Genomic DNA, 144,179 nt, shown 5'->3' with positions numbered 1-144,179 from the left:
GAGGAGGAGATCAGGAGGGAGAACCAATGGGCTTTCGAGTGAAGTCCAGGCATGACTAATGAACAAGGCACTCCTTATTCACAAATAAATGTTGGTTAGTTGCTGGTAAAAAGACATTGTTGTACTCATTTTCTCATTCTATCAACCTGTCCTCATTTTGCTACTGCATGTGCTGTGTTTTACCCTGCTAGTGTTAGTGTGTCTTCGTTGTTAGGTGAGGTGTTAGCATCATCAGTTGCTGTTATCATCAATGAAAATCTGTTTAGACCATGACAGTGTTGATGAACATCCCTTCTTCACATGGCAATTCGCTAAATTCATTGCTTTTTATTATGAAATTGTTACGTTATGTTGAATGATCACACAAAGCATTTTGATCTGAGTCGTACTATTGGCTCCCACCATATGCGCTTTCGGTGCCCATTTAAGTAAGTATTTAAGGGAAATTACACTTATACCCTTATCGTATTACTCTATACACCCACCATCTTCTCCATCTATTCTACCGAATGAAATCTTGACCATCTCACCATCATCTCAATCTATTTTCTCTTTCTTTTTCTTATTTGCATCTAGAAAAGTTGAAAATGTAGTTATCATGAATAATGATCAACTATCCCTATCAGCGAGACGTTGTGAACGATGTCTGCGTGTCTTAGTGGCTCCCATTGAGCGAGCCACATCCCCATCCCTGGTTGTGACAATGAAACAACTATTGCTCTAAACCAAAACTGCCTTCAAACTCTCCCACCATGAGCCTTGATCTAGTCTGCATACGTCAACCAAGATAACCAAGCATTTCTTCCTCTCCAACATGTCCTGTAGTTCTTTTAATTAATCATATAAATTGATGTTTGAGAAGTCTCTGGGCCCACCAATTTTTTTCAACGTAGTCTTGATTGACTCTTCAAATTTGAAAGTTTGTGAAACAGTCACCATCAAGATATGATCAAAGTAATGCTTCACATTATCATCATTATGCATCTTTTGAGCAAGGGTAGTTTTTCCAATCCCCCACCCATACCGACTATTCCAATGATGTTCAAGGGCTCTTGTGGTGGATTTAAGATCCATTGCTTAATTTTCTCCACATATTCTCCATGCCTACTATTTCAGTATCTTTCATTAGAATTGGGTAACTCGTTGGTTGATTACTCCCTAACAGCTCTTGGTTCGGAGGGACAAGAGTTGTAGGAATGTGAGGACCCATCATCTGCATATGATTTCTTATTTCTTGATTTTTCTCACCAAGCTTATTTCCCACTCTGTAAGAGAATTTCCAGAATGAAGGAAAGCAATAACACTTGAACTTCGATGTCCTTTTTTTTCTTTCTAGAAACAACTTGCAATCTAATATGATATCCTGTACATCATACAATAACTCTCTCGATTGTCCCACAACAGTCTTAAGAACTTCACTTTGAGCCTTCCATCTCACTTTCTATGTTTGTTGATGTAGCTTTGGATTATCTGGAGCTCTTCGTTCAGTCTTAAATTGCTTGTGAAATTTAGGCAAGTGAAAACCTTCATTTAAGAGACTTTCAACCAATTTTTATTTGAGAACATTTATTAAGGCATCCAACATTTTCCTACACATTATTTTTCTTCATCGAGATCCAATATGTTATGGTCTTGCTTATAGAATTATCCCAATAATAGAGAAGAAGCTAAACTATTAATAGTGCAGGCATCTAGATCAGTATATTAATATGAATTATTAAATTGAATTTCAAAATCGACCACCCAAAAAAAGAATATTAATGGTATTTTTTTTTTACTAGTAACATACATTGGGAAAACCAATTCTTGAGAAAAAGTGAATTTCCCTGTCTTTATTTTAGCATTTGGTCGAGAAATTGATTTTGCTTGAACTTCCCATGAGTAAAGAAATTTTCCACAGGTAGGAGAATTCAAGATGAATTCTTTTACGTTAAACCGCTCCTTCAATCAGAAAATTTATTGGGCTCACTTGCGTCTTAAATTTATGTTCATGTCGTGGACATAATTATAATGAGAGCTTCTATTGCGATATCAATGTTTTACCATGCCACCCCAAGAAGTGTGTTAATTCTTAGGGCCTGTGTGGATTGATTTTTCTAAGTACTTCTGACTTTTGCGGGGAGTCAGAAGCACTTTAAAAGTGTTTGGATAAATTACTCTTGGAAAGAACTATTTTACTGTGGAGTGATTTTAGTGTTTTTTCACAGAACACTGATGGTGCTACTTCTCTAAACTACTCTTGTTCGAAGCCACAAAACATTGTCAAAATGAGAGATTATGACAAATATGCCCCTCATAAATTTTGAAAATTACAAATCTACCCTCAAAAAGGCAATTGAAATAATATTATATTACTATCTATTGATGTGGTGGTAGTCTTTTGGTGTAATATTTGGGACAAGTATACCCCTCATAAATTCTGAAAATTACAAGCATACCCTCAAAAATGCAATTAAATAATATTTTATTATTATCCATTGATGTGGCAGTAGTTTTTTAGTTTAGCATTTGAATTTGGATTTCTAACTCCCCCAATTGCTCACTCAATGATTTATCCATGAGCATTCCAACCATAGTTGAAATTTTCTTATTGGAAGATTGATGTGAATTACACATAAATTTACTATCTATTGATGTGGTGAAAGCTTTTTCATATTTTTAGTGGTTGTATATATTTGCTCACAATATTTTTTATTTATTTATAATTGTTGGGTGTTTATATTAGTTTTTATGGATAAAAACAATAACTTTCATTTCTTTTGAAGAATAATTTGTTGAGTTATAATGTTAAAAATAGTAACTGATACTTATTAGGGCATTTTGATCATTTAAACAGAATTCAAAATAGTTTCCAAACACAAAACTCTATCAAAAGTACTTCTAACAGTACTTTTCAGAACCTGCATCCAAACACACAACAGTTATCCACCTACTCCAAACAGTACTTAAAAAAGTACTTATGAAAGTACTTATGTTCTAAGTACTTCTAGCTCCTGTATCCACACGGGCCCTTAGTGATTTACATATGAATTGGTGTGGCGTTTGTAAAAGTTGGTGAGGTAGTATAATTTCTCATTATAATACTACCATGAAAAATCTAGTTTTTCCTATACATTCTAGATTGAGATAAGTATCAAAATGGCACACTAAAATTGAAAAATTAACAACAAAAAAAAAGAGGTTTTTTTCAAGATCTCATGTGGACGTTAGTATTCTTCAACACTTTTTTTTCAATAATATGTCATCATTTTGATTTTTTTGTAAAAAAGATGAAGGTATCTTATTCTTTTACATGATAATACATTTTTACGATCTTAATAAATGCATTTATTATGTTGGCATTGATTGCCAATGCATTATTATAAAAAATAAAAATAAAAAGGAAAATGCTGAAATGGCAAAAAGTATTTACTACGATTCTCACAAGTCTGACGTGGGATGTGAACATAATTATATATGTGTAGATGTGTTTCCTCGTGATACAAGTAAAAAACATCTATAGTTATATATGCATGTCCACATCAGAATTGTGAGAATTATAGTAAATACTGTGTCACCCCAGCACAACTTAAAAAAAAAAATTATATTTAAATCAAAAGATTAAAATGTCCTTAGTATTTATTATATAAAAGATCAATATATATTTATCTTTTCACTAAAATACAAAGTAAGGAGTATTATTGAAAATTAAATGTGGTGGACATTATTTGAATGTCATATTAATAAAATGAACGATCGGGATTTGTAAAGAAGTCGAATTTTTGTAGTATCATATATTTGAGGCAACTTTCTACTGTTATTATCTTGAATGTTATATCAAAGTGATGGGTCCTGTAATTTCCATTGAAACATTTGCTGTAGTATTATTTGCAATAAAAAAAATGATTCAAATAGGCCATGCACATCTCATGTTAAAATGTTAAGGATTTCAAAGAAAGATCTATCCCTAAACAAATGTATACTGATATCTATGAAATCTGCTTTTTTCCTCTTATCTCAACCATCAATTTGATGGAGTCTCAGCTGTGGGTTGAGATTAGAAAATTCCATTTAATTTCTGTGGAATCAGATTTACAGAATTTCAAGGATATAAGATTTGATGGGAATAAACAAAATGAAATAAATATATAAAAGCTTCAAAAAATAAAAAATAAAGAGAAAAAAAAAGGACTTACAAAGACTTATTCTTTTTTTTTTATCCATCAAGACTTATTTTCAACCATTGACTTATTTGTTTATATTTTAATTGGGGTGTAATAAGTAAAAGTTAGAGCATTTCATTTAAGGTGCTTCTTTCATTTCATCTCCTTCGTTGGTAGTAATGTTGGTGTGTATCATTAGAGGTTGCCCCTGATTCTTTGTTCCTTAGGGCCCCAATTAGTTTCATGGCAATTATTTGCACCAACGACTGTTTAGAACTGTAAGAACGATTAAAATTGAGTTTATATTACGAAAAATTCTAGCTTGGTTTGAAAATTTTATTACTTGGAATCGAAAAAAATATTGCAAAAATAGTCTCAAGTCGACTAGCTTTCCTTTGAAAGATATAATATAATAAAGTCGCACAAAAATAGTATTTGAAACATACCTTGAAGCGTAAAATGTGCGAGACCAGTGATTTCAGCGATGATATGGATTCTGTAAAAAATTAATTATGATTAACATAAATGCCACGAACAATGATCATAAATAAAGAAATATGGGATGGAGAGAGAAGTGTTCATCCAGAAAGGAATAGAAATCCTAACAATACACTAATTTTCTTGTTAGAGTGATGAGGTTTATATAGGAAAGCTCGTCATTAAATTTATTTATAGTATGAGGGCACATGTCTAATACATAATGGCAAAAGATTTTAGTAAGATTTTATAACTTATCAAATCTTTTTTTATTGACAACTTTCTTATTTTGTTCATAACGTACGTTGAACCAAACATATTTTTTTAATAAGTTACCTTTTTTTAGCTCATTTCTACACATAACCTTCAAAGATTTTAGGTAAGATAAATGTAGCATTAATGCTATAAGGTTTAGGTAAGATTTTATTTTTCAAAACCTCTTTATTAATAACTTTTTGTTTTGTTTGTATTTTGAAAGATACATTGAACCAAACTCACATTTCCTTGGAAGATTGTACAAAAGTAGTAGGTGGCATATACGAAGACACATTCTCACAAAAGTCAGGATTTATGCATGATTAAATCTTTTGTGAATTATTTTTAAAAGAAAAAACTTTTACAAAAAAAATCATTTACAGTTTAATATATTGTAAGGGATTTTTTATTTTTTTTACAATATTAATTAAGGTCATTTTAAATATAATGTAATAAAAATATGTTTTTGTTATGTTAGTGAATTAACTAACTTATTTATATTTTATAAGGATGATGGGATTGTTGAATCTCTTTTCTTTGTATTTTCTCATTATATAATAACATAAATTTTTTAATTCTTTGTCATAAAAATGTGTTTCAAAGTTTAAATACAAGAAATTATAAGTAAATTAAATGATGATTATTAACAAAAGTAATTATCTATATTTATAATTAATCGTAATTTCTAACATAACAAACATTTAAAATTGCAATATAATCATTGTTTGACAATATAGAATTACATAAACAAAATAGTAAAAACAAAATAATTGATTATATAATTAAAATAAGAACACATTAATTTTAAATATTTACCATATTATATTCTGATTATGACAAATTAGACAACCTGATGCCTAAACCAGAATCCTTTGATTTTTATTTGGACATTTTTGTTTTGACCTTGGTCTTTATTAATAATCTGATGAAAAATTACTAAATACCTTTATCTTTTTTACTCCGTTCATCATTTCAACCTGCAAATGCCCTCATCTCTGTCTACCCCTACGAATCAGGTTCGTTTTTCAATTGACAAACCACGAACCATTAACTCAAATTCGAATTGAGTGAACCCACGAATTTGATAACACATACCAAATTTGACCTTGGTTGCTATGGTGAACAATGTTTTAAAACCCTAGACCAATCAATGACTCATTTGATTGGTTAGGTTGGTTTGAATCGGTCTGACCCAAAAATGAAACATTGAGAATGATTATAAGGTTAGTTCCCAAAACCAAACATCTTCAACCACTTGAGTAAAATTTTTTATACCACTCATCAACAATAAGATATTATCTACTTTAAGCTTTGAAAGGATTTTTATTATTCTCTTCAACCTTAAGATTCTATTTACTTCTTCAACCTCCAAACCTAACAAACAAAATAAGATTTTCACATGTAAGAAGATAGAATTTTGGATGGAAAAGAGGATAATTTGGGTATTTCAAAAATAGTATAAGTAGAGAAGAGGTTAAGGGATCATTAAGAAATAAAAAGTTTATTAAATGAACTACCAAGCTACTGTCCAAAATTCAGGGATTAATTAGAATAAAATCCCTCCGCCAGGGTCTTTAAGTAATTTTATTTTTTTAAATTTATTAACGTAAAATATACTTTGCTATTGTCATTAGTATAACAAGTTTGATACAACTCCTCTAAAAATGTATCATGGGGACCTAATATTCATTATAAATAATCTGATTAATTCTAACATTAACTTAACATTCATTTGAATAGGATTAGTGGGTCCATTGAATGTCCCACAAAGCATTTCGTATCAAAAACAAAATTTAAATGAAAACAGCAAATTCAAGCTACTTCTTGGTTTCATCGAAACTCGCATCAAATTCGCTGGCTTGTAATGAGATTTTACAGGGAGAAGTTTGGGTTAAGGTTAGGATTCAATCTATTCTTGTTCATCTTTGTGTATCTGCGATCATGTCGAAGAAAGTTACTTTGAAGAGCTCAGATGGAGAGACCTTCGAAATCGATGAGGCCGTAGCTTTCGAATCCCAGACCATCAAGGACATGCTTGAGGAGGATTTCGCGGAAAGTGTGATCCAGTTGCCGAATGTGACGGGCACAATCCTGGCCAAGGTGTTGGAGTACTGTAAGAAACACATTGAGAACCCTATTACTGATGAGGAACTCAAGAGCTGGGATGCTGAGTTTGTCAAGGTCGATCAGTCCACAGTGTTCGATCTTATAATGGTAATCTTTTTTTGCTCTGATTTCTCTATAGTTCTTTGATTTTTAGGGTTTTTTTTTTTAAATCTTTTTTCCGCTGGTTTAAGTAAGATATGTTTGATTGCCTAAATTATTTCATATTAATCGTCTAGTTCTTCTCTTCATTCATGGTTTCAAAACTCGGTTTGACATCTCATGTCGTCCATGGACGAGACAAACCATTTGACTCGATTTATAATGATTGTTTTACATATATTTAAATTAAAATGATTATAATTTTATAATAAAACAAGGTAGATTAGAAGATGTTTAGTTGTAAAATCATATTTTATTTATATAATGAATATTTAATTTTTTAAATTATTTTAATCAAAATCCCGGTTCACTTGGCCGAGGTTTACTGACTTGGGCAAGATTTTCAAAATATCGTCCAAGACATCTCGTTTATCTTGCGAGATGATGTGGTTTTTGAGACACAGTGTATATTAACGAGATCGAGATGATTCAACCGAGTCATCACGGTATCAGACAAATTACACTTGAAGCGACATTGTCTGCGGTCATTGAAATTTTGGCATTGACACAAGTGGCATGAGCTCTTCAAGCTAAAACTGCAACAATGAGTTCTGTCTTTGGTTCTTCCTCACGATCTCTTTGACTTTGCTTGAGGTTTGTTAACTCTTCTAAATCCTTTATTGGGTGCCAGGAAATGTTGGTGGTCTTTTTCTTTTGTTTCTTCCCTTTTTGTCGCAAATTTCTTTCATGTCCTCTGCCTTGGTCTTTCGAGTGCTTTTGCTTGAACCAAAACTTGCATGTCTCAAGATGAGTTTCTCCCGTATGTTTGTGGTTTTGTTGCTTTGTTTTCCTAATCCAGGGTCCCCGCTGAAAGTTAAAAGGTGTGCTAGAGAGGCAAACTTTCTTGGAGAGAGTTGGGGTTTTGTCTTTTTCTTCTGGACATAGTGTGGGGTTTTCGGCTATGTGGAACCTGGATTGCAAAGACAGGGAGGCTTCTTTTTTTGAGAATCAGGGGCTTGTGATGGCTCAATACAAATAAGTGAATCAGAGTGATTTGGAGAGGTCTCCAAGAGGAGGGGGAGTTCAGTATGAAGATGTGAGATGGACTAGGAGGAAGTTGTTAGCCGAGGTGGCTGTGGGATTGGCAAGATCTAATAAATTCAGCGGAGCAGAGATTATGGTTAAGTTTGTGTTGGGGAATAAGGAGTTTGGAATGTTCTTTCGAAAAGAAGAAAATATGAGGATCAGTGGTTTCTTTGAGGCAAACTATGTGAATGTTGGAGGAACCCTTAAGTAAATTTGTGCAGAGTTGAGTGGCAGTCTTGTGTTGGATCAATGCTAGAGGGGGCTAGGAACCTTTACCCCAAATCATGCTTTTGAAGGGCAGGATGATGATGTTTCAGAGCGAAGAAGAGGGAGAGGGAAGCGTTCAAAGGAGGTGGAAATTCTAGAAAAAGATGTTAATGAATTCCCTCTGAAATCAGGTTGAATTAGGAGAAGAGTTAAGGGTCAATCATTTTATAATGTTAGTTAAGATTCTGTCTTGGATTGTTAGGGGTTTGGGCAATAGGCACAAAAGGGCATAAGTAAAGCAAGTTGTTAAGTACCAAAGTTCTCATATTGTGTTGTTTCAAGGATCGAAGCTGGAGTTGATGATTTATGACTCAATTATCTCTGATGTGTGTGTTGGGAAGGGGAAGGGGAAGGGGGGGGGGGGGGGGACATGGTGAGTTGGTTGGCTCTTCCAACGATTGGCTTTGCGAGAGGGATCATTGATATGGGATACCAAATTTGTGAATGTTAGTGATTACTTGACTGGGGCCTTCTTGGTTTTTTCTTGTGTAATTGTGTTGAGGCGAGTGAGACTTGGGTTTTATTTAGAGTTTATGGCCCAACAAAAGCGTGGGAACGTGATCATTTTTTGGGTGAATTGGAGGATATGGTGACCTCTTGGGATAGGCCCTGGTGTGTGGGAGGTGATTTCATTAGCATTTGTTTTGCTCACGAGAAATTAGGGGGTCGTATCTATGTTTCTAGTATGAGGAAGTTTGCTGATTTTGTGAATAAATGAGTTGGTGGACTTACCTTTGTGAGGAGGTCATTTTACTTGGTCTAATAATCAGGCTACACCAACTTTGTTTAGGCAAGATAGGTTCCTTGGGAGTATTACCAAGGAAGATTTATTTGGTTCTATTTACCAGTCAGCATTCCTAAGGCCTGTGTCAGATCACTCTTGTATTTTACTACAGGCTGGGATTGACTTTAGACGTTAGTCTTCTTTTCGTTTTGACAATATGTGGTTGATGCATGAAGGCTTCCTTGAGTTGGTAAGCTTCTGGTGGGGTAGCTTTGCGCATTTAGGTAGACCGAGGGCGATTTTTAGGAAGTTGTTGAAGGAGTTGAAGGAGAAGTTGAAAGTGTGGAATCACAAGTGCTTTGGAAGAATATAGGTTAGGACAAAAGCCATGTTGGAGAAAATTTATGTGCTGGATAGAAAGGAGTTGGGAGTGTTTAATGAAGAAAAGAATTAATTGCCTCAATTTTAAAGTTGAGATCTAGAAAGTGGTTTTGCTAGAATAAATTAGTTGGAAACAAAATTCGAATGTGAGGTGGTTAAAGGAAGGAGATACTAATAACACCTCGTTTTTTCACCATGTGGCTAATTCCCACAAAAGGAGGAATTTCACTGGGGAAATTTAGGTTGAATAGAATGTTGGAGGATGAAAAGGGCATTAGAGACTCCGATGTAAATTTCTACCAAAACATTTACTCGGAGGATTGTGAAAAGAGGCCTTTGTTGGATAAACTGGTTTTTGAGCTTATCACTTTGAGTGACAAAGAGTGGTTAGAAAGTCTCTTTGGAGAAGACTAGGTTTTCCAAGCAATTGATAGTATGTGCAATGATACGACGCCTAATCCCGATTGTTTTATGATGGCTTTCTACAAGGTGTGTTGGGACGTGGTAAAGGAGGATCTGTTGTTGGCCATTAAAGACTTTTATGAGGAATGTCTTTTTGGATCATGGGTCTAATACCACATTCAAAATGTTGATTCCTAAGAAAGAGGGCGTGGGGGAGTTGAGAGATTTCAGGCCTATCAATTTAGTAACTTTTGTTTATAAGATCTTAGCAAAGATCCTTGCTTTGAGATTGAAAATGGTCATTCCAAAGATTATGAGCTAGGAACAATGGCCTTCATCAAAGATTGGCAAATTTTGGATGGAGTCTTGATTGCTAATGAGTGTACTAACTCCAGGAGAAGATGGGGAAATGTGGGTTTTTTGAAGACTTCTTGTTTATATGGGAAAATGTTTTTAGAGAGTAGTCGCTTTGTTTCTTTCTTGATCTTTCCATGAGGACTTCTTGTCCTCCTATCAATATTTAGTTACCAAAAAAAATAAAAAATAGTCCCACCCAGTTAGTCTATGAATTTGAATCCTTGTGGAATTTGATATTAGTTTACTTTTAAAAGCCATCTGAGAGAGGGAGAGTGATCCTTTATTTGTTTTGCACTTCCCTACTCTCAAATGATCTATGATAGTCATTTTTTGTTAGCCTACGTTTGTTGCACCTTAGTTGTGATAATCTACATGAAATGTTAGTCCTTGGTGGTACCATGCTTTTTCAGGCTGCACATTTCTTGAACATCAAGAGCTTGCAAGATCTAACTTGTCAGACTGTGGCTAACATGATCAAGGGGAAGACGGTGGAGGAGATGCGCAAGTTTTTCACCATAAAAAAGGATTTCACTCCATAGGAACGGGAGGAGATCCGGAGAGAGTTGGTGGGCCTTTGAGTGAAGTCCATGTAAGACTAATGAACATGGCACTCCTTATTTATAAATAATGGTTGGTTAGTTGTTGGTGGGACATTGTGATTCTCACTCTCTTTCTATTGAGCGGTCCTCCTTTTGCTACTGCATGTGTTCTGTGTTTTACCCCACTATTGTGATTGTTGTGTCTTTGTTGTTAGTTGTAGTGTTAGCATCATTAATTGCTGTTAATTATCAATGAACTTCACATGGCATTTTCCTAAATTGTTTGTTTTTTCTTTTGAATTCTTGCATTAGGTTGAATGATCGTACAAACCATTTTGATCCTCATGTTGGACTTGGTATGATTAAGGCTTTATCTCAGGTGGGTTGAGATCAATCTAAGCCCAACATAAGCTTGACAAACACCAACCTGTGCCCAACCCAACCTCGGTCTTTAAATACTCAACTTGAGCCAAGTAGAGTTGGATCGGTCCAATTGGTTAATTCCTCATTAATGCTAGATAATATAGTAACAATAAATGCTTAGGTTAAGCAGGCATGTCATCAACTTGAAAACATGGCATCTCAAATCATGACCAACATGTGTAGGTGTACATCTAAATTACCTAAACATAAATTAAATTCATAAATATTTAATTTTAGATCTTCAAATTTTAAATAAATAATAATATTTGTTATTTTCCTCCATGAAAATTAAAGTATAGCCTAGTACTCAATAACCCCAAGGGGTTGGCCTAGTGGCAAGCCGAGCCTGTATAAGCTCCTCACGAAGGGTAGGTCAAATGTTTGAAACACCACGAAGCTATGAATTCCTTGGGGCCATCCTCTAAGGTCCGGTTGACCCTCGAGTCAACTAGTTGGACATAAGACTTTCTGTGGTGGCGGTGCATGTGACCGTGGGACTAATCTCACCCAAAGGGTGGGGATAACAACGATAAGAAAAAAAAAAGTCAAGTGCTTAGTAGAGTTTTTAACCCAACTCATACATATTCGAGTAGACTCGGCCAAGTTGATGAATTGACTTAATGATTTGTAATGTTGGCTCAATGAGTTAATTCCATGGAGTTTTGTTTTCGTGCCAACTAGAAATCAAATTAAGGTCAAATTGGCCGAGCTTTGAATCAACACGACGAGTTTCAAAAAATATGATTCTACCTACCAACAATAAGCTATCTCAAATATCTTTTCTTTTTTTTAAGAATAATTTTATTTAAAAAAAGAAGGAAAGAACGTACAACAAGCAGTAAGGACGCTAACCTAGGAAACAAAGAAAAAAAGAAAGAAGAAAAAAACTGCCTAAAGACAAACTCTAAAAAAAATACACCTTTAAACTCCCAAAAAAGTATTCTTCAAAAGAATAACAACCCAAACATACTTAAGATGAACTCTCGAGTTGAAGCCTCCACTTCTTGGAAGTCTCTCTTGTTCCTCAAAAACAATTCTCCCAGCACACGACAAATGGAAGGAATCTTCACAAAATCTTCTTCCTCCCAAAGAAGCAAGATTGATCCCAACTTTGGAAAAGAGACAATAAAATTTGGAAGCACCCAATTAAAGTCAAAGAGAGAAAAAAGACACATGGCCGGTCTATTCATTTATTGTCTACATGAATCATTGTTAATTTTGATTGTAAATTTGATTAATTCATTATTTTAATATATTATATCAATGACAATAATCTCATTTGATTTGACATAAAAGGGGTTCATCTTCTTTGATTTCTAAATCTAGGTTCCGAGTTTTATCATTGATGACAATGTAATAATAAATGGGGAATTTTTACCAAATAATACTAATTAAAAATTAAAAATTAAAAATAGGACAAAGTAGAGTGGTAGACATTTCTAAGGTATATCTCCTCAGACTGGTTAATGTAGTTCTCGCATATTCTTTGGCATCATTCATTTCAGTTGTAAATTAAAAAATAATAATAATAATTCACAAAAGATTTAATTAGTATAAATCCTAACTTTTATAAGAATGTGCCTTTGATATGCCCTTTGTAGCGCCTCAACCCTTAATCAAGTAATATTATTGTCCGCTTTTGATTTTTCCCTAATGACTTTAAAACGCGTTGTTACAAGATAAGGGAGTTGGACTAACTATAGTTAAGAATCTTGAATGTTCCTTGGTCAATGTGGGATTACCTTCACCCCACTTCCTACTATTCTTGCAACTACGAGTCTAGCCAGTAACGCACCGACAAGGGTGTACCAACATGAAAATTAGGCGGGCCTAACCCGAAACTTTAGGGTTAAACTTGACCTTAGGTCAGGAGATAGTTAACTTGCATTCAATCTTGGACTCGGGAAAAAAAATTGTCCAAATAAAAATCAAGAACTTCTGGCTTAGGCATCAGATTGCTTGATTTGCCAAAATCAGAATATAATATGGTTATAATTTAAAACTAATCTATGCTTATTTTAATTAAATAATCAATTGCTTTGTTATTAATGCTTTGTTATGTAATTCTACATTGCGAGACAATGATTATGTTGCAATTTTAAATGTTTGTTATGTTAGAAATTGTGATTAATTAAAACTTCTGATTAACTTTAAACATAGGTGGTTGCTTTTATTAATTATCACCATCTAATTTACTTATAATTTCTTGTATTTAAACTTTGAAACACATTTTTTATGTCAAAGAATTGCAAATTTTATATTCTTTTATATACCACTTATCTTTATTATTATATAATGAGAGAAGGCAAAGAAAAATTGTTCAACAATCCCACCATCCTTATAAAGTATAAATAAGTTAGTTAATTTACTAAAATTAATATTGTAAATAAAAAAACCCTTACAATATATTAAATCGTAAATGATTTTTTTTGTAAAACTTTTTTTATTTTAAGTAATTCACAAAAGATTTAATCATTCATAAATCCTAACTTGTGTGAGAATGTGTCTTTGCGTATGCCACCTACTAGTTTTGTACAATCTTCCAAGGAAATGTGCAGTAACGATGCATGTTTGGTTTTAAAATACAAACAAAACAAAAAGTTATTAATAGAGAGGATTTGAAAAATAAAATCTTACCTAAACCCTATAGCATTAAAGCTACATATATTTTCAATCTTCTAAGGGCGATCAATTTTTTATTTGATGTATGCATGTTAAAATCTTTGAAGGCTCTGTAGTAATAAGAAAAAAAAAGGTAACTTATTAATAAGATATATTTGGTTCAAATTATGCTACCTTTTTTTACAAAGTTAACTTATTAATAAGCTAGAAGACGACCGGAAAGACAAAGTCCAGTCAGAGAAGAAGATCGGAGAAAGTGGAAAGTCAACACACAATTCGAGGGTCAAATCATCTTTAACAATACAGATCCTTGAGGAGAGTGGGAGAATCGAAAAATCTCCTATATGTAGTAAGAAGCAAAAAAAGGCAACTTATTAATAAGATATATTTGGTTCAACGTATGTTATGAACAAACTAAGAAAGTTCTCAATAAAGAAAGATTTTACAAAATCTTTTGGCATTAATTATTAGAGTTGTGCTACCTCATAATATTAAGAAATTTAATAATGAGCTTTCCTATATAAATCTCACCACTCTAGCAAGACTCAGTATATGGTTAGGGCTTTTATTCCTTTCTAGATGAAGACTTCTCTCTCCATCCCATATTTCTTTATTTACGATCGTTGTTTGTGGCATTTGATGTTAATTGTAATCAATCTTTCATGGAATCTATATCATCGTTCAAATCACTGTCTCGGACATTTTACGCTTCAAGGTATGTTTCAATACTATTTTTTTGTAATTTTACTATAATATCGCTTTCAAAGGTAAGCTAGGCGATTTGAGACAATGAATAAACTAACTTATGTATACTTTATAGGGATAGCAGGATTGTCGAACCAGTTTTCTTTCTCTTCTCTCATTATATAATAATAAAAATAAGTGATATATAAAATAATATAAAATTTGCAATTTTTTTAATTAAAAAATGTGTTTTAAAGTTTATATACAAGAAATTACAAGCAAATTAGATGATGATCATTAATAAAAGTAACCACCTATGTTTACAGTTAATTGTAAGTTCTAATCAATTGCAATTTCTGACATGACCAATGTTTAAAGTTGTAATATAATCATTGTCTAGCAATTTAGAATTACATAAACAAAGCATTGATAACAAAAAAAATATTATTTAATTACAAATAAACACACATTAACCATTCGGATTTAGGCAACCTGGTGCTTGAGCCAGAACCACTTGATTTGTATTTGGACATTTTTTTGCCTAAGCCTAAGGCTGAACCCCAAGTTAACTATGTCTTTACCCAAGGTCGGGATTAACCCAACAGATTTGGGTTTAGCTCGTCCAAGTAGATGTCACACACTTGTTGATGTGTTACTGACTAGACTCGTGATTCCAGGGTGGAATAGTTGGGAGGGGTGAAGTTAGTTCTACATTGACCAAGGAACGTTCGAGATCTTGGGTTATAGGTAGTGCAACTCCCTTATCTTGTAATAATGTGTTTTAAAGTCATGAGGGAGAACCCAAAACGAATAATATTGTTACTTGGTTAAGGGTGGGCGCGTTACAATTGGTATCGGAACCGAGGACGTCTCTCTTGTTAGGTGGGGAGTGCTGTCACACCTTCGCCGGTGCTTTACTGGTTGGACCCATGGTAGATGGGGCAGGTGTAGCTAGGCTCGTGGTTGCGGACATTAATAGATAGGAGAGGGATGAAGTTAGTCCCACATCGACCTTGGTATGTTCGAGATTCTAGGCAATAGGTAATCCAACTCCCATATCTTTTAACAACACGTTTTAAAACCGTGAGGGAAAATCCAAAGCTGGCAATATTGTTACTTGGTCAAGGATGGAGGCATTTCAAATGGTATCAAAGTCGAGGACGGCTCTTCTATTGGGTGGGGAGTGTAGTCACACCCTCGCCAATGCTCTGCTGGTTGGACCTGTGATAGATCGGGCACATGTGGCTAAGCCCGTGGTTGCGGAGTGGAATAATAAGAAGGGGAGTGAAGTTAGTCCCACATTGATCCTGGAACATTCGAGATTCTAGGCTATTGGTTTTCCTACTCCCTTGCCTTGTAACAATACGTTTTAAAGCCATGAGAGGAAACCCAAATCAGAGAATATTATTACCTAGTTAAGGGTGGGGGTGTTAAACAAGTGTAGGTAGGATATGGTTAATACATTTTCATATGGTAGATATGCAACTATCAGAGGTGCATGTGTCAATATGGATCAGAACAAAGCATACCTTTTCACCACTCCTAATATAATCAAATGTAGCGAGTCGGAGAAGGAAGGGTACCCAAAGTCATGAATGTTCAATATTGGGCGATAGGTGCATGAATATGACCTTAATTGTGGGAGAAGTTCAAAGACAATCCATTACGTTCAAGGTTAAAGCTAGAAATAGTGCTATAAAGCAAGAAAAACCCTTGATGATCTGGCTAGCCTTTTGCCATTCATCAACTTGTGAAGGTTTTAATACTATCTTTGATTCGAATGAGACATGAGGGAAATAATTTATTTGGAATTGAATCAGAGAAGAGGGCACAATGGCTATATAGGAAACCTTAGAAATCACTCTAAGCTAGAAGATGGTTTTGGAAGCTGCAGAAGATCTCTAGAAACCAATTGATGAAAGAATTAAAAAGTCTTGTACATGAGTTGGTATAGTAATATCACTATTAACTCCCAAATTGATTCTATTGTTCTATTAGTAAACAATCTAAAATGAAATGTACATTTTTTCCTATAATTTGTGAATTTGTGATGTAGTAGATATTTCTGTGCATTAGTAAATGTTTTCTTTTTAGTCATGTAGAAGCAAATGTGCCTTGAATTTGCATAATTAATGCATTCGTTCATTGCTGATGAATTATGAAATGAAGGGAATGAAAGACTTCAATAATTATGCAGTTTATTCTTTGCACCAATAACACTGGAAGACAACGTGAGTGGATGTGTTTGAGGGGAAGGAGACATTTGATTACGCAACAATTCAACCTAACATATTTTTGGAAAATGCACTAGCACATAATTTACAAGAAATTATTAAATCCTCAATAAGGTCACCATTGTAGAATACACTTTCTATCCATAGCCAGTTGAATGAATGATCAAACCAAATGATACCACTGATATTCATCTGTGCATACGTTAATAATTGGTTGCATTCCCTATCTAATAATATCTGGATAAGTTCTTGAGCATTTGGAATGTGTTGAATAGGCAGTGGTAATCATGGTACTTTTGTTTATATTGAACCAATTCCCAACCCAAATCACCCTTTTCCTTCTTCAGCTTTTGTCTTAAATTGTGCTTTAACTTGCAGGCAATTGTATTTTGTTTTAATGCCTACTTATTTGGCACTCTTTATTTCCACTAATAAACATTGAGAACCTTGTTGACCTCATTAGGTTGTGATTCCGATACCCATTCACACATACAGAATGACAATTTCATGGTTTTCGTACCCTATCTAGACCACAAAAAGAGGGCTGAGTTGTCATTTGGACCATTGGGGCAGTCCAGGTGGCCCAATTGTGGACCTTGGTCCAAGCTCTACATGGTCCCTCTACCCATGCATATATATGTATGTATGCATGTATGTACGTATGTATGTATATAGGATTTTTTTTCTGAATTTCATTGTACTTTCTACCACCACATACAAACTGCGAGTAGATGATAACAATCTTATTAGACTTTGACAAGGATGCAAATTATATGGAAGTTGAGAATAGCAAAGATGGCATCAGAATAGTAGAGGTGGTCAGTCCAAGCTCTGAATAATGTCCCAAGTTAATCTTAGAAAAGGGAATTTTGATGACATGTATTTATGGTTGCCTTTCTTTTTTTTGATAAATTCTTATTTCTACATGTTTAGTAAATTATTTAACTAGCTTTTTTAATAGATTTTGATATCTTTCAAATATAAATGGATTGTATTGGAAATTCAGAAGTTGTTTTACCCCTTGACTTTAATTTTGTAATCAGACACTTGTTAGAAAAGTAAATTGATTGTGTAAAATGATGTTTAATTGGAATGGATGTCAACAAGAAATCTACAATGGATGGAATTTATCTATTTAAGACATTAATTGAAGAATAAACATATTCAAGCAACAATTAATAAGTAGACTTAGGATTAAAGATGCTGGTTTAAATGATTATTGTTTCTGATTTTGTTTTATAAATATTGATATAATTTTTATTTCCTTTCTTGCAACTCTGCTTTGGAAAAAAACAGAATATGAATGGTAAGTGGCTTGTACAAATGAAAAAAACTAAGAACATATTCACTCTCGAGGCCATTTGCAGGGTTTCACCCCCACCTCTCTCTGCCATGGCCTCCATCTGCTGCATCTTCTTCCTGTGCTTACATCTCTGCACTCAAAAGAACAAGAAACCCAACAGAACCAACACCTAAAGCCCACCCAGCACCAGACCCACTATTTTCCAAACATTCTGTTTGTCTTTCTCACCTTTGCCACGCCCTTTACAACTTGGCCGAGGAGAAATGGGTGCAGTGGACCCAACCACAATAGAGAAATGCCCGTCGGATAGTGGAACACACGTGACCCGTTATTAAATTACTGGATTCTGGTTAACCTTGCAAATCAATCCATACACATTTCATGGTTGATCCATCTATCACCAATTTCACATCAGGAAAACTAATCAAGATGGGTTTATCCATTGCCCTTATATCCAATTCGGGTAGCTTTGTGGCAGATAAGTCACAGCAACATAGGCAAGGAGTCCCACCACCGGTGCTATATATGTGTATCCGGGTAATGGGTAGTAGATTATCCCACCACCTTACTCGCTTCCTTCCCAGATCCCTCTACTTGGGTGTGGGGGGGGGGGGACAAGGCTTGTTCATCCCAGTTTACCTTGAGGATACTACCTGACCATAGTAAGCAATTATCCGAATAATTCCCGAGATAGTGGAATCTGATGTTCGGTTGTTTTTAAGTGATCTCTTGGACAGCTTAATTGGATCTGTTGTGTATTTCACATTTGTGAATTGGTGGGCTATTTTTTATGATGCATTGCTACGCAGACATGACTAAATAATGTGATTGTCATTCTTGTTTTAGCTTACATTTGCTGCACACCTCTATCTTGAAATCTTATCGTCTCTGGTGACACCTTTTTTTTTCAGGCTTCAAATTTCCTGAACATCAAAAGCTTGTTAGATCTGACTTGCGAGGCTGTGGCTGATATGATCAAGGGGAAGAAGCCAGAGGAGATTCGCAAGTTCTTCAACATAGAAAGCGATCTCACCCCTGAGGAAGAGGAGGAGATTAGGAGGGAGAACCGATGGGCTTTTGAGTGAAGTTCAGGCAAGACTAATGAACAAGGCACCCCTTATTCACAAATAAAAAAGTTGTTGTGTTTTACCCCGTTAGTGTTACTGTGTCTTCGTTGTTAGTTGAGGTGTTAACATCATTAGTTGCTGTTATCATCAATGAAAATCTGTTTAGACCATGATAGTGTTGATGAACATCTCTTCTTCACCATGCATTTTCGCTAAATTCTTTGTTTTTTATTATGAAATTGTTGCATTAGGTTGAATGATCATATCAATCATTGTGATCTGAGTCATGCTATTGGCACCCACCATATGCGCTTTCGGTGCCGACTTAAGTGAGTTTCTTAAAGGAAATTACACATATACCCTTATCATATAACTACACCCACCGTCTTCTATATCTATTCTACCGAATGAAATCCTGGCCATCTCACCTTCTTCTTTATCCATTTTCTCCTTCTTCTATCATTCTTTTTCTTATTTGCATTTAGAAAAGTTGAAGGGTTTTAAATTTCAACAATGGTCTTCTTATTTAATCGGACATTTTTTTTTATATCATAACACCTCAAATATCAATTGAGGTGGAGTCATTTTATGAGAAAATGTGTGGTCTCAGATCGGGTACTTTTGTACCCAATCACTTCTTTTGGAAATGTTAAATTTTGCACTTTTGGAACGGCTCTAAAGCGTTCCAAACTGCCACCAATAAATGGGTTTACAGTCGATCTATACTTGGGAAATGGCCCAAACGTTGAAACGGCTTTTGAACCCTTCCTAATTTTAAACCTATTAAAATATATATATGTAATTGAAAACCCAACATTGTGTTACATTGCTATACATGAATATAGAGAGCTGCTATTGCCACACCAACTTTTGCTAACGAGTAAACAAAGAATTGCATACAATAGGTGTGGCCTTAACAATATTTCGTGTGGCAATATCAGTTCTTATAAAAATTACATTATTGCATTTTTCCAAACATAGAATTAATTATAACTTTCATGTGGGTTACATGAATGAAGTCCAGATCTAGAACGTAGACTATGTGAACTTTGTCACCGAGCTTAATAACTGGTTTACAACTTGTCAGGAGCATATTAGCAATGTGAGATGCATGTGGTTCTTCCTGATGAGGCTTGTAAAATGAGCCAAAACACAAGTTAGGATGAGAGCTCAACTTCACCCAACCCATGGTAGAGGAGGCTCTCCATCAAAGTCAAACCGACGGTTGGGCTGTTTAGGAAAACAAAATCGATCCCTACCGTCTGTTTCATGAAGAGCCTCAACTCAAGGCTAGAAATGTCCCAACAGAAAAACAAACACACGCAAACATTTTAAAGGAGGGTACTGATGAAGTCGAAAGTGAGTGCTTTCAATTTTTGACATTTGAACACACTTAGGAATCTTAAAAATGGCATTGCCTATTGCATTCTCGGCCACTCCTCTAATTCGTATAAACTCCTAAGGACTAAGCCTACAAATTTTCAGACAGTAGAATCCTCTCCAAAGACTTCAAATATCTTTAACCCGGAAATGCGAAAACCATCCTTGACTTTTGAATTAACTGTAAAAGAGAATTTACATAGTTGTTGAATCGCTCTTAGTAAGGGATAGATATTGGGGGAAGATAGTTGTTGTGTTTATTATATAGATATATAGATAAAAAGAGGCACATGTCACGCTCTTATTTGTAAACTAAAATATTAATTAAAGGTTATTAAAGATTCAAAGGATAATTTTGTAATTTTGTAAACTGTCCAATTTGATCATAAGACCATGGGATTGTAATTTTTTTTTTTTTTTGACCAAAATGACCCTGATTATATTAAGTTCAAATTTAGAAGTGGGGGCATTTGAGAGATCCAAATTTTGGTGTTTAACCACTACTTCTTCTTCTTATTCTTCCCTTCTCACATTATAATAGTAATAAAGATATGGAATTATTGAAGAGGTGCATGCATTAATTCAGATTATAACAAAGCACTAAACATGCAACAAAATGTAAAATAGGGAAAATTAGTTAATGAAACTTGATGTAGGGATTTCTTTTTAAAATCTCCCTAATTTTTCTAACTTGAGATAGTCTTGTTAGTAAACATTTTCTTTCTTATTGCCCTTGCACCCCCGTTTCATTGATATTTTTTATTCAAATTGCTGGGACGGACAATTCAAATAATTGAGACCAACCTTTTACAACTGTCAAGATCAATGATTATAAATTGTTGTGATTGACAATTTTTAAAAAATAAATAAATTATTTCGAAGAGCTTTGATAATAAGATTTTTATTTTCAATATTCAAATCACAATAGAAATATAGGTTTTTCAGAGAAATAAAAAATGGTGGGTTTAGGTAAGAAATCCAAAAATATCATTTGTATATTTCCCAAAAGTTTCCCCACATTTTCACAAAATATTCTTGAGTTAACCAAATTGAACCCTCGTCAAATAATTACCAAATCTTATCTTAGCTGCTATGGTGAACAATGTTTTAAAATCCCAAACTAGTTAATGACCCATTTGATTGGTCAGGTTGATTTGAATCCGTCAGACCCAACAATGAAAGATTGAGAATGATTCCCAAAAGCAAACATCTTCAACCTCTAGAGTCTTGAGTAAAAAAAAAAAATTAAACTATTCATAGATCGTAAGATTCTTTTAACAAGTTTAAAAATGATTTTTATCATTCTTTTCAACCTTAAGATTCCATTTACTTCTTCAACCTCCAAACCTAACAAACAAAATAGGGTTTTCGGAGTATAAAAGATAGAACCTTTTAATGGAAAAATCAAAGGTTTTTCTACAAGGAATTGAAGTGAGGATGAAAACAATGGATTGAAGATGAGGTTCAATAGTTCAAAAATAATTTACTATAGAGATCAAAGTGCTTTAAAATGACTTGTTTTGGCATGAAAGTTCAAGGGTTTTTCTTTTGTTACAGTTGTAGAAAACCTTGAAAAAATCAATGGTTTTCTAGAAGGGATTAAGGCTAGGTTTAAACTTGAAAATGATGGATTGAAGTCGAGGTTCAACAGTTTAAAAATGACTTATCGCAGAGGTTGAAGAGCTCAAAAATGACTTATTTTGGGAAGAAAAATCTAGCTTTTATGGGTTAGTAAAAAATTCAAAAATTAAGGGTTTTCTAAGGGGATTAAGGTGAGGTTGAAAATAATGGTTTGAAGATGATGTTCAGTAGTTTAAAAACAACTTACTATAGAGGTTAGCTTTGGAAAGAAAAATCAAAGTTTTTTTTGTTACAGTCTTACAGATGTAAAAAAACCTTAGAAAAATCAGGTGTTTTCTACAAGGGATTGAGGTGAGGTTGAAACTTGAAAATGATGGACTGGAGATGATGTTTAATAGTTTACATATAAGCTATCATAGAGGTTGAAGAACTTCAAAATGACTAATTTGGGGAAAAAAATCCAAGGTTTATTTATTTATTTTATTTTAAGTAGGTTTGGCAATGGGTCGGATAATATTCACTTACTTGACTCATCCAATCCGAGCTATTCAAGTATGGATATGTTTTTTTTTTTTTTTTTTGATTAATAGTTCGGGTAAAATTATCAGTCATTATTTTATCCAATTTTTTAGGGCCGTATATGGATACGTGTCATATCCAATCTGAACACCCCTTTATCCAAGTTTGAAATGGATAATTCTTAATAAGGCCTATATATAACCCTGAAATTAATGTTCCTCCATTGTCCTGACAATGAGATATATATCGGACTAGAATATTTGCTTGGGATTCGAGTATGAGTCAAATATGGATATCCTTTAAAAAGTTGGATAAATATTTTGATACGAATATTCTTAACATAATCAAGTAAAAAAATTGAATATGGATATTCAGATATAGAGTCAGATATGGCATATACTTCATCTGACCCACACCCAACCCATTGCCAATCTTAGTTATAAGTTGAAACGAAAATGTTTAAATCACTTTCCACTAGTTTTTTAGGAGAAGCCCTTGGATTGCGGGGACTTGTCATTAATTTCAAAAAATAGGTATATTTCAAGGAAAAATTACTTAAAGGACCCTCATGGAGGGACTTCTTTCTAAATAGTCCGTAAGTATTTGATGGTAGTTTGGCAGGACATTTGGTAAACTTTTCTTTTCTAAATGGTGTCTCATTATTGGCGAATTCACCGTTTTTTTATTTATTGTTGAGTTCATCATTTTTTTATTTATTGTAAATAGTTCACAATTTTTACAGTCGAACTCACCACTATTTACTGTCGAGTTCACCACTTTTATTTATTATCGAACTCAACACTTATTATTTACAGTCGAGTTCACAATTTTTATTGCCGAACTCATTACTATTTACTATTGAGTTCACCACTTTTTATTTACTGTCAAACTCGACACAAGTAAAACCCACCCATTTTCAATTTTGAGTTTTCAACTAAAATAATGGAAAGATCGACTCAAAACTTGAGATAACGATTTGTTTAGATGATTTCAATCCAAAAGAATCATTCTTAATGGATCTTTATCTAAAAATTAAGAAAAAAAAGTGAAAAAAAAAAATCCCTAGTAGTTTACATACATCTTCAAAATATTTGAAAAAAAACCTTGAAAATGACTTCTTCCTTAAATCCTTTCCGACGAAATGGAGTCTCCAAAAATGAATTGAGATGCCAATAATCCAATTTTTTGAGATGAAAATGATGAGTTCGAATGATTAGGGCATTCAATTGTAAGACTTGTGAGGATGAGGTTTAGTGACTGCTAAGAAAAGAAAAGTTTTTAAATAGATTACAAAGAGACCATCCAAAACTTAGGGACTATTTAGAAAAAAATCCCTTCGTGAGGGTCATTTAAATAATTTTCTTATATTTCAAACATTAATCAAAACATGGAGGGTTGTGTTCATAAAGAAGACTTTAGGACAGACCTTTTCACAACCTGGTTGGGTTAGTTGGATGACCGATCAAACTGGTTGAATTGGCCAGGTCAATCATTATTTTTAATTGGATTTTTTATCCTTGACTCAACTCGTCCAAGACTAGTACAACATGTTGACAAATCGATCCAATCTTATTTCTAAAACATTGATGATGACAAGAGCATATTCCTATTTATATAATAAATATTTAAATTATTAAAAAATCATTATTTTTAAAAGAAAGAACAAACTAAAACCTGATTGACTCTACCAAATTTTATTAATTCAACCAATAGTTCAAAATATTAAACAAGACATGAAATCTCAGACATTACAATTGACATAAAAATTCTCGCACGTTTCCAAAGGAAATCAAAATGACTCAAGCAAGTCATCTTCACCTCGAACGATTTGAAAAAACATAGAAACTATGTGACCGCCAACTAGGGCTTTCAATGGATTGGATCAAGGTCGATTTGGTACCAATCAAAAAAGGATCGAATAGGATCTAGGTTTTAGTGCGTCTCAAAAGTAAGATCTAGATTCGATCTATTAACAAATCGAATCAGGCCAAACCTGATTTTATACGCAAAATCTACATAAACTTTATATATCTCAACAAAAATATAGAATGTAACTTAAAACAGATGATGAGGGTTAAAGATTTTATATAAAAAGGTTGTAGATGACTAGGTTTTGGAAGAAGAAAAAAAATTCTGAGATTTTGACTAGAGATTGAAGATGAGGGCATTTGAGTCTTTACTCCCTAGTCTATGTAGAAGACTGAGGTAATAGATGCATGTCATCAATTTCAAAATAGAGGAGGTATCTCTAATATTCAACAAGATGTAGGGGGAATTTCTAAATCACCCTAAAAAATTTAGTAAAGTAAAATATACTTTGCTATTGTCATTAGTATAAAAAATTGGACACAATTCTTTAAAAGTGTATCATGGGGACCTAACATGCATTATACTTAATCTCATTAATTCTAACATTAACTTAACATCCCTTTGAATAAGATTATTGGGCCATTGAATGTCCCACAAAGCATTTCCCATCCAAAAAATTTTAAAATGAAAATAGCAAATTCAAGCTTCTTCATCGAAACTTGAATCAAATTCACTCTTTATAATGAGATGTTAGGGGTAGGATTCAATTTGTTCTTTGTTCGTCTTTGTGTTCATGATTTAGATATGATTTAAAAAATGATAATCAAAAAATAGTTTATTGACTCTAGATCCATGTCTTTGAAAATGATCAGCTACTAAACACCCTATATATTTATGTGTGAGATCTAAGTGTATGGTTGATGTGACACTCTTTCAATCGTAGGATTTGTGCAACATGAACCATGTGCTTTAGAGGAATAAGTGATTTTTTTCTCACAACCCAACAAGAGTTGACATGTGGAATGACATCAGCAATAGAGAGAAAGTTCCTCTCTCTTGCCCATGCGTCCTCTTCCCATAGATTTATTTTTTAAGATTTCAAATCTAAAAAAGGGCCGTTGGGCCCACATTGATTATCACATTGACAATCCAACAACATAACCTTCTAGATTGCAGGAAAATATTCATATTAAAAAAAAAAAATTATTTTTCTCACTTCATCTAAGGTGTCAAAAATTGATGGTTATTGGGTATCCAAATTTAAAAATAAAATCCAATGGCTAAAAATAATTATCTTTTTTATAAAATTCATATAATTTTGTTCTCTACAACTCCATTGCATCGCATCATGTTTTTGAATGTCACAAGGTGATCAGATCACCTGGTGGAGTTTGACATGTGGAATGACATCAGAAATGAAAGGAAAATTTCTCTCTTGCCCATACATCCTTTGCCCACAGATTTATTTTTTAAGATTTCAAATCATAAAAATGGTCGTGGGGCCATTGGATCAGATCAGATCAGATAATTTTCTATTTTCCACTGTTGGTAGGAAAGAGAAACCTTCTTTCTAATTGCTGATATCATTAGCGCCATATTTAAAACGGCTATTGGGCTGTGAGCAAGAAAAAAAATCTTACATAGGAACTGCTTCCGTGAGCAAAAATGTCAAGTGTCTATTGGTCTGGAAAAAAACTTTGAAGTCGGTAGCCTGCTTCAAACTTTTGGAGCAACCCCTTTCCATTGAATTACACGTGGTATATATATATAAGGATTAGGATCCGTATACACATAAAGCTACTCATAAAGCTACACACATGTTTTGTCTTATATGGGCAAAAATGTTTGGAATGGGCTGATTTTTTGTGAGGATGATCTCTATGGTGAGGAGATCATCCTTGCCAAAAATCAATCTATTATGAAACTTCTAGCCCCATGTTTACAAGTTGAAAAATTTTAGACCGTCCAATTTTTGTAAATCACTTTTGATGGGGTTAGAAGTTTTGGAATGGAATGAATTTTTTGCAATGATGATACCCTCATCATAAAGATCATCCTCACAAAAAATCAGTCCATTCCGAACCTTTTTAATCATATAAGACAAAAACGTTGTAGCTTTATGAGTAGTTTTATGTGTCTACGGAACCCCACCCTATATATAAAGAGGTTTTTAAAATTTGAAAATGTAAGGTGAAATAAACAAGAAAATGCCACGTGTCTGGTAATGTAGAGGGTTTCTTCGAAATTTAAAGCGAGAGCTGGAAGCTTCAAAGTCAGACTCGTTGGGTTGTGAGCACAAAAAAAAAAAAATCACTCGACTGTGCATCACTTCGCGTAAAATTGAAGCGAGGAATACAGAAGCCTTCTTTTTCTTGCTTTTGAGTAACACTATCGTCGTATAAGTTAGTGTTAGGGTTTGATTTGTAATTGTTCAACGTTTTATTGTTGTTGTTGTATAGAGCATATTCCTATTTATATAATAAATATTTAAATTATTAAAAGTCATTATTTTTTAAAAAAAGAGCAAACTAAAATCTGATTGACTCTACCAAATTTTATTAATTCAACCAATATTTCAAAATATCAAATGAGACATCAAATCTCAGACAAGTCAATATGAATTATGATTGACATAAAAATTCTCACACGTTTCCAAAGAAAATCGAGATGACTCAAGCAAGTCATCTTAGTCTCGAACGGTTTTAAAAAACATAGAAACTATGCGACCGCCAACTAGGGCTTTCAATGGATCAGATCAAGGTCGATTTGGTACCAATCAAAAAAGGATCGAATAGGATCTAGGTTTTAGCAAGTCTCACAAGTAAGATCTAGATTCGATCTATTAACAAATCGGATTGGGTCAAACCTGATTTTATATACAAAATTTACATAAACTTTATATATCTCAACAAAAATATAGAATATAACTTTAAACAAAGGATGAGGCTTAACTTTTTTATATAAAAAAGTTGTAGATGACTGGTTTTTTGAAGAAAAAAAAAATCTGGGATTTAACTCATGAGAGCATTTGAGTCTTTACTCCCTAGTCTATGCAGAAGAGTGAGGTCAAGGGATGCATGTCATCAATTTCAAAACATAGGGGGTATCTCTAATATTCAATAAAACGTAGGGGAATGTCTAAATCACCATAAAAATTTTAGTAAAGTAAAAATTCCTCTAAAAATGTTAACAAAGCTTTGCTATTGTCATTAGTATAAAAAGTTTGATACAATTCCTCTAAAAATGTACCATGGGGACCTAACATTCATTATAATTAATCTCATTAATTCTAACATTAACTTAACATTCATTTGAATAAGATTAGTGGTCCCTTGAATGTCCAACAAAGCATTTCGTATCAAAAAGAACTTTTAAATGAAAACAACAAATTCAAGCTACTTCTTGGTTTCATTGAAATTCGAATCAAATTCACTCTTTATAATGAGATGTTAGGGTTAGGATATAAATTGTTCTTTTTCATCTTTGTAATCATGATTTAGATTTGATTTAAAAAATAATAATCTAAAAACAGTTTTTTGACTCTATATCCATGTCTTTGAAAATGAACGGCTATTGTACACCTTATATTTTAATTGTGAGATCTAAGTGTATAGTTGATGTGGCACTCTTTCAGTGGTTGGATCTATGCTATAGAGTGCTACAAGAACCATGTGCTATAGAGGACCGGAGGTTTTTGCTCACAACCCAACAAGAGTTGACATGTGGAATGACATCAACAATAGAGAAAAGTTTCTCTCTCTCTCTCTCTCTCACATGTCATTTGCTTGTAGATTTATTTTTTAAGATTTCAAATCTAAAAAAGGGTCATTGGGCCCACATTGATTATCACAATGACAATTCAACAACACAGCCTTCTACATTGCATGAAAATATTCATATTCAACAAAAAAAAAAATTATTTTTCTTACTTCATCTAAGGTGTCAAAAATGGACGGCTATTGAACATCCAAATTTAACAAGAAATTTAATGATAAAAAATGTTTATTTTTTTTTAAAGTTCATATAATTTTATTCTCTACAACCCCATTCGACTAGATCATGTTTTTGAATTTCACAAGGTAATTAGATCACCTTATGGAGTTTGACATGCGGAATGATATCAACATAGAGGGAAAATTTCTCTCTTACCCACACGTCTTTTGCTCACAATTTTTTATTTTTTTAAGATTTCAAATCTTAAAAAGGATCATTGGGCCCACATTGATTATCAGATTGACAATCAACAACACAGTCTTCTAGGTTGCATGAAAATATCCATATTAAAAATATATATATTGGTTTTTGAGCTTCATCTAAAGTGTTAAAAATGGATTATTACCCTAAATTTAAAGATAAAATTAAACGGTAAAAAATAATTATTATTTATTTATTTGTATTAAAGCTCATATAATTTTGATCCCATGCTGGAGGATTGTGAGCAAAGCCAAAACAAAAAATCTCACAGAGCATATGCTTCCGTGAGCAAAATGCCAAGCGGCTGTTGGACTGGGAAAAAACTTTGAAGTTAGTAGCCCGCTCCAAACTTTTGGAGCAACCCTCTCCATTGAATTCCACGTGGCAGATCAGAGAGGAAGTTTTAAATTTTAGGAAATGTAAGGTGAAATAAACAAGAAAATGCCACGTGTCTAGTAATGAAGAAGGGTTACATCGAAATTTGAAGCGAGCTGGACGCTTCCAAGTCGGCCTCGTTGGGCTGTGAGCTAAAAAATTACTCGACTGTGCATCACTTCGCGTAAAATTGAAGCGAGGAATACAGAAGCCTTCTTTTTCTTGCTTTTGAGTAACGCTATCGTCGGAGAAGTTAGGGTTAGGGTTTGATTTGTAATTGTTCAACGTTTTGCTGTTGTTGTATATCTGCGATCATGTCGAAGAAAGTTACTCTAAAAGCTCAGAAGGAGAGACGTTCGAAATTGATGAGGTCGTCGCTCTCAAATCTCAGACCATCAAAAATATGATTGAGGAGGATTTCACGGATAATGATGGGATCCAATTGCGGAATGTGAAGGGCAAAATCCTAGCCAATGTGATCGAATGCTGTAAGAAACACGTGAAAACCCTGGAATTGATGAAGAACTCAGGAGTTGGGATGCAGAGTTTGTTAAGGTCGATCAGGAAATACTGTTCGATCTTATCATGGTAAGCGTTTTGGCTCTAATTTCTCTCTAGTTCTTTGATTTTTAGGTTTTCTTGATTATTTTTAGCTGTGGTTAAGTAAGATTTGTTTGATTGCCTAAATTATTTGATGTTGAACGTTTTGTTCTTCTTTTAGGATTTTATCGTGATTTTTATGTTGTTTAATCATTAATGTGCCATTAAAAGTGGTTTAAAAAAAATTGACAGTCCACAGTTCTTCAACTTCTAAACTTCTAAACTGGGGTTAGAAGTTTCTCATCACGAAAAATCAGTCCATTCCGAAACTTCTAACCCATATAAAACAAAAGAATAATGCTGAAGTGACCTCGGGCTGGAACCTCATATCGCACTTCTTGACATGAAAGTTGATAAGAACCATATATGCTTTTCATCTAGATACGAGTGAAAAAGTAAATATGGTCCCATACACTTTCACGTCAAGAAGTGCAATATGAGGTTCTAGCTTTTGGTCACTCCAACACGACTCAAAATAAAATATGTTGGCCAAATAGTTGGCTGTCGAACATGTCCCTTGTTCAACATGAAATTTCGTTTGATATGAAAAAAATATATATTTTTATATTATGATATTTGTAATTTTGTAATTTTGTTAAGCTTATACTTAACAAATGAAACATACATTGTTATATTGTATTATATCCATGAGTAATTATATGTTTTTTTTTATAAATATTTTCTCAATTTATTTGCATCCAACTTTACCCATTTCCACCGTCCTTTTAGTTTTTTTTTCCCTTCATATAAGGAATTCAATCTGTTCTTGTTCATCTTTGTGTATCTGTGATCATGTCGAAGAAAGTTACTTTGAAGAGCTCAGATGGAGAGACCTTCGAAATCAATGAGTCCGTAGCTTTCGAATCCAAGACCATCAAGGACACGCTTGAGGAGGATTTCACGAAAAGTGTGATCCAGTTGCCGAAGGTGACAGGCGCAATCCTGGCCAAGGTGTTCAAGTACTGTAAGAAACACATTGAGAGATGGGATGGTAACCTTTTTTACTATGATTTCTCCATAATTCTTTGATTTTTAGGGTTTTTTTTTTTAATCTTTTTTGCATTGGTTAAGTAAGTTTTGTTTGATTTCCTAAATTATTTCATATTAATCATTAACGGTTTCAAAAATCGGTTTTCATCTCATGTTGTTGTCTCGGACGAGACAAACCATTTGACTCGATTTATAATGAATGATTTATATATATTTAAATTAAAATAATTATAATTTTTAATAAAACAAGGTAGATTAGAAAATGTTTACTCATAAAATCATATTTTATTTATATAATAAATATTTAAAATTTTTAATTATTTTAATTAAAATCTACAAAATCCCAGTTGACTTGGCATGGTTTTACCGACTCGGCCAAGCTTTTCAAAATATCGTCCGAGACATCTCATTTATCTCGCAAGATGATGTGAATGTTGAGACTCAAAGTATATCCGTATCGTTGTTGAACGAGATCGAGATTACTCAAGTGAGTCATCGCAGTATCAGACAAGATTTAAAACTATGCTTCTCTTAGGGTTTGTTCATGATTTTTTTTCTTTTGTTTAATGTGCTAAGAACCAACTCATTACATTTCTATAATATGAAATAGTGTAATTTTGTTTAATAATATGCTTTATATCAGCAAAGGAAAAAATATTCAACAAAGTTTGAATAAAAATAAAAATAATGCAATATATATATATATATATACATAAATCCCAAGGGGTTGGCTTAGTAGCAAACCAAGCCTTGATAAGCTCCATAGGAAGGGTAGGTCAAGTGTTTGAAACCCCCATGAAGCAATGAATTCCTTAGGGCCACCCTCTAGGGTTCGGTTGAGCCTCGACTCACCAATTTCACGTAAGACTTTCCAAGGGGGCGGTGTGTGTGACCGTTGGATTAGTCTCACCCGAAGGGTGGGGATACTCACGATAAGCAATAGATATATATATTGAGAGAGAGAGGGTTATATGGACCGACAGACCATCTATCTCTATGGACCACATGCTAACGTGGCTCCCAAAACCACCATCAGGTGCCACGTGTATGTAGAGCATGAAATTTTATGAACTTGCAAAAAAAAAAAAAAAAAATTGAAAAAAAAAAGATTTTTTTTTCACCGTTGGATTCAAATTTTAAATTTTTGAGTTCACTAATCGTCCATTTTCAGACTAAAGATCTAGCAAAAAAATATTCAGGTTTTTGAAATTTTTTTTTTTCAAACCACAAGTAAAGAGGGATGAGGTTTCACATGGACCCCATGTCAACGTGGCACCCAAATACACCATCTGGGTGTGTAGAGCATACAATTTTATGAACCCTCAAAAAACAGAATTGAAAATAGAATTTTTTTTTCACCGTTTGATTTCAATTTTAACTCTAGGAGTTCAATGACCATCCATTTCATAAGCCTACATTTCTTGCACCTTAGCTGCTATAATCTACATGAAATGTTAGTCTTTGGTGGAACCATGCTTTTTCAGGCTGCAAATTTCTTGAACATCAATCGCTTGCAAGATCTGACTTGTCAAACTGTGGCTGACATGATCAAGGGGAAGTCGGTGGAGGAGATCTGCAAATTTTTCAACATAAAAAAGGATTTCACCCCAGAGGAACGGGAGATCAGGTGGGAGAGTCAGTGGGCCTTCGAGTAAAGTCCAGGCAAGACTAATGAACATGGCACTCCTTATTTATAAATAATGGTTACTTAGTTGTTGGTAGAACATCGTGATTCTCATTTTCTCTTTCTATCAAGCGGTCCTCCTTTTGCTACTGCATGTGTTGTGTGTTTTACCCAACTAGTGTGGTTGTTGTGTCTTTGTTGTTAGTTGGGGTGTTAGCATCATTCACATGACCTTTGCTACTGCATTTTTGTTAGTTATCAATGAATTTCACATGACTTTTCGCTAAATTCTTTGTTTTTTCTTTTGAAATTCTTGCAAACCATTTTGATCCTCATGTTAGACTTGGTAGGATTAAGGCTTCATCTTAGGTAGGTTGGGATCAATCTAAGTCCAACCTAAGCTGGACAAACACCAACCTGTGCCCAACCTGACCTCTGTCTTTAAAGGCTCAACCCGAGCTAAGTAAAGTCGGATTGGTCCGGTTGGTTAACTCCCCATTAATGCTAGATAATATAGTTACAGTAAATGCTTATATAAAGATTAGTAGGTTGAATATGTGCATATTACAAAAAGTAGGATTTATGTTTGATCAAAATTTGTATAATTGATTTAAGGGATGGCTAACATCCAATGCTTCATTGGGATGTTAGCAACATCCATACTTTGTTCTTCGATAATGGAATATTTTTCTGTTTAATATTTAATGTGTGACTTTTATTTATAAGATTAGGACATTTTGATCTTTATATGCCAATGTAATAAATGTTTATGACTCCTATTCACCCTTAAGAATCTCTCTCCTTCAACCTTCCACCTTGAAGAGAAAGGTATGATTTGTCGAGGGGGAGAAAGATGGATTTTTGGGTAGACAAATCGAGGATTTTCTACGATGTATTGAAGGCTAGGTTGATTGAGTTAAAAATGGTTTACCTAGAGGTTAAACAACTTGAAGATTATAGATTTTCTGGGAGAAAAATCAAGGGATTCCATCTAGTAGTTGAGTACAAGGACAATTAGGTCATTCTATATTAGTCTAAAATAAAACTTAGGTGAAGCAGGCATGTCACTAGTTTGAAAACATGGCATCTAAAATCATCACCAATTGTGGAGGTGTACATCTAAATTACCATAAACATAAATTAAATTCATAAATATTTAATTTTAGATCTTAAAATTTTAAATAAATAATAATGTTTATTATTTTCCTCCACAAAAATGTTCAGTATAGCCAAGTACTCAATAGAATTTTTAACCCAACTCAGACATATTTGAGTAGACTCTCCCAAGTTGATGAGTTGACACAATGATTTGTAATGCTGGCTCAATGAGTTGATTCCATGGAGTTTGTTGTCGTGCCATCTAGAAATCAAATTAAGTAAATTCTCATTGGCTGAGTTTTGAATGAACTCGACAAGTTCAAAAAATATGATTCTACCTGCCAATAATAAGTTACCTCAAATATCTTTTATTTTTTAAGAATAATTTTATTTAAAAAAGAAAGAAAGAGTGTACAATAGACAGTTAGGATGCTGACCTAGGATACCAAGAAAAAAGAAAAAAATAACTACCAAAAGACAAACTCTTCAAAACATACACCTTTAAACTCCCAAAAAAGTATGCTTCAAAAGAATAACAACCCAAGCATACTTAAGATGAGCTCTTGTGTTGAGGCCTCCACTCCTTGGAAAATCTATAATCTTAAAGTTGTTTAACCTCTAAGGTAAACCATTTTTAACTCAATCAACCTAGCCTTCAATACATCGTAGAAAATCTTCAATTTTTCTGCCCAAAAATCCATCTTTCTCCCCCTCGAGTAAGAAACAAAAAAAGGTAACTTATTAATAAGATATATTTGGTTCAACGTATGTTATGAACAAACTAAGAAAGTTCTTAATAAAGAAAGATTTGACAAGTTATAAAATCTTTTGGCATTAAGTCTTAGACCGGTTTTACCTCATAATATTAATTAATTTAATGATGAGCTTTCCTATATAAACCTCGTCACTCTTGCAAGAAACTAACATTGCGTTTGGATAGAGCTTCTTGATGACTTTTGCTCTTGTGGGGAGCTAGCAAAGTTTGGATAGGGTTTTGCTCTTGCACGAAGAGGTTTTTTGCTTTTGTACGGAGAGATTGGGCTTCTACTCTTGCACGGAGAGGTGTATCCACACAGGGCCTAAGTATATGGTTAGGGCTTCTATTCCTTTTTGGATGAAGACTTCTCTCTCCATCCCATATTTCTTTATTTACGATCGTTGTTCGTGGCATTTCATGTTAATTGTGATTACTCTTTCATGGAATCCATATCATTGCTGAAATCATTGGTCTCGCACATTGCACGCTTTAAGGTATGTTTCAAATACTATTTTTTTGTGACTTTACTATAATATCTCTTTCAAAGGTAAATTAGTCGATTTGAGACAAAGAATTAACTAACTTAAACTTTATAGGGATAGTGAGATTATCGAACCACTTTTCTTTGCCTTCTCTCATTATATAATAATAAAGATAAGTGGTATATAAAAGAATATAAAATTTGCAATTATTTTTATTTCAAAGTTTATATACAAGAAATTATAAGCAAATTAGATGATGATCATTAACAAAAGTAACCACTTACGTTTACAATTAATCGTAAGTTCTAATTAATTGCAATTTCTAACATGATAAACATTTAAAGTTGCAATATAATCATTGTTTGGCAATGTGAAATTACATAAACCAAGCATTAATAACAAAAAAAATAATTATTTAATGAAATTAAGCACACATTAGTTTTTAATGATGGCCATATTATATTTGAATTTAGCCAAATTAGGCAACTTGATTCCTAAGCCTAAACCCCTTGATTTTTATTTGGACTTGTTTTTTGCCCGAGCCGAACCCAAGTTAATTGTGTCTTGACCCAAGGTCGGTTTTAATCCAACGGGTTTGGGTTTGGCTTGCCCAAGTTGTATGTTGTCACACCCTCGTCTGTGCATTACTGGCTAGACTCATGGTCGATCTACATGTGGTTGGGCTCATGGTTGCAGGGTGGAATAGTAGGGAGTGGGGTGAAGTTAGTCCCACATCGACCAGGGAACGTTCAAGATCCTAGGCTATAGGTAGTCCAACTTCCTTATCTTGTAGTAACGCATTTTAAAGTGAGGGGAAATCCAAAATGGACAATATTGTTACTTGGCCAAGAGTGAAGGTGCTACAAATGGTATCAAAATCGAGAATGACTCTTGTTAGGTGGGGAATGTTATCACAACCTAGCCGGTAATCTACTGGTTGGACCTATGGTAGATCGGGCACATTTGGGGAAATGTGGCTAAGCTCGTGGTTGCGGGGTGGAATAGCAGGGAGGGGTCTCCCATCAACCCGGGAACGTTCGATATTCTGGACTATAGGTAGTCCAACTCTCTTATCTTGTAACAACGCTTTTTGAAGCCGTGAAGGAAAACTCTCTGAACCAACACCAAAAGCCTACCCATCACCATACCCACTATTTTCCAACCCTTGCATTTGTCTTTCTTACCTTTGTCACGCCCTTTACCCCTCAACCGAGCAGAAATGGCTGCTGGGGAGGGTGCAATGGACCAGACCACAATAGAGAAATACCCCTGTTGGACAGATAAACACATGTGACCCGATATTAAATTGCTGAATTCTGGTTAACCATGCAAAACAAACCAAACACATTTCATAGTTGATCCATCTATCGCCAATTTCACGTCAGGAAAACTAATCAAGATGGATTTATCCATTGCCCTTATATCCAATTCTGGTAGATTCGTAGTAGATAAATTCACAGAAACATAGGCAAGGAGTCCCACCACTGGTGCTATATATGTGTATCCGGGTAATGGGTAGTAGACTAAATACCAGTTACCCATCGGACCTCTTTTCCTCTAGTACCTTACGCGCTTCCTTCTGTTGTCCAGAGGAAGAGGAGGAGATCAGGAGGGAGAACCAGTGGGCTTTCAAGTGAAGTCCAAGCAAAACTAATGAACATGGCACTCCTTTCACAAATAAAAGTTGGTTAGTTGCTGGTAGAAAGACATTGTGGTTCTCATTTTCTCTTTCTATCAAGCGGGTCCTCATTTTTCTACTGCATGTACTGTGTTTTACGCAACTAGTGCTACTGTGTCTTTGTTGTTAGTTTTGGTGTTAGCATTCATTAGTTGCCGTTATCATCAATGACAAACTGTTTAGACCATGACAGTGTTGATGAACCTCCCTTCTTCCACTGGCATTTCCCTAAATTCTTTGTTTTTTCTTATGATATTGTTGCATTAGGTTGAAACTTTGCACTCACGGCTTCTGTTGTCCAATGGGTAACAATGGCATTTTCATATGTATAAGCAAAGTAAAATACTATTAAGTCCATACAATCATGCCCACTAACAAACATAACATTCCATAAAAAATTCAAAACTACTGAGAGGAGTTTTGCTGATAGAATACTATGAAATCCATACAATCATACCTACTAACAAACATAACGTTCCATATTTTGGGTCTGTACTTCACCTCGATAGTTATGTCAAAATGCCCTTCAAATCAAAGCCTATTAGCAATGGATACACTCCCGTAACCATGCCATATTTTTTCAATTATTTACACAGGAACAATGTCTTGTCTTGGAAACTCTGAGCAAGCTGTGTACATAACTTCGGAATATAAGATAGAATGTTTGAAACTTGAGGAAGAGATCAATCAAGTTCTCAAAGACTTGAAAAATTCACAAGAGTTGGAATATAAAATGGCAGAGGAAAGGCTTAATGCTCAAAAGGAACTCATTGTTGGTTTGTATCAACAGCTCGAAGCAGAAAGGTCTGAACTAGCAAGAAGCACGGCATCGACCATGGATTATGAAGTTGATATCCTTATCACCAATATTTCAAGCAAAATAAATCAGATAAAGAAGGAGACCGCAAAGCTCAAGGGAATCGAGGAAGTTGCTGAAGTATTTGGAAGAACTTCTACAGGTATTCTAAAAGAACATTTCGGTTTTCAAACTGAAGATTGAAGTAAAAAGTTTGTGAACTGGACAAGTTCTTAACTTTCTGCATTTGACACTTATTGATCATTTAATTTCTTGTGTTTTACCCAACCAGTGTAACTTTGTCTTTGTTGTTAGTTATGATGTTAGCATTCATTAGTTGCTGTTATCATCAATGAAAAACCATTTATATCGTGGGAGTGTTGATGAACCTCCATTCTTCATATGGCATTTTCCTAAATTCTTTGTTTTTTCGTATGAAATTGTTGCATTCAGCTGACTATACAAAGCCTTTTGATCCAAGTCGTGCTATTGGCACCCACTACATGCGCTTTTGGTGCCGAGTTTTTTTTTGAAGGAAATTACACTTGTACGCTTATCGTATTACTCTATACAGCCAACATCTTCTCCATCTATTCTACCAAATGAAATCCTGACCATCTCACCATTTTCTTCTTCTTCTTCTTACTCTCTCTCTCTCTCTCTCTTTTTCTTTTTATTTGCATCTAGAAAAGTTGGTGTTCTCTTTCTTCTCCTTTAATCTTATGTTTTTTTTTTTTTAATCTTAACACCTAAAAAATCAATTAAGTTGAAGTCATTTGTATGAGAAAATTTGTGTGAAATCTCTGGTTTGGTATGTCAATACCAAATCATTATTGTAAGATTCAATAGATACCTATGGATCCTGTACACAAAGATTCGACACTAGCATATTGAATTGGAAGTTTACATGAGAAAATTCTACTCGGTATGTACTTATTGAATTCGTTCGGTCGGTACCTACCAAACGGAACTTTATCATGGGTATCCTTAGAAATTGGGTAGTAGATGAAAGACAATATAATTGGAAGGGTATTCTTGTAAAGGAAGAGACGAGGAAAGATAATAAAATTAAATCCCAACTCCACTTTATGTGAGGGGTAAAGGGAATAGACTCCATCATTGTGTTTTATCATATAGACTAGAATTTGTACATACACCACAATCATCCTCTTTTGAATTAAGGTGTAAAAGAGAAAATACAATAAAGTTGTAGTGGTATTATAGGAAAAGGAAGAGAATAGGAAGAAAAAGAATAAAATTGGAGGGTTATTATTGGAAAGTGGTAGAAGGGAAAAAAGGTAATAAAGTTGAAGGGGTATTCATAGAAAGAAAGGAGAGAAGGGAATAAAATTGAAATTCTTCCTTGAGATGCATGCCAAATTGAATTGGGGGAAGACAAATATTGTTGTGTTTGTTAGATAGATATGTAGATTAAAGGGCAAGTGTCCGAAACCCCATGAAGCAATGAATTCCTTGGGGCCACCCTCCAAGGTCTGATTGACCCTTAACTCAGCCAGTTGCATGTAGGGGACTGTGCGTGTGACCGTGAGATTAGTCCGAAGGATGGGGATACCCATGATAAGCAAAAAAAAAAAATATATATATATATATATATATAGGGTCGGGTTCCTGCAACACACATTGCGACACACATATAGACAACGTGTTTGTCTTATATGGGCAAAAATGTTTGGAATGAGCTGATTTTTTGTGAGGATGATCTCTGTGATGAGGGGATCATCCTGGCAAAAAATCATCCCATTCCAAAACTTGTAACCCCATCAAAATTGATTTACAAAAATTGGACGGTCTATAATTTTTCAATAAAAATTGGACGGTCTAGAAGTTTTGGAATGAGCTGATTTTTGGCAAGGATGATCTCCTCACCACAGAGATCATCCTCACAAAAAAATCAGTCAATAAAAATTGGACGGTCTAGAAGTTTTGGAATGAGCTGATTTTTGGCAAGGATGATCTCCTCACCACAGAGATCATCCTCACAAAAAATCAGCCCATTCCAAACATTATTGCCCATATAAGACAAAACACGTTGTCTATATGTGTGTTGAAATGGTTGTTGTTTGAACCTGATCCATATATATATATATATATATATAGATAAAAGGAGGCAGGTGCAGATGCACATGTATCACAAAAGGGCCATCCCCCCCTTGCTGCATCTTCTTCCTGTGGTTTCATCTCTGCACTCAAAAGAACAAGAAACCCAACAGAACCAACACCAAAAGCCCAATCACCAGACCCACTATTTTCCAAACCTTGCATTCGTCTTTCTCACCTTTGCCACGCCCTTTACCCCTTAACCGAGGAGAAATGGGTGCTGGGGAGGATGCAGTGGACCCGGCCACAATAGAGAAATTCCCCTGTTGGACAGTTGGACACACGTGACCCGATATTACATTGCTGAATTCTGGTTAACCAAGCAAATCAAACCAAACACATTTCATAGTTGATCCATCTATCACCAATTTCACATCAGGAAAACTAATCAAGATGGGTTTATCCATTGCCCTTACGTCCAATTCGGGTAGATTCGTAGCAGATAAATTCACATCAACACAGGCAAGGAGTCCCACTACCAGTTCTACATACGTGTATCCGGGAAATGGGCAGTAAACTAAAGACCAGTTACCCATCGGACCTCTTTTCCTCTACTACCTTACTCTCTTCCTTCCCATATCCCTCTATTTGGGGGGGACAAGGCTTGTTCATCCAGTTTCCCTTGAGGGTACTGCCTGACCATAGTAAGCGATTCTCCAAATAATTCCTGAGAGAGTGGAATCTGACATTCAATTATTTTTAAGTAATCTCTAGGACAGGTTAGATCTGTTGTTTATTTCACATATGTGAATTGGTGGGCTATTTTTTATGATGCATTGCAACACAAACATGACCAATTATGTGATTGTTATTCTTGTTTAGCTTACATTTGGTGCACACCTCTATCATGAAATCTTATCATCTCTGGTGCCACCTTTTTTTTTTTTTTTTTTTTTTCAGGCTTCAAATTTCTTGAACATCAAAAGCTTGCTAGATCTGACTTGCGAGGCCGTGGCTGATATGATCAAGGGGAAGAAGCCAGAGGAGATTCACAAGTTCTTCAACATAGAAAGCAATCACACTCCAGAGGAAGAGGGGGAGATCAGGAGGCGAACCAATGGGCTTTCGAGTGAAGTCCAGGCAAGACTAATGAACGAAGCACTCCTTATTGATAAATAAATGTTGGTTAGTTGCTGGTAGAAAGACATTGTGGTTCTCATTTTCTCTTTCTATAAATATTTCCTCATTTTGCTACTGCATGTGCTGTGTTTTACCCTGCTAGTGTTAGTGTGTCTTCGTTGTTAGTTGAGGTGTTAGCATCATTAGTTGTTATCATCAATGAAAATCTGTTTAGACCATACAGTGTTGATGAACATCCCTTCTTTACATGCATTTCCCTAAATTCTTATTTTTATATTTTTTATTATGAAACTGTTGCATTAGGTTGAAACATTACACTCACACCTTCTGTTATCCAATGGGGAACAACAGCATATTCATATGTATAAGCAAAGTAGAATACTATGAAGTTGATACAATCATCCATAAAAATAAATTCAAAACTACAACAAGGAGTTTCACTGATAGAATACTATGAAGTCCATACAATCATACCTACAAACAAACATAACATTCCATAAAAAGTTCAAAACTACAAAGAGGAGTTTTACTGATTTAGGATTAGGTTCAATCGAGTTCAGCCACTTGAAGCTATAAGATGTTCAAACCACCTGCATAAACAAACTATGGTGAGGCATCATCTTTATACAGAGTTATAATGGTGAATGGGTACACCCCAATCGCTCCTTTGTTCACCTCCACCATAGCCAGACTCAGCAACATTGTTGCTGCATAAGCTTTGCAACTCGTCTTTTGCTTCTCAATGCTTCAAAAACATGACCAACAGCTCCTTCTGCGATTAAACCTACCTTGTTCTCGTCATCGGAACTCAGATCTAAAAGAAGCATAAGCACAGATTCTCGTCTGATCTGACACAATTGAGATTATGATGTCAATCAAACCTTGGAAATATTTGATATATAATTGGGGTGCGATGAATAATTTAAGAAATTGTGGTGTAATAAGCAAAACTTGGGGTTCTAATAGCAGCTCTAAAAATTTAATAAATTAAAATATACCTTCCTATTCTCATATTTCTCTATATTTTTTCATATGTTTATTTTTTATATTTTATGATTGAGCTAGCATTTATTAATCAAACTTTTAATAAAAAATAAAAATGATTTTAACAAGATGACTTGATTGAGGAGAAAATACTGTCTTGGTGGGTGACTAGAAGAGATGAGAAATCCATGAATGAATATAATATATTACAAGCGGTCCATTGGACATGAATATGATAAGATGAGGTGTTCATTTTTGTGAATGATTACTATATAGGGGTGGCATTCGGAGGCCTTAAAGAGAGCCAAACATATTTTTTTTTGAGTTAGAAATTTCAGAATGGGCTGATTTTTTGTGAGGATGATCTCCAAAACTTCTAACCCCATCAAAACTGGTTTACAAAAATAGGATGGTCCACGATTCTTCAACTTGTAAATTAGGCCTAGAACTTCAAAATGAGCTGATTTTTTGTGAGAATGATCTCTTCACCATAGAGATCATCCGCACCAAAAATCAGCTCATTCCAAAACTTCAAACCGCCATTTTGAAAAATGTTTGGCACAATATATAAATACATATTGCAAATAAAAATAGCCTTAAATGGGCATTAAAAAAAAAAGTTGACGGGTGATAAACCTAAATGATACATAAATCAGTGTCTACACCCAACCCATGGTAGAGGAGACTCTCCATAAATCTGACGGCTGCGATGTTATGGATTCCCAAGAAAAATAAATCGATCCCTACCGTCTGTTTCATGGAGAGCCTTAAGTCTAGTAATGCCCCAAGTGATGAGTACTTACATCAAAATGAAGTGTACACAGCTCATTCTTTCCTCCAAGTGCCGCTACCATCTTCATCCAAGTCGAAAGAGAGTCCTTTCAAATTTGGGCAGTACTCAACCTCAAGGAATTTTAAATATGGCATTGCCTTTTGCATTCTCGGCCAATCCAACTCCAATTTCTTGCAGGAGAAAACCCTTAAGAATTCCAATTTCCAGACAGTAGTACAGCTAGTAGAATCCTCATCTCCAAAGAATTCTGGACTCATCTGATTGAGAGAATTGCACTCAGCGATGATTAGATACCGTAAATTGGGAAGAGTGATTGGATTGAGCCAAATAGGTGTCTTTTTTCCTAGATCGCCTCTAAGAAATAAGTCTGAGAGCTGGTTAAGAGGTGAAAGTAGTTGATGATCTACTTTGCTTTCCATTCGTAGTAGTAGTTCCTCCTCTGCATCAACATCATTATTCTTGTTTCGTGGAAACCCTATACCCAACCGCTCCAATTGCGTGAGCTCTGACAAAACCTTCAGCTCCCCTTCTTCAATTCCATTTTCTGAATCTATGGTAAACCCAAGTTCTCTGATTTGAGTAAATTTCTTCAACCCAGAAATATGAAACGTATCCTTGACTTTTGAATTCCCTGTAAAATTGAAAATACGCAGTTGTTTAAGGTTTTCAATCTCATTGGGGTGGAATTCTAGAGACCAACAACCTAGTAAATTCAAGCTGCTTAATTTCTCCAAGGATTCTATATTTTTTGGCAATCTCTTTAAATTAGGACAATTGATTAGGCTTAAAATTTGAAGGCTTTGAGAGTTTCCAATAGAATCTGGAAGTCCTTCTAATCGGGATTTTCGTATTTGAAGAGAGACGAGATGTTGCAGTGATCCTATCCCACCCAACCAATCTACTCTTTTAAGGGTCTTCTGAGATGATAAATTTTGAAAACGAATATCCAAAACCCTCAACCATTTTAATTGGCATAGCTTTGATCCCAGATTTTGAACGAACTCCTCACTCTCTTCTAAACCATTCACTATTATTGTCCGCAATGATTTGAAATTGGTTTGCTCTTTGGATATAAAGAGATTCATATCTGTGTTCATCACCATACTGACTCGACGTGATTGGATAGAGGAAGACTTCCCCCCGTCATTTATGCAAATAAAATTTTCTTCCTCTGCAACCCTTATAATCATTTCTCTTATCATATCATGTACTCTAAACAAAAAACCTTTTGCTCCAGAAAGACCCTCACTTTTATGAACTAATAGACATCGGCTGATTAATTCATTGAGATACTCTCTTCCAATATCATATGCAGTCCTTCCTTGTTTCCCTACTCGAACAAAGCCCTCACCAATCCACCAAGCAATAATATCCACAGCGAATATATCACTATCTTCACGATATAAAGCTAAGCACAACATACATGGTTTCAAATACGAAGGAAGCTCATCGTAGCTTAATTGTAGCATAGAAAAGATTGCTTCACCTTTCTTATCCAACTCTTCTCTTAGGTTCTTAGATATTCTCTCCCACTCCTTGGTCGAAGCTCCTTTACTCTTCATCATTCCTCCCACGACTTTGATCGCCAACGGGAGCCCTCCACATCTACCACAAATCTCCCTACCAATATGCTCAAGCTCTGAATTTGGAAACTGATGACCTCCTTCCCTTGAAAATGCTATTTTTGTAAATAATGACCAACTATCTTTATCAGAGAGAGTAAGGTGTGTGTGCGTCTCAGTGGCTCCCATTGAGCGAGCCACACCAACATCCCTTGTTGTGACAATGACACAACTGCTACTGTGAACCAAAACTGCCTTCAAACTCTCCCACCATGAGCTTTCATCTAGTCTCCATACATCATCCAAGATAATCAAGCATTTCTTCCTCTCCAGCGTCTCCTGTAGTTCCTTCAGTAATCGATATACACCAATGTTTGCAAAGTCTCGATGCCCATTAATTTCTTTCAACATATTCTTGATAGACTCTTCAAATTTGAAAGTTTGTGAAACAGTCACCATCAAGATATGATTGAAATAATGTTTCACATCATCATCGTTTTGTATCTTTTGAGCAAGGGTAGTTTTGCCTATCCCACCCATACCGACTATTCCAATGATGTTCAAGGGATCATCTTTTGGTGGGTTTAAGACCCATTGCTTAATTTTCTTTACATCATTCTCCATGCCTACCACTTCAGCATCTTTCATTAGAATTGGGTAACTCGTTGGTCGATTATTACTCCCTAACTGCTCTTGGTTCGGAGGGACGATAGTTGCAGAAATAAAAGGACTCATCATCTGTATATGATTTCTTATTTCTTGATTTAATTCACCAAGCTTCTTTCCCACTCTGTAACGAAATTTCAAGAATGAAGGAGAGCAGTAGCGCTTGAATTTCTTGGCCTTTTTTCTTCTTTCAAGAAACAACTTGCAATCTGATATAATATCCTCAGCATCATATAGTAACTCTCTCAACTGTCTCACAGCAGTCTTAAGAACTTCATTTTGGTCCTTCCTTCTCACTCTCTCTGCTTGTTTGATGTAGCTCTGCAGTAGCTGGAGCTCTTCATTCACAATCTTGAATTGCTTGTGAAATTCAGGCAAATGAAAACCTTCATTTAAGAGAGCTTCGACCAATTTTTCTATGAGAACAGTTATGACAGCATCCAACATTTTCCTGCACATTTTGTTTATTTATCAAAATACAATAAACTTTTAATATGAAAGGAAATAACTAAAAATTAAAATACCCAATATGTTATGTTCTTGCCCATAGAACTATCCCAATAATAGAGAAGAAAACTAAACTATTAATTGGGCAACCATCCAGATCCAAAGGCGGATTTTTAGTGGGGGCACTTGGCCCCACAAGATTTTTCTAATTCTATGGATTAGTGAGCCATTGCGACAGATTTTAGCGGCTGATAAAGAAATCTGCCACCATTGCCCCCACAATTTTTTTTTCCACTCTTAGTTGTCCCCATAAAAAAATTTACTCTTGGATGCCAGCCACATGAGCAAAATCCTGGCTCCACCCGTCTAGATCAGTACATTAATATGAATCTTTAAACTAAATTTCAAAATCAAACCACCTAAAACAAAGAAGATTAGTGGTATTTTTGTTTACAAATAAAATACAATGGGAAAACCAATTCTTGAGAAAAAAAAAAATGAATTTGCATGCCTTTATTTTAGCATTCAGTCGAGAAATTGTTTTTTAGTTGATTTTGCTTGAGCTTCCCATGAGTAGAGAAATTTTCCACAGGTAGGAGAATTCAAGATGAATTCTTTTACATTAAACTCTTCCCTTAGTGAGAAAATTTATTGGACTCATTTGTGTCTTAAATCAAAGAGATCCATGTCGTGGACATAATCATAATGAGAGCTTCTATTGCAACACTAACTTTTCCGGATGCCACCCCAAGAAGTGTGTTAATTCTTGGTGATTTACATATGAATTGGGGTGGCGTTAGTAAAAGTTGGTGCGGCAATAGAATTTCTCATTATAATACTATCATGAAAAATCTAGTTTTTCCTATACATTCTAGATTCAGATAAGTATCAAAATGGCACTAAAATTGAAAAATTAACAAAAAAAAAAGTTATTTTTCAAGATCTCATGGGGACGTTAGCATTCTCCAACACATCTTTTTTCCAATGCTACCTCCTCATTATTTTGTCTTTTAATGAAAAAGATAAACGTATCTTAGCCTTTTATATAGTAAATACATTTTTTATGCCCTTAATAAATTCATTTATCCTGTTGGCACTGATTGCCAATATATTTACCAAAAAAAAAAAAAAATTTGGTGAAAACAACAAGGGTAAATTGGTTTTTTATATAGTAAATACTTGTTTACATAATAAATACTAAGGGGATTTTAGTCTTTTGATTTAAATATCTTTTTTGTAGTAAATGTTTTAGCAATCAATGTCAACATAATAAATGCATTTATTAAAAGCATAATAAATGTATAAAAGACAAAATAGTGAGGGATATTACTGAAAAAAAAATGCTAACGTCTATGACATCATGAGGACGTTAGTATTATCCACCACATTTTTTTCAATAATAACCCTCCACATTTTGTCTTTTTATGAAAATGACAAGGGTATGCTAATCTTTTACATAATAAACACAATTTCATGCCGTTAATAAATACATTTATTATGTTGGCATTGATTGTCAATGCATTTACTACAACAAAAAAAAAAAAAAAAACATTCATTTATCATGTTGGCATTGATTGCCAATATATTTACCAAAAAAAAGATATTTTAGTGAAAACAACACGGGTAAATTGATTTTTTATATAGTAAATGCTTGTTTACATAATAAATACTAAGGGGATTTTAGTTTTTTGATTTAAATATTTTTTTGTAGTAAATGTTTTAGCAATCAATGCCAACATAATAAATGCATTTATTAAAAGCATAATAAATGTATAAAAGATAAAATAGTGAGGGATATTACTGGAAAAAAATGTTAACATCTATGACATCATGAGGACGATAGTATTGTCCACCACATTTTTTCCAGTGATAACCCTCCACATTTTGTCTTCCTATGAAAATGACAAGGGTATGCTAATCTTTTACATAATAAACACAATTTTATGCCCTTAATAAATACATTTATTATATTGGCATTGATTGTCAATACATTTACTACAACAACAAAGAAAAAATAACATAATAAATGTATTTGTTATGTTGGCTTTGATTGCGAATGCATTACTATATATAAAAAATGGCATTTAAATCAAAAAATTGAAATGCCCTTAGTATTTAGTATGTAAAAGATCAATATATATGTACCTTTTCACTAAAATACAAAATGGAGAATATGATTGGAAAGTAAAGATGGTGGACAATGCTAACATCTCCATGATATATTGGATGGTAGTGTTCGGTAGACAATGTTAGGAAGACAAAATTTGTCCTATATCCCCTCCCCCCCAATTTTTGTTGTTGATGATATTGCAGGTTGACTAATTGAAAATAAACTAAATATCCTTTTCTTCAATTTCTAATCAAAAACCTTTGAATTTCTCCCTAAAACATCTTCAAATTCTTCAACTATACTATACAATTAACCATAATTTGCCCCCACTAAGTACTCTCTCATTTAATTTGCTTAAGTTTGAATCATATGGAATATCATTGACCTTGTTTTCAAAGATGTAAAACCTTTTTTTAATCAATCATTCCATGGTTCGATCACTTGATCATTGGAGATCTCCTTGCCACTTTACTACTCTTACTATCAACAAAACCTTGGTTCAGTCCAACCGAGCTATGAGTCTAAGCCCAATTGTTATTAAAAATAAATAAATAATTGGCAATTATGGTTGATCTCAATCTATTTAAATTCAAATAGTTGAGATCGACTATTTTTACGAGTTGATCTCAACAATTTAAATCATCAATATAGCTCTACAAATGGTTGATCTTGACCATTTTCTCATCTAAAATGGTTGATCTCAACCTTGTCTGATCCAATCTTTGAGATCAATCATTTTTACAAGTGTTAATCTCGAAAATTTAAATCATCCATGTAGGATTACAAATTGATCTAAAAAATTTCTATCCACTCATCAAGATCAATTTTTTTAAGACATTGATCTCGATAATTTAAATAGTTGATTTAAGTCTACAACCACCGCAATTTGCAAAAATTGACTTTGATAATTTGAAGGGATAAGGGAGCATAGTAAGCAAGAAAAGATATACCAACTGGGTCATCGAGTTACTCAAAATTGGGGGATATTTAGAAAGAAATCCCTCTCTCAAGATCCCTTAAGTTTTTTTTTTCTTTTTTAAATGTGTAATTTTATCTAGGAATTAGTACTTTTTTCAATTTTTAATACATCTGAAGAAGATGTATATGGTGTGACAGTTTTAATAGAAAAACCACAAGGGTTGAGGATCTTCATCGATGTATCCCTAGAAAAATATATACTGATCTCTATGAAATTATTTGAAGTCTATAGGATTGATGTAGATAAACAAAATGAAATAAATACATAAAAACTTGGAAAAATAAAGAGCGAAAAAAAAAAAAGAAGACTTACAAGGTGCAAATAATAAATAGCTTCCTTCTTTCGAAATTAGCCTATAAATTAAACATCCCTTTAGATGATCAGTATTTCTGAAATTAAAACATCAAATAAACAATATCTCATAATAAATAACAGAGAAAAATCAAAAGGAATAAAAGCACAAAGAACTTACAGTTTATAGTGTTTAGGAAGAAGAGAGAAAAAGCAATGGATTAATTATAAGGAAGCAAAGCTTTTGATATGAATATACAGAGAAACTGAGGAGCAAGTTGGTATAAGATCAAAGTAGATCGCTTGTAGATCTTCGCCTCCCTTTATTTCTCTTCTTTCCTATGATAAAAGAGGTTGTCTTTTCCCTGAGATTGTAGCTAGCTCATGGTTTTTAAACTCGGTTTCACATCTCGTCTTGTTCAACTCTGATATCGAGTTGACTCAAACTATACGTCTCATCTCATTCAAGTTGTTTCGTTCGACATTGAGATAATGGTTTTTAACCATTTAAAAAATCTGAAAAAATCTCAAATGATTCCTATTAAAAAATGAAGTCAAAAAAACATAAAATTTAAATTTAAAAAAAAAATCATAATATACCTTTCAAACTAAATAAATTAAATATTTACCTATCAAAATAAATAAATTAAATATGAAGTTTTCCCCCAAAATCGTGTTTTTTTTTTTTTTTTTCACTTAGTCGAGAAGATGAAGAAAAATCGATTTGGGTGAAAGAATATAGGGTTGAGGACTTTAACTCATTTGTCTCATTTAACTTGGACGAGATTTTGAAATCTCGTCTGATACGTATCGATTAACTTACGATTTATACATTTTCTGTGAGGTCTCATGTTTGTCTCGAACAAGATATTGGAAAATCTCGTCCAAGACATCTTGCTTATCTCACGAAACGCAGTCCTCTCAAATTATTTTGTGAGTTGATCTCGTTCAACTCTAATATCGAGTTAAGTCAGGCAATATGTCTCGGTCTCGGACGAGTTTAAAAATCATGAGTTGGTTTTGGTCTGTCTTAATCCTGTTGACATTTAAAAATAAATAAAAAAACCTAAAATAAAGAATCTAAAATGATGTCCCTCTTGTCTTTTTATCCAAACCGCGTGGGAGCCATCTCAAGAAACTTTTCTTTAACTTATTGCATAACCTAAGACTTAAGATTATTTATTTAAATTTAAAAGTAAAAGATAGTAATTTTAAGTGTTCGGATCCCACGCACCCAGGGTGGACAAGTGAAACCCTCCTCCCACCTCGTAATACATACCACGTCAACCACATTTCAAGGGATTAGAGCTTAAAATATCTCCTTGTCAAAATGACATGTATCGACTATTGAGGTGTCTGAGGAGGTTTCTCATTCCTACACCCTGGATGCACACGATCTAAATTCTAATTTTAATATTGAGCTGCTATTGGCACCCAACTTTTACTTATTACACCACAATTTCTTAATTTATTTAATTGAAGATTAAAACATCACATTCAAACATTTCAAAAGTTTCACCAATTATTTACAATTAGGATTAGGTTTATATAAAATCATAAATCTAACAAATATAAATCTAGAGAGAGATTCTATTGGCACAAAGACTTTTACTTAGGGGACGATTCAGCAATCCTAAAGTTTGCCAAGTTTGATGCCAAACATTTTTCAAAATATGGGTTAGAAGTTTTGGAATAAGACTGATTTTTTGTGAGGATGATCTCTTCATTGTAGAGATCATCCTCACAAAGAGATCATCCTCACAAAAAATCAGCCTTATTCCAAAATTTCTAACCCCATCAAAAGTGATTTACAAAAAATGTTTGACACAAAACTTGACAAACTTTAGGACTGCCGAACCACTCCCTTACTTATTCTCAACCATTGGCTTATTTTTTTTCTATTTTAATTTGGTTGTAATAAGTAAAGTTATGGTACCAATTACAGCTCTCTTTTAATAAAGAGTTGTGATTTTCTAACTTGAAAATTTTCATTCAATCTGTACACAACTGACATGGAAAGGGCATACAACTATAGATCTTTTTCTTTGAGATACATAAGTAAAAAAGATCAACGATTATGTACCTTTGCCACATTAGTCGAGTATAATTTGAGTGAAAACTTTCGAATCAGAAAATTATTAGCATTTGATAAAAGTCATGCTAAAGTGATTCAAAAAAACTCAAATACACTCAACTGACGTATGGTAAAACATGTTTTTTTTTAGCGTTTGGTAAGGAAGCATAGCTTTTGATATGAAAATGCAGAGAAAACTGAGGAGCAAGTTGGTATAAGATCAGAGTAGATCGTTTGTAGATTTTCGCCTCCCCTTATTTCTCTTCTTTCCCATGATAAAAGAGATTATCTTTTCCTAAGATTGTAGCTAGTCTGGGTCTACCTTAATCATGTTGACAATTAAAAAAATAAAAATAAATAAATAGAGAATGTAAAATGCTGTCCCTCTTATTTTTTTTCTCCAAACCGTGTGGGAGCCATCTCAACAAACTTTTCTTTAACTTATTGCATAAGTTAAGACTTAAGACTAGTAAAGTAACAAAATTACCAAAACAATCATGAAATTAGGACTTTAAGTGAGTTTCCGGATTATTTATTTATAAATTTAAAAGTAAAAGACAGTAATTTTAAGAGTTGGGATCCTATGCACCCAGGGTGGACGAGTGAAACCCTCCTCCCACCACCACATTTCAAGGAATTAAAGCTTAAAATATCTCCTCTTCAAAATGACATGTATTGAGGTGTCTGAGGAGATTTCATTCCTACACCCTGGATGCACAAGATCTAAATTCTAATTTTAATACTGAGGTGCTATAGGCACCCCAACTTTTACTTATTACATTCTAATTTCTTAATTTATTTAATTGAAGATTAAAACATCACATTCAAACATTTCAAAAGTTTGACCAATTATTTCAAAACATTTCAGATTTACAGAACCATCTTCCAAAAAATTTATTTCAAGACTATAGGATTGATGAGAATAAACAAAATGAAATAAATACATAAAAGCTTTTTATAAAAAATTAAAAAAAATTAAAAAAGGACTTACAAGGTGCGAATAATAAATAGCTAATTGGCCTATAAAGATCCCTTTAGATAATTAGTATAAATTAAAACCTCCAATAAACAATATCTCATGATATAATAACAGAGAAAAATCAAAAGGTATAAAATTAAGCACAAAGAACTTACAGTTTATTGTGTTAAGGAAGAAGAGGCAGAAGACAATGGATTAATGATGTAAGGCAGCAAAGCTTTTGATATAGAAATGCTGAGAAAACTAAGGAGCAAGTTGTATTGGGTGATTAAACCGATGAGTGATTGTTTGCTCACAACCCAACACCATTTTGACATGTGGCATTGATGATGTAAGTGATAATAAGAGAATTTTTGTCTCTCCAGCTAATAGTAAAAAAATCGAAATTTCTCAACAATTAGATTATCTCTTAAAGGGAATCAAAGATAGAAAAATAGAACATGGATCCACGACTATGATATCTTCGTTAAAAACACTTTCCTTACTAACTTTTCAAACTAAAGGTCATTGAATTCGAATGGATTACCACATTGGCAATCCAACACTAAAGTCCTCTATATTTCATGGGAAAACTTAGGTAGGAAAACAATTTATTTTGGATTTGATCCAAAGTTTTAAAAATTGACAGCTACTAAACTCCCAAATTTAAAATTAATAATTCAATTATTAAAATTAAAAAAGAAAATTTAACTTTTTTTATTTTAAAGTTCAAAGAATATTGTCCTCTACAACCCTATGTCACCGGATCATGTATTTGGATGCCACATGGTGAGCTCAATGACCCTTAATAGCATTTCAAATCTTACTAAGGTGTAAGGCTAGTCTTCACACTAGTTTTATTTGCTTGTAGAGAGAGAGAGATCTATGAGTGGACTCCAGCTGGAACGAAGATGTTTGTTTTTTCGGATAATTATAAAAAAATAATCTAATTTAAATATTATTTATCAAAAAAATAACAACTTTTGTTATTTTATCGAAAGGAACCTATGTCAACATTTAAACCGCCCAATTTTTATTTTTTTAATCCAAATTTTTGACACTTAAACGGCCGAAGTATTTTAAATTTTTTTTTTTTCTTTCAACCGTTATTTAAATTATTTGATCTTGAGATCATTTTATTAAAATCTTGCATCCGAGATCTAGATCGAGATCACGATCAAGATCAAGATCTAAAGCAAGATCAATACCAAGATCATGATCTACATCATCTTATAAAAAACTAAATCTTAATCTAGATCAAGATCAATATCATGATTTCGGATCATGATCATGATCAAGCAAAATAAATAAATAAATAAAATCATAGTACCTTTGAAAAAACGGAGGAAAAAATCAAATTTTTAGAAGAGCCCATGGAGCGTACGTGGGAGAAGAAGAAAAAAAAAAAAAAAAAACATAACTAGAAGAGAAGAATGGGAAGAGGAAAAATGGAGGGAAAAATCAAATTTTTAGCACTTTAAATACCAAAGTTTTTTTTTTAATTTTTTAATCAAAATTTTCGACGGTTTAACTGCCAAAAATTTAATAAATTAATTGAAAAAAAAACTTCAACACTTAAAAGTGCCAAAATTTTAGATTAAAAAACTTCAACGGTTTTAGTGCCAAAATTTTAGATTAAAAAAATCTTCGAAGGTTTAAGTGTCGAAATTTTGGATTAAAAAAAAATTATGCAGTTTAAGTGCCGAAATAGGTTCTTTTCTATAAATTTATAAAAATTATTATTTTTTTATAAATAATATTTAAATTAGGTTTTTTTTTTTTTTTCTAATTACCCTTTTTTTCTTTTTCTTTTTTTGCAACTACAAATTACGCTTTTTCCAACCGAATAATACTTTAACGTTAAAAAAACATGTTTAATTCGATTTAGTTTTAAAAAGTCGAATCTTATCGAATCGTCCAATTGATTCCGATGAACAATACTTTTATTCAAAAATACAATAAATTCACAAATTTATGGTGAATTAAACGATTGATTGCTAACAAGATGGGGAGCAAGTTGTACGGGGTGATTAAACCGATGGCATTATGTAGAGCTGCTTTTAATTATGCGTTGTACTACACTACCTACGTTGGACACTAGATCCAATATTGAATTGACCTAGTAGTGTACAGATAATCATAAATTTATTTCCACAAGATAAAAGTTAGAAAATCAATGGCTCTCTATACCCATAGCGTAAGGTCACCACTTTTTAACTTAATGTCAAACTCACCATTTAGTATCGAGTTCACCACTTTTTATTTAGGGGAAATTATTAAAAGGAAGTTAAATATTTTAACATTTATAAAAGAGAATCTATTTTTTCAAAAATTACCAAAAATGAATAAAGTCGCTGGACAATCTAGCGTTTTAGTAATTCACTAGACTGCCGAACATTTTAAATGTAATTATAAAAGCATCCCACAAATTAATAAGGGCAACCCACACCATAGCCGAATTGTTTTGTTTAATATGAGTTAAAAGTTTTCAAGTAAGCTAATTTTTTTGTGAAGATGATCACTATGATGAGCAGATCATCCTCACAAAAAATCAGCTCATTATAAAACTTCTAACCACATCAAAAGAAGTTTAAGAATCATGAATCATCCATTATTTTTATAAACCACTTTTGATGGGGTTAGAAGTTTCAAAATATGTTGATTTTTGGTGAGGATGATCTCCTCACTATAGAGATCATCCTCACAAAAAATCAGCCCATTCTGAACCTTTTTTTCAATATAAGACAAAACACGTTGTAGTTTTATGTGTCTACGGATCGTGACCTTAAAATATTTAACCCTCATTTAGTATTTTTCCCTTTTATGTAATTACTACCGAACTCGACAGTAATTAAATAAAAGTGGTGAACCCGATGTTGTAATGCAAATCAGATTTTTCATTTTTTTCAATTTCGATACTTGTTTAATCTCCTCGAAATACTCAAAAGTGCATAAATTACAGTTGCAAATCAAAATTTACGATGTAATCATCAAAAAAATTCGAATCTCAACTTCGTTCTTCATTTTTTTTTATAAATCATCGAAAAAAAAAAAAAATACATCCAAACATTCAAAATTTAGAGAATATCATTCTCCATTCGTCATTTATATCAAAGATCATCCAAAATAATCATAATTGCCGTATATTTTTTTTCTCTATATACAAAAATATTAAAAATTGAAACATTTAATTTTTGTTGCTTAAGCTCCCGCCTAGCACTTTTAACAACCTTGCTGCTTATAATAAGCTATCTCAAATATCCATTATCCCATACACATAGCTGCTCTATTCATTTATTGTCTACATGAATCATTTTGACATTTTTATCGTAAATTTGATTTCATTATTGTAATATATTATATCAACGACAACCTCATTTGATTCAACATAAAAGGGATCCATCTTCTTAGATTTCTAAATCTAGGCTCTGACTTGTATTTTTGATGATAATGTATTAATACATGAGGACTTTTGCCAAATAATAATAATAAATAATTGAAAATAGAACAAAGTAGAGTGGTAGCCATTTCTCAAATATTGCTCCTCAGACTAGTAGATGTAGATTTGTTTCTTCTCCTTCGTTGTCACTAACGTGCATGGTAGAAATGTTGCTTTGTAACACTGGGGGTAGCCTCTGATTCTTTCCTCATTAGGGTCCCAATCAGCTTCTTGGCAATTAAGTGCACTAGTGGGAGTTCACTACTGAAAGAACAAGTATAATTGAGTTTATATTAAACAACTAACTCAACGAAAAATTTAATCTAGGGTTGAAAAACTTATGACTTGGAATTGAAAAAAAAAAAAAAAAAAAATTGCAAAAATATTGTCTCAAGCCGATTAGCATACCTCGAAGCACAAAATGAAGGAGACCCATGATTTCAGGGATGACGTGGATTCCATGAAAGATTAATTACAATTAACATGAAATGCCATGAACAATGATCGTAAATAAAGAAATATGAGATGGGGAGAGAAGTCTTCATCTAGAAAGGAATAGAAGTCCTGACCATATACTAAGTTTCGTGCTAGAGTGGTGAGGTTCATATAGGAAAGCTCATCATTAAAATCTATTAAATATATGAAGTAGCACAGGTCTAATACTTAATGCCAAAAGATTTTAGTAAGATTTTATAACTTGTCAAATCTTTCTTTATTAAGAACTTTCTTATTTTGTTCATCACATACATTGAATCAAATATATCTTATTAATAAGTTACCTTTTTTGCTTATTACTACACATAGCCTTCAAAGATTTTGATTACATGCATACATCGAGTAAAAGGTTCATCACCCTTAGAAGATGGAAAATATATAGCATTAATGCTAAAAGATTTAGGTAAGATAAATGCAAATGTGGGGGTATTTTTGGTCAACTAATTTTGATTTCGAACCACTTTTCTTTGCCTTTTTGTATTATAACAATAAAGATAAGTGGTATATAAAATAATACAAAATTTGCAATTCTTTTTCATAAAAATGTGTTTCAAAGTTTATATATAATAAATTATACGCAAATTAGATGATGATCATTAATTAAAATAATCACATATGTTTGCAGTTGATCGTAATTTATAATACGATGAACATTTAAAGTTGTAATATAATCATTGTCTAAGAATGTAAACTTACATTAACAAAGTATTAATAACAAAGCAATTGATTATTTAATGGAAATAAGCACACATTAGTTTAAGATTATAATCATATTATATTCGGATTCAGACAAATTGTGCAACCCACGATGTGAAAAAAGCCCATATCCGACAGCCTAAGGCCGTTGAATTTCATAAAATTTGACTGACCAAGACGTCGAATTTTTCATTGTAGAATTTTTTGTTCAACGAGTCGAAACAGTCAAATTAATGAAGGATGTGAGAAATTTGATGGCTCTAAGCCATCGAATTAGGGAACATTAAAAGTTTCAACGGACTTGGGCCGTCAAAATTCGATTTGTAAAATTCATGGGACTTGGCCCATCGAATTTTCTTGTCAAATTTTCCAGTTTTCATGTAGTGACCTAATGCCTAAGCCGGAACCCAATTTGATTTTATTAAGATGTATTTTTTCACCCGAACCAGAGACTGAACCCAAATTAATTGTGTCCAGACCTAACCCAAGATTGGGTTTAACCCAACGGGTTTGCGTGTGGCTTACCCAATACGGTTAATACATTTTCATATAGTAGATATGCAACTATCGGAGGTGCATGCTTCAATTTGGTTAAGAACAAAGCATACATTTCCACCACTTCCAATATAATCAAATGTGGCAAGTCGGAGAAGGAAGAGGGCCCAAAGCAATGAATGTTTTATATTGGACAATGGGTGCACGAATACAACTTAATTGTGGGAGAAGCTGGAAGACAATCTGATACGTCCAAGGTTCAAGCTAGAGAAATGTGTAGTTCTTATTGGTGATGCAGTTTGAAGTTTATGGGTTCCTTTTTTAGTAGTCTTTTTGGGTGGTGGAACAGAAATGGTGGTGTTGCAACTTTTTTTCAATATGGTGGTGGTGGTTAGTGGAGGGGAAGAAGAAGTGTAAGTGTAGGAAATGGTGTTTTTGTAACAATAAGTTGGCAATGCCAGTAGTCTGTAAGTGTTGGGTGATTTGGTAAGTTATTTGGGTTTGTTGTACATTGCTTCAAATCATGAACCCCATTATATGTAAGTTGAAATACCAATGCCGCATATAAAAAAAAATTGGGCTGTTTAACAAAGCAGTGGATTGACAACGTTACCATTCATCTCGTATATTACATTTTTGTTGCAAAAACAAAAGAAAATTTTGAATTATTGATGGTAGTCTCTTATCTTTGAACATGGGCTTTGTACTTAGTTTTGGCACAGAGCACATTCAAACTGAATTATGGGTTGGTTCAACAATGGTAGTACAAACGGCTATCTCATTGATACTTTGTGTGCAAGCCAAACATGGCTGGTCTATATATGTATATCTGGGCTGAAGTTATCTGTTGTGTACAACCATTCAATTTTTCTCTTCAAGCAAGTGAATGGCACTTGTTTGTAAATCCATTAAAAGCTTGTTTTGGTCAACTGCCTTGCAACCTAAAGATTGATTTTTTCTAACTCTTTTTTTTTTTTCCCCCCAAATACCCATCATTTTCGAACCTTGATTTATTTGGCAAAGTCATTTATGATAAACTCTTATTTATTTTGTTCTCATTGGTTTAGAAAATAAAAACAGTTGAGAAAATCATCTTCAACCCTGGATTAATTTGGCAAAATCACTTAAGTCTTGTTGGAGTGACCTTAAGATTGTACCTCATATCACAATTTCCTGACATGGAAGTGTGTAGGAATCATAGATGCTTTTTCACTCATATGTAGATGAAAAGCATCTATGATTCCTACACTTCTACATCAGGAAAGTGCGATATGAAATACAATCTTGAGGTCACTTCAGCATTATTCAATCGTTTATGATAAACTATTATTTATTTCCTTCTCATTAATGTATGAAATAAAACATTTGAAAAAATCAAGTAACTAATCAAATCTCACGCAGAATTAAGGGAAATGTTGTCACGAAAACCAAATGTTGAAGATGATGGGGTCTTTTTTTTTGGGAAAAATATTTCGAAAAGATATTGAAGATGGGGTATTTATGTCAGTAAATGTTAGTCTTTTGTTTGAGACTACAATCAAGGAGTACTTGTCAGTTTTAAAACTCAGGGTCATCTCAAATATTTACCAAAACCTGGAGGCGTATGCCTAAATCGACGCCACTAAAAAATTACGCACGTGTGTAAATATACGTAGTGGTACTTTCTTCTTTTTTTGCTAGCTTACTTCTTCATCTTCGTGTCGAAGAAACTAAAACTGCTCGTCAAAGTAGCACAGTTCGATACTCTTTCGAAAGAAGAAGAGAAAAGATTTGGAAAATCTAGGGTTTTATTTTTGCTATTTTTGAAGTTCATCCATCGAAGATCAAATCAAGAAAAATTCAGAAATCAATTCAGGTTTGCTACTTTTCATCTCGCGATATATCAAATTTCGAGTTCTAGGGCACGATCCGCCATTCAAGATAGTTGAAGATGATTTCAGAAACTTCTTTGATGCTTGAATCCGCATTAACTTCTGGTTTCGAAAACAGCTTGTTGATCTTGAATATGTTCTCTCTAGAATTTCTTTGGATTTTCCTTCGTTAATCCGTTGTTTCAGTTTAGGCGAACGATGTTCTCTAATTTAGTTTGGATTGGAGCAGTGGAGATTGGGGGTTCTAATCGGGTTTCGATTTGGAGGAGTTTCTATATGGGAAAGAGATTTCTTTAGAATTGATATATGGATTTTTATCCTGAATTAGGGTTTCTTATTTGTTTTGTGTGTATTTTTGGTAGTTATGGACGTCGATAATGGAAGTAAGAGAGTGTTTAGTCGATTAGGTGGGACTTCATCAATGGAATCACAAAAAGTTTGCTATCACTGGCGGGCGGGGAGATGCAACAGGCACCCCTGTTCATTCCGCCATGACGAATTGGCACAACCGAGCAACAATTTAATGGCGTCAAAACGATCTCTAGGGTTACCTAATGATGGGAACTTTTCAGGCTCTCACACATTTACGCGTAGAAAACCTAGTTCTAACCCTAATTCTAATGTACAATTGCCTTCAAAATGGGGACGGGGTCATGGTGGGGAAGGAGGTGGAGGAGGAGGAATTAGGGTTCCTCAGAAGAGTCAGGACAAACTTTGTAACTATTGGAAGACTGGAAAGTGCTCTTATGGTGACACGTGTAGATATCAGCATCAGTGGTTTATCGGTGATGGTTTCTCGATGTTGACACAGCTTGCAGGACATGAGAAGGTATTCATGTTGATCAACCGTTTTTCTGGGTGTTCGTCCTCATGTCTGTTGGTTTGATTGTTGGATTCGAAGGAACTTTTTCTAACAGGTCATTAGCGGGATTGCTTTTCCCTTGGGGTCTGATAAGCTGTATTCTGGGAGCAAAGATGAGTCTGTGCGGGTTTGGGATTGTCAGACCGGCCAGGTTGTTACGAACTTGTAGTTTTATGGTTAATTATGCTCCTTGCATGTCTTCAAATTTGGATTTTTAGATCTTATTTATGATTCTTGTTTTTGTGGATCGATGTGTCTGTATTTGGTATAGTGTGCTGGTGTCCTTAATCTGGGAGGTGAAATTGGCTGTATGATTAGTGAAGGTCCGTGGATTTTTGTCGGAGTACCAAATGCTGTCAAGGTATACTTGTTTTTATTGATTGGATTTTTTTGAGGAGTTGTAATTTAGTTGATGTTATTTAACTATTTATGGTCATGATTTTAAATCTTGGTGGACGTCCAATCTTGAACAAGATAAACCATTTAATTGGGTTTATGGCCAAACTCCTAGACAAAGTTTTGTCTGGTATGAGCTAAAAGTTTCGGAATGGGCTGATTTTTTGTGAGGATGATCTCTATGGTGAGGAGATCATCCTCACAAAAAATCAGCTCATTCTGAAACGTCTAACCCCATGAAAAATGGTTACAAACTAACGGTTAGAAATTGATGATCCACGATTCTTCAACTTATAAACTAGGGTTAGAAATTTCAAAATGGGCTGATTTTTTGTGAAGATGGTCTCCTCACCATAGAAATCATCCTCACAAAAAAATCAACCCATTCCAAAACTTCTTGCCCATATAGAACAAAACACTTTGGTTAGGACTTTGGCAAAAGAACGCTATCCATATATATATATATATATGAAAATAATTATAATTTTTTTTATAAAATAAGGTAGATTAGTAGATGCTTTATTATAAATCATATTTTATTTTGATATAAATGTTTAAATTCTAATTTTTTTAAATTATTTTCATTAAAATATACAAATCCTGGTTGACTTGGATGAGTTTTACTGACTCGGACAAGATTTTCAAAATATTGACCAAGTCAACTCGTTTATCTCGCAAGATTCTGCAGATGTGAGACGCCATGTCTATACATCTCGTTCATCGACAATACCGAGATTTTTTTTGATCGATTCAACAATACCAAGATGACTTGGACAAGATTAAAAAACCATGTTTTTGAGTGTTACTTTGTAGTAGTATGACTAGGATTTTCCTGCTTTATTTGATTGTGATGATGATATTGCAGGCGTGGAACACACAAACCAACTCTGATCTTAATCTTAGTGGCCCTGTTGGACAAGTCTATTGCCTAATTGTGGGCAATGGGATGCTTTTTGCCGGAACACAGGTATTTTTTTAATCAGACTATTATATTTCCAGTACATTCAATTTTTTGTCCCTTTTCTTATGTTGGACTAACATAAAAGAGTTTGCATTTTTCACATAAAAGAGTTTGCATTTTTCACAGGATGGTGGTATATTGGCATGGAGATTTAGTGCTGCAACCAACTGTTTCGAGCCAACCGCTTCTCTTCAGGGGCATAGTCTTGCTGTTGTTTCATTAGTTGTTGGAGCTAATAGACTCTACTCTGGATCCATGGATAATACAATAAGAGTAAGTTGGTTTGTTTCATGGATAAGTTAGCTCTCTCAAGTCTCAATCATTAATGTGGGAGGAGAGAAATCGATCAAGCAGCATGGGTGCTAGTTGAATGATATAAATAAATGATAATCTGGAACAGCTTATCATCATTTAGGTAAGAGTTTAAGGTGTAGATGTCATAGTTTGGGTCCTGCACCACGTGGCATGAATTATGACGTCCGCCTAGTCAGGCCACTTAATTGCCTTGTGGATTGTTGTATCCAATCAGGGGAAACATTATAGTATGCTAGAACTCTAACATCATGTGCTTGTGTATTCTCCGCTTCATGGGCCTGCTGACTCAGTAACTCACCATGCGAGAAGACGGTTAGATTTGGTGACGTGGGACCCATGGAGATACTAACAAAGATATGAATATTGCTGGAGTGACCTCAATTCTTACTTTGCTGATGTGGAGGTTTGTATGGAACCATATATGCTTTTCATCGAGATACGAGTGAAAAGTGTCTATGGTTCTGTGCACACCTCCACATCAGCAAAGTGTGAATTGAGGTCACTCTAGCACGACTCCAAAGATATCCATGTGAGATCACTATTAGGAATGGAGCTGATGACTTATCTGCTTGGGCCACTTGGCTAACACACTCACCATGTATTGCCAAGTCCCAATTTGCAATAGATACAACTCTTACACAGGAACTAACGATGAATGAACAATAAAACCTTGTGGAGCATCATTCTTGACAGTCTCAAGAGGTACCAAGGGTGACCTGTGAATTGGCATTACTTGAACCAGTTCCTATTGATGGTCTCTCTAATGATAATGTATTGGTTACTATTAGAGATCTCACATGTATAGTATAGAACAAACATGCCAAGAAATTTTATTTTTGATAACCAAAATTTTATTGAAAAAAAGACAAGGAGTCCTCTAAGAGAGAACAAATGTTAGTCACAAATGTGCCAAAAATCCTACTGACAAAAACATAGTTGATCACTGGTCACCTTACCAGCTTGAACTATTGCACAAGCCATACACCAAAGGGTCTAGAACATTGGTATTCACTCTTTACAAAGACAACAATGCTTGTTTCTTGCAATTCTTGTTGTTATTAGGCAAACATGAAATGTTGAGTTACACTTATGTGAGATTTATAGGTTACTTAGCTATGCTTACACTCGTTATGTCATATTGCCAACTGCTGATATCCCAACATAGTGACACATGCCCGATATCTTTTATACAAAGTTCTTTGTATATGAATAAATCACTTTATTGGATTTTGGGAGGTTGATTCAAGGAGGATCCGTGCATCTAGATGACTATGTGAGACGATTCCTAGACTTGACCATAGATTACCATACCAAGTAGTGAACGCACGTCAAGTAGAAGTGTGCATTAGTGGCATGGTACCGGCATATCGAGTATTAGAAAATCTTTGGTTCCCAAACTTTTCTGGTCATTATGAGGCCATCAATCACCCATTATTGTTTTTGTACATTAGTTGCAAAAAATGATGGATTCTGGAGTTGGAGACCCTAAGGTCAATGCCCACACTGATCTGTGTCAGTGTGGTCTTCGTGATCTTGTTACTGCACAACTTTCAAAGTGATGTCCATCTCCCACCAAGAAAAATGTTGACCCTCAATGTCTGTCAGTGCCCCACAAGCCTTACTTTCTCAGGATTGCCAGATTGTGCCACATGCCAGATGCGTCCCCTGCATATGACAGCAATCACCATCTAGAGCTCAAGTGTGCCTTCATCGACATGGGCATCCTTATGAATTTAACACTATTACTGTTATTGATACAGTCATCCATGTCTTATCTTTTTCAATTTGGATTTCACATGCACTAACTGTGAACATTTCTTGAGAGCATTTCATTGATGCTCATTTTCCTGAATTGATGTACTTAGAACCATGTGTTTTTCTCTCTTTATCTCTTTGTTTTCATTTATCTTGTCATAAAATATTGTACTTATTTTCAGGTGTGGGATCTTGAGACATTGCATTGTATGCAAACTTTGACAGAACACACTTCAGTTGTAATGTCTGTTCTTTGTTGGGAACAATTCTTAATATCATGTTCATTGGACCGAACAATAAAGGTTGGTGTCTTTTATGATTTAGTTTACATTCTTGTGCATGTACTGGAGCTGTTGATTTAACCATTTATTCTTGTTATTCTGTTTGTGCAGGTGTGGGTTGCTACAGAGAGTGGGAACTTGGAAGTAACATACACGCACAATGAAGAACATGTATGTCATTTCTGAATTGTTTTTGTTTTTCTTCTGTACTTAATGATTTCATTTTACTTCTAAGCCTGGTATTAAATTTAAGTTTCAGTGTCCATTTCAATTAAGCTAGAAATGGAGAACTATTACAATCAGAGTGGAAATCGATACAGTTTTCATGGAAATGATGGAAACAAAATAAATTTTCATTTAAACTATAGAAATAATATAAAAAACACACTTAAGTCATCAAGCTACAATATAAAACCATATGGAGTATGAAAAAGAAGATCAATAGCATCCTTGGCTAGGGCTGTCAATGGATTTGGGCCGGACTTCAAATGGCCCGATACTAATTGAACCTTAAAATCCTAGCCCGACTCGCATGTATCTATTTACAGGCTGAGCTGACCTAGAAAAATTAGAGGGGTTGGGGGCTTTCTCAAATTCGAACTCGGGACCAAGTGCATCGAAAGCAAGAATTTTTTTTTTTTTTTTGTTAAGTAGATCAATTGTATTAATAAGAAGAAAGACCGGTTGAGATAACCGGCCATAGTACAACAAGATATAACTATATAAAAATTAATTAACACACTAACTATCGCACAATGATTCCCATCCAAATACAAAATCTTCAAAGAATACTCCTTTGAAATTTGGCTCCAATTTACACCAAAAGATCATGCAACTTAGCACCTCCATAATGATGTCTTGAAACTCCAAAGCCTTCCCCTTGAAAACCCTTCTATTTATTTCTCTCCAAATAACCCAACACACAGCAAAGGGGGTAATGGACCATAGATACCTCTTCTTACCACAAAAACATTATGGTTCCAAGCTTGAAATAAAGACAATACTGAAAAAGGAACCACTCAAGAACAATTGAAGAGATACAAGAAATGAAACCAAATTTTACGCACTAATGGACAATGAATCATAATATGGGGAATCGATTCCCCATTTGTAATGCACAACGAACGACCATTTGACCCAACAAAACCCCTAATCGTAGGATTATCAAAGGAGAGGATTTACCCCGACGCCACCAACCAAATGAAGCATGATACCTTGGGAGGGGCTTTGTGGCCCCAAATAGGACCCATTGGTAAAGAAGGTAAGCCTTAGTGTGATAACAACTCTCAGAATGAGCTGACTGAAAAGGTCATGTGCTCCATAGAAGTCCATACCCTCTTATGAATCCCCAGCCTTTTCAATAGGGTTTGTTCTAGCTTGAAGGTTAACTCTACCAACTCTTAAATCTCCCAATCGCACTTCTAAAACCAAAATCTCAAGTAGGTTCGGTACTAGAGTCATTCAAAAAGTTAGACATTGAGTTCTCCTTTTTCAATGATAGTGCATATAAGCTTGGGAATTGTACGGATAGTGGAGAATTAGTGCACCACCTATCCTTCCAAAATCGAACTCTCCCCACTGCCCCATTTAAAACCCACCAAATCTTTGAATGTTTGGTTCACACTCATAATTCCCCTGCATTCATAAGTTGACTTCACTTCCTTGCTCTCCCAATCATGTAACTTCTCCCATACTTTCCCACAATAACCTTGCTTCATAAACTTGACATTTCCTCATCAAATCTCCATAACCACTTCCCAAGAATGCCACATTGGACATTTTGAATCCTTTTATACTTAACACTCCCTTTTTCTTATGCGAGCAAATCAGCTTCCATTTTACCAAATGAAACTTTGTTTTTCCTTCCCTGCCATTCCACTAAAAGTCCCTAATCGATTTCTCCAACACCGGTATACTAGACAAGGTGCTTTTAATCAGTTTTACTTTACCCCCTTTGGACAAGTACCTTGCTTTCCATGAACTCAACCTCTTGCCCACCTTTTCCACTTAGGCTCCCAAACTTCTTTACTTTTAGAATCAGCCCCCAACGGCTATCCCGAAAGCAAGAAATTTACCGCTAGATCAAATGTGCCCATCTGTGTTTTTCATATATAATTATATTATAAATAAACAGTTGAGCCGTCTGATGGGTGTAATCCCAAGCCTAACCCTATAACTAAATAATCCTAGTTACACTACCCAAACCCGGTCCATGCCGGACCAGGCCCATTGGCACCCTATGCTCCTTTCCTGGCACAAGTACTTAAAAGAGTGTAACAACCAAAATCAATTTTTTTTTCTACATGAAAATGAGAACAATAATGTCATATTAACCCCACGCACCTTAATATGTAAAATAATTTCTTAAATGAACAAGTGGTTAATTACTAAATATGTGTAACTAACTTACTATATCCAACTAATAAGTTGGATACACAAGCTATGGACTGGAGGCACCACTTTCACTTTAGCGGCTAGGGCCAACAACTTTCCCATATATTTTGCGAATGATTCATTGACCTCCAATTCATGACTAGCGGGCACAACATCGATGTAGTAGCATAACTGATTGATTCACTTGTCGGCCAACTCAGTGAATGTTGGAATTGATTCAGCCCAGGGCGAGGGGGGGTTGTTGGTAAGCCAGTCTAATGCAGCCCCAGAAAGGCTGGAAGAAGCGGTGTTTCTTTCATAGTCAAATTACTTACATGAATGCCATTTTCCCCCCATTGAATAAAATGGGTGTTGGCAAAAGCTGATGCTTGTAAATCCGTTTTCATCTATTTGACTATTTCTACTGATTTCTGCCTGATGATGGTTTTAGTGATTAGATACAATGTTTATAGCTTATGGATGTTTTGCGTTGGTTGTGACAGGGTGTGCTCACGCTTTGTGGCATGCATGATGCACAGGCCAAGCCTGTATTGCTGTGTTCAACAAATGACAACACCGTGCGTCTCTATGACCTTCCATCGTAAGTTCAATACACACCAACATTATGTTTCGTATTGTCTCGGAATGTCTCAGATTGTCTTGGAGTCTTGATTTTTCTCCCAACTGAGATATTACCCTTGAGGCAAGATTTTAAACTGTGTACTTAATTATATAGTTGCTGATGTTTGATGAAGCGAGACCATGAGTTTAAGGAATTGCTCTTCTATTTTGTGGCTCAGATTTAGTGAACGGGGAAAGATATTCTCAAAGGAGGAAATACGTGCTATCCAGATCGGTCCAGGGGGCTTGTTTTTTACTGGTGATGGAACTGGCGAGCTCAAAGTGTGGAAGTGGTCTGAATAAATAAAATACCTACTGCTTGATGAGAAGTGAATTTGTAACAATTTTTTTTTTCATCTATCATTATAACAAGCCAAAAGACAGTTTTCTTTTAGTTTGCCACGTCGGACAACTTTTATTTCTAACACCCTAACCCAGAGGGACTTTTCCTGGGTGAGAGTCAGATTATTGATTCCTCTTTGTACTTCATTTTTAGTGTTACATGTAATTTCAGTAAATTGTTAGTGACAAAAAAAAAGTGGTGATAATGGCAATATAACCGTTCCCATTTAGAGAGAAAAAAAATTAGGCATTGGACTAGTAGAAAAATAAATCCCAACTCTTATTACATCCTGGGAGATGATGTATTGTACCTATTATATCTTCAAAGTCGCAAAGTATAAGAACCATTAACAAGATATAATTTTGTACTTGTTACTTGCTTTTGTGATTGCAATCAATATAGGATTTGTATTGAAGTAATACTAGGATTCAAGGGCATTCAACTTACTATGCAAGCATGGTCATTGATGTCATTGCCATTCAATTACAAAAGATGTAGCTCTCAAAGGTAATCTTTGGAAGGTGTTATTGTTGTTGCTGCGCCTTGATCAAGTAAAAGGAAGAAAGGAAAAAATGCATGGATGATTCTGGATGATCAAATTGGGCACATTATAAAATTTGGTTCAATTACAAATACATACGATATCGTAGTCTTCTTTCCTAATGTTTAAAGAGAACTGTGATTCTTTGTCTGGAACTTTCTTTACTCATTTGGCTGAGGGACAAGGAATCCTTATTTGGCTCAATACTTTGAATTATAGAGTTCTTGGTTTACTTTTATTTTGTAAGAGAAAATACTTTGGTCCTTTGTATTTAATTTCACTAGTTTTTCCTCAAGTTCCATTAATTGCATAAAAGTCCAACAAATTTCTTTTTAAAAATTACTTTATATGATAACATATTTGGAGAGAATTTAAACTCTTTTATCAAATATACCACTGACATGACAAGATTCAAGTATACAACTGCGATTACAATGCCAAAAACCCATATTACTTATGATGTACGCACATAAATGTAGATCACTGGTTGGTAAATATTAATCATTGCAAGTGTCAAACTCCTCAGATACCAATTTTGAGACAAGTCTTCGATGATGATGATGTCAACTTTTAAAGATTTGAAAGTGGTTGGGGTAAGAAATCTAGTACCCGGATGTGGTGGCAACATGTACATCAGAACTATTTAACAAGAAAAATGGGCTTATCATGTTTATATGAAACAACTCTTGTTATTCAAGAAGAAAAATGAGATTCCTTTGTATCTTCTTTTCTGGTGTTAAGCATACAAGAGAGGATTCAAATGTGGTGAAGACAGGTTTCTAGCTCACCAGTCCACATGAGCAGAGGGAACATCATGTACTGGATGGCCCTTTTCATTTCTTGCCATTATCCTTCGTGCCAAGGAAACTTGCTTACCGACTACGAAAACAAATGCCTTCCCTTTGCCTCCAGCACCCCTAGCAGTCCTGCCAACACGCCGGACATACTCGCTTGGTTCCCGAGGGAAGTCAAAAAGTACCACATGATCTACACCTGCAAAGTCGATCCCCCGTGAAGCCCTACACCAAAGTTTGCAAGAGATTCAGATCAGTACTCATGGAAAACCCCATATGTGTTGTTGGCACACCTTACCATGAAGCAAACATGCATGGGTGTGTGTGCACCCACCATTCAATGGGTCCCTCCAAGGAGCCACCCCTTGTGTGTGCCACATGCAGGGAGGACAGATTCTTCCCATCCAATCATCCACAAACCATGACGGTTAAATATTCCTCTTGAGAGAGAGAAACAGTATAGAACAGGTCAACTATTTTCTAAACATGGAAATCAGAAAATAATTTTTTGTGTTTGGATAGGTCCAAAATTAGATAAAGGAATTTACTGAAAGTTGGATTTAAAAAACTCAGATGGAAGATGATTTGAGTTAAAAATATGGAGGATGGCATCACTTGTGTCATGCTAGAGATTTGAATGGAATGCGGTATTCATTTCTAGCACTAGGAGAATTTCTTTCTAAAATATAATATCATTAAGAAATCCAACTTATAACAAACATAACGTTTCTATGCATCATGGATCGATTGAAAATCATGAACATGTTAGATGACTCAAATGATCAGAGAACAATCTGCGCTACCAATTATTTATGTACCATACGGCACAAAATAAATTCCAGATATTTAGGTAGGTGACAGAAGATTGAATAATTGAAATATCAATTGAAAGTTGTCCTTTTGGAGCTCAATCCTTTAAGAATCCAAGGGAGTGGCCTATACCAGTTTCAATTCTAATTGAGATAACCAAGATTTTATAATAAGATATTCCTTATTATGGTCGGCTTGGAAATGCAAAAATATTAAGTGCGAAAAATTACAGAATTTCAAAAATTATGAAGATACTATAGAAATTAATAATAAAAAATACAGTTTAAAAACTCAGGTAATGATAAAACAAGCAGAAAAGCATAAATATAACTCATAATATCACAACAGACCACTTGTAGTAAGAACAGCATGATTCACAGCATTCTGCATCGTAATAAAATTTAACATTTTCCTCGAAAGATATTAAAATAAATTCATTTCCACAAGACTAACAGAATTTACCAACAGTTTCTTTTAGTAAATAGTTTGATTGAAAACATTATTCATTTCGTGAAATATTTCAGTGAACAGTAAATTTCCATTGAAATAATCTGATTTCAGGTATAAAAGTGTAAGATTTGATGGAAATATATCGATAAAATGTATAAAAATAATAAAGTGATGTAGGAAGGACTTGTAAATTACACAAAATCCTTTCATTAGATGAAATAAATTATGATTAGTTAAATATCTCCGTCTTATCCTATCTTGAAGTATTCTAAGCCTATTAGCACGTTAATACAAACAAAAATATACAATTGTCCGTATTCTAATTAGTTGAATATATTAGTAAATATTCATGCATATTAAATAATATAATAATGTATGAATGTAATACTGAATAGTTTGCTTTTTTAAGCAAAGGGGATTTTACATATTAAGGTGCCTGTAGTGAAATTATTATTATTCTAGTTTCCATGTAGAACAACTTTTGGTTATGTACTCACAAATAAAAGCATCAATGTGTAGCAAACCTGAATGATCTTTATTTACAAAATCCATATAGTTGTTTATTGTCATTTCATGACTTATGAGTGTATTTTCATGTCTATTTTATCATTTCAACTTCAATGAAAATTTCCTCAATATTTCAATCATGTCCGTAATATTTCCATCATTTCCACAGAAATTGTATTAATTTCCACAACGATTGAAATAGTTCTCCATTTTCCTAGATGAAGGAACATCAAAATCAAATTTAGTACCTTGGCATTTGGGGTACATGCTGATACAGTTATTTGATAATTGTACTCTAATTGTTGGGCTTGCACACTTGTCAAAAAAAAATGCTGGACTTACACGTTTAAATATTCATAATCATGTCAGTTCATTAGGTAAAATTAAAACAGCAAACTTAGAGCCTAAAGGTGTCATGACTACATTGACCTACTAACTAGGTATCCTATGTTTTCTAATTTTAAAATTTAAAAGAATAGATCATGCATGTAACCCATTCATATAATAATTGTTTAAAATTATATGTAAACAGGCCCATCATAAGTCTTACTATTTGAACAAAGTTCTACATAATTTTGAATATGAAACATGTTGAAAATATATTTTGAGGAACGAAAATGTCAGTAATGCTTTATTTTGGTCTCTAGGGAAATCAATATATTTCAAGGAAATATGTCGAAATTTAATCCCATGCAGACAACTCAAGCAGATGATCTTCAGCTTTTATCTTTCTAGCTAGGGAGAATCCATTCTCCTTAGATTTTACATTATTTGTAAATCTTGAATTGTAGTGGTTTTCTCTAGGCATTAATAACCGAACTCTCATAAAAAAAAATATAGATATTGTTTGTTGTAATGGAAAAAGGAAGAATAAACAAAAGAAACCTTTACCATAGAATTGTTTACGAAAGGAAAACCTGTCAGGTAGTTTACCACAGTACCTATCAGTTTCAGTTTCAGTTTATTTAAGGAATATGTTGAAATATAATACCATGAAATAAATAGTGGGTGATTTTCTGCTTTTATCTTTCTAGCTTGGGAGAATTAATAGTACGTAGATTTTCCTTTGTGTGTAAATCTTGCATTGTGGGGTTATTCCCCTTTTATGAATACATAAAATCTTATCCAAAGACATTTTTTTAAATGAAAAAAAGAAATATAAACAAAAGAAGTGTTAACCATAGAAGCTTTTACAACAGGGAAATAATCAGATAGTTTACCACAGTACCTATCAGTGCAAATCAGAAACAGAGAGTCTTCTTTAGATTGAGAATTGAGAAACTCCTTCATATTCACAGTGCGTGATTCTTGTGCCAAAGCAGAATGGAATGGCAAGACCCGAATACGAATTTCTTTTCTATCAAAACGTTTTAATATGTTCTCAACTTTTCTGCAAGTCTCAATCTGCAGGGGAAAGGTGGAAAGGGGGGGGGGGGGGGGGGGGGGACTTAGTTATAAATAAAGCTATTTTTGAAAAGTTGAGAAAAAATTAATTATTTAGCATTCAAACTAACCTTGTTGCAGAAAATAATAGTTTTGGAAACTGGACTTTCTTCTACAAGCTGCAATAAAGCAGATTTCTTATTGAGGAATGCTGTTTCTGGAGTTTTCTCCATTCTATCATCTCCACTGCAATCTACAAGTACCTGCATACCAAGTTGTTTTTGAAATAAGATAAATAGTTCCAAAGCATGTCCAAGACTAACACAAGGTTTTGATTTGCTTTTCTAAATTTTTTTTCTTTACCTTAATTTTCCATATTAGTTAAGAACCTATAGAGATTATATAACACTCTTAGTGAATAATAGTGGAATTTTAGTTGACCAACCCAACTGCAATGACTGCAACCTATTTTCCAACTTGGAAACTTCTCCATAATTGGAGAACCAAGATTACAAAATGATGCCCCATCATTTTGAATCCAATAACGACAATAAATTGGGAAACCTCAATAAAAAAAATCCACGACAATGACAAAAAATGAAGCAATAAAAAGACTAAATCATTCTCCTTGTTATAGAAATATATACAGAGAAAATGTCAAGAACCGAAGACATGTTTCAACAAACCAACCTCTTCAAGGCCAGAGCTTGTTCGGTGTATACCAGGTCCCATGATCACTTCACAATCAGGAAAAACTTCAACTAGCTTGTTATAGATGTCCACTGGCAAAGTTGCAGTCACGAAGAGATATTGTGTGGTAACAGGAGCAGAATTAACCAAGCATTGCAACACTTGTTCAAAGTCTTCATCACCAAAGAGTATATCTACCTCATCTAGAACAGCACTGACAACACAGAAAAAGTAAAGTTGATATCAATTCTAATACCAACTGGAATTGCATCTTATAATAAAAACAACATTTTGCAAATTGGAAGAGTAAAGTCAGGCCAGGAGAGGAGGAGAGGAGAGAGAGAGGTCCACTAGGATGTCCCTAAAGCCAAAAAGAGGCCAAAATGGATGATCCTATCCATCCAATTTAGAGAAGCGGGATGGCCGAGAAGAACATTCAATAAATCGTATGGTTAAGATCTATAAAACAATGACGCAAACACGTGTATCGGTGTAGGACTGGCTGAATAACCAGGGCAGGTGTTGGTTGTGAAGGGGGCTTTCTTAGTCTTACTAGTATCAACCTTCTTAATATCTCACAGAACCTTTATGAAGCCTGAAATGTTTCTTCCTAATTAGAATTTATTTTTATTTTATGGAAAAGGGGGGGGAGGGGGGGGGGGGGGGTCTTCGGTAGTGGAACCCATCAATACGTGAGTCCAGATTCTATTCATGTGTATAAAACAGAAGAGGAAAGTTGTCAAAAAAATATCGTTTACTTGTCAGCACAGCATCCATAGAACTTGTATATTCCAAACATGCATGTCACACAGTCTTTCAGGTTTACTGACCCCATGAATTTGTTCTCAACCCTTGGAGGACCGAGGACCTTCACATCAAAAAAATTGGTACATGATGAGTCTAGGATGGGGTTATTGTGCGTGAAAGAGTGCACCACATGGCATGTTTGGTTCGTGGGGTCATTGAGGATCATGTTAGTATTGTCCTGTTTTCCAATGACATTGCCGGAAGTTCATATCTCAAGTCTAAATCATCAAAAACAAGGTTGTACATGCAACTTGGATGGCTTACCATTTCAGGTTTGTTAGCTGCAAGAAGCCTTCTTTAAGAAGGAAAATAAAGCGACCAGGTGTCGCAATGAGAACGTCTAAATCTTGCTGAAGACTTTCTAATTGAGTTCTCTGTCGAAACCCACCTGTTGCTACCATGGATCGGAAAGGGACCCCAAACTTTGACATGGATCGGCAATTACCTAACACCTGCAAAACTTAAGAGTGCATTAAGAAAAAGCCATATGAAACCATCAGACAAGATTCATCATGTGCATCAAATTGCATGACAATATCCATTTATTTACAAGACAAAGAAACTATGATGTAACATGGAGCATTTGTGGCCTACCGCCTATAGATGGTGCAACCTTATTTTTTTCTTAGTTCTCTCCTAACAAACATGTGTTACAGCTTGTTAGAGATTAGAATTAAATGCCCATTAACTAATAATTATACATATTTTAATCGTGTACGTACACACTAGAGTTTGCCCATGCCATCTTTGGGGTTAAGGGGATAGAAGACAAGAAACAATAAAGTTAGAGGGGTATTGTTGAAAAGGGGACAAAGATGATAGGAAATATATAAAGTTGAAGGAGTATTCTTGGAAAGGGGTAGAAGAGGAAAGATAAGAAGTTGGAGGGGTACTCTTGGAAAGGGGAGATAATAAAGTTAAAAGTTATCATCAAGATACGTGCAAAATTGAATATGAACCCCTCTTTATGTGGGGATAGACATTGAGAAGACGACCGTTGTGCTTTATATCGTGCTAGACCTACTATAGAAAATTATGATCCAAGTCAATGTTTTGAGAGGCTTACACCCCCAAAGCATACCTTGGGGAAGGGCTTCCTACAACACCCTGCCTTGGTAAATAAGTGTAAAAAGTAAAAACTCATATGGCATACAATTCATCAATGGAACCATTGTAAATGGTAAATGGAACATGTTGCAAGGGGTGAACTTTATGTGAATGTGTTTGTGCTAGGGCTGGTAATAATCCGATATTTAGCCGGTATCCGATCCGAAAAAATTGGGTCTGGATCTAAATTTAGAATTTTCGGATCGGATTAGAAATAACAGATCCAATAATTTTCAGATCGGGTTTGGATCAGCCCTAATCCAATCCGATAAAAAACCGATCCGAAGACATTATACAAAACCCTCATGTTTTCCTCAAACCCGTCGTTCTCAACTTGTTCACCCAAAACCCTTTCTTCTTTCTCCTCCAGACCCATCATCCTCCCTCTCTCTCTCTTCATGGTTGCGATTTGAGTGTTCCATTGCCGCTCTTCCTAAAGTTGAAGATAATGGAAAAGATGATTACAACACATCTGCCATTAACGCTCTGTTAGAGCTCAATCAAGACTGAGATCCAAGCATGGATCCATCGCGAAATCATCGAGAATCTTGTTAAGGAACTTTACAAAGGAGAACTCACTTCCAAATTAACCCAAGAATCAACTCTCTGATCTCTATTGATTTTGTTCAAACAAGTGGTGATGATTCTGTTGTTGATGTTGTTGGGCTTCCATCATTCAACCATGAAGGTATGCCTTCTTTAGAAAACCTACTTTATTCTTTGTAACTTTTTTAATTTAATTTGTGTTTTTGGGTAACTACAATAGGCCCTGCTTGATGTGTGTGAACAGTAAGAGATTTTGGTGGTGGTGTTCTTGATGGATAGGATTTTTTATTCCCAAAACCCAATTTCTATATTAAAAAAAATTGAATGTTCTTGGTGCTGCATCGGATCGGATCGGTTATGGATTTGATAACATCATTAATCGGATTGTATGGTAAAAATTCCGGATCCGGGGTATCGGATGGGCACTGATCCGGTACCGAACCGATCCGTTGCCAGCCCTAGTTTGTGCTGGCAATTTTTGGTTGTAGTACTAAAAATTGATGCTAAAAATATTCTGGGCTGTATCTTTTTTCCTCTCTTTCTTTCTTTTTTTTTTTGCCTTGTTGGTTTTTCTAGTTCTGTTGTTTGGGGGCTATCTCAGCCTCCTTTTCTCCTTTCTCATCTATATAAAATTTATATTTATCAAAAAAATATATATATTTCCATCACAACAGAAATATTGTAAAATTTTATGAACTACAGAAATATTACATAAAAATTAACGGGGAAAGGAAAATTGGATGCCAGCTAGCACTACACCTGTATGTTAGACTAATTGGACAGTCCTCTCACCCCATTGGATTCTCCAGATACTTGGCTTTATTTTCCTTATATCTCTCGATTTCTTACTCTTTTGATTTTCTAATTTTTATATCTAAAAACATATTTTACATGCATGAGATTAAGACTACAAATGTAATTACACCATTTAAGTTACATTCAATATTATTGGTAATAAGTCTCAATCACATGTCCTTTTACTAATCATCATCATCAAAGTCTTGCCCAAACTATCAGAGACATTGGAACTAATCTAGTGTAGTGCTTTTCGCATTGCCAGTCCCAAGCCCGAATGGAGGATGATTGCTTCTGATTGGGAACCTATGTAAAAGTTTTGTTATTTATTACCACTAATCATCATCCTTCGATTCATTTCTTTTTTGATAAATATAAATTTTATTAATGAAAGAAAAAGGATAAGAGGAGGCTGAGATAGCCCCCAAACAACAGAACCATAAAAACAATAAAGAGAAAATACAAAAAAATGAAAACACGCCCGACGGGAGGCTATGGTTCACAAATCATATCCCAATTAAAAATAAAATCTTGGAAACTCAATCCCTCAAAATCTTTACTCATCTTTGACCAGAAGAAAAGAAATCCCAGAATCTCTAAAATCACCGTATGAGGCAAGCTCTCCTTGCTATGGAACATCCTGTTGTTACGCTCTTTCCAAAGACCTCAAGCAATGGCGAATGGAAGGATAGTCCAAAGATACCTCTTTCTAGCAGAGAAGATATTGAAACTCCAACCCTCTAAAAGCCCAAATATAGAAAATGGAAGAACCCAATCCACCTGGAAACGAGATAAGAAGAACATCCAAATAATACGGGCGAAAGAACAATGTATAAGAATGTGGTTGGTTGACTCCCCATCCCTCAAACAAAGATGGCAGAAGTTTGGGGTTATCCACCCCCGATAGATCAAATTATCCAAAGTTAAGATTCTTCCCAAAGAAGCAAGCCATAAAAAGAAAGACACCTTAGAAGGAACAAGAGTTGACCAAATGATAGATGGAGAAAAAGATACCTCATGCAACGGAAGCAAACAATCATAGAAAGACTTAACAGAAAATTTCTTATCCTTAGCCTTGAACCATTCTCTTCTGTCCTGCTCGTTCTCTCTGAATTGAATCGAATTAAGGAGAGCTAGAAGAGATGTGACCTCCGTCAATTCCCAATCATTGAAATTCCTCCTAAATCCCAGATCCCAAGAATTCGTGTTCCCGTCTCGAATCAGACACTGCTGTACTGAGTTATTTTTTTTCAAAGAGCAAACATACAAAGATGGAAATTGGATAGACAGAGAAGAAGTACCACACCAAAGATCCTCCCAAAATCTAACCTTGTCTCCCAACCCAACTTTGAATCTAATCTCCCTATCAAACTTATCAACACCCTTCATAACACCTCTCCACACACTACACCCATAAGTTCCTCTAGCCTCCTTACTATACCAACCAAACTTCTTCTCTCCATATTTAGCCCGAACCACCTTCCTCCACAAGTTGTCTCTTTCTTCCCCGAACCGCCAAAGCCACTTGTCCAAGAGAACTTTATTTATTAGTCTTAGCCCTCTAATCCCCAAGCCTCCATTCTTCTTTGGGGTGCAAACCATTTTCCAATTCACCAAATGATACTTTCTACCACCATTATTATCATTCCACAGAAAATTCTTCATGAGTCTTTCAATCTTAACTTCCACCGATTTAGGCAACGAAAAAAGGGATAAGAAGTAAATCGGAATACTCGTTAAACTACTTTTGATCAATGTAACCTTACCCCCTTTGGAAAGATACTTTGCCTTCCAAGTACTCAATTTCTTTTCCATTTTCTCGATCACTCCCTCCCAAATGTTTTTACTACAATACGGAGCTCCTAAAGGTAAACCTAAATAGGAAGAAGGAAGCGTATCACTGCTGCACCCCAAAGTAGCTGCTAAGACTGGAAGGTTAACAACCTCACCAACCCCAAACAACTTACTTTTCTGCAAGTTGACATGAAGACCTGAAATTGCTTCAAAACAGCACAATAAAACCCAAAGAACTCTTACTTGTTCTCTAGAAGGATCTAAGAACACTATGGTGTCATCTGCGAACTGCAAGTGCGAAATCAACGGACCCTCACTGTTAACTCTAAAACCGGATAACCTTCCTAGCTCAACCCCCCTCCTGAACAATTTCCCAAAAGCCTCTGTCACTATAAGGAATAAAAATGGGGATAACAGATCACCCTGTCTCAAACCCCTAGAGCTCCTAAAATATCCTGTCGGACTCCCATTAACTAAAATAGAAAAAGAAACTGAAGTAACACACTTCATCACCCACCCAATCCACTTGTCACCAAAGCCCATCCTACCTAACATATACTCCAAAAAATCCCAACTCACATGATCGTAAGCTTTTTGCATATCGATTTTTCCTATGAGCCCCACCTTCTTATCCTTAATCCTAGAATCTAGACATTCATTAGCCATTAACACTCCATCCAGAATTTGTCTTCCCCTGAGGAACGCATCTTGTTCAGGACCAATTAAATTCTTCAAAACTTCTTTCAATCTGTTTGCCAGCACCTTGGAAATAATTTTGTACACCGATCCCACTAAACTAATAGGCCTAAAATCATTCAAGTCAATCGCCCCCACTCTTTTGGGAATCAAAGCCACAAAGGTATTATTAAGGGCATAATCTAAGCAATCTTTTTCCTGTAACTCCCAAACCACCTTCATGAAATCCTCGGCTACAATTTCCCAACAATGTTTGAAAAATTCCATTGTAAAACCATCTGGCCCCGGTGCTTTGTTTCCACCCATAGAAGCAACAACCAATCTCACTTCATCCTCCCCAATCTGCCTTTCCAACCTCACCCTTTCTTCATGAGTTAACTTGTTGAATTCGAGATTATCAGGACGAGGTCTCCTTTCCTCTCTTTCCCTATAAAGTTCTTTGTAGTAGCCCACTACCCCCTCTCGAATACCCTCTTCCCCTTCTACCATAGTCCCATTGATCATCAAGTTTGTTATTTGGTTATTTTTTCTATGATAATTGGCCATCTTATGAAAAAATTTAGTGTTATTATCACCCTCTTTGCTATCAACACGTTAATTTCCATAAATTACTCATAATGAATAGCAATATTGGATTCATGTTTCCAACACCAAGTTTTTAGGTAAGAAGTAGATGATGATATGATTCAAATTATGCCTAGTTTCATAGATTTCTTTAAAAAAATGTGGAAATGGATAAATGCATTCCAGTAGTTCTTCCACTAGAAAACATGAAAGAAAAAAAAATGACATGATTAACAAATGTCTAACTTAAGAGGTTATAGGTAAAATTACATCTTTCATAGAAAGAAACAATTAAAGACAAGTGAAATGGAAAGCAACCAAAACTACATAGCATGCATTTTCTTTTAGTAACAATGAGCACACAAAGATAACTAAAGGAAATAACATTTTTTTTTAAAACAAGGAAAAAAATAAGAAAAAATAAGAATGAAAGAAATAGAGATGGGAAAAGATGGCTCATAAAGACTTACCTGAGAAGCCAACTCAGCAGTGGGTACCAATATTACTACTCGAGGGCTCCTTGATGAGGATTTGCCTAGTCCTTGGAGCTCTTCTTGCCTAAGACGCTGTATCACTGGTGTAAGATATGCTAAAGTCTTTCCAGACCCACTTTGATCAGCTATAATGCAACTCTTTCCCTCAATAACAGAACCAAATGCCATGGCCTACAGTTGTGTCACATGCTAAACATAAGTTAAGACTCGTGCAGAACAGAAAAGAATTGGGTTAAAGAAAATAAACCATTATCCCTCATGGAGTTTTGATTTAGCAATGCCTAAGCAATGGTTTACTTCAGAAATACACATCTAAGCATCCTTAAGATCTGAAATGGCTTCCCAAACATGGATTGTAAGAGCTAAATGAACTCCCTAGAGAAAACTTTTTTATCAAGATCTTTGAAGAACATATATAGAGCACTTAAGTAAGCTGTTTAATCCTACTATTAAAGAACAAATCTATTAATGAATGCACATTATCACATAAATATTAAAGAATTGGGCAGACACTAAACTTGTACATGAGGTGGACGGCAGTGCAGAGGCACCCACTGTTCAATGTTTGCTAGGAAATCTTAGGAAGAACAGAAAGTAGGTGAATGGTTCACATCCATAATTCTACATTGGATCATCATCATCATCCAACTAGGTCATGTTTAGGCATAAATATGCCATTGGTAGACAGATCTTAGGGACTACCCGGTAGGTACCTTAGATTCTTCCCCACATGTTAATCATTTTATATCTCATCACATATTCTATGAACATATAACCAGTGAGTATTAAGTGAGACATACCTGAATATGAGAAGGACGAATGAAAAGCTGACCCCTTAGACTTTCAATCACATCCTCACTGCATCCCACATCTTTGAATGATTTCCGGCTAAAAAATCCAGTGTCCGCAGACATCTTCCGACGCTGCTTTAAAAGATTTGTCGAAACAAATGCCGAGTCCTCGATGGGCACACCACCCCAACCTCTTAGCGAAGAACCGGCAGATCTCGGAAATGAAACATTTGGTTCGTCCATTTCAACATCATTCACATGAGGTCTAAGCAAAGTAGTTTTATTTCTTGGAAGCTTCTTAAAACCAAGGTCAGTGTTTATGTCAGGACGGTTTGTGTTCATTATTGCCTCGGTACCACCAATTGTATCTTTAACTTCTCGTGAGTGGGATGCTCTTGAAATGCTTCCCGGATGTCTAAGCACACCCTTCTTCATCTTTTGTGCCACAAACTCATGTTCTGAATCCGAACTATCTGATCCACTGAGAGGTGTATCATTTAGACCTGAATTCCCATAATCATCTTCAAAATTGTCTTGCTTAATACGGGAAACTTTTTTAGAGAGAGCTCTTACTCTCTGTGCCTTCAATCTACCAAAACTTCCAGCTACACCCCGGTGAAGAGTTGTGGGGTCATCATTGCTGGTAGTGGTTGCAGCAGAGGCAACACCTGTGGTACAGAAAAAACTTTGCAGCCTCAGGAAAGGTAACCCGAAATTACTAACTACACCGATGAGAGATGATAAGAAATATGTCATAAATCTGAAGTCATTGAACCGTTTCACAATTTACAAAAAAAAATTATTTGAATCAAGACAAATTGCTTAATTTTAGTGCGACTAACTCATCAACGTGGTCCTAATCATCGCCTTGAAATCAGCATCTTTCTTTGTAAGGCAAGTGACTTCATATCTATTGTTGCTACCATTAACCACCTCATTTTTGGCCTTCTTGTTGGAATTGGAAGACTGATGATGTTAGAACACCAATACTCCGGCTAAAGCACGACCATGTTGGGAGACAAGATGAATAAGAAAATAGCATCAACTTCAAGGCAGCTCAAAAAAACGTGGACATAGAAAACACTGGTCCGAACTCATCTGCTCCCTTGAAAATGGGTTTTGAACCAGGTCCCTGCTATTACTACTCAGAGTTCACCAACTTACCAAGTTTGCACCTTCAAGTAAATATGATGATACTGATCATTAGGTATGACAATGGACATTTGGGGTGCTCTACAGAAGTTGAAACAAAAAAAAAACACGTCATACGTCGATATCTTAACTTTTATATTGTTGACAGTACTTGACAATAAATTGGTGTTTGCTCAATCCTACAAGTTACAGAAGATCAAGCGTGAATACTAACAAAGGGGTGAAGATAAATGAACAATTCCAAGTGAGTGCATTATTCAAAAGCTTAGGAGATCCCTCAAAATCTACGGGAGAAGCTCTTTTAACATTATGTTATGTAATAAACAATATCCATTGCAAAACAAAAATAACTCCCTTTCAGCTAAGGAAAGATAGAAAGCCAAAAATAAATTATTTTTAGAGTTTGAAGCTCCTGGGTTATGTCAAACTAATTGATCCTGAGAGGCCCAAACTTGGAAGAGGATCTAACAGTGTATTCTTAGGTCATTAAACTAATCAAAGGTGTGAGCAGATTCATAGGGTTAATATAAAAAATTGTAATTATCTCTCTTGATTTACACTTACATCAATTTGAATCTAGAAAAGTGAGGGATTCACAAACTAATCGAATAGTTGAGCTTACTCAACCTAGGTAAATGAACCTATGATTGAAGAAAATAGAGACTTTGGTATAGAATCTAGGGAGTAGAAAGGACAGGGTGGCCAAAGATTTTGGCTCAGACAACAATGTATTTACTTAGAAGATCATTCTACAATAGAAAAAAGCCAAGGTTTATCCTCTTTGGATGCAATGAAAGAAACCATCAATGATGACATGAACTCCCTAATGTCCAATAAAACTTGGAAATCAGTACAACTATCTCCAAGATGTAAACCCTGGAGTGCAAATGCGATCTTAAAAAACAACTTTTTTGAACAGTGACCTTGAAAAAGAAATCTATCTGGACCAATCTAAAGGGTTTAAATACCATGTCAAGAACATAAAATCTTCAAATTTTATTCAAGTGATTGTATGGTTTAAAACAGGCACACAAGCAGGGATGTAAGAAGTTTGATCAAGTGGCTATAACTAAAGGTTTTAAAATTAATGAGAATGAGACGCAGTAAGAGAAACAGAACTCTTTTGTCACAAAACTTTGACATAAAAGGTCTTAGATAGGCTGACACAATATTGGGAATTAAAATAACCAGAACCATTAGTCGTATTTTTCTTGGTCAATCTCATTATATTGAGAAAACTTTAGAAGAAATATAGATATTTGAATGTAAGCCTATATGGACAACCTAAAAAAGAAGAGAGAAAGGGGGGAAAGATATTATATGTTTCACGTAACTTGGATCTCTTATTTATTTTAATATATTTGGGGTGACAAAAATACCACTAGATAGGCAAAACACAATTTTACCCTTACAAAACTCCCCTCAAGTTGGTGCATAAATGTCCACCATACCCCAATAAAATAATAGAATTGTATACCACCAACTCCTTATATTTAACTATCTGCAAGTTGCTCACCTATTTTTACAGGTGCACACAAAATACAAGAGATAATCTTCTCCCAGATAAGGCGACAATCAATTTCTATGTGCTTCGTTCAATCATGTTGGACTGGGTTGTATGCACTACTTATTGTAGTCATATTGTCACAATGTAGCCATATTGGTCCTATTACAAGGAATCCAAGTTCCTACAAAAGATTCTTAAGCCATGGTATCTCACATAGACCATGGTGAATAGCCCTGAATTCCGCCTCTGCACTTGAACTAGCCACCACATGCTATTTTTCACTTCTCCATGCAACCAAGTTACCACCCACGAACGTACAATATCCTGATGTCGATCTTTTGTCATCTATAGATGTCACCCAATCTACATCAGTAAATGCTTCTACTTTCATATGCATCTTCTTTATAATAATAAAAAAGAACCCTCCCAAGAGAGGTCTTGAGATACCTCAAAATCCTATGTGTTGCCTTAAGGTGCAGATTGCGAGGATAATGCATATACTAACTCATAACACTCGCAGCATATGTAATATCTAAATGGTAAGGGAGAGATAGATCAATCACCCAACAAGCCACTAAAATATACCAATATCAGATAGAGGTTCACCACCCTGCTTATCAACCTTGTGGTTTGGCTGTATAAAAAATTTCCATTTGTTTTGCTCCCCCCCTCTTCCCCCAACTTGTCTTGTGCAGTCTGATTTATGTCCCAACAAATTTCCTCAAGATTCTCAAATTTCTAATATTTCACTTTCAGATTAGATATTCTCCCTTCTTCTTCCAAAGATAATGGCATATTTCCTTCATTCTTGTCCAACAGGATAATTTCATCTAACATTGGCTTTTTCTTTAGATCCACCCTCCCAAACTATCTACATTCCAAACCTTATGCTTATGTTTGAGAGCCTTAAATTTACATCTAAAATGGGATCCAGAACGCCCATCAAATGATAACGAACACCAAGCTCTCATCAATTCTAAAAAACGTGGATCTGATAACCACAATTTCCCAAAACGAAAAGGTGTAGGACGACTCAACTTCGCACTTTCCTCAAGGAAGAACGGAACTTAATCAGAAAATGGATTAGAAATCACCATCAAAACTATCAAAGGGTAATGCTCATCCGACAAGCTAGAGACAGAATGTATCCAAAAGAAAACAAGAACAATATTGGATTAATATTATGTTATCACATTCTGAGGCGTCATACAAAAATAGTGTACGCATTTTTTCAGATTTCATATGGGCGTGAAACACTTCAAAGAGAGCGACCAAGTCCGCACTTCATCCCAATTCCAACTACAGCTCATATCTTATAGATTCATCTACTGTTGGGAAAAGAGAATCGAGGTATTTTTACGCACTCAATTCAGAAATTTACTTAGTTAAATCTGCAAAAAGAACATTAACTAATTCCATCATTAAATTCCCCCCAAACAGAAACAAAAAACAGAAGGAAATGCCAGGAATAATTGACAGATTAAACTGATTCATTTTTCCAACTAATCAAACTTCCTCGACTTCAACAGAATTAAAAATACTCAAAAATCAAACTTCTATGATTTCTACTCCGAGAACAACGTAAACAATAATCACAAAACCAAACTCACCTCCTCCATTGTTATCTCCTCTCGTCTTCTCGGTCTCTTCTCTATTCGATTTAGCTCTACCTTTCGGCTTCCAAGATAAAACTTCCTTGGAGGGGATTGGACTGTCATCTTCATTGTCTCCCCAAACGATGAACTTTTCTCCAGTTTCATCATCGATTAACTGATAAGCTCCTGGAGTTTCCATAGGCTTGCGAGTATATCCAGCCCTAACCGAACCCCTAGTTTTCGCCCATTTCATCTTACCTCCTCTGTAACTGATATCAAAGTTGCGTCCATGACCATGTACAGCCGATCTCGAGCTGAAACTATGGAGAAGATGACGAGTTTGGGAGATTTTTCCACAAAAATTGATGGATTCGGAGACGTTTAGAGGAGCTTTTGCAAGCATTGTAACAGGAAGATAGCAGAGTTTCTGCTGAATTTAGTATAAATTTTCGCTTCTCAGACCATGTAAATTTAGTAGATGTTTTCTCTTTCACTTCTCGGAGACTCAAACCATGTAAACTGGTGACGAAGACGAATCGAAGACAGTAGATGAAGAGTATATGGGAAATTTTCCAATCGCAAGAAGTTTTCTCGAAGAAGAGAAGATGAACTATATGAAGTGGAGCGTTTCGGATAAGTTTATTCTCTTGGACAGTTGTTTCTGTAAGAATTTGATTCACTTCCATAGGTCTTGTTAAAATGTGCCCCTCGAGCACATGCTGAAGTCCAATAAATGCACTTTCGAAATTGGATTTTATACCAAAAATGACCTTAAAACTTTATTTTATACTAGAGTATCTTAATCGATGTTAGCTAAACTGGTAAGACCTTACGGATGTTGTTTTCAAGATCTTATGTTCAAAGTTCAAATCCCTCCAACCCTTTCTTGTACCAAATGTTAACGTTAAACACTAACCCCATCAAATAAAAAATATTTTGATATTGATATCATACCCGTTGGACGTAAGTTTTCCCAAATAAATTAATATAAATTATCTAAATACCATAATCTTCGACCTCTAACTTATTTTCTTCCCAAAATCAATCATCTTCAAGGTTGAAGTTTTTTGCCTCTTATTCAAACTTAATATTCTATCTTCGTTAATCTTGAAATTACAAAATCAATAGTTTAGTTAATTTCTTTCCAAAATCAACCATCTTCAATCTTAGGATTGTATTTTTTTTTTTCTATTTTATTCAACCTTAGGAAGAGTCAACTCAAGCATAAGGCCACTTAAGAAAATATCAAATTTTCTTAATAAAATAAGGTACTTATGTCATTTCTTATTAGTATCTTAGACAAAGCCATGTCGTCAGTTTGAAAACATTTGGGTATCTCTAATGTGGGTGCGTAATACACCTTGGATCAGTAGATAACTTCCAAGTGGGAGTGCCAATCTTAACATGACTTGAAAATAATATGAAATTGATGGGTTTGGATCAAGCTTAATTGGATTTTGATTATAATAGTGTTAACCCATCGATTATTAAATGGTTTGAGTCTGGGCTGGGGCCGTCAACCCACTTAACCCGTTTTGACACGTTTACTTGTTCTGTCAATAACGTGTACTTTTAAATATATCAATAATTATTTAAGAAAATTTTAAATTATTCATTCTTTTTGTTAAAATTTCTTATAGTTTTTTCATGATACATTTCTTTTTCAATTTCTATCAAATAAAAATGGTGTTTTAAGATATTTTTTCAAATAATTAATGGTCAATTTTTTAGTTTGGAAAAGAAAAAATATTTTTTTATTAAATTATTTGTTTATTTATATCTATATTTTTCTTTGAAATCTATAGACGTGTAGTAGTTGATTCCTAATATGGTGATCCATGTGGGTAAACGACTCTTAGTGGGATTTAAGATCTTCTTAAGTAAGGCTAGTATGTCTTTGCGATAATGAAACACACTTTGCTCAGCAAACAATACTATTACTACTAGTAATAATAATAATAATAAACGATCCTTAGTGGGATTTAAGATCTTATTAAGTAAGGCTAGTATGCCTATGTGATAGTGAAACACACTTTGCTCAACCAACAATACTATTACTACTAGTAATAATAATAATAATGAAAAACATTGTCCTTACTAAGTGAATTTTCATTATACCCTTACCTCAACACAATTCAGTAGCATGACCTGACCCATTGCCACCCCTCACTTCCAAGTGACCACTATTGCATGAAAAACTCAAGTTGAATGAGCACGTGTTGAATTGTTAAAGTTGGTAAATCCCCCTTTTTTTTAGTGGTCCAAGTCCAGACCCCCACATGTCAAACTCCTCTGAGTCCTAATATGGACTAAGCCAAAACAACATGCAACAAAGTCAGAGCACTCAATTGAGTACAATCAAGTAATCCTTGCATTAAGAACAAATCATAGAAATATCAGAGGATCCTTTAATAGACTATTTCATGAGATTATTAGGATTTTAGATTTAGGCTATGTTTGAATTGAGAGAAGTTGAGAGAAAAGAAACTCGTCAAGAGAAGAGAATAGGAGAGAAACTCTATTTCTCTCCATCACGTTTGGATTGACACGAGAGAACTTGGGACAACTTTAAAATTTTAAAATATCTTAAAAGAGATCTAGGGGCAAGTTGGAATTATGAAATAGTTTAAAAGGGTTTCTTTCCATTTTTCTCTTATCTCCGCTTTTGGAGAGAAATAAAACTCATATATTTTTGTTCTCTCCTCTTCTCTTTGATTATTTTCTCTTCTCTCCCCTACTTACAATCCAAACAAGAGAAACTCGTTTATTTTCGCTTCTCTACATTTCTCTCAATCCAAATACAGTGTTAATGACATTCTTGTATTAAATTGGTAGGTTATTATTATTAGAAAGAATTCTAATAGAACACAAAACAAATAAGAAAATAATAACAAATCTTAATCACAAAAGGATACCGCATATCTCTAAAATTTTCGTGAGAGTGGTGACAATGAGAGATGGACTAGTTGGGCCTATTTAACACACGAGTAAATGACTTTTGACTCGTTCTCTAACTTAATTTTCTTATATTCTTACTAACATGATCTCCAGAGGGTCTTGATCTACGAAACTCTCTCAAATTTTAGACTTTTTACAAGAATCAGATGGAACTCTTCATCGAGATACAAGTCCTCTTCATCGAGATACAAGTCTAGGGTGTGGTAAAGATTTTACATACATCTAATATTGATGAAAATTTGGGTCGGCATGTTTAAATCACTCAAAATAAACAAGAGAACTTGATTAATTAATTAATTAACCCTCTCAGATTTTCTTGCTAAAATTCCCCTGATTTTTTGGAAGGTTTCTCGATGGGCTGGTTAGTAAAGTGTTTTGAAGGAATGTCATCTCAGTTAAGAATATATTTCTAGTACCTAAAATACCCCTTTATCCTCAAACGAATGGTAATTGTCATGTCGCCTCAAGAATATATTTCAATTACCTTGTACCTCTCTCTCCTCAAGCCAATGACTCTCTTACCCTACATGAGATTTTCAACGACTATTGCGACTAAGGTGAAACAATTTGATTAACATTCTCAAAACTTCTTAAGATTTATTCTTCAACATGAAGCACTTTATCTTGTTTTCCAAAACAAAATATTATTTAACATTTTCTTTAATAATCAGGTATCCCAATAGATAGGGACCAGCCATATCTAGGCTTTGCCAAGTCCATAGACCATGATCTTGGCCAAGGACTAGTCCTAGGGCACGTGCAACGCTCACACATCACATGCATCAAATCAGTGAGGGTGCACCCTCATGGGTAGTCCGTGAGGAAGGAATGCTCATACTGGATATCGAATCCATGACCTATGGGCATTAACCGCCTATCGGTCCTAAATTGCCATTGAGCCAACCCCGTAGGGTTTATTTAACAATTTTTTCTAGAACATATACGGTGCACAATTCTTCAACTTATTAGAATTGGCTGATTTTTTGTGAGGATGATCTCCAAATAGGAAGAGACAAGCCAAACTGAACTCCTTTAGATTGTTGTGAGAAAATAATATTGATGGTAATTCAGATTAGACAAAACACTGGTCCAAGTACACTTGAGATTTAGCAAGAAAAAACAGGACACATCAACAAAGAATTGAATCGTATTATATTCAAGCAATTTCATACAAATATTGTAGAAATAAAGCATGCAGAAAGATCTTATCATTTGGTAGAACCTCAACTTTGAATTTCCACTTTGCATACTAGGATTAGACACCCTTCTTCCTTCCAAGTTTTTCTCGATATCACTTTGGACGCCTAATCTGAAGAGAGAATTTTCGAATGAGCATTCAAAGTAGAGAAAGAATCAATGTCATTATCGAACTTAATGCTTGAATATCTGGTCCTCACATCAAACCAGTGAGACCAACAAGGGAAAGAGCAAATGGAGGCCCCTTAACCCATCAAAGTAAGTACCAACAGACCAAAATAATCAAAGAGAAAACAAAAACAAAATCTTTTAAAATCTAATAACTTTAACAAGTCCCTCATATGAATGAAAATTAATTTTGGAGTACAGAGGAAAAGCTGTGCATGGACACCGATTTCTTTTGGATTTCATACTTTGCTTCGTGTAAATCCATCAGTGTTGTATTTTTTTAGTGAAGTGAACTTTTCCTCTCTACAGCCCAACTTCATACTACAAACAGGAAAATATGAACTACACACAAACCTCTCCCGAAACAATAATATGGTGCACGAAGGGGCTGTGCAAGATACATCTTCTCAAAGAATAATGGACAAAAAAAAATTCATGGAGGTCTTGTATGTGGGGTGATGTTCTTTCTAGTACAACACACAGTTGAACACATACATTTTAGAAGAGTTGGGCCGTGACTCTAGTTCTTGTTTCATCAAGAAAGGTTCGTTGTAGGGCTTAGACTCATAGCTCAGTTGGTCTGACACATTGCAAAACAACTTTGAGGTCATGGGTTCAAGTCCAGCTTACCCATAACAATAAAAAAAGAATGGTACCTTGTATCTGCATTAAACATTTTTTTTTTTTTGAAAATTTGCATTAAACATTGCTTATCTTCAAAACTTGTCAACTGCAAGTAAATAAGGAAGGTGAGACTATTGAAGTACCTAATGGACCAATGTCCAATTGACTCTTTTGGGTTGTCTGTTGCTTTTCCTTTTGAGTCACATTGGTTCCAGCTCAGTCAGGTCTTACCCGCATATGTCAATATTAAACATCTATTAACTTTGAATAAGTTAGAGAACATCAAAGGTAAGAAACGAGATGGCTTGATACTGTTAAGTACTTCAACATCTGGAGAATCAAAACGCACCTCAGTACATGTTAATTTCTTCAAGAGTCCGACTAGCCTTACTAAGTTAGTAAGGATTTCACCCTTACTAAGGGTCCTCGGGCTCAACTCGTGGCATCCAAAAGGACCAAAACCATGATCTGATGCTTTAGAGTTGTAGAGGACAAAATTCTATGAACTTTGGGGAAAAAAATCTAAAAAATATTAATTTTCACTGTTGAATTTTAATTTTAAATTTCGGAGTCATGTGGAAGTTCAGTAGCCGTCCATTTTCAAAACCTTGGATGAAGTTCAAAAGTTTATTTATTTATTTTTTATCCGAGTTTTTCCATGAAATCTAGGGGTTGTGGTGTAGGATTGCCAATGTGGTAATCCATTTGAGCATAAAGACCCTTAGTAAGGCTTAAAATCTTACTAAGTTGGTAAGCAAAGTGCTTTTCTTTCTTCAAACTGCTTTGCCTTGATCTGCTAAAACAGCTTCAGAACCCACAATTTCATGCTCTTTGGGGAAAGATCACATGTAAAAGATGAAATTTCTACCAATAATCCCTGCAACAACACATTCCCTCACTGAAGTGATGAAAGCAATTCGAATCTCTCAAAATAATACGCCGTTGAAATACACTCGAAATCAATTTGATAGCATGATGGCAATCCCCACACACACGAAGATTCTTGAAAATTCGAATGGGCGATCCAGACGGCACGCTGAGAAGCCCATAAGCCACAGCCAATTTCTCGCTATGGTATGCAAGACCAAGTTCCTTACCCTCTTCATCCATGTCATGGAGAGAGAAGTTCATATTTGGCACATATCCAGCTTTCTTAATCAAGATCATGACATCGTCAAGCTTGGAATATATCTCCATCATCCTTGGATGGCCTCTGTCTTCTACCATAAACGTGTGCACTTTTCCATTAATTTCCATCCAACTACACCCGGGATCCTTACTAACCCCTCTTGACTTCATCAGGCTTCGTATTCTCGCAACATCATCCCACCTACTGGCAGCAGAGTATATATTGGATAACATAACGTATGGAACCGCATTTTTGGGTTCCAAATCAAAGAGATTCTTCGCTGCCCTCTCTCCCAATTCTAAGTTCCCATGGATTCTACATGAGGCAAGCAAGGCCTTCCATACGGTCGCGTCTGGTTTAAAAGTCATTTGATTCAGTAATTTCTCTCCGCCTCGTCAATCTTCCCGGATCGTCCAAGTAGATCAATCACACATGCATAGTGTTCAGGTCCAGGCATTATACCCAAAACTCTACTCATGGATTCGAAGTAGTAAGTAGTGGAGACCGTCCTCCAAAAGACCAGCATGACTGCAGGCAAATAACAAGCCGACAAAGTAACATAATCAGGTCCAGTACCACTCGTGATCATCTCATCATAGAGTCGCAAAGAATCTTTTTGCTTGCCGTTTTGAGCATGACCAACAATAAAAGCCGTCAAGAAAAAACCACATCTCGTACTTGCATCAAGTGAAAAACCGAAGGGCATCCTCTAAACATCCACATTTCGCATATAATGTTACTAGTGAATTATCAACTGATAGAGATGACCAGAGACCATTTCTAACAAAGTACCCGTGAACTTGTCGCCCGAACTCTAAAAACTGTTAGTTCAGCACACGCACTGAAACCACTGGCGAAGATGATTTGGTCCGGGTCAATACCGGAAATTCTCATGTCACAGAATAGTTTGAGTATCCTTACTAACCCCTCTTGACTTCATCAGGCTTCGTATTCTCGCAACATCACCACCTACTGGCAGCAGAGTATATATTGGATAACATAACGTATGGAACCGCATTTTTGGGTTCCAAATCAAAGAGATTCTTCGCTGCCCTCTCTCCCAATTCTAAGTTCCCATGGATTCTACATGAGGCAAGCAAGGCCTTCCATACGGTCGCGTCTGGTTTAAAAGTCATTTGATTCAGTAATTTCTCCGCCTCGTCAATCTTCCCGGATCGTCCAAGTAGATCAATCACACATGCATAGTGTTCAGGTCCAGGCATTATACCATAAACTCTACTCATGGATTCGAAGTAGTGGAGACCGTCCTCCAAAAGACCAGCATGACTGCAGGCAAATAACAAGCCGACAAAAGTAACATAATCAGGTCCAGTACCACTCGTGATCATCTCATCATAGAGTCGCAAAGAATCTTTTTGCTTGCCGTTTTGAGCATGACCAACAATCAAAGCCGTCCAAGAAACCACATCTCGTACTTGCATCAAGTGAAAAACCCGAAGGGCATCCTCTAAACATCCACATTTCGCATATAATGTTACTAGTGAATTATCAACTGATAGAGATGACCAGAGACCATTTCTAACAAAGTACCCGTGAACTTGTCGCCCGAACTCTAAAACTGTTAGTTCAGCACACGCACTGAAAACACTGGCGAAGATGATTTGGTCCGGGTCAATACCGGAAATTCTCATGTCACAGAATAGTTTGAGTGCTTCTTCATGGGATCCATGATGGGCATAGCCAGTGATCAGCGAAGTCCATGACACCACATCCCGCTCTAACATACTATGGAACACCCTAAGAGCCCAAGCTACGTTCCCACACTTTGCATACATGTCAAGGAGGGCATTATTGATGATTTTGTAATCCTCGAAACCTGTTTTTACGATCAAGCAATGAGTGGACGTAGCATTTTTTACATCCATGAGGGAGGCAAATGAATTCAGAATGGATGGGTATGTGAAATCATCAAGCTTCATATGTCTTGCATGCATTTTCTTAAACAAGGACAAAGCTTCTTCTTCTTTCCCTTTTCTCACACATCCAACTATCAAAGAGTTCCAAGAAACGACATCTTCAATCTCCATAGTTTCCAATACCCTCTTTGCACTATTAAAATCTCCACATTTTGAATACATGCCAACTAAAGCACTATCTACGAACACATTAAGACCGAAACCACTCTGAATTACGCAACAATGCACCTGTAATCCAAACCCAATTGCTGAAACTGCCGCACATGCTGTTAATACACTAGGAAATGTGAACTGGTTTGAACCAACATCTTCAGATCGCATGTCCCGAAAACACTCTATCGCTCTTAGCCCGTCACCATTCTGAGAGTATCCCGTAACCATAGCAGTCCATAATACATGATTCTTTTTGTCAGGCATTGTCTTGAATAGATATTCTGCTTCCAAAATTTGCTTGCACTTTGCATACATGTCAATGAGACCAGTGACAACGAAGACATTAGAATCGAATTGTATCTTTATGGCATGGGCATGTATCTGTTCCCCTCTTTGTAGCGCCACGGACGTCGAACATGCTCGAAGTATGCTACCCAACGTGTATTGATTAGGTTTTTCTCCTTCAAGTTGCATATTCCAGTACAATTCGAGAGCTTTTGTCCCATACCCGTGGCGGGAATACCCAGAAATGAGTGAAGACCAAGTGATTGAACTCCGGTTCGGAGTCTCATCAAAAAGTTTTTGAGCTTCGGGTAATTGACCTGATCTGGCATAAGCAGCAATCATGGTATTCCAAGTGAATTCATCTCTATCGGACATTTTGTCGAACAATTGACGAGCTTCATCAATTCGACCAGATTTAGACAAACTATCCAGGAGCCGATTTGATGTAAAATTGGCGGGATTGAGGTATGTGGAGTATACGAGGAAACGGAATTGTTGGGTAAATTTTATTTGGTTGATTTGGAGACATGTCTTGAGGTGCAACGGTCGAAATTTCAATTTGTTCATAATAAATTTTCCCGCCGTTTTTGTCTCAAATAAATGAACTATTTAGTGAGGGGGTTTAAACTTTTCGGGTTGGATGACCTCCCACGATTTCAAACTGTTGGTAGCCCCTTGACCTCGGTCTTCTCTTGAAGACTAACAAAACGACCTCAATACCCCCATCTTCAGCCTAGACACCTTGTTTTTCTTTTCTTTTTTCCTTTCCAAAATCAGTCGTCTTCAAGCTATGCTGGTAAATTATTTATATAATCTACTAAACCCCATCGTCCATCATGTTCAACTTCACTTAAATCCCTTATAGAAAACTCTTGTTTCTATCTAAAGGTTGATAGGTACTTCAAAAATTATATCTTATTTTTGGGGTTTAAAGGTTGAAATTGAACAGACTCATGAGGTTGAAGTGTCCGGTAAAAAAATTTACCAACAAAATTGAAGATGATTGATTTTGTGAATAATAGAGATTGGATTTTAGTTACAAATTGAATATGAGGGTGTTTACTGTTTATATCATTTTTCAATCACTAATGATTTTTCTAACTCCAAAATTCTCACTCAATCTATGCTCGACTGATGTGGCGAGGACGTAGAACTGTTGATCATTTTCCTTGTGTATCTCAAAGAAAAGGATTTATGGTTTTGTGTCCTTGCCACGTCAATCGTGTATATACCAAGTGAAAAAAATTAGTAAAAAATAATAACTTTTTTTCATTTGTCAACTTGTGGGGGTGGGGGGGTAATTAGTTTGAAAATATAGAGGTGAGCGAGTAACTCAAATAATCACCAAAACATAGGGCTTAAAATGGGTCAGATTTTATCTAAAATCTGAGTGATCCAAATTTAGTAGGTTTAGTTCCTTTAAATATATCCGAATTAAAAATAAATAAAAATGTCAGATATGGGTTGATGTCCCTTGACCCAAGTCGGATCTGGACGGATATGGATTCATCCCTAGATCCAAATGATATATTACTTTATAAGTTCTGTTTTTATATTTTTCAAATAATCTTTCTTCAGTCAACAAGTGCTTGAAACAATGGTCAAGGCCTCCATCCCAAAATGAAGATGTGTTGATTTCAAGTTTTTTTTTAATTATCACCTTTAACGTTTTTTCTTGAAATAATCTTGAATGGTTCAAAATTACTTGACTCGAATCAATTAAGTTGGTCATGTCAAATCTGCATACAGGTTTATTGAAAGCAAAATGGGTCGGATATGATTTTAGTTACTAGGATCCAAGTTAGATTCAAATATGAATATACTCACATCCAACCCGAACCTGATTAGTTTTAAGACCCACCAAAATGTGGGGTAGGGGTAGCAATGGGTTGAGTCGTGTTGAGATAAAGGTATTGTGCAAAATTACCAAACCCAAAACTGACTCATTTGTTAATTGTGTCAAAAACTTAAATCCAAACCCAATAAAATTATTAAATAGGTAACCCAACTCGACCCATGTAACCTGTTTAACAAGATTTCAGTCTTAATTGAAAAAATAAGTTTCATTTCCACCACAAAAATTAAAGTACCACTACTAAAAATAAAGACATGCAATCATAAATCAATGTCCACCAACATAAATTAATTTTCATTGCCTACATGGATCACCATGTTGGTTATCAAACACAACAAGCCTTTAGATTTCAATGAAAAACTCAGATTTAAAAAATATAAATATAAATAAATCAGTAAGGACAATGTGTTTTCCTTTAAATTAAAAGCTTGACAATTAATTATTTGAAAAATGACTCAAAACATTTTCTATATTCTATAAAATTTGAGAATATGTATTATAAAAAGGTTCTACGAAATTCCTACAAAAAAAAAAAGGGGGTAATTTTGAAAATCCTTAAATAATTGTTGATATTTGAGATACCTCTCATGTTTCATGGATTAAAACGACGTGTTAGTGAAAGAATAATTAAACATGTCAAAACGGGTTGACATCCTTATCCTAAATCTGACCCATTTAATAATCGAGTTAGACGGATTGACACTATTATGACTTAAACCCAAGTAGACTTGACTCAAACTAACTAATTTTGTGTCGTATTCGTAGGTTGTGTTGAGATTGGCACCCCTAACATGAGGCATGCATAAATCTTTAGAATACTTATTTTCTAACGCCCTCATCACAAAATCGTAGATCACTTGTCTCAGTATATATAGAATTATAAATCTTTTATTTTGTATCCCGAAGCAAATTATCCACGGTACTGTGATGTGGTGTATGGGGGTGTATGTTAGAGGGGGGGCATCAGATTATCACGACTCAAATCCTTACTATCATAATGTAGGAAGGCGGGTTGGAGTGATTCGACACCAAATTTTGAGTGGTCATAGACGTCCCCACTTTCACTTTTACATTTAAATTTGATATAACCAAATATCATCTTAGACAAAAAAAAAAAAAAAAAAAAAAAAAAAACAAGGAAATTACTACCCAAGACCTTAGAATCATATTTTGCTAGTTTTCAAAAATACAAAACTACGACACTAATAAAAAACACCAAACCCATATTGATGTCATTTGTCCATCTACAAAAAATAACCACAGTAATACAATAGATTCAAAGTTTGTATTGTTTAAAATATAAAAATATTATAATCATGAATCCATGTTAGGATTTATCGATCAATTAAAATCAATGTCATCCTTATTATCTACCACTTCATCACTAAATTGGCCACCGTCATCTTCATTAGAGTCAAGACCTCTTATTAGTGCATCAAGGTCATCATTTGTTTCTCCAGATTTAATAGCAAAGATCGTGATTTAATTGTGATGCTTGCGATTTAATCGTGAGTTTTTTAAAAGTTGAGACTTATTGAAAAGGTCGCGATTAAACCAGTTAACGAAAAATCACGATTTAATCACAAGTTTTCAAAAAGTTGCAGAATTTGATTACCATGCACGTTGGTATTCAAAGTCGATTTATTTTGTCAATTTTTTTTTAAACAAATGATTTAAAGCTTCCCTACATTTTAAAATCAATAGAAATTACATAAAATTCTTCAAGTTTCCATATAAATTATATGTCAGGGTTTAAAATAGGCCATCTTTCTTAGAAGTTCATTACTTGCTGAGAAGGTGAATTTTCATTTTTGGGACAAAATTAGCTCGTATCTTTAACAATAAAAAAAAAAAGGTAATAGTTTGGTAGATAAAATTATACTTTTTTTGTTATTGAAAAAAATATTTATAACGATTTGCAAAATGTATTTTCTACTAGTCTGTAACGAAAAAAGACTTATATGTGAAAAGAAGATAAAATTCTACTATCACCCACTTTTATTTTTTTTTTGCCACATTCGATTATCATGAATTGAAATCGTTGGAATCCATCAAATATTGTAGGTATCTTAGGAACCAAATTCAAGACCAACCCGTTGACACCTAGATTCGGTTGATGTCGATCTGAACCGAGTTTTATAACGTAGGAACTGTGGGGAGTAGGACTTTCAATACATTAAATCAGTCCCGAAATCCGACCCGTTCTAATAATTTTGGGTTTGGATCGATGTTTTGGATTCCAATAAAGATCTGATCCAATAAGGATTTGATCTGCTAATATATGTTACAAAGTATATAAATTATATTATATCTTTGTTGAGATGTAGGAAGTGTACATTTAGACTTTGTATATAAAATTGGAAGTAACCCGATCTGATTGTTAATGGATTGTATCTAGATCTTAATACTGAGTTTCAATAAAACCCAATTTGATCCTTATTGGATCTGTGCCAAATCAACCCTGATCCCATCAAGACCTAATCCATTAACAACCCTAGTGGGGAGCATGGTTTAAAATCTCGATATCAATAAAGAACAAACGAGATGGATAGACATAGCATCTCATATTTGCAAACTCTCATGAAAAAAACAAGATGACTCGGATGATATTTTGAAAACCTCCTACCAAACAATCAAATTGAGTCAAGTAGGATTTTATATATTTTAATTAAAATAATTAATATTTTTTTAAATTTAAATATTTAATATATATAAATAAAATATGATTTTTCACTGAATATCTTCTAATCTACGTTATTTTATAATTTCTTTTATTATTTGTTTTTAAAAAACCATATATATAATAAATAAACAATAATATACGAGATAAATCATTTATCTCGTCCGAGACAACTCGGAATCGTCATGGACGAGACGAGACGGCAAACCGAGTTTTGAAACCAATGGCGGGGAGCTTCACCTCACCTCGTTCAATGCGCGCTTTTTGTACCTTTTTCTCTTTAAACTTTAGTGCCATCTTTTTTTCTTACTTTGCGAAAGAATCTCTTTTACATCTTTTCCCCCAAATTTCAAATTTCCTCTGTTCTTCATTTCGCTCTAACAAAATCCAAAACCAGAAGAAGAAAGAAACAGACAGATAGAGAAGATGGAAAGCTCTCTGTTACAACGAATCCGCCATGACCGTCGTAAGCTCCTTGATTTCATCCTCTCTTCCGATTTAATCAAACAAGTTACAAGTCCTGATGAATCTGAAAACTTGGCGGATGTTGATTTGGATAATCTCAGCGCTGATTACGTCCTCGAATGTATAAATTCCGGTAATTGAAGTTGTTTCTGTTTGATTTTGGATGGAGTTAGAACATTTTTGGATGGGCTGAGGAATTCTGGTTTTGTTGTATCAGGTGGAGAATTGAATCTTTCAGAAGCATCTAAGAAGTACACCAATGAATCTAGTTATCCAGTAATGGTAAGGAAGCATTTAAGGCATCATCATCATCATCTCCACTTGGTCGAGTCGATTTGAAATTCAGCCGAATAGATTTGATTAGATTTCAGGTTCATCTTTCCTATTTCTAAAAATACCCTTCATTAATTTATATTTTTCATGAAAAAGTAAGTGTATTTTAGTATTTGTATGATAACAATTTTGTAAATGTCAGAAAATCTCAATAGCATTTTTAAAAGTATTTATTTCATTTATTATAATATATATATATTTAAATCATTTAATACCAAATAGTATAATGGACTTACTTTTTTGCACCAAAATGGATTAAATATTAAATGCAAATCAAGGTTATTTTTGAAAAAAAGAAAATTGTGGAGAGGCTAAAGTCATAACGAAGCGTTGGATGTTAGAATTCCCTTATAATATTATATACACTAGAAGGTGGCATGTGAAAATGCACATGTATTACGAAACTTCTAACCCTAGTTTACAAGTTGAAGAATCGTGGACCATCTGATTTTTGTAAATCACTTTTGATGGGGTTAGAAGTTTTGGAATGGGCTGATGAACGCTCCCTTACACACACACACACATATATATATAGTGTCGGGTTCAAGAGCCAAAGTTTTTGTCTTATATGGGCCAAAAGTTTCGGAATACACTGATTTTTTGTGAGGATGATCTCTGTGGTGAGGAAGTCATCTTCACCAAAAATCATCCCAATCCAAAACTTGTAACCCGATCAAAAGTGATTTACAAAAGATGGACAGTCTATGATTCTTCAACTTGTAAACATGGTGTTAGAAGTTTTAGAATGGGCAAATTTTTTGTGAGGATGATCTCCTCACCATAGATATCATCACAAAAAATCAGCCCATTCCGAAACTTAGGAGATCATCCTCACAAGAAATTGCCCATTCCGAAACTTTTAACCCATGTAGGACAAAACACTTTGGCTATAACTACGGCTCTTGAATGCTACCCATATATATATATATATATACATGGAAAAGGTTGCATGGACCGAGGTCCACATTTGGGCCACGTGGACCGCCCCATTGGTCCAAATGACAACTCAACCACTTTTTGTGGTCGAGCCTTCGGTCCATATAACCCCATCTCACACACACACACACACACACACACACACACATATATATATATATTTGACTTGTTGAGAGTTGAGACGACTCATGAGTTGTTGAGTTGACTTGATGGACATTCAAGTTGGCTTCACAGTTATTGAGTTTTAAGTTGGATAAAAAACTTGACTGAGTTAGATTGTTAAATACTTAAATATATTTTTAATAAAATTTAGTTTATAATTATTGAACTTGTTGAGTTGACTCATGACTCATCGAATTGACTTTCATGGACATTCGAGCTGAGTTTTCAAATTTTAAAACTATGATATCAAGTATTTGGGTTCTTAGAATGGATTCCATCTTAGTTATCAAACTCAATCTTGATTGATGTAGAAAAAAAACGGGGAACATTATGAAAAATGAAAATGAAGATGGACTCAAAGGTGGTCCGAATTGCAATATTTTGTGGGCCTAAATGAAATTTAATGGTTCAAGTGGGGGACACGTCATTGGTCCATAGGACTGGACACTGGGAGAGTGAGGCTCTTCATTTATTCTTTAGTTATTATTATTATTTGCTTTTTTTAATGTGTTTTGCTAGACACACGTTGGTTTGTGAGTTTCACGATGTAGTTGAACGTGTGCTATTTTATTTTCCCATGAATTTGTGCGAGTTCCAAGGTTACTAAAACCAAATGACCAAGACAAAAATGGGCTATAAATATAAAGTGGGATGTTGAAGCCCTGGTGTAACGGCCATGTACTCTGACACCTAGAGTTTAGGTGTAGCTCGCCCCGGAGTCACCCGGGAGCCCCTATGTAACACTATGTAAGGCTCGTTATGAAGCCATGTCAGCCCCGTGCCAGGGCATCCTTGTTAGCTTAGTGGCATTTTCGTAATAAGGGAGTATGACCGGCCTCTACTTTTGATGTTCCCTTCTGGAAATCTAGTAAAGACTTAGCATACACTTGGTAGGAAGGGTGTCAGTGCTGTCCCAATCCCCGGCCTACACCCACGTTGTTGAAGCCCTTGAAGCCCAGCTCCGTGGAGGTCCCGCGTGTCATAGGATCATCAATTGCTTGTAACGCATCTATTTGCTTTTATACCGCGTTACACCGTGTAATCAATATTATATCAACAAAGTTGCCTTCGGGCTTTATCTCGTGTTGCCTCGTTTACTTGTTTGCTAGCTACGTGTGTGTGGTGTACGATCATTTTACAGGCTTGCAAGTGGATTTGACCCCCTTGCGCCGCACGACCCCGTTTCGAAAGAATAGGGCCGTGACAGTTGGTATCAGAGCAGCAGTTGTTTGAGCACAGTTGGTTTTCCCCCCTAGCTATTCCCCCGAGATTCCATTAGTTCAAGCGAACAATGGTAAGAGGAACTACTAGTACCGCGGATCAACCCGCTCCAAACACACCAGCACCACGTACAAACAAGGAACGCATTGAGGTATTAGAGGAAAAGGTAGGTATGCTATCCGGGATAGTTGATGGTATTGCGCAATTGGATGATCGACAGAACACGCTGAAGGAAAGATCCGAGACGTTCCGAGCCAGAGTGACTGACCTCGAGGAAGACACCCGAGGAACCATAGCCATGTTACAGGAACAGATTACGGAGCTCACTACTAAGGTAGGCCTCCTGGTAAGAGCCGTTGGTAACGAGCGGCCTACCGGTGGTGATGCTCCTCCCTCGCGCTTGCGAGTCCCCGAGCCACGCGCCTTCAGTGGTGCACGCGATGCGAAAGAGCTCGAGAACTTCCTGTTTGATATGGAACAGTACTTCCGTGCAGCTCGTCCGGATTCAGAAGAGGTAAAAGTAACAACTGCTTCTATGTATCTTGCAGGTGACGCTAAGCTATGGTGGCGAACAAAGTACACCGAGATGGAGAGTGGCCAATGCTCCATCGATACATGGGAAGACCTCAAAAGGGAGCTGAAGAATCAGTTCCTACCCGAGAATGTGGAGTTCATTGCCCGCAGGAAGTTGAGGCAACTCCAACATACTGGTACCGTGCACGACTACGTCAAGCAATTTTCCGCATTGATGCTTGATATCCGTGATATGTCAGAGAAAGACAAGCTGTTCTCGTTTACAGAAGGGCTTAAGCCTTGGGTTCAGACAGAACTACAGAGGCAACGTGTGCAAGACCTCACGACTGCTATCGCCGCAGCTGAGCGGTTGACGGATTATTCTCCCGTGGATGGGAATAAGAAGAAGGTATCCAATCAGTCGAAAGGGTACTCTCAGCAGAGTGAACGCACCCATGGGTCTTCCAAAGGTAAAAATGGAGGATCTAGACACAGTCCAAGCAGGAGATCCCATCGGGATTCCTCCCCTTCGAAGAACACCGGTACCCAGTCCAACAATCACCGCAACAAGATTCAGTGTTACTTGTGTGGTGGTCCTCATAAGACGTTCAATTGCCCGCAGAGAAGCAAGTTGAATGCACTGTTAGCTTCCCAGAGTGACCCTAGTCACGAGAGTTCAAGTGAGAAAGATGAGGATGAATCTTCTCATATGGGAGCTATGCATCTGTTGAATGCAATGAAACAGACCTCTGAGACTAAGACGATCCGTCAGCGTAAGGGTCTCATGTATGTTGATGTGGAGATTGGTGGTAAGACCACCCAGGCAATGGTTGACACGGGAGCTACGCATAGCTTCATTCCCCTGCAGAGGCGAAGCGCCTCAATATCCGGCTCGAAAAGGATTCAAGCCGTATGAAAGCTGTTAACTCCGAGGCCACTCCTATACAAGGGTCGGCCAAGTCCGTGGCCATCAAGATAGGTCCATGGAAGGGTAAGCTAGATCTTCTCGCAGTTCCACTCGATGAGTTCCGAGTTATCATTGGGATGGACTTTCTGCGACAGAACAGGGCCGTTCCGATGCCATTTGCCAACACTTTGGGCTTGCTAGGTGAAAGTCCAAGCTTCATTCCTCTCTCTACAGGTAAAGAAGAGGGAAAGATGATCTCAGCCCTTCAGCTGAAGAAAGGGTTGAAGAAAGGTGAGCAAACGTTTCTTGCTACCTTACGAGTTGAACCTGATGATCAGGACCATAGTTCAACTCCCCCATTGGTTAAACAGGTTTTGACTGAATTTGATGATGTTATGCCGGAAGAGCTTCCGAAGACCCTACCGCCACGTAGGCCGATTGATCATCAAATCGAACTAGTACCTGGTACCAAGCCTCCTGCAAAGGGGCCATACAGGATGAGTCCCCCGGAACTAGCTGAGCTACGCAAGCAACTTGATGGACTTCTGGAGTCTGGATTTATCAGACCTTCGAAGGCACCTTATGGGGCGCCTGTTTTATTCCAGAAGAAGCACGATGGGTCATTGAGACTTTGTGTAGACTACCGAGCGCTGAACAAGGTTACCGTCAAGAATAAGTATCCGATTCCACTGATTGCCGATTTGTTTGATCAACTTGGAGCAGCCAAGTATTTTTCCAAGTTGGATTTGAGATCAGGGTACTATCAAGTACGGGTTGCAGATGGAGATGAGCCGAAAACTACCTGTTCTACCAGGTATGGTGCTTATGAGTTCTTAGTCATGCCCTTCGGCCTTACGAACGCACCTGCGACATTCTGCACCTTGATGAACGACCTCTTCAGACCGTACCTCGACAAGTTTGTTGTGGTATATCTCGATGACATTGTGGTATACAGTTCTACCTTAGAAGAGCACGTTCAACATTTACGCAAGGTATTTCAAGTGCTTCGCGACAATCAGTTGTATGTTAAGCTAGAGAAGTGTTCATTCGCTCAAGAGCAGATTATGTTTCTTGGCCATGTTGTGGGTAATGGACAGATCCGGATGGACATGGAGAAAGTGCGAGCTATTGATGAATGGAAAACCCCTTCTACTGTCACAGAACTCAGGTCATTCCTCGGTCTTGTGAACTATTATAGACGTTTCGTCCAAGGTTATTCCAAAAGAGCCGCACCTCTCACAGACCTGTTGAAGAAAGATCACACTTGGTCCTGGTCGGACAAGTGTAATGAGGCGTTTGAAGACCTCAAGCTTGCTGTTATGCAAGACCCAGTCTTAGCTCTACCCGACATCACCAAGCCGTTTGAAGTTCAGACAGATGCATCTGACTTTGCTATTGGAGGAGTGTTGTTACAGGATGGGCATCCGCTTGCTTATGAAAGTCGGAAGCTCAATGATGCTGAGAGACGCTATACCGCACAGGAGAAAGAGTTGTTAGCCGTCGTCCACTGTTTGAGAGTTTGGAGACATTATTTGTTAGGATCACAGGTTCATGTGAAGACTGATAATGTGGCTGTGAGCCATTTCCTGACTCAGAAGAAGTTGACACCGAAACAGGCTCGTTGGCAAGAATTCCTCGCAGAGTTCGACTTGGCCTTGGATTACAAGCCAGGAAAGAACAATAACGTGGCCGATGCCTTGAGTCGCAAAGCAGAGCTAGCAGCCCTTCAGCGACAAGTTTCTCAGGTTACCAGCACTTTACAGCAGAGAATTCAGAATGGTTTGAACAGTGATCCCCAGGCGAAGGCCATAGTGGATATGGTGCAGAAGGGGAAAGCACGCCGTTTCTGGCTTCGGGATGGGTTGTTATATACCACCAAGAGCCGCATGTTTGTTCCACGTGCGGACGGGCTAAGACGAGAACTGATGAGGGAGTGTCACGACACTCCATGGGCTGGCCATCCGGGCTGGCGCCGCACATTAGCTCTCTTGGAGCGAGGATACTACTGGCCGAACATCCGGGATGATGTGTTAGACTATGTGAGGACCTGCCTCATTTGCCAGCAAGACAAGATCGAGCGCGACAAACCTATCGGGTTGCTGGAACCGCTTCCAGTCCCCCAAAGGCCTTGGGAAAGTGTTTCTATGGACTTTGTCACAGGTTTGCCGAAGGTTGCGGAGTATGGATCCATCCTTGTGGTTGTGGACCGTTTCTCCAAATATGCTACATTTATACCGACCTCGACATATTGCTCAGCAGAAGAACAGCGCACTTGTTCCTCAAGCATGTCATCAAGTATTGGGGTGTGCCCAAGAACATTGTCAGCGACAGAGATTCAAGATTTACAGGGAGATTCTGGACCGAATTGTTCAGATTACTTGGGTCTCAGCTTGACTTTTCGACCAGTGGACATCCACAAACAGATGGGCAGACTGAAAGATTTAATGCCATGTTGGAGGAATATCTTAGGCATTTTGTCACTGCCAACCAAAAGGATTGGGCGAATCTACTTGATGTCGCACAGTTCTGTTTCAACCTTCAGAAGAGCTCTTCCTCCAACAAGAGTCCTTTTGAACTTATTACTGGCCAACAACCTTTAACTCCTCATACTATTATTTCAGGATATCAGGGACAGTGTCCAAGGGCGTACAAGTTTGCTAAGTTTTGGCAGGACAACAATGAAATTGCCAGATCTTACCTTGAAAAAGCGTCAAAGCGGATGAAGAAATGGGCTGATGAACATCGTCGACCAGATCGTTTCAAAGTTGGTGACTTAGTTCTACTCAAGACAGATCAGTTGAGAAGGTTCAACCGAGTACAGCGAGCACACAGGGGTCTACTACAGCGTTATGAAGGTCCAATGCTCATCCTCTCTCGAGTCGGCAAGGTCTCCTACAAGCTGAAGTTACCGCACTGGTTACGCAACATCCACCCTGTCTTCCATGCCAGCTGTCTCAAGCCATTCCATGCAGATCCAGCAGATCCAGCACGCAGCATTCCAACACGTTCACCTTCTCGTTCAACAATCCAGCCGGAACGTGTTGTCGACCAAGTTCTCGCCGAGCGTCAAGTCAGCAGCAGTTCAAGCAGGCAGCAGCACATGGAGTACTTTGTCACTTGGAAGAACTTGCCAGAATGTGAAGCCACCTGGGAAAGAGCAGAGAACCTACAACCATTCAAGCAGAAGATTGAAGAATTTGTCAGGGACAATGCGACGAGGACGTCTGCAGAATAGGTGGGGGAGACTGTAACGGCCATGTACTCTGACACCTAGAGTTTAGGTGTAGCTCGCCCCGGAGTCACCCGGGAGCCCCTATGTAACACTATGTAAGGCTCGTTATGAAGCCATGTCAGCCCCCGTACCAGGGCATATCTGTTAGCGTAGTGGCATTTTCGTAATAAGGGAGTATGACTGGCCTCTACTTTTGATGTTCCCTTCTGGAAATCTAGTAAAGACTTAGCATACACTTTGTAGGAAGGGTGTCAGTGCTGTCCCAATCCCCGGCCTACACCCACGTTGTTGAAGCCCTTGAAGCCCAGCTCCGTGGAGGTCCCGCGTGTCATAGGATCATCAATTGCTTGTAACGCATCTATTTGCTTTTATACCGCGTTACACCGTGTAATCAATATTATATCAACAAAGTTGCCTTCGGGCTTTATCTCGTGTTGCCTCGTTTACTTGTTTGCTAGCTACGTGTGTGTGGTGTACGATCATTTTACAGGCTTGCAAGTGGATTTGACCCCCTTGCGCCGCACGACCCCGTTTCGAAAGAATAGGGCCGTGACACCTGGGCAGGTATGTTTTGATTGTCAAATTTTATTAAGTTTTAGAGATTTTGCTCAAAATCTTGACAAGTTTGTTGCAAAAAACCTTGTCAAATTTAAAGGTTTTCTTTCTAAAATCTCGACCATCTTCTTCTTCTTCTTCCCTTTTACTTAATCCCTATTTCATTCGTTCAACATATCTTTTCGCCATTATTGAGCCCTGCCTTAGTGAAGGCACTCTTGTTCATATATTTTATTACCAACGCCATCTATGTTATTTTCGACCTTGCTTTTATCCTTTTAGAGTCTCTAAGGTGCACAAAAGCACTTCAGCTTGCTGGTGCTGTTATTAGTTTTCTTGTACATCATTAAAGTATACATTGCAACAATATTTTTGTGCTCTTCCTTTACCATGTTTTAGTAATGATTCTTATATTGCATTTGTAATTGTGGTTTCTGAGCTCTTTATTGAATTTGGCAGGTGTCACCCTAGTAACCTTTTACTTGACAAACTTGCACCTGCTAGAAAGTTTTTCTTTGGATCCAATAAATCTTTTTTTTTTAATTCTTATTCCTTAGCCATTTCTGTTCCTTGGTTACCCAATCAATTTCACTGGGTCCAGGTCCATCTTTCAGACCAGACTAGTTACCAGTTGGGTTTGGATGCACACACACCAGACAAGACATGTTTGATACTTGATAATGCTAACATGTGGGCTATTTACGAGAAGGGAGGAAGAGGGAAATGGCATAGGTTTTAGCCTTTTTAAGAAACCCTTCTCGTATATTAAGGTCACCTTCCAGGCAAGCTGCTTTGCTTCCTGCAGATTGCGTCAATGGGTGACTACACACCTCTCACATTTTTTTATTTTTAATCTTTGGGCTGTTTCCATGCAAATCTTTTGTCATTTGGTTATTTATTTATTAGTAATTTGAATTCTCTAATGTTACCTGCTTTCGTTTCCACCCTCTTCTTTTACTTCATTCCTTTAAGATAACTTTTTATGTGCCTTTGAACTGTCACAATAAAGAAATTTTGGGATCTAAGCGAACAAAACTAAAATAAGATCTGTATTCTTTTTGACTGCAGTGAATTTGCTTTTTACCGAATGATAATCATCCTTTTGACAATGTAAACTTTAACAACATAATACTTTTCTCTGTGCAGATTAATTCTCCATCTGGAAGTTCTTATTTTCTTTGTTCAGACCCAGTGTTGTCTGGTTCTCCTCCTCGGCGTGTGCCTCCTAAGTTTGAGCCCAAGTCAACAGCTAATTGTTCTTCAAGCTCTTCAAATCAATTGGATCCTTTAGTTGTTGAAGAAACTGGAAACTCTGTAGGTGAAGATTGGTTTAGATATACAACTGAAACAGTTAAACCTTGTCAACTAGTGAATGATTCAAATGTTCTCTCTCTAGGGTTGCCCATCTTGAGTACAGGTAATGATTGGTTTAAATTTTAGCCTTCCCATCATAATGTTTCATTAAAATAGAAGTTCCTAGGCATTAGCTTGTGTATGAATTCTTTTTTTCTTTTTCTTGGAAGGCACTTGTGTTTAAATTCACTCGGTCCTTTCCTGGTAATGTTTTGTTGTTATAAGCCATGTGGTCTTACCTTTCAAGTAGTCTGATATAGTCTTAGGCTCTTTCAAGGATTGTCTGATGACGATTTGCGGGAAACAGCCTATGAACTATTGCTAGGTTCCATGGTATTCTCAGGGTAATCTCTCTCTCTCTCTCTCTCTCCTCTTTAAGAATTTCAATTTTCATTTTCCATCATTATTATCTATTTCCGTCACTTTTTTTTTTGGCACTATTAGGTTTGAAGTACATTTGTTTGAGGATAAAAAGAAGGAGAAGAAGTCTAGATTGCTGTCAAGGCTTAGGAGTAAAAGAGATAAAATAGACACACAACCTCAGACAACTGAAAGCCATGTTGAGCTGCTTGACATTATTCGCGTTCAAATGCAGGCAAGGAATTATGTCCTATTTTTTTTAGTCTTGGCAATAATTCCTAAAATGGAATTTGAGAACTTTGAGAAATTGTGCAGAAAGCTCTCCACCGTGATGGTTGTGTGCATGTATTATCTTTATTAGCTTAAAAAAGATCACACTGTGCTATCTATACCTTTTTTCCCCCTTTGATTGGTAAAATTTATATTGTAAAGCAATAAATGAAATGCACAACCGAGCATAGGAAGTGTCCTATAATATTACTTTCTATATTCTCGGTCTTAGTCTCCTAGATCACTACAAATTCGTCCCCGACCTTTGATCAGACTCCTAACAATCTTTCTTCTTTCCCTATTACCCAATCCCTTAACATACCAAGATAGAATTATGCATCTCGTGATTTTCTCCCTCTTATGTGACTACCTTCTACTGCCTTTATAGGCATACTGTAACAAATATATATATATTTTTTTACTTTTCAGTTGAGGCATCATCTCTGATATCATATTTCTAAAGAGCTGTCACATCTTCACGTTGGATTTGTTCTAATTGTTGTTCTTTTTGCACATTTTCTGAGTTAGAATTAGTTCTACTTGGGAAAAGTTGATGGTTGAAAGAACGGTTTTGATGAGAGACAATATCCTTAATGTAGTATATGATATTCAGTCCATCATAGCTCCTTGATTTTATGGTTTGAAAACTTTTGCTTCCATGATACAAAAACACTTAGCTAATTTTTGTACTTGTTGAAGGAACCTTTTCGAGTCTATCTATGCCATCTATCTTGTATCTACCCGTTGCCTCTTTTTATGAGTATTAATGCAATGAAGCTTTAGTTCAGTTGAAGGATTCCTAGAGTATTAATATGTAGTAATCTCTCCCATTTGCTACATGTTGGGTACTTGGAAGGAGAGGAATTATCATATTTTTGAAAATAAGTAGTCCTTGGATTTAGCTGTTTTGAAGATCAACGTTGTAATATTTTTGGTCTTTTCTTTTTGTGTTAAGAGGAATCCACTTGAGGATTTTCTATTAGTTGGGAGAATATTGTTTGAGGGTATGCTTAAGCGTTGTATAGTATAGACGAGTGGGCAGCTGGGGCGACAATCTTGCTCACTAACTCTCTTCCTTAGTATGTATTGAGTGGTTTCCCTTCCCTTAATGAGAAAAAAAGACAACAGGGTATTAGCATGCCCCTCGAGTACAAATAGCATAGTGGTCTAACAATAATTTGGATGCATCGGGTTTAGACCCATAGCTCAGTTGGTTTGACACATGGCAGAGAAATTTTGAGGTCGTGGGTTTAAGTCTAGCTTACCCATAAAAAAGACAACAATAATTTGGATACATAAAAAATGGGTAGGGCTGCAAGTATTGGGGTTTTTTTTTTTTCCTCCATTATGTGGTGTTTGTCTTAATTTTTTTGAAGTTCATTTACATTTAGGTGTGAAAGCTTTTTTTAGAGGTTGGGTATTCTCATCGTATGCAAGCTTTATTGAAGATCTTTGAAGCCAATTTTAGTCAAATGGATAATATCTTAACCTCTGTGTGTGTAACTTCCACAAGCTAGTTTCCTGTTGCAAATCATGGACTTAACATTGCACACAAATGGTTAGCCTACGAGAAGAGTCTCCTTATCTCTTTCTCTTTATATTATTTTACATAAATTGGTTGTTATTGCTGTAGGATTATTTCTTCCCATTTACATCAATTTCTTTCACATAATTTTGTATTTTTCTCCACTAGATATCAGAAGCAATGGATGCGTGCATTAGGAAGAAGTTGATGCAATTCGCTTCAAAGACAGCGTGTGGACAAATTAATGCTCCTCAAATCTCGTTGGAGCTTGTAAATAGCATTTGCAAATATGATTTTCCAAGTGAAAAGTCATATATTCAATGGAAAAGGAGACAGGTGATGAAGTGATGATAAACCTTGTATATTTTTTCATGAGTTTTTTCATGTTTGTAATCTAACTTTCCCTCTTGCAACTATTTTCTCCCAGACAAATATTCTTGAAGAACTTCTGTACTGTTCTTCCACCCTTACAACAGCTGAACGCATGAGCATTAGAAGTTCTCTTGTGATAATTAGAAATAATGAGGTATTTTCTTCTTTGTTGTCTATGCCTGGAAACTTTTGTGGCTTCTCTGTTAACTCCTTATCATTCTGCAAATAATTAACCTGCTTGGTTTGTTGTATGTTGTAGAAATGGGATATAAGAATGTCCCCTTCTGAACGGGCTGAAGTTCTGCAAAGTATTGGAAGGTTTTCATCAAAGTTGTCTTCTGTGACTGGAAAATTTGGTATTCCAGGGGAAACATACTACTGGACTGGGGGCTATCACATGAACATTAAGCTCTATGAGAAATTACTCTCTAGTGTTTTCGATATTCTTGATGAAGGAGAGCTCGTAGAGGTATATGTAATTTTCCATACTCTTGTGATGAAGAGTTGCTATGATGCTTATATGCCACATTTTAATGGAACTTACTAATGTTCCTTGGGATCTTTATTAGGAATCAGATGAAATTCTTAGGTTTGTTAAAGTGAGCTGGGCTATTTTAGGTATCACTGAGAAGATGCACTACTTGTTGTACGGGTGGGTGCTTTTTCAACAGGTACGATCTTCTAAGTAATGCTATATTTGAGGTTAACATTCATATGGTATTGTAATCTTGTTGTGGAGTAGTGTCTTGTGGTTGTTCCTTGGGCTGGTCATCTTGATCTCCCTTTCTTTCTTTCTTTAATAAAATCATCTTTACTTATATATATAAACTCTCTCCATCTGAATAGAAAATATTCAAACCTTAGCACCTAAACTATACAAGCACGTATGTTCAATGGTACAATGCCTCGATCTTAGCACCATCTCTCTTAATGTTTCGGATCTGTTTCCAAATTGCTTAGTGAACAAGGGGAAGAAATCTCCAAAGCCATCTGGTACCAACAAATGTGTTTTGAACCCTAAATATGTAAATTTTATCATTTGTTTTATATGGGAAAACCTTGTTGGTAGAAAATATTTTTCATGCTTGGATATGGGGCCTTACTAGGTGTCAATGGGCTAGGCTTCACGTTTTATAACACATTGATAATGTTAGTGGCATCTATTATGTCAAACTCTCACAACGAATTATAAAACTAGATTGGCTAACAGCAAGGATGATTGCATATTTAAGTCATACATTAGGTCAATAAAGATAATTCAAATCTCTCGTGTAGTGACAATTGTTAAGATCAAGCAAATATTTCCATGATAATTAACTATAGATATGAGAGGGTAGTACATGGATGACATGGGTTGGGAAAAAGAGATTAGATGAGAATTGCGATGCTTGAATTTGCAATGGCATATGCCCTTGCAATTGTGAACACATTATTTCAAAAAGAGGGGGGAGCATTTAGTTAATTTTGAGAGTGGAACCAACAAAATCCAAGTAGACTTATTTTTATTTTGGTGAAGTTGGCGATCAATATGCAAAGACCGTAAGATTTTCTTGGATAGAGTTTAATTGCACAACATAGGTTACTGGTTTTAGATATTTATATTAAAAGATGGAAGAGATAGGTTGAAAATAAGTGATGTCGAAGAATAAGGTGGTGGAATTTAAAAGGAGAAAAAACGTTGGCTTTGAAAATAAATTGATAAAGGAAGAAATTTGGAACTTAGAGGTAAAGACTACATAGTGATGTAGGATCTTGAAGCTAAAAACATTAATATAATAGCAAAAGAGTTCCTTGGAGTGTTTACGGGAAAAAATCACACATTAAGAGGGTAGCAAAATGAGTACAAGCTTTGACTCCTTCTTCCTTGTTTCTTCTCTTCTTTCTATATCTTTAACACGGTTTCCATTTTGATTGTCACAATTTACAAAGAAAAACGGACTTCTACCATTTGAATCTATGAATCTTTTCAACTTCCATGAAATTCATGGATTTTGGGAGTAATCAGAAGGTTTCCTGTAACTTTTTTTTAAAAAAATTTCTTTAGTTTTATTTCTCATTTCTTTTTGTTTCTATTTGTGTTTGATAAGATGAACCAAGATACTAATGCTGTTAATACTTAGTGTCATGTAAAAAAATTCTTCTTTGATTTAATGCTTAGGGCGACTGAATTTGCTTGTGTTCCATTTCCATGTGTGGACCGACTGCATTTTAGCTTCTTACATCTAAAATACAATATTTATACAAGCCTACAACAGACACAAACTGTAATTTTCATGGATATGTCAAAGTCTGATTCTTCAAATGTTTTTCTGCATTCTTCTTTGAAGTTTGTTGAGACAGGTGAGGCCATGCTTTTAGACTATGCAATTTCTGAAATGCAGAAAGTTCTATCGAATGAGGATGATGATGGTAAGGAAGGGGCATATATGAATAGCCTTGTTTGTTCATATGAAACCAATGGCGGTAAAGCAAGTCTAAGTTTGATGGATGCCGTTTTCTTGTCAATGAGTGTTTGGTGTGACAGAAAGCTGCAAGATTATCATCTGCATTTTAGTCAGGTTGGTTGCTATTCTTGAGTATTCTTGTTACTATTATTACGGGTATTTCTTCAGACAGATTTAAAATTCTTCATGCTATTGCTGTAAGTGTTTGACATATACGTTGTTCTTATTTTTTATCTTTTTCCAGTCATTTTTTTCCTCTGAACATTATCTTATTCATGATTGAATCTGTCAATACGAGAGCTCAATCTTGACATTTTTTATTTTGCTCATACTGGAATATTTAGTGTTTATGGAATATATCTATTTTCGAGATATTTGATGCACTCTTCTCTAGATGCAATAAATAACTCCTAACTGAAATGAACAATTTGATAGAAACCACAATCAGAAACATGTTCCATAAGGCTTTTTTATTTGTATATATTGTCATTTTAGTGAGATGTAAACCATGAATCTGTTTTGTCTTTAAGGATATGCAGCAATATCTTTTATATTTGATGGTCCTATTTTTCTAAAATTCTGTTTTTTTAATGTGGGTCGTGAGTTCATTAAGGGACTAGTGAATACGTTTCTCTTGCATATCCATATTTCAGTAAATAATTTTTTGCTCACTATTTACAGTTTGTGTCATGCAACTTCATGTACTGGATAAAATCATAATAGAAAAATAGAACAATTAAAAGTGTCAAAAAAGGTATTGTTCATGAGAAGCATTCACTATCTATCTACTGGGAAAGCTTCATAGCTGGGAAAGAATAGACATTTGCTACTTTTGGTAATGTATTTTTGTGGAGTTTTAGTTTCAGAAGAAATTTCATCCATTGGGAGATATCCATAGTGGGACTTATATCTTGCTTAACTGGTATCAATGTCTCCATATTGAATGAGGAAAAGAGGTTATTGGTGAGGAACAGTGATGGTTCTTCTTCAGGAAGATCTTTCTACGTGGCTTTGGATACTGCTATCAATCATTTGGGGTTCTAAAATTCTCTCCAAAGTAGCTTTCTGGTTTGCATTTTTTGACAAAATTTTAGTACTTAATTTCCTAATTAGCCATAGAAGGATCGTAGTTGATTTTGTTCCATGTGCAAATCTAGTGGTAATCAGGGAATCACCCTTCTTATCCATTGCAACATCGCTTGTGTAGCTTGAGATTCTTTTCTCAATCGGCTTGGTATTTATTGTACCATGCCTTCCTCTGTGTTGATCCTCTCTCAACAAAGGAGTGCGATAGTAAGGTTTTTGAAGGCAAGGTTGAAAACCCTCAAAGGATTGTTATCTTCAGTGTTGTCGTATTAAATTGAAGCCTGTTAGTAATTTTTATTATTATTATTTTTGGCACATTATTTGTCGTGCTGAACTTGTGAAGTTGGGGTGCTTGGGGTAATTCTTTTTGCGACACAAAGAGAACCTTGTGGACTGTCATTCCCTTTGCAATTTGTTGGGGGATATGGTTGGAGCACAACAAAGGCACTCTCGAAGGAAGTTCTGACTTGGTTGATAAAGTTGTAATGTCCATTTTGGGCTTGTTATTTTTTTGGTGCAAGGTCTTCAAGGAGTTTAGGGGAGTGTCTTTCGAAGACTTTGTTGTTAGATGGGATCAAGTTTTTAGAATTGAGTATACTTGAGTGCCCCCTTTGTATTGTTTCTTTTTGTCGGTCTTCTCGACTGCCTTAATGAAATGATATTTTTATTGATAAAAAAAGAAGGATGGACACTAAATGCTTTTGCTGGAGTAGAATCATATCTGGAGCTCATTGATTTGTGGTTGTGGACAGAAACAAGATTCTTTCAACAAACCCCAAATCTTTGGGATAAGGCTTTTATGATGATGATGGGATCTTGTTGTATTGGTGAATAGCTAGTTAGATTGTTATTTCTGATATTCTTTGATACATCACCTCAACCTTCTGTGATTGTATCTTGTTCCTTGCCTTTTTTAAAATCAAATTTATATGTGTAAGATAAAAACCTTTCCTTTGTCTAATTAGTCTATCAAACCATGTACCTAAACCAGCTGAGCACCCATATTCTTGCATAATTTGTTGTTTTGTTTAATATGATAGGTTTGTGGGGCAAAAACAAGAAATTTTAGGTGTTGAGTGCCACTCCAGTCAATCAAGGTTCTATCCAAGTGTTACAGAGTGATTTAACTACATAATGCTATCATGTGTGCTACAAGATATTTACACAAACAAGAAATGTACAATGTGTTTGCTTCTCTTGGATAAGCAAGAGAAGAGAATGCACTTGGCCATGTCAAATGGAGATCACACCTTATTTGGTTCCATAGATATCATTTGGAATATGTTAGCATGATCTAGTTGCAGCTACTTAGTCTTTGAAGTTTGAACTTTCAAGGTATGAAGACATTTTATAGTGTCATCCTGCATGGGTTGTGTGGCCTCAACACAAATGGGAGTATTCTAGTTTAATTTCAAGTAGATGCTGGGGATTAGGTGACTGGCCATAAATGAAATTGTAATTTTTCCCATTTGTTTCCTTATCTGATTTCTCCAATTTTTGTTGGCTGGCAACTTATTTTACATGTGCCTTACTCTTGTGGTGAGATATTGACATTAGGACGATTAAAATATAATGGAGACACATTATGCTCTAGTCTTTATGAAACTTTATATGCTGCCTAATTCATTGTGTCATTTTTTTTAATATCTCAGAAACCTGTCAACTTTGCAAGGGTTCTGGCTTTAGTAAGAGTGGTTGGAATGCCTGCTGTTGATGACTCTGGTCAAATCCAGGTTTGTGAATTATCTTCTATAAGTTTGTGGTATTAAGTAGATTATTCATCTATTTTTTTTTTGTGGTCATTAGAATCTTGTGAAGATGTGTTTCAATTTTTTCCCCATTTTGACGACTTGTTGGTGAGAATTGAAAGCTTTTTTTAGCGTATATTATTTCTTTCCAAAGTTATATGCGGCCTCCATTAAGCCGCTTGTTCCCAAATTTTTGTTTAGTTCTGTTATTCAATCGCAAAGGGTTCTCTCTGAACTTGGATAATGTAGCTGTGTACAAGACTGTTGGAATAGGGTATTCCATGCATTTATCTGCCACTTTCCTTCATTAATTTTGTTGCCTAACACATTTTTTCTTTGCTGTTTTACTGAATGATATTCCTTTGTGCTACCCTTATTTTGTGAAACGTGACATATTTTCATACACACGTAGTTGCAGTTAGCCATACGTAATGTTGGGACTGAAATGGTTTCTAGCCATCTTAAAGGTTATATTGAGAAGTCAATCCAAGTCCAATGTTTGCGGGTGAGTCATTTACTTTTGTGATTTTTAACCTGACATTATCTCTTCAACTGCCCATCGACAAATGTTAGGTAGATTTAATGTACTATTGTTTTTCTATACGTTCTTAGGTCATGGATACCTTAGATACCAAATCTAAAGCAGAAAGAAGACATCCTTTGGCCTTGCTAGCTGATGAACTAAAGTTGATTGCTGGGAGAGAATCCACTGTATTCATCCCCGAGCTATGTCATTGGTGTCCTGAAGCCGGAATGATCTCCTCCGTGCTATTGCACCAATTTTATGGGGAAAGACTGGTGAGATTGTCATCTTGATTGATACGACGAACTATCTCTGTCTCATGCTGGACAGTGTTTCATCATACATGCTGTATTAATTGGGGTTTAGTGTGTTTTCTTGATTGATGAGAACTATCTCCATCTCTTGTTGTTTGGTGCATCATCATATGCTCTATTGATTGGGCTTTAATTTATCTGTAGAGGCCATTCCTTGATGGAGTGTCATCTCTCTCAGAAGATGCCAGATCAGTCCTCCCTGCGGCTGATATGTTGGACCTGTACCTGACTCAGCTGTACTATTCTGCACATTGCGAAGATCAGTTGCATTCAACATTTGTCAAAGAGTTGGATCATTATCAGGTTAGGTTCGTCTTGTGACTGGGAATTACTTATCTGATGTAGTAATAGTTACACATCTGCAAAATCTTCAGTTACATTCACTTTTGTCTAACATGAGATGCCTATTTGATTTTCTTTCCACTTTATTGTCATTCATGTATTGTTCAGTGCTGCTATGTTATTAGTATGTTAGGTATGAAAAATGGTTATGCTTTACTATTGATAAACTAGAGTTTTCCTGTGCCTACATCATGGGCATCCTCTTTGGGGTTAATGGGGTAAAAGAGGAAAAAAAATAAAGTTGGAGGGGTATTATTGGAAGAGGAGGGGGGGGGGGGGGGGGGGAGGAGGAGAGGAAAGGCAATAAAATTGGAAGGGTCCTATTGGGAAAGGGTAATAGAATATAGAAAATAAACTTGAAGGGGTATTCTTAGAAAGGGAGGTAGAAATGAGAAAATAAGGTTGGAAGAGCATTCTTAGAAAAGATGAGAAAACGGAAAGACAATAAAGTCAAAAGTGGTTCTTGAGATTCGTAGGGATATTTAATCTCAGCCCCTACTTATGTGAAGGATAAAGGAGTGGGGTCCACCATTTTCATGACCATTTTTGGTTAGCAGTTGCTTTTGGTTTTCAACTGTAGTCACTGTTTTGAGGACTATTATATCTTGAGGTACATCATATACTTTTCTAGTTCAATGCATTGAATGAAAAGAAGAATTGTTCACTCATTTGCTATTTCCCTTTTAGAGGTGAGGCTATTTTGGTGGTGTGACCAAGATTTTAAATCTCGTTTTGAGGCTATGATTCGGTCAGGAGAAAAATTAAGATGGTCTCAACTGAAACACTCCAAAACATTATGAGAAAATTCAAAACCTTCTTTAGACATTCAATGTTTCTGTGTCAATTTTTTGCTCTAGTATTAGCCGAAATCGGAATGTTCTGCCGAAATATTCTGAATCGGAATGGAACTTCGAACCATTGTGACCACATCAAACTCTTTGTATGGTGAAACTCCCTGTTAGTTGATCTCTAGGTGGTGTGGCACCACTTATTGATGTTCTCTTGTTCTATCTTATTTCTGCTGCATAATTCGATCCCTAAATCCCTTCAGTACCTAGTTCATCCCACGGTTATTAACTCATGGAAATTTATTTATATAATCATTCCTACACATGTTTTAAATTTATCTTTATAAACATTTAATATTTTGGATTTGCCTCTGGATGCAGCGGAATGTTTTGGTAGAGACAATCTCAGTTTTTCTTCTGACCAAGCTGTTGCTTCCATACGAGATTTTGAACCTTGGCCTGCACCCATTTTGCTCCCATATACTCAAGACCTTTTCCCAGTTTTCCAGCCATATAATCCTAAATGCTAATCGAACAGTGATTCGGTGGAAGTTTCATAGAAAAGAAAAGCAGGTGCCTTTGATGTTTGTACTTGGGGAAGGGAATATTTTGTGAAATTTTCTGAAGATGGTGGAAATTTAATATCTTGATCTATGTTTTTCTAATGCATTCAAAAGTTATATATATATATATAATTTTTTTTTTCTCTGTATTGTTACCTTTGTTTAACTAGACACCGACCTCCGTTTACAAGGTTAAGTCTGTTCCATGGATGAAATGTTTACCAAGTCAGGAAGTTGAACATTTAACTCAATTTTAATTGTGCATGTCGTATGCATATTCTATTTTATTTTGAAATTGTAAGTGTAGAGGTTGGAATATGTACACACTATTTTTTTAGTAGTATGTCTTGCATATTTTGATTTCATACTAGAATAGAGATAATGATGGAAAGAGACTTCATTCTTGCCTCCTTACTTTGTGCATAGATTGGTGAAGTTTCTAGGCCAATTATTCTTGATTGGGTGAGTAGTCAACATGGGCATATCTTGGAATGGACTGAGCGTGCTTTCCATCTTGAGGTTGGTTCCTTGCTTGGTATAATTTTCTTATCCTTTACTTATCCATTTCACTGGATTATGGTGATGTGTTTTTTGATTTTGTAGAAAATTTGTAAAATATTTGACAAATACTCCAATTATTAATGTTGAAGGAATTGGATTCTTTGTTAGTAGAAGAGGATTCAGTTAAATACATGGATCATTGATAAAACAGGAAGATGGAAAAGGAGATGTAGAAAAAGCAATGAAGGATGATAAATGAAAACAGGGTAAAAAAATTGGTTGTTTGGACATCCTCTCCCTCTCTTTCTATATTCATTATTGAATGTATAGGTCAAAGAAAAAAAATATTTGAAGGATATTCACTTCATAAGCCGGAACATTTATAGAGGTAAAGATGAATTATTGAAATAGTTGCATTTATAGATGAAAAACAAGGCTAATTGATTGAATCTGAAATAATACATATGTCCAACTAACTTTGCATGTAAATTTCATTTACTTTGAACATTTTAATTTTAGAATGCCCTCAACAAAAAAGAAGAAGAAGAAAAAGAAAGGGGCCAATTAGTATTACACACTATATTTTATATTATATTATATATATATTTCTTTTTTGAATAATGCTGAAGTGACCTCAAGATTGTACCTCACATCGCACATCCTGGCATGAAAGTGTATAGGAACTATAGATGCTTTTCATCAATATACGAATGAAAATCATCTATGGTTCCAAAACCACTTTCACATCAGGATGTGCGATATGAGGTTACTCTAGCACGACTCTTTTTTTTTTTTTTTTGATAACGGGGATGTCCGGACCCGTAGGTCCGACTAACAGGGGCAAGGAAACTAGTCTCTTAGAGCACCATATCTCGCCGCCCAAATCCCCCGGGTACATGCAATACCCCACAAACCACACATACCAGGTAAGTCAGGAAAAATGGGGTTTGAACTCAAGACCTCTCCCTTTTTGGAGGGAGGCACTTGCCACTATGTCCAACACTCATTGGTTCTGTATTTTATAAATTAGGATCGCACACTTGATTGCGCAATGTTATTTTCTAATGCCGCGTTAATGAACAAATGAACCCCCGTCATCTTGCCTTGGGGATGAAAACCACAAGCTTGCCTTACTGAGCTATCACTCTCTGCTTGTGCTTAAATGACTTTTCTGGTTCCTAAATTAGGGAACCATTTGAATAATGGCGAAGCTCCATGAAAAGAACATAAATCATTCATATAAATCACTTAAGAGTAAGTGCCCCAAATAAACAAACCCATCACCAACAAACTCAATGGAATCTCTGGGAGTTTGAATTTATTTTGCTTGAAGCTCGGTACCTGTCTATTAACTCTGGAAAGTGGATCATCAACTGAATCTATTACTTAATAGCCGTATCTGAATCATCTGTCATGTCTTAATGTTGTCTCACTTAATTTAAAATGTGTTGGTTGATTGATGGGGCTATGAACTGCATCGCATTTCTGTGAGTCAGCAACATTAGTTAATGATCAATTGGAGGTTTGCCTAATATCATGAAGTACTGAATAGTCTTATTACTTTGTCGAATTTCTCAGGAGGGTTGTGCTAAAATATCCTATAATTTTTTTTTTTTTGAACTCCTTACATTTCAATTATTTTAAGTCTTTATTTTAACTTTTGTTGCTAGATGTTCTTAGATTTCAATGTTTTACAACTTCTTTTTTGAAGTTAAGACTTGGAATGCAATGCCTTTTGTGCTTCTGCAGGATTGGGAACCTTTGTCATTTCAACAAAGGCAGGCAACATCAATTATCGAAGTATTTCGAATCATAGAGGAGGTGTGTTTCTTGCTGGGATAAGTTGATTAATTAATATCCCCGCAACACATTTTTATGGGGTTAGTTTTTTTTTTTTTCCTTTTAATCGGTGTTAGTGATGGGTTGGTGTCTAAAAAGATTCACATTGCAACTGTGTGTTCCCACAATGTCACAACCTTTGTTTTGGACAATTCAAGATGCCCCCATTATGGTTCAAATATTTTCTCTGTTTCCCTGGCCAATTTTCAGCTCCAACTTTGTTATGTCTTGCTGCAGGCTTTGGATCAGTTCTTTGGCTTGAAACTTCCAATGGATGTCATGCATTTGCAGTCTCTGCTGTCTGTATTTTCCCAGAGTTTGGATGCTTATTTGCTGAAAATGGTCAATCAGTTAGGTACTATACGCAACCCATCAAAATCTGCCAGTATCTTACGATTTCTTACTTTGAAAAATATGATTCACGTTGCTGACCCCAGTATTTGGGATAAGGATGATGATGATGGTTCTTCCTTGACAGAACTTGCTGATCTTGTAAAAGAGTGCAAACTCTTCATCTAAGTACATGTCTTAGATTTTTTTCCCACTTTTTCAGATGGTGAAGACATGCTTCTGTTTATAATATTAAAAGGACCTAATATTTTATTAGTTATTGAAGATTAATGAGTTATGGAACACCCATTTACAGAATTTAAAGTTGCTATATTTTTCCGTTTCATAAATTATACCCTCTATTCTTTCTTATCTCAGTTTCCTGCTTTGCGGAGGAAGATTCTAGAAGGTGTAAATTTGTAAGATTGGAATAAAAAAATTCAACGAAATAGTCCGAAATATTTCCATTTCAACATGGCTTGAGAGGAGGTCATATGACAGTTTCTTTTGTATATACTTCAGTGGAAATCACTTGTTTTTGCAGTATTTTGGTGAACAAAAGATTTTGATTGAAATAATAACTTTTTGGCATCAAAGTGCTAGATTGTAGTAGAAATATTTCGCTGAATAAACTTTGAAATGTTTCGCTGAAAATTTAACAATAACCGAAATATTACAATTTTTAATAGTTTTGGAAAAAAATATTATAAAAGCAATAAAATAGCTTTGAAAAAAAAAAAATCTAACATTAGCAAACTTTTTATTTTGACTGAACTAATATAATTTCTGGTATAAAAGTGCAAGATTTTAGTGGAAGAACATGAGCTTCCTATGCATGTCCACACATTTAATTAATAGGTTTTTGTCTTTTTATTTTACCTGACAAGCACTCTTTGGAAGTGATGTGGCAAGAACATATTGGTTTATCTAATTTATGGAGGAACCAAATAATTTGTATTGTACTGCTAATGTCTAGTACAAGAATGTCTAAGATTTGAAGACACATGCCTTTGATTGAATATATGGCTCAAGATAAAGTTGAATAGAGAAATAAGATTCATGTTGCGGACCCAACATTCTAGATAAGAAATAGATGATGCTTATACTATGTCCTGGTATTTACTGAAACAAAATTAGATTATCAGCATTATCCTCAAAGGCTTATCCCAAATATTTGGTGTCGGCTAAAGAAATTTTTTAGTTTACTTTATGGATTAGTTGGAATGAAATTCATGGCCTTGATGCTTAGATTCTAATGTATGAAGCATTTCATGCTTCCATCTTATTGGGACATTTAGACTCACTATCTATGGAAAGGCACTGTGAACAAAAATTATTACACAATATCTATGGAATTGCTTTCATCTTGAAAGAACATAGTTCATGACTAGCTATTTAGGTTACAATAGTTTTTAGTAGCGAAGGCCCCGTGCGATGTTATTGGGCTTCGCCATATTCTAATCAAAATGCAGTTCTCTGAGGCCACACCATGGCTAGGAAGAATGGAGGGAAGTAACCTTGTAAGGTTAGGAAGCCTTTAGTAAATAATCATAATATGTTACTAATTAAGTTGTGATGCCATTCGTTCATGTCGATTGGTTCATTAAGGGGAACAATTTACTTATTGATCTTAATATCTCGGCTAAGTTTATGATCTGTTCCTCATTGATCCTTAGGTATTTTCCTTACATGCTCGATTATTTGCTGTAGTTTCTCCTTTTGTGCTTTAGGTTGTTTCTTACTATCATTCCTGCACTTACCTAGAATGCATTCGCTAATAAAAAGAAGGTATGATCTTAAGTTTGTATGGCAAAAATTATAGATCATCTCGATGTTCGTTACACAGATGTGCATCAATGTTTATTGGACCCGTTGACCTTATTGTGGGGATAATTTTTTTTACTTTTAAGTGCAGTCGAGAAGACACATTTGTTTCCAGCTGCTCCTGCTTTGACACGATATAAGGAGGCATTGATTCCTACAATGATGAAAAAGTCGATCGACAGTACGTTTCTGGAGGAGAAAGTACTAAATAAACTGAATGAGTTGACAGTATCCAAACTTTGTGTTAGACTAAACACCCTTCAAGTGAGTGCCAGTCCCTTCAATCTTTGAATTGCAGCAATGATTTCTCAGTCACCAAGAACGGCTACCTTCACGGCTTCTTTCGAGGATAGTTTAACTATCCAAGGGTGCATGCTGTCATTTACCTAAAAAACGATCCATCTATAAGATAGAACTGGCTTCTGTTCCTTATAAAATGGCAGTTTCTTCTTTCCCAAGGCTTCCACATTCTTCTTTATAATAGAAAATTATCATATGTTACCAACTTGCATTATGTCGTTTAACATAAAATCACTTAGGAACAACTGTTTTGGATTTTTCTCTCCAAAACACAAATTTCTGTCCTTAATCATTTCTTTTTCTCTTGCAGTACATTCAAAACCAAATCGTCAACTTAGAAGATGGCATTAGGAAATCTTGGGCGCTTGTTAGACGATGCGTTGATGAAAGATGGAGTAAGCTTTGCCTTGTTATTTATGATTGAGAACATGAAACCGGGAATTTATAGAAGATAAATTATATTCTATCTAATCATTTATAAAAATAAACTGTTTCTTGTGATTTTCCAAACAAAATGAGTATTTATGTTTGCAAATCCAAAACATAAGAAAATCTTAGAAGTTATTCCCAAATGTCCAAAATAAATGAGCTAAACCTGTACAATAGCATTTTGCTATTATTTTAGATGGTTTTGCAAAATGGCTTGGGAATCATTTATGCCATTTTATTGCATTGATTCGAAAATCTAGAAGACCGGACAATTGAGAATTAAACCCCTCCAATGGGTTTGATTTTAATTGTTTGTTCTTGATGATCAAAGATTGATTGAGATAACATAAGATCCAATGGTGTCATGAAGCCAAACTTCTTTCCAAAAATAAAATTACCTTTTTTGCCTCAGTGGCACCTTTCCAGATAAGTTGTCTTTTTTTACTATTCATGACCTTTTCATTTGGCTAAAAAATTGTCAAAACATTAAAATACTATTCAACTAAAACCACTAATAAATTATATCATCAAAATCAAGGTTTAAAATCTCTTCTGGAGGCAATGTTTTAGTTGAGATAAAAACCAAGTGTCTCGATCAAAAAATTCCTGAGACATTTGAAATGTTCCAATTCAAGGTTTCAGAGTCATTGTTTCATTTTGGTCTCTGCTGAAATGGGAACGTCTTGGACGGAAAATTTCGAAATGGTACCAAACTTTAAACCATGATTAACTAAATAATATAACAAGTTTCTAACCATAATTGAAAAAGGAATTGATAAATATTGGTAAAGTAAAACAGCCAAATACTCCATCATCAAAATTTAATCAACGAAAAAGAAATCTTAACTAGTTGTGTCCAAGGAAGTGACACTTGGACAAACATTCTTGCCTCACTGTACCCATACGAGGGTAACATAGGGCACTGGACATGACTAGTTGGATAAGAAATGCAAGAACACCTCCATTATTATACTGTTAAAATCAATAAAAAAATATGATCTAGAAAATATCCATGGTAGTATATGTTTCAATCCCCACCAACCATTATTTTACAATTTTGTGGAAAGCTTTTCTGCCATAGCACATTCACAATTTCAATTTTGTTTTACCATGCCATTGCACTTTGACAATTCCAATTATGTTTTACCATATCATTTCATGATATGTTGTTTGAAAGATGTCGGCATGATATTTAATATTCAATTGATTGTTATCACCTGGAAAATCAAAAGCACGGCATATATCATTATTTTCTATAGTTGTGACTGTCAACCTAACTAATTGTCTCATACAGCGAAGGAACAACTCCTGGGACATTTGAATGAAGGGTTGCCAAAATGTAATGAATCAATTGATGGATTATTCACCACCTTTAACAGAACTAGGAAAAGTACAGCTGATGCAATCAACAGGATCTGTGACTTCATAGGTGAGCTAGTAAACTCGATTATTTTTACTGTTTAAATAGTGAATTAAAGAGTCATTTCAAAACGTTTGGGACAACCAACTTTTGAACAAAGTCTATGAAATTTAATTACATCATGAACAATTTTTGTAAATTTCAAGTGCATCAAGGCTATATGCTTTTGTGATGACAATTTGTCAGATTTGTAAATAATCGTAAAATTATGTCCACACGTATATCTTATGTCCAAGCCTTCATTTCACATGTAATAGAACTGTCCTTTATCATTTGCATGCATATTATGACAGGAAACACCTAAGGAAAATTGTATGAAATATGACTAAAGGGATGCTTCCCAAAAAATTAAATTTGTGGGTTAGTACAAAAGTTTAGTAAATTTCTGAAGCAGTCATGGTGGACTGGTGGTTTTCCCTGATAAATGTTGGCAGATATCTCTAGGAAGGCACTTGGTTGAAGGAAACAAAGTGTAATTGTTGGATCTTGGTCTTTACCGCCGGGGATCCTGGTCCACTGTGACATGTAGTATTGCCTTTGTATTATCATAGACATAAAATGTTCTGTATCTTATTCATTCTGTAAATTTTATTTATTTATTTTAAGCTCATCTTAGCATACTCTGCATTGTGAGTAATTAAAGACTAGTGGTTTGTATGTTTTCTAACTGATGTGTTGTCCTTATAGTTGTTAACATCCTACCTCTCTTTAATACTAACTTTCTAAATTGAGCCTTATACCGTACAAAGAGCCTAATTGACAATGGCATTAGTAATTTATTGACTGTACTGTCTATTCAAATTTGGACTTAGATAGCAAAGTTTTGTGAATTTCTACACTTTGATGGATTTACAATATCATTAACTTGTGTATAATAATTCCACTTTTTTAGGAGCAAGGGTCGTGTTTTGGGATATGCGAAACTCGTTCTTGTCTTTTTTATATCGAGGCAATGTGGAAAGTGCTCGGTTGGAAAGTAGCCTCCCACGCTTTGATAATGTAAGCCAATGAAGTAAAATGTCTCCTTTATATTTTCACATTTGATACAACTTTGGAAGTAGTTTGGACATCATAGTTGGTGAGCTTTGTTGTGTCTCTTTCTCAACTTACAGTATGAATGGACTTATTTTAATCTATGGGAGGCGTTGATGTAGGTTCTTGACCAAATATGTGCATTGACTAGTGATACTCTCAGAGATCCAGTTGTTGTAAGCATTTGTCGAGCATCATTGGTACACTCACTTTTTCCATTTGACTAAGCAAAACTCTGCTTCTCTGTGGTTTACATTTTGCATGTTTCTTTTGATCAGTTAAATTTTGTATTTCTCGTGATATAGGATGCTTATATCTGGGTATTGTTGGATGGAGGCCCTTCCCGTGTGTTTTCTCATGCAGATATCCATATGATGCAAGAAGACCTAAATATATTGAAGGTACGTAATCGATTGGAAAAGCATCCCAACCACATGAAGCCTTATGTAGTAGTGTTTTTTTTTTTCAGGAAAAGAGAAACTAATAGCTTACCTAAAGAGAAAAAAGTTCACACCAATGGCTAATTTTTTGTTTATATTGTAAGCATTTTATCCATAATTGTTCTTGAGACTAAGGTTTTAAATTTTGATTTTGGGTTGTATTTGGTCAGCCTAGAGATGGAAATATTTTGACCAATGTGGAAATAATTCATGTTTAGTGCAAATATCTAGAGAAGAAATGAAAAAGTGTGAATGTTCATCAAACTATGATAATGAACCATATTGAGTAAGAAAAGTAAGATCCATAATGTTATATACACGCTGACATAAAAGTCCAAAACTTTGGCAGCAAATAACTGTAGGATTGATTTTTTGAAAATGTGTTATAAATTCATAAAGAAATTTGTAAAAATTATTATCTGATCTATTCTGATCTCCATACATTGATGTATAGTTGCTTAAAAAGAAATTAATGTTACCTTCTCTCTGTATCGATTGAACTAGGCACAATATCGAATCTGGTCCAGCCTTCAAAGAAATACACACTGGTCTAGGGAGCCTTCCTTTTCTCAGAGTCCAAAGAGAACTATAGACTTGGTCCGTATAAGTAAAGAGAAAAAGGTAGGATGTCCTCATAGGGATGTGGCATTTTTTGGGTTCTAATCTCTTAGGCTATAGAGTTTTTGTTCATCTTTTCTCTTTTTAGACATAGATAAACCAATTAAAAATTGATCACACGAATGTTTTATTACCACTCTATTAAGTACTGACAAGTCATTAACTTATTTGCAATTGTACCCCAATAGTTCATAATATTACAAAGGCCCTCTTCCATGTATTTTTTTCAGTTCAATACCTCCACCATGCAATATCCCTCAAAAGCCCTCAGGAAATAAACTATACCGCTGTCTAACAAACAGTTTCTTATTGATTCTATGATTGGAATGTCATTGAGATCATGGTTTAAAATTTTGTCCGCCTCAGAATGTTTCGGCTGAAACATTCCGGCTTTGTCTGAGACCAGAATGAAACACTGACCTCAAAACATTGAATGTTTGGGAAAGGTTTCAAACTGTCTCGGCCTAAATGATCTCAATTTTTTTCTTGACTGAGTCATTTCCTTGAGACGAGATTTTAAACCTTGTTTGAGATGTCCACTAATTGGACAGCAAGCAACAAGCCACTTGAGTTCTCATTTGCAGTACGCTAGCTGTTGATTATCATCAACTTTAAGGCTTTGGATGAGGCATCCATAGACATGAAATTTGACCACATTAGATATATTGTGAGTTATGTTAGGGTTTTTGCATGTCCATACTCTTAGAAGTGCTTGCTTATAAGTTAAGGGTTTGTTAACGTGTGCCCTAAGGGCACACATTAAAGTGCAATAACTACACCTTAGGATTAAGCATCTGAGCGTATTTTGGTAATAAAATATTTTTTTAAGGGTATTTTCGGTACAAAATCCAATTTCGAAAGTGTATTTATTGCAATTTAACGTGTGCCCTTAGGGCACACGTTAACAAGACCCATAAGTTAATTATCATTCTCCTGCGGGTTTCTTTTTGGTCCACTTTGTAGATAGGGAATTATCTTTCTTAGTTTCTCTTCTTCTTCTGTTCACCAAGCACAGAATAAAATGCTGTGTAATAGAATTCTGCTGCTTCATTTTGCAGGACTTCTTTGTAGCAGATGGAGAAGGTCTTCCTCCTGCAGTGGTTGAGAAAGAAGCGAAATTAGCTCAACAGATATTAAATTTGTATTCCCTTCAGGTTTGTTGACTCATGGTTGAATACTAGTAAGTAGTTACATACAGAAACACTCGAATAGCCGATATTGGATTTTATATGCCCTTTTTTTTCTCTTTCCAGACTCAAACTTTGATTGAAATGCTGATGGGTGCAAGCGAAAAAATCTCCATTGAATCAGATTGTATAAAGCCTTGTGGCAGAGGTGTGGAAGATGCTCACACCTTACTTCGAGTATTATGCCATAAAAAAGATAGAGAAGCCTCCAAATTTTTGAAAAGGCAATACAATCTCCCAAAGTCATCAGGTATGCATCTTTTCTCGAACTTGACTTGCACTTTGTTATGTTTAGTCTTTTTTCCAAAAGACCACTTTTGATATACAGTTTGGTCAAAGGAAACCTTCAAATTTTTTCTATGTACACATGATCATCATCATTCATCAAAGACATATACCGAAAATTTGGGGACAGCTGAACGACTCATCTTCTCCCTTAAAATTTTGTCTCAAACAAAGGGTCAAGATTTTTGAAACCGTAGGAGTAGAGCCCCAAGTACCCAACTAGGGGACAATCAATTGAGATGGTTTATTAGTATTCAACAAAAAAATCGTCACAACCTCGGTTACAAGCATAGTCACAAAGTCATAGTACGGGTTTAAATCGGCAAGGAAAACTTTGGAAAAAACGTTGAAAACGGGAAGACAAAAAAAAAACCGGGAAAAAATGATAAAAATATATATTAAAAGTTATGAAAAAAAAAATATATATATCTAATGAAAATTCATAAAATCAAGTTATTATCATCAAATCCCATATTTTTACATTTATGAATCATCAAATTCTATTATATATCAAATTCCACATTGAAAAAACAAGAATTTCTTTAGTTGTTTTTTTTTTTTCCCCGTGAAAAAAAAAACGAAAAAAATTGGAAATAAAACGGCGTTTTTTGTTGTTGTTGCCACAAATGAAAAGGTCATGTTTTTTAATTGTCATAGATACAAGACGCGTTATAAATGTGTTTTTTTCTCCAAAAAATCATCGTTTTTTGTTACTATGGTTACAAGGAATGTGGAGGTTTAAAGTTGGAAAAGAGCAAGAGGAAGACCCAAAAGAACATGGATTGAGGTTGTGAGGACGGATAGGAATGCACTTGAATTATCAGTAAACATAGCTGTGGACAGAATTGTATGGAGGAAAAGGATTAGTTTTACTGAGCCCAAATTTTTGGGACAAGGCCTTGATGTTAATGATAATGCATTACTTGCCAACTTTGGAGAGTTGATTTCTTTGTTAGAGAGGTAGTTGTTTTCTACTACTCAATTAAGCTCGTTTATTGGTGCAGAATATGACGACAGTCCATTAACGGGGTCAACCATAAGATCACCTCTTGTATCAGATCTGCTAAAAAGTACATCGTTCCACTGGGCTGTGAAAGGCCAGAGAAGTTTCAGGTCAATAAAGAAGAAACTTAAGGAAGCAACTTCAGAAATCAGGTTACCTGTATAGCAAACAGGTACTGCGCCAACAATGGCTTTTCCAGACACTTTGTATCATCATATCATGTGAGTTTGAACAAAAGAGTGTTTGAAGTGTAGTAGCAATCTCAAATGTAATTTTAGAATAGAAATTATGTATGATTAACATAAGGCCTCATCTGAGAAGGTGAAAAAACCTTATCATATAAGGTGTAATCCAAGGCTCAGAGTTGAAGAAATTTTGTTTTGAGAATGAGGTGGCCTCGACAGATTGGATCAAATATAGGGCTTAAAATGGGTCGGATTTTATCTGAAATCCAAGTGATCCAAATCTGATTTTAGTGGGTTTGGTTTCGTCAAGTATATCCGAATTAAAATATGGGTCGGATATGGGTTGACGTCACTTGACCTGAGTTGGATTACAAAATAAACGATCATGACTTTTTTACAACATTACAAAAGAAAAAATAAAATAAAAAAACATTACTATTTTTAAGGTTTATTAAATCCCAAGGGAATGTCTAATGATAAGGTTTACGATTTTTCAAAGTTGAAAATATGGAAAATTACTTAACCCACCTTGCTGGATGGGGATTTCTGGCTAAATTCCCCCTAATTTTTCCGTTTCAGCTTGATAATCCTTTCACTTGGTGGGAACGATGATTCACATTGTCTTAACAATTCAAATCACTGAGATCAACCTTTTACAACAATCAGATCTCGACTTGATTGAACATGAATCAGTAAGCTTCAAATAGTTGAGATTGATCTTTTTTACAATTGTTGATCGTGATGTTTAAACATGAATCATTGAGATCATCCATTCAAATCATCAAATCTTGACAGTTTGAGTAATTCATTTTATTAGGACAAGAGGGGAGAGGCACTGAGAGGTAAAGATTTTATTAATGGGTAAGGATCCCTTGACTCTTACGAATGACTCGTGAAAAAAACACATGATCCCAATTCTTTATATGTAAAATATAATGATTGAGATTTATCTTTGGAATAAGTATCTCCAAGATTTGTGTTATCAAGATACTCATAAATCTCAATCATTGAATTTTGTGTTTATAAGATTGGGATCATGTATTTTTTTCATGATTCACTCTTACGAGTCGACCCAACCAAACCTTTTATTAATTGGGATTGTTAACGTGTGCCCTAAAGACATACTTTAAAGTGCAATAAATGCACTTTGGAAATTGGATTTTGTACAAAAATTACCCTTAAAATTTAATTTCTTACCGAAATATCGTTAGATTCTTATTCCCAAAATACCCTTACACTTTGAAAATTGGATTTTGTTTTTCAAATGCTCTTAAAATATTTTTTTTTTACCAAAATACTCTCAGATTCCAATTTCCGAAGTGTATTTATTGCACTTTAACGCGTGCGCTAACACATAAAATTTTACTAAAACAGATGTATAACCATTTTCTGGCTGAACCTGTAATTTTGGCAAAATATTCTGCCGTTTTGGTAAAAAAAAAAAACCCTTTATATATAGTATTTGTTTGAATCTTAAACTAGACCTAAATGCGTCGCCAAACATCTCCGAGGAGTATATAAAATTATTTCCAATTCTCTTGTGGTTTTTCTCTTTAACTCTCATTCAGAGATTTGAATTTGAAGGGAAGAAGATGGTGAGCCAAAGACAGAGATTGGCTCGAAAGAAATTCAAAGAATCAAACCCAGAACTGTTTCCAACACCAGAGCCAACACCACCTAAAAATCCTGGAAAAAACAAAAAGAGGTTTAAACCCAAGAGAGGAGAAAGTAATAAAGGACCCAAAACCCTAAACTATCCCAACAAAAACCCCTTCAGAAAACACCCTCTTAGAGTCCCTGGAATGCAACCTGGTGCGAGTTGTTTCATCTGCAAAGCAAAAGACCACATTGCCAAACTTTGCCCTCAAAAGGCTCAGTGGGAGAAAAACAAGGTTTGATTTTTTTTTTCTTCCTCTATTTTCTTGAATATTATTATTTATTATTTTAAATCATGAACCATAGGTTTTCACTTAATCAAAGACAAATCAGATCTTTCACCTGAGTTGTAATTTTTTTTTTTAAAAACCCTTAATATCAAAATCTATTATTTCATATTTTCTCGCTTTTTAGTTGCCTGGGTACTCACTTAATCAAAGAAAAATCAGAGCTTTAACCTGAATTAAAAAAATATGCTAGTGAGAGAAACAAAAGTTTAAAATATCAAATTTAATTATTTAATATTTTGTAGCTTTTTAATTGTCTGTGGGTATTCACTTAATCAAATAAAAATAAAAACCCCTCAAAAGGGCTAGTGGGCAAAAATAAGTTTAGAATACCAAAATTTGCAATTCCATGTTTTCTTGAATACTATTTTCTTATTTTTTTAATTGTCTGGGTATTTACTTAATCAAGGAAAAATAATATCTTGGTTTTATTCTGTTATTTTATACCCATTGTTACAAATAAACTATTGTTGGAATACTAGAATAGGGGAATTTGGGGATTCAGGGACAACTGATACTATTGATAATATGTTTTTAGATTTGCTTGCTTTGTCGTCAACGTGGGCATAGTTTGAAGAATTGCCCAAACAAGACCAACGAGGCCAATGAAAAGAAGTTCTGTTATAATTGTGGAGAAGCTGGACATTCACTTTCTAAGTGCTCTCGACCTCTTCAAGATGGTATATACCTCTCTAGTAAATATTTCTTCCATTCTTTTTTGTTCTGCAATGACGAAAATTATGTGATTTATATTTTAGCTGTGATATTATTTTTCATCTAATTTTTAGTTTGTGTTGGTTCAAGAAGTCTAGGATAACAACAGTGTGTTGTGTTTGGTAAACATGAGATGAAAATTATTATCATTATCATTATCATTATATATATATAGGGAGTGGTTCGGAGGCCCTAATGTTTGCCAAGTTTGGTTCCAAGTTATCTTGACCGTTAGATTTGACCAGATCCAACGGAGCAAGACGTCTTCCACTTTTAAAGTAAGAATCGTTTTTATTACATAACGCCCCCTCTTCAATTTTTTTATTTTTTAATAACTCCCTCTTCTTAACTCTTCTTCTTCTTCTCTGTAAATAGATTTGTAGAATCCATTAGAAAACGTCTCACTTCCTTCTCTCTCTCTCTCTCTTAAGGAGAAAATATTTGATGGTTTTAATTTTAGTTCTACTAAATTGAGAATCATAAATAGAATCAATAGGAATTAAATCCATAAAATTCAATGGTTCCATTTTTGTTTCTTAAGGAATCAAATCAGAATTAACTCATTGACGCCCCTAGCTCGAGTCCAAGGTGACCTTGTGGAAAACACCAGCCCCAACCACGTTTGTGGCTCTCCATCAGACAAAGAGTTGGGATAAGAGAGTAATCTAACGGATTTTGAATAAAATGGATCTTTAGAAAAATATACAGCAATCCTACAAAACACGGGCAAATGTATAGAAAAAAATTTATCTATTTTTCCATTCTATCTCTAAAGTCTCAACTTTAAGTCAGAAAAGTCCCAAACTTTGTGGGGCCTTGAATTAAAAGACCGGTCAAATATCTTGACTTCATAATGTCACTCCTCATGTCTCAGCAACTCTAATTAAAAGCTTGTCTCGCAAGAATAAAAAAGTCTTCCCTCCTCCTCTCTTACCTTGAGAGAAAGAGAGACGGCGATGGTGTCGGATCGTTCGAGCTATAACTTGAGAGAGAGAGAGAGAGAGAGGGTTTCGTTTGAGTTTCGAATGGATTCTGTAACTCTGAAACTTGAGAGAGAGAGATGGGAGTGAGACATTTTCTAATGGATTCTGTAACTCTGTTTACTGAGAGAAGAAGAAGAGTTAAGAAGAGGGAGTTATTAAAAAATAAAAAAATTGAAGAGGGGGCGTTATGTAATAAAAACGATTCTTACTTTAAAAGTGGAAGACGTCTTGCTTTGTTGGATCTGGTCAAATCTAATGGTCAAGATAACTTGGAACCAAACTTGGCAAACGTTAGGGCCTCCAAACCGCTCCCATATATATGGGAGCGGTTCGGAGGCCCTAAAGAGAGCCAAACAGTGTGCCAAACATTTTTCAAAACATGACTTAGAAGCTTCGGAATGGGCTGATTTTTTGTCAGGATGCTCTCTACAATGAAGAGATCATCCTCACCAAAAACCAGATCATTTCGAAACTTCTAACCCTAGTTTACAAGTTGAAGAATCGTGGACCGTCCAATTTTTGTAAATCACTTTTGATGGGGTTAGAAGTTTAGGAATGGGCTGATTTTTGGTGAGGATGATCTCCTCATCATAGAGATCATCCTCAGAAAAAATCAGTCCATTCCAAAACTTCTAACCCATGTTTTGAAAAATGTTTGGCTCACTTTAGGGCCTCCGAACGCCACCCATACATACATATACATATATATATATATATTGCTAAGCAAGCAAGAATTTGTATCAAGTTACTAAAATGTCACAAAATTTCAGGGGCACTACCTCCTACTATACAAGAATCAGAATACAAAATATGCGAGGTCCATAAGGTCTCCCATATAACGATGTCACACATTCTTTGGTTATAAAATTGGATAAAAAAATCTAGCATGCATCGTTAACTGAATGTTTGTTGAAGCAAGGGCATCGGCTGTCTGGTTTACTTCCATGTAGACATGCATTACTTCCCAAGTAAAGCCGGCCAACATCATTTTAATCCTTTTTACCCAGTGGTTCACCTTTCTAGTCCACCCTTCTTTCGAAGCTCGTACAACTAGCAAGGAGTTTGACTCAATTGTGATTGAAGTACAATAGTTTGGGATTGATTTTATTCCGTTGTACATTGCTAGAAAGTCAGAAATTGTAATTCAATCCAAAAATTTAGAAATTGGAACTGAAAAGGTCTCAAGTTTGATTTCTCTAGAGACAACAACAATGGGCAGTGTTCAAATGAAAGTATTGAACAGTGAGTTACAAGTTACAACCGATATACCCCATTTTGGCTAAAAAGAGCTCTATCAAGGCTACACCAGACTTAATTTGCTCCATGCCTATTATTGCACCATGTAAAATTTTCCCCTACAATGGGTAATGAAACTAAGATGAATGCTTGTTATATGTCTGACATTATTGAAGGATACCTTGGCCTTTAGAACTGCACAAATCCTAGAGAAACCTGTGACTGATTTTGACATAGGCTCCATTAAAGATGCAAACAATGGAAGATTCTCCCTTATTAACTTTCTAGCATCCTCTACGTTGAGGCATTTAAACGCCTCTTATATTCCAAAGTATAGTTGAAATCATTACAAAATAATTTCTACATTTTTCTTAGTTTGGCTGGTTTTGCTTCTAGTCTTTGTGCATGAAGGTGGTCCAAGCTTGAACCATGACTTCTTCCTTCTTGTCCTTTGACTAACTCCAACCTTGAGGACAGATTCACTCAGTTCTGGTTCAGAAACAATCCCTTCTTCGCTTAGGACTTTTACACCCTTGACCAATTGAAGTCATGTCTGATCGGGTGGATAAGTTGAGAAGAACATGAAGAGATTCAGTTGTGAAAGCCTCTCAAGATCCCATTAATTTCTAGCTTACTATCACCTTCTAATTACCTTCAATCTCAAGTTGAAATGATCTAGATCCCCAAAGAGGTATGAAGAACTTATCTACCAATGCAAATCAAAACTTTAATAAACCAGTCTCGAGGTCTTCATCTTGAAAAAAAAATTACAACTTCCGGAAGCAATTGGTTGAACTACGGATTGGCCAGCCAATCAGCCATCACTCTTTCACATGACACTTACTTGAGAACCATAAACAACATTAGCTAAAGATTGGTGGTTTCCTCTGTTAGGCGGATCAAGAGTCGCCATTAACGAATCTTCCCTGGTGCCATTCCTAAATGAAAAAGGTACTAATATGAATAAGTATAAAACCTATATTAATGGATTAAGAAACCCCAATTATAAAATTTCAAATCTTGTTTCCAAAGAGTAAGAAACACATTAATGGAATAAGTGTACTTTACATGTACCTCCCAAAGAAACCATCAATAATGAATCTTGTGTACCAAACGAATGCATTAATGGAGTAAGTGTAAAACTTTACATGTGTCTCTCAAAGGAACCATCAATAATGAAGCTTTTGCGTACCAAATGTTTTTCATCTAATCCCGACCGTACACATGGTAGGAAAATCTTGATGTGCCTTGTAGAATTGCACTGAGACCAAATGCCAAATTTCAAAGTATTTTTAATGTTAGGTAGAACTGGGAACTTGTCAAAGACTGATGGTTCATGAAGGTGTATCTTCTTTAAGATTCATCTCTTAAAGTTTCTCACCATCTTGGCTTATTCTGGCCAAGACATTATGACTTTGGTTGAGACTGGAATAATACATTGACCTTGGAACATTGAATGTTCCAAGAATGTCTTGAACTGTTTCAGGATGTCTTTTAGGATAGTCTCAATTTTTCTGATGACAAAGAAATTGCCACAAAACTAAATTTGAGAGCTTGCTTTTCCTCAGTGTGCACAATCAAATATCCTAGCAACTCTGAGCTTGTCAATAGCATTCCGAGATACTACAATATGCCATTTTCACACTCAATAATTCAAATATAGAGGTAGGCCACACTAGATCCCTCATCATCTTCACGATTGAGATGGCCCATACACAACTTTTAGCATTAATCATTATATTTATGTAAAATTTGGGCACAAGTGAAAAGGTTAGTAGAGGGGTAGACAAATTTCTTCATTACCCCAGTACACAAATTTCTTGTTTCCTGGGCCCACTTCTTTACTTAAGTGTAAGTTCACATGCTTATATAATATAAATAAAGAAGAAGAGGATGGGTCGGACTAATTCAAGTTCGACCCTCTCTCTTCTCCTTTTTCTCTTGTGGATTGATTCTTAGTCTCTAACTGACAACTTCTCTACTTGTTGATGCAGGGGGTACAAAATTTGCCAATTGCTTTATCTGTAATGAGCATGGACACCTGAGTAAAGATTGCCCGAAAAATAAGCATGGGATTTATCCAAAGGTATTTAGCCTTTTTTTTGTTTTTTAATTTCAAATGTCTTTTCATTTTATTATTAGACTCCACTTTGACTTATTTAAGAAATTCGTATATATTTAACATCTATTGCATTTCTGTATGTATAGTTTCCCACGATATGATATGTATCTACTCTATGTGGCGTGTTTAACGCCAATGTTTTTTGGTTAATATGGTCTTGCAAGAAGTATGGGAATTAAATTAATTTTATCAAATGCAATTGGATTTTTATGAATTTTTTGGTATATTAACCTCCAGAAGAAAACTTTTCATCCATTGTTGGCATTTATGAGTAGATTTAAATCGATAAGCTGTCTGGATGTGGACTTCCACTTTATTCTTTTGGTTTAGGTTCATTCTGACATGTTTATATGCTTTGTAAACTATGAAGTAAATGCTGTTAATTGCTTGTAGTTGTTTTTTCTACAGGGTGGCTCTTGTAAAATATGTGGTGGCATCACACATTTAGCTAGAGATTGCCCCAACAAAGGCAACCGAGATTCTATTGCTGCTAGTGGAGTGGGAAAAATGATAGGTAATCCTTTATGAGTTTCAATCATTTGATGTTTTTTGCTTATGCATTTTAGTGTCAATTTTTTTTTTCTTTATCTTCGAAGAATACAAATTGATTTATTTATGCTGCTTTCTTTGAAAGAGTCTTTACATTTCAAATAGTGTTCCTAGTATGTTGGACCATAAAGGGACATCTCATTAGTTAAGGGATTCATTTTTTCCAAATTCCGAACTTTGGATTTGATTTGATAGTCTATTGGGGTCTATTTGATAGGAAGACTACAATAAGTTCGCAAGAAGACTCATTTAGTGTTCATTCAGTGATGAGTATCCAAACTACTTATGCTGTATGTATTAAACTAAGAAAATGCATAAACATTTCTACAAAAGGTTTGAAAAATGATGGTCAATCTTATTTTGATGGTTTGAAGAATCTATCCCTTCTGTCATGCGTCTTACCTCATCACAAATGAGATGGAACATGTCAGATTTAGGTTCAATCACAAATGGTGAATGATCTTCCTTTTGAAACATGTGGTAGGTTGACATTGAAGGTTCAATTAAGTGGGGAGGGGGGAAACAATATGGCTTTCGGGGCTTAGGGCAAGTGGCGGATAGCCTGGTGTATGTATTCCGAATGGGTTATTGACGTATGGTTGAGGACATGGTTTGGTACCAATTGGGTGAATTGATGAGGAGGGATTGAATAGATGGGATTTGGTGGAGGATATCATGTTCAAGGTTGGGTTAGTTGATTTTGGTAATTTGACAAAGGATTGGTAGTGACACTAGGTTTCAGGGGAGGCATTGTGAGCTTCTTCTGATCGATACAATCTTGTACAGCATAACGCAAGGTAATACATTTGTTAGTTAGATGACCTGCCCCTTGGTGGTATTCATAGAATTGGTCGGTTCTGTAATTGAATGGGAGAGGATTGGGTATTGGCTGATGTTGTAAGGGTGTACGAAGGCCTTTTTTCATAAGTTTATGCAAGACAATGCTTAAAGGCGTCCTCAATTTGGAAAGTTGCCTCTTGGGCCTAGGTGGTACAAGTTGTGGTTTGGGAGGTTGGTAGAATGATTGGACTGACTGTTGCTGGATTGAGATTTGGTAAAATGGTTGGACGAGTTGTTGAACAAGGGATTGACTAAACCGTTGAGCTAGTGTAATGGAAGTGTTGGCCAATTGTGGTGTGTTCATATTAGAGCGGGAATAGTTGGCAGGTTTTTTGACTTTCGATTTATACAGAATATCAAAGATTCCCGAGGACAATGCACCCTCTACTTGACTTTCGATTTCTAGAAGAAACTCGAAAGTTGGGAAGTATTGTGTCATTAGGAGTCAGGCATAGGTTAGCTTTAGGTTTTTTAGAATGATTTTGACTTGTTCCTTCTCTAGGGGACGATCTCATAGTTGGGTTATTTTAGCCTTCCATCGAGCGATGAATGTAGTGAATGTTTCCCCTGTTTGCTGCCTTGTCGTCTCGAGATCTCTTCTTAACAATTGTAGCCTTGCGATGATCTTATACTTTCATAAAAACTCCCACATCAAATAGATCCATGTTCTGAGTCGAGAGACATCAACCAATGTAGAGCGGATCCAAATAAGGTCCTTTGAAAGAGATGCGCCATTTGTTCCTCATTTAACCTTTGCCAGGGCATATTCTCGATGTAAACCTTGAGATGAGTCTTTGCAAATCCTACATCGTTGAATTTTTTTCATCTCAGGCATGATGAATTTTTCTAGCAATCGAACTCCAGGAACTCCAGGTAATAGTGTCTTTACCTCTAGGCTCAAAGATATGCCATCCACATTGTTCATATTTTTTAATGCAACTTCCATTTCAGTCATTCGACTAGCCAATGCGGACCGCTTTATCTTTGTTATTCAAATCGAAGGGGATTATGACCTATTGCGGGTTCTCATCATCAACTTGTGCCTAAGACAGATCTTTCTTGGCTTTAAGAGCATCCAATTGGGTTTGAGACACACTCATCATATTTTGAAATTCATCCATCTTTGCTTCTATTGCAAAATTGGTTTTGATAACGAAATGTTTGCTTGGTGGTTCCTTAACATCGGTGATGGTATCCTTTTGAAATGCCTTTTATGAAGGACCCAAGGTGACACAGACAATATTTTGGGATGCCTTGGAGCAATTGCGACCTAATTCAAGAGATCATTGAGTTAAAACCTCTGATATTAAAAAAAATGGGGAATTTTTCTTTGGACCCCTAGAGGTTACATTACGCTTAGGAAGACTCTTTTGAACACATAAAATGACTACTTGGAATCAAATAAATTATTTCGTAAATTTTCACAAAATTTGACAAACCAATATATATGAAACTAATTCCAAAACATTCCAAGATGTCGAAAAACGACCTCCCATAGCAAAAGCCTATTTTGAAAGCAAAACAATAGTTTTTCATCTCTAAAATTTGAAAATCTGAAACCAACATTGGGACCGCTCTTAGGTTAGGGCTCTAATTGGGACCACTCTTAGGTTTGGGCTCTAAGCTCATTACATGATTGAGGTTAGTTGGGACAAGGCTTAGGTCGTTTTAGCTTGGATGCATCGATATCACCCACCAGTTTCACCTGGTCAAACGGTACATGGTGTCGTAGTTTGATATACCCGAAGGTACTGGACTGAAGTTGTAGCTCTTGCATGATATACCCGTGTCCTTGGGGGTCCAAGCCCGCATGTTCCCACTACATGGATTTTTGGGGTCGAGAAATGATGCAAATGCAAATCATAAAATCCTATGTATGCTTTTGAGTGCGTGCAAAGGGATAGGGTGCGCCCGAGTCGTTTTCCAAATGAGTGGGCCTGATTCGAAATATCCAACAAATGTCAATCAATATCGAACAGTGATCATGAAAAAATATGATCACCAATTAGGATTTAAATAATGAAGCAAAACTAGGCATGACCAATCAATCAAGATGACATGAAAACAATGTGAAATATGCGATCAATCAATCAAGTGAGCATGAAATATGATCAATATCAATCAACAATATGAAAATAACTATAAACCTTAGTCTTGCATGCCACCTACCAAAACTAATCGGTCAAAAAGGTTAACTTAAAAGTCAATGGATAGGGTTAAGCTTAACCTTAAATTCCTAGTGGAGCCACTAGTGAAAGCACCTCGATATGCATGTGTGGATCCACTTTTGGCTTTTCAGTGAAAGAATCTTTGTTTGAGAGATTTACGGAGTTGCTGTCTAGTTTTGTCGTCTAGGAATTGAAAATTGACTCTAAACAAATAAAGCAAAAAAAAAATCTACGAAGAGATTACGGGATTGGAAGTTGTTAGACACCAATCCCACCAGACGAAAGTTGTTCTCTACTAATACCTAAAATATACATTGTAAAAACCCTAATTTCTAACGTTAGTGAGATTACCTTTAGATACTATTGATGGTTTATTACTGGCAATGTGTTCCCTCAGAGATTGGCGGTGAGCATTTCTCTTACGAATTTTAATGGTTTGTATTTGATTTTAGATTTGCTCCCGAGCTCTAAGATGAGAATTTCTTTGTGTTTTCTGGCTAAATCTGAGTGTTTTTTAATTTTTTGGGTTGGAAATTAAGGTCTGGGGTATGTGTCTTGAGTTAGGACTTCAAATATAAACAAATAAATGCAATTAAGCTTATGGGCCTAATTCCAATTGTTCGCTCATTTATTAATGTGGGGCCCACCAAATACTTAAGTAAAGAACCCTTCATGAGGGATCTCAAAAGATATCAAATAATTAATAAAAGAACCCTCCATGGGGAGGCCTCCAAAATTTAAAAGTTTATATTCTCCGTAAGTCAAATCTAAACCAGAACCACTAGAAATCTTATCTAAAACCACCTGAAGATAAGTTAGAGATGAACTCGATCTAATCTAACACAAACTTATTAAAAAAAAAAACTCCTTTAAAAAGGCAACTTTACCAAATAATCTCGTATGCCTTCAAAAATCCAAGGAAAAATTGGCCAAAATCTCTCTAGAACTCTCTCAAAACCCTAAATTTGAAGTCTTAACTCAAGACACATACCCCAGACCTTAATTTCCAACCCAAAAAATTAAAAAACACTTAGATTTGGCCAGAAAACACAAAGAAATTCTCATCTTGGAGCTCGGGAGCAAATCTAAAATCAAATACAAACCATTAAAATTTGCATAGAACTTGAACAGTAAAAGAAAATTTAGGGTTTTGGGAGAATATTATGGGACCCATACCCATTTCACGTCAAAAGCCACAAAACAATATATCCAATGAACTTTTTTTATGAAAAATGATTCCGAAACATCCCAATTCCAATTGTTCAAGTTCTATGCAACATAGTAGAGAATATAATGGGACTAACATCAACTGTCCGATCTTGCGTCATAACTCATAACAAGCAGCCCAGATAATGTGCAGGATTACAACTTCAGAAGAAACCCTAGAAAAAAAGGAACAACTCCTACATGACTCAATCAGGCTCCATAAACCGGTCCATTGCTCGATGTTTTGCTGCCCGGATGCACCTCGTAGTTTTATGTTCTTGTTTGAAACACCTAAGAGCACATTATTTTTCAAAATATTGTTTTATTTACGTGATGTCTAATTTGTCTGGTTGCTATTCTTTCTTTTTTTCAAGGCGGTGAATATACGGGGAGGCCAAGAGTGACTAAACTTATAAGTGGAGATGATCTTGATGACGATTTTACGGCAGAAGATGCAAATAATAGCAACAAAGGCACCTCTTCTGAGTCAAAAGCCCATTTTTCTACTTCTTTAGAAGTTGACGTTGAAAAGGACAGTCCTGTACAATCAAAGAAGAAAAAGGGACCCAAAGTTGTGAACTTTCAGGGCTGAAAAGAGCCTGACATACATCATTTCTGAGTTTGTCTTGGAGAATTTTGATTTTGTTACATATTATGGTTTTTCTTTATCAACCTGTCTTGTAGCTGTTGTACTAATCCAAGACTTTGCTTAAATTTAGATTATCGATCTCTTGGATTTAATTTGATTTTTGGATCTTGGGTTGTCAAAGGTGTGATTTGAGGTTATAGTTGATAAGTTGTGGTAGAGAAGCAGCTGTAGGGCTCCCAAGGAATTGGATCACAACTCCGATTGGATAACTTGGGGTATGAATTGAGGATTTGGGATTTGACAAGGAAATCATCCAATAACTTTTATCGGATTGATTTTGAATCAAACATCCCAATCTGATTATGCTTTTTATTGATTTGATATATCTATGTTATATGTAAATACTTCTATCAAATAATGAAATAAGGACATGATCCAATAAATTATTGGATCTGATCTTGATCAGATTCGATTTGTATGAGTCCTGTTCCAGATCTACCTGATCCGATCTTAATCTGATCCATTTAACAGTCTGATTGTGCTCTAATTTCGAATTCTTTCTTGAACTATTTATTTATTGCCCAGCTTCCATATGTTACCCAGCCAAACTTGCCACCTCATGTGTTAAAGTCGAACAGTTCTTCTTCCTTCTCAACACCCTCTTTTCCTATGTAACATATGCAGTGGTGGCGGCGGAGGGCTCTATATGACCAGCTGAAGCTATTTGGCTTCTGGCTTCTGCCAAAATTTGGACGGAACATTATAAAGAATATTTTTTGGACAAAAATGTTGGTAATATTTAAGTTATTGATTAAAATATCTAAAATTTTGAACGGTTCAAACTCCCTCAAAAGCTGTTTTCACTAAATGCCGATGACTCTTGCAAGCATTCTCAGATTCTAGAATGCAAATCAACCCCAAGTGGTTGGCCTAGTGGCTAGCCGAGCCTTGATAAACTCCTTGGGAAGAGTAGGTCAAGTGTTCCAAAACCTACGAAGCCATGAAGAGCTACCTTGACTATGATTATGGATTAGTCTCACTCGAAGGGTGGGGATACCATGATATAAAAATATTAAAAACTAATAATAAAAAAATCTAAAATGCAAGTCAGTGAACACTTCTCACAAATAATTAAAAAGGTGGGGTGTAACACGAGGCTTCCCAAAGGCCATCCATCTTAGTTATTATTATTATTATTATTGATGTCATTGTCAGGTTGGCCTGACTAAATTTTGTTTATCTATGTTTGGTTTGGTAAGCATTTTAAGCATTTTTTTAAAAGGGAAAATTACTTAAGGGCCAGGGATTTCTTTCTAAATAATCCCTAAGTTTTGTGTGGTAACTTGATAGTTCATTTAGTAAATTTTTTGTTTCTTAATGATCCCTCATAATGTCGAGCTCACCACTTATTATTATCAAGTTCGACAATTTTTATTATTGAATTTGACAATTTAAAAAAAATGTCAACCTCGACAATAAAAAGTGGTGAGTTCGACGATAGTAACACCACCTATTTTCTTTTTTACAAATTTTTCCGATTAAAATATATGAAAATATCGACTAAAAACTTGACATAATGAATTGTCTGGATGATTTCAAACAAAAAGAATCATTCTTGATTGATTTTCATCCAAAAACAAAGGAATTTATTTATTTATCATTATTTAAAAAAAAAACCCTTAGTTTTTTTTACACATGTCTTCAAAATGTTCGAAAAAACCATTGAAAATTGCTTCTTCTTCCTTCTAAAATTCTTTTCATTGGAATGGAATCTTTGAAACTTGATTGGGATGCCAGAAATCCAAGTTTTTTGGACAAAAATGATGAATTAGAACGATTAGATGCCATGTGTTGTGGTTGTGCTCGATATCATGAAGATGATTACCCTAAGATAGAATCAATCATGCACAATTTGCCACATTATTTTTATTGGTTCGTAGGTCCACGTGGAGATAGGCTGAAAGTTGTTGTTGTTGTTTATTTATTTATTTTTAATTATTCAGGGCTAAAACACTTTATTTTGAAACTTCTAACCTACCAAATGTTAGTTCAAAGGGGAAACGGCCAAACAGGCAATTGAACAGTTGTTTAAGCCCTCTACATTTGGTCGATTTTATAGACATCCACTGTGTTTCTAAACTGATGGCATGTTCCCTTGACCTAAGTTTTGTTTGAGAGGAAAACATAAAATGACCTAAATATGCTTGTCTCCAATTTTTAGCCAAAATCCCTTGATTTTTTTTTTGTCAGAAAATCTGTTATTTTCATGTTGTTTACCTTTTAAGAAAAATTATTTTTAACCTACTCAACATCATCATTTTTGTCATATAGAAATTATTATTTTTCTACTTTAAATACCATCCTCTTGAAGAAATTTATATCTTGCTCTTAAAGTTTGAAGGTTGTAAGAGATGAAATCTTAAGGTGGAAAATAGGCATAAAACACCTTCATTTTCAAATTGTAAACCATTAAGGTAAAATACTATTTAATTTATCTTCAATGTTGTGTTGAAATTAAGTATTTTTCTATCCAAAAAATTCATCCTCGTATTTCTCCAATAATTCTATTTTATTTTGGTGGTTTAAAAGAGGGCTGGATCTTAACATTGAAGGCAAGGCTAAAAGATTTTATTTATCATTTGGTTGAAGATGAATGGTTATGAGGAGGATAGAGTAGGTTGGCGATGATCCGATTTTGATATGAAATTTCAATGTTTGAATTACAATTTAAACATCCGATAAATTGCAGATGAGTTTTGGATTAACACCAATCCAATCCATAATGACTAGATAAAAACCTCATAATCTCTCTCTCTCTCTCTCTCTCTCTCTCTCTCTCTCTCTCTCTCCATATATATATATATATATTTCAAAATATGGGTTGGAAGTTCTGGAATGGGCTGATTTTTTCAGAGGATGATCTTTATGGTGAGGAGGTCATCCGAAAAAAAATATCAACCCAATTTGAAATTTCTAACCCTAGTGTAAGTAGAAGAAATGTGGATCATCAATTATTTGTAAACCACTTTTGATAGGGATAAAAGTTTCAAAGTGAGTTGATGTTTTTTTTTGCGAGGATGATCTCCTCACCATAGAAATTATGTTCACAAAAAATTAGCTTGTTCCGAACCTTTTAACCCATATTTTGAAAAAAGTGTTTGACTCTCTTTAGGACTTCCGACCACTCCCTTAATATATATATATATATATATATATATATAAAGTTCAAAGGGGTTGGGTTTAGGTTTTATTTAGATCTAGTCATCAAAGGAAAAGAATATTGATATTTTAAATTCTGTTACTACTAGAAGAGTAGTGAAGGAAGGAGAAGGTGAAGAGAAACACAACTTCGATTGTTCTTCTTCTACTCAATCTTACCATCACAAAACCCTAGATACTGGTGCTCCCTTCATTCTCAAGTCTAAAGGGTTTTCGATGCAAGCACAATTATTCCTCTCTCACACACACACAATTGTTCTCTTTATCTCTCTAATAGTTTTCTCTCACCCTGATGATTGCAAATTCCTAAATTCTCATAAGATCGAATTGATTTTGATTCAAATGAGAATTTAACTACATCGGATTTAGTTCAATGATTTATTGATTCGATCGGATCGAATTTGATTCATATGATCAAATTTTTTGATCGACAATGATTTGGTACTGAACTGATCCATTCTTAGCCCTATAAAAGTTGAAAATGAGGGTATCTAAGTCATTTATATTAGTCTCTTACAAAAGGCCCAGGTCAAAGGACAAGTCAACTATTTGAAAATAAAAGGGTATCTCTAATATTGAAGCAAAACGTGGAGGGGGACATCTCTAAATCACCGTGAGTGAATTTCTTGGTACCACATCCGAACAGCCCCTTCTAATCTGCGTTGTGATATTGGTGAGATGATGTAGCACATGTTATTAAATAAATAATGAGTGAAGCTGTGTATCGTCCATTTGAAAATTAATTTCCCTTTTTATTTTTTGTGTGATTCATGCATACCCTCCTACTTGTTGGGGGTATATTCGATAATATTCCTTAATTTCTAATTTGATGACTTACCTCCTTGACATCCTTCCACTTTGACAGACTTAATAAAATGACTTAATTGTCCTCATCTTTAACTTTTTAACAAAAAGAATAAGAGTCGTGATAATTTGACTACCCCACATGGCATACTCAATCGATTACCTGACTTGACAAGTTTGAGAACCGTAGATCTGCAGTCTTCGAGATATATTTTTATGGGAAAGTGCAGTTGTGTATCCTGAGGAGTATAGATCTTTAATTTTCAAACTTATCATGCCAAGATAGTCAATTGAGTTTGTCATGTGGGGTGGTTAGATTATAACGATTTAAAGAATAATGCTAAAGTAACCTCAAGTTGGAGCTTCATATCGGACA

General features: G+C 35.3%; 8 protein-coding genes and 1 pseudogene across 24 annotated transcripts in view; 6 read left to right on the top strand and 3 right to left on the bottom strand.

Moving 5' to 3' along the window:
* LOC147408052 (SKP1-like protein 1A) overlaps positions 1-338 on the top strand; it is a 16,976-nt gene extending 16,638 nt beyond the window's left edge. For all 6 annotated transcript variants that reach the window (XR_015176949.1, XR_015176950.1, XR_015176952.1 and 3 more), the window contains one exon: positions 1-338. This exon is cut by the window's left edge. The gene's annotated coding sequence lies outside the window, so the exon portion shown is untranslated.
* A 6,300-nt stretch (positions 339-6,638) lies between these two features.
* Positions 6,639-19,338, top strand: LOC147408051 (SKP1-like protein 1B). Of its 2 annotated transcripts, XR_015176948.1 has the most exons (3): positions 6,639-7,088; positions 10,707-10,885; positions 19,013-19,154. XR_015176948.1 is itself a non-coding variant. In XM_086436902.1 (2 exons), exons 1-2 carry the CDS (start codon positions 6,816-6,818, stop codon positions 19,184-19,186), a joined length of 447 nt encoding a protein of 148 aa, XP_086293028.1. In that variant the 5' UTR covers positions 6,677-6,815; the 3' UTR covers positions 19,187-19,338. The 2 variants fall into 2 exon arrangements, 1 of the variants encoding a protein (XP_086293028.1); XM_086436902.1 differs by lacking the exon at positions 10,707-10,885 and having other exon boundaries at positions 6,677-7,088; positions 19,013-19,338.
* A 9,806-nt stretch (positions 19,339-29,144) lies between these two features.
* On the top strand, positions 29,145-40,467 carry LOC147408050 (SKP1-like protein 1B; annotated as a pseudogene). The gene is made up of 4 exons (XR_015176947.1): positions 29,145-29,614; positions 32,101-34,589; positions 36,852-37,214; positions 40,070-40,467. The product of XR_015176947.1 is annotated as an SKP1-like protein 1B (transcript).
* Positions 40,468-40,664: 197 nt separating this feature from the next.
* LOC147408049 (disease resistance RPP13-like protein 4) lies at positions 40,665-48,491 on the bottom strand. 3 transcript variants are annotated; one of them, XM_086436901.1, is made up of 4 exons: positions 48,263-48,491; positions 48,103-48,179; positions 42,037-44,705; positions 40,665-41,097 (listed from the first exon to the last, which is right to left on the bottom strand). In XM_086436901.1, the coding sequence occupies exon 3, from the start codon at positions 44,699-44,701 to the stop codon at positions 42,059-42,061; it is 2,643 nt and encodes an 880-aa protein (XP_086293027.1). In that variant the 5' UTR covers positions 44,702-44,705; positions 48,103-48,179; positions 48,263-48,491; the 3' UTR covers positions 40,665-41,097; positions 42,037-42,058. The 3 variants fall into 3 exon arrangements, with proteins under 3 accessions (XP_086293027.1, XP_086293025.1, XP_086293026.1); XM_086436899.1 differs by having other exon boundaries at positions 48,103-48,143; positions 48,263-48,490; XM_086436900.1 differs by having other exon boundaries at positions 40,665-41,092; positions 48,103-48,143; positions 48,263-48,490.
* Positions 48,492-57,927: 9,436 nt separating this feature from the next.
* Positions 57,928-66,162, top strand: LOC147408048 (zinc finger CCCH domain-containing protein 48-like). 2 transcript variants are annotated; one of them, XM_086436898.1, is made up of 10 exons: positions 57,931-58,093; positions 58,472-58,938; positions 59,027-59,122; positions 59,243-59,332; positions 60,233-60,334; positions 60,455-60,601; positions 62,581-62,700; positions 62,791-62,850; positions 65,556-65,653; positions 65,853-66,162. In XM_086436898.1, exons 2-10 carry the CDS (start codon positions 58,474-58,476, stop codon positions 65,974-65,976), a joined length of 1,302 nt encoding a protein of 433 aa, XP_086293024.1. In that variant the 5' UTR covers positions 57,931-58,093; positions 58,472-58,473; the 3' UTR covers positions 65,977-66,162. The 2 variants fall into 2 exon arrangements, with proteins under 2 accessions (XP_086293023.1, XP_086293024.1); XM_086436897.1 differs by having other exon boundaries at positions 57,928-58,938.
* A 1,037-nt stretch (positions 66,163-67,199) lies between these two features.
* Positions 67,200-83,711, bottom strand: LOC147408047 (DEA(D/H)-box RNA helicase family protein). Its single transcript, XM_086436895.1, has 8 exons — positions 83,055-83,711; positions 78,795-79,453; positions 77,971-78,165; positions 72,263-72,450; positions 71,192-71,405; positions 70,633-70,764; positions 70,347-70,522; positions 67,200-67,576 (listed from the first exon to the last, which is right to left on the bottom strand). The coding sequence occupies exons 1-8, from the start codon at positions 83,440-83,442 to the stop codon at positions 67,342-67,344; spliced, it is 2,187 nt and encodes a 728-aa protein (XP_086293021.1). The 5' UTR covers positions 83,443-83,711; the 3' UTR covers positions 67,200-67,341.
* A 3,342-nt stretch (positions 83,712-87,053) lies between these two features.
* Positions 87,054-92,367, bottom strand: LOC147408046 (Tetratricopeptide repeat (TPR)-like superfamily protein). The gene is made up of 3 exons (XM_086436894.1): positions 90,085-92,367; positions 88,130-89,316; positions 87,054-87,306 (listed from the first exon to the last, which is right to left on the bottom strand). Exons 1-2 carry the CDS (start codon positions 92,055-92,057, stop codon positions 88,851-88,853), a joined length of 2,439 nt encoding a protein of 812 aa, XP_086293020.1. The 5' UTR covers positions 92,058-92,367; the 3' UTR covers positions 87,054-87,306; positions 88,130-88,850.
* Positions 92,368-96,320: 3,953 nt separating this feature from the next.
* Positions 96,321-127,632, top strand: LOC147408045 (DNA topoisomerase 4 subunit B (DUF810)). 6 transcript variants are annotated; one of them, XM_086436887.1, is made up of 27 exons: positions 96,321-96,623; positions 96,708-96,772; positions 105,496-105,766; positions 105,980-106,046; positions 106,147-106,297; positions 108,026-108,193; positions 108,285-108,383; positions 108,489-108,698; positions 108,799-108,900; positions 110,611-110,787; positions 113,412-113,492; positions 113,920-114,012; positions 114,120-114,305; positions 114,489-114,647; positions 116,464-116,556; positions 118,288-118,359; positions 118,615-118,732; positions 120,623-120,795; positions 121,142-121,226; positions 122,555-122,689; positions 123,573-123,679; positions 123,835-123,912; positions 124,018-124,113; positions 124,657-124,773; positions 125,829-125,924; positions 126,024-126,207; positions 127,247-127,632. In XM_086436887.1, the coding sequence occupies exons 1-27, from the start codon at positions 96,452-96,454 to the stop codon at positions 127,408-127,410; spliced, it is 3,519 nt and encodes a 1,172-aa protein (XP_086293013.1). In that variant the 5' UTR covers positions 96,321-96,451; the 3' UTR covers positions 127,411-127,632. The 6 variants fall into 6 exon arrangements, with proteins under 6 accessions (XP_086293013.1, XP_086293012.1, XP_086293011.1 ...); XM_086436886.1 differs by having other exon boundaries at positions 96,322-96,623; positions 110,557-110,787; positions 113,926-114,012; XM_086436885.1 differs by having other exon boundaries at positions 96,322-96,623; positions 110,557-110,787.
* A 1,265-nt stretch (positions 127,633-128,897) lies between these two features.
* On the top strand, positions 128,898-139,937 carry LOC147408044 (VASCULAR-RELATED NAC-DOMAIN 6). Of its 2 annotated transcripts, none has more exons than XM_086436892.1 (5): positions 128,898-129,322; positions 129,912-130,053; positions 134,301-134,392; positions 134,837-134,944; positions 139,571-139,937. In XM_086436892.1, exons 1-5 carry the CDS (start codon positions 129,023-129,025, stop codon positions 139,781-139,783), a joined length of 855 nt encoding a protein of 284 aa, XP_086293018.1. In that variant the 5' UTR covers positions 128,898-129,022; the 3' UTR covers positions 139,784-139,937. The 2 variants fall into 2 exon arrangements, with proteins under 2 accessions (XP_086293018.1, XP_086293019.1); XM_086436893.1 differs by having other exon boundaries at positions 128,901-129,322; positions 134,837-134,942; positions 139,566-139,937.
* The last annotated feature ends 4,242 nt before the right edge of the window (positions 139,938-144,179 follow it).

This window comes from Akebia trifoliata, chromosome 3 (assembly GCF_017979445.1).
Source record: "Akebia trifoliata isolate Shusen 1 chromosome 3, ASM1797944v1, whole genome shotgun sequence".
In the NCBI taxonomy this organism is placed as follows: Eukaryota; Viridiplantae; Streptophyta; class Magnoliopsida; order Ranunculales; family Lardizabalaceae; genus Akebia; species Akebia trifoliata.
This window is presented reverse-complemented; position numbering and strand designations above follow the sequence as displayed.

Excerpts from the sequence above, each read along its gene's own strand:
- LOC147408048 (XM_086436897.1), top strand. The coding sequence starts at position 58,474 with ATGGACGTCGATAATGGAAGTAAGAGAGTGTTTAGTCGATTAGGTGGG. Across the intron at positions 59,333-60,232 it reads GAGTACCAAATGCTGTCAAG|GCGTGGAACACACAAACCAA; the intron begins GTATACTTGTTT and ends ATGATATTGCAG. Across the intron at positions 62,851-65,555 it reads ACACGCACAATGAAGAACAT|GGTGTGCTCACGCTTTGTGG; the intron begins GTATGTCATTTC and ends TGGTTGTGACAG.
- LOC147408047 (XM_086436895.1), bottom strand. The coding sequence starts at position 83,442 with ATGCTTGCAAAAGCTCCTCTAAACGTCTCCGAATCCATCAATTTTTGT. Across the intron at positions 79,454-83,054 it reads AGGAGATAACAATGGAGGAG|GTGTTGCCTCTGCTGCAACC; the intron begins GTGAGTTTGGTT and ends TCTGTACCACAG. Across the intron at positions 78,166-78,794 it reads TTCGTCCTTCTCATATTCAG|GCCATGGCATTTGGTTCTGT; the intron begins GTATGTCTCACT and ends ACACAACTGTAG.
- LOC147408051 (XM_086436902.1), top strand. The coding sequence starts at position 6,816 with ATGTCGAAGAAAGTTACTTTGAAGAGCTCAGATGGAGAGACCTTCGAA. Across the intron at positions 7,089-19,012 it reads CAGTGTTCGATCTTATAATG|GCTTCAAATTTCCTGAACAT; the intron begins GTAATCTTTTTT and ends TTTTTTTTTCAG.
- LOC147408044 (XM_086436893.1), top strand. The coding sequence starts at position 129,023 with ATGGTGAGCCAAAGACAGAGATTGGCTCGAAAGAAATTCAAAGAATCA. Across the intron at positions 129,323-129,911 it reads CTCAGTGGGAGAAAAACAAG|ATTTGCTTGCTTTGTCGTCA; the intron begins GTTTGATTTTTT and ends ATATGTTTTTAG. Across the intron at positions 134,393-134,836 it reads AGCATGGGATTTATCCAAAG|GGTGGCTCTTGTAAAATATG; the intron begins GTATTTAGCCTT and ends TTTTTTCTACAG.
- LOC147408049 (XM_086436901.1), bottom strand. The coding sequence starts at position 44,701 with ATGTTGGATGCTGTCATAACTGTTCTCATAGAAAAATTGGTCGAAGCT.
- LOC147408046 (XM_086436894.1), bottom strand. The coding sequence starts at position 92,057 with ATGAACAAATTGAAATTTCGACCGTTGCACCTCAAGACATGTCTCCAA. Across the intron at positions 89,317-90,084 it reads ATATACTCTGCTGCCAGTAG|GTGGGATGATGTTGCGAGAA; the intron begins GTGGTGATGTTG and ends TGCTGCCAGTAG.
- LOC147408045 (XM_086436885.1), top strand. The coding sequence starts at position 96,452 with ATGGAAAGCTCTCTGTTACAACGAATCCGCCATGACCGTCGTAAGCTC. Across the intron at positions 123,680-123,834 it reads GCCTCCCACGCTTTGATAAT|GTTCTTGACCAAATATGTGC; the intron begins GTAAGCCAATGA and ends GCGTTGATGTAG. Across the intron at positions 126,208-127,246 it reads CAATCTCCCAAAGTCATCAG|AATATGACGACAGTCCATTA; the intron begins GTATGCATCTTT and ends TTATTGGTGCAG.